This window comes from Mirounga leonina, unplaced genomic scaffold (genome assembly GCF_011800145.1).
Source record: "Mirounga leonina isolate KUSES-001 unplaced genomic scaffold, KU_Mleo_1.0 Mir_128, whole genome shotgun sequence".
Taxonomy (NCBI): domain Eukaryota; kingdom Metazoa; phylum Chordata; class Mammalia; order Carnivora; family Phocidae; genus Mirounga; species Mirounga leonina.
The window spans coordinates 33,669,912-33,814,090 of NW_023270320.1; the positions used below are offsets into that span (position 1 = coordinate 33,669,912).

At 37.4% G+C, this 144,179-nt stretch overlaps 1 protein-coding gene across 4 annotated transcripts; it reads right to left on the reverse strand.

The window, feature by feature from the left end:
- Positions 1 to 1,118: 1,118 nt before the first annotated feature.
- WDR17 (WD repeat domain 17) lies at positions 1,119 to 106,332 on the reverse strand. Of its 4 annotated transcripts, none has more exons than XM_035004300.1 (31): positions 83,511 to 83,693; positions 83,263 to 83,402; positions 82,748 to 82,870; positions 70,823 to 70,951; positions 62,917 to 63,100; positions 58,316 to 58,546; positions 51,947 to 52,198; positions 49,683 to 49,805; positions 47,446 to 47,630; positions 45,081 to 45,249; positions 42,553 to 42,644; positions 40,270 to 40,352; positions 38,310 to 38,396; positions 33,030 to 33,194; positions 30,723 to 30,925; positions 29,605 to 29,754; positions 29,387 to 29,517; positions 28,959 to 29,084; positions 27,779 to 27,934; positions 24,626 to 24,690; positions 21,804 to 21,936; positions 20,933 to 21,024; positions 19,128 to 19,227; positions 18,176 to 18,315; positions 14,047 to 14,158; positions 10,631 to 10,772; positions 10,100 to 10,202; positions 8,859 to 8,960; positions 5,520 to 5,618; positions 4,800 to 4,983; positions 1,119 to 2,432 (listed from the first exon to the last, which is right to left on the reverse strand). In XM_035004300.1, exons 3-31 carry the CDS (start codon positions 82,811 to 82,813, stop codon positions 2,313 to 2,315), a joined length of 3,924 nt encoding a protein of 1,307 aa, XP_034860191.1. In that variant the 5' UTR covers positions 82,814 to 82,870; positions 83,263 to 83,402; positions 83,511 to 83,693; the 3' UTR covers positions 1,119 to 2,312. The 4 variants fall into 4 exon arrangements, with proteins under 4 accessions (XP_034860191.1, XP_034860190.1, XP_034860189.1 ...); XM_035004299.1 differs by having other exon boundaries at positions 83,263 to 83,409; XM_035004298.1 differs by lacking the exons at positions 83,263 to 83,402; positions 83,511 to 83,693 and adding an exon at positions 106,165 to 106,246.
- Between the last annotated feature and the right edge of the window lie 37,847 nt (positions 106,333 to 144,179).

Genomic DNA, 144,179 nt, shown 5'->3' on the forward strand with positions numbered 1-144,179 from the left:
TTCACAAGATATAACTCATTTTGATGTTGCAATTTTGTTAACGACCTGGTAATTTTTATAGGCAAAAATATTTTTCCAATGCTATTAAAACTATTGTCTAATGAGGCTTCTTTCATAAAAGCATATTTAAACTTGGAAAATAATTTGTCCACATTATCAGTAATATAGACATCTTCTAGTAGTAAAATAAGTTCATATTATTTGTTTGGGTTTTCATGCATATGAAATCTAACAATGGAAAACCTTTTATAAATTCAAAAAATGGCTTTGTTTTTCATATTAAGGCACAACAGATGCAGACTGACATGGTGAAATGACACAGTTCTATGAAGAATTAACAGTTATAATTAATAATAAGGTATAGAACACTGTAGAAGTCAGAGTAACAGAATTGTATTTGAATCTGTCCAATTTAGATTTTAGACACAAATTGGGTTACTCGTCTATTATCTTCATGTGCTAAAGAGTTATGCGATTTTTTCAGTTTATATATAAAATATCATTTTCATTCATTTAAAATAAAGAAGGAAACAATCATTTATATATGTATAACTTAACACTCAATGGATCTTTTAAAGTAGCTAAAGCACCAAAGATAGGCTTCTTAATCTATTTTAAAACAAAATAGAGAATTATAGTAGGATTTCAACTGCTATTTTTAAGTGAAAAGATTTTACTACATATATACTAATTAAAAATCTGCCTCATCTAAAAAAATTTGAGTTAAGCATATCACTAAGGATTAAAAAAATACTTCACACTAGTGATGCGTCACATACATTCTCTTCTGTAATGTTCATTAAATTTTTTTTTTATAAAATAGAATTTAGGCCTATAATGTCTTTTTGAGAGTTAGAACTGGTCAATGTAATAGATATATACATAATATATATTGTTTTCTGTTTTAAGAAGCTTGTTTAAGAAAAATTTTATATTATTTTAAGATTTTATTTATTTATTTATTTGACAGAGAGAGATACAGCAAGAGGGGGGAACACAAGCAGGGGGAGTGGGAGAGGGAGAAGCAGGCTCCCCGGCTGAGCAGGGAGCCCGATGTGGGGCTCGATCCCAGGACCCTGAGATCATGACCTGAGCCGAAGGCAGACACTTAACGACTGAGCCACCCAGGCGCCCCTGAATTATTTTAAATGTAACAAGTTTAAAGATAATAAAAACCACCCTTATTCTAATTATATGAACTCACTCTTTAGACAAAAACATCTATATTATAAATTCTGTAGAAGAGCTTGAGTATCAAAGTACTGTTCTTCCCAGTAATGCATTAATTTCATAGACCTCAAAGTCAGAATTCTAGTACAACTGAAATACTTGCAGTCATGCCTCAGGCTTTTTTTTTTTTTTTTTAAATAGCTTTACTCTTTTAATTAATATATAAAAAACTTGAATTTATAATATACCCCAAATCTGAACTAATATGTACTTACAGAAATTTATTTGAAGCTAATTTTATCAAATAAATTATGTTACAGACTTAATATAAATTGATTAGAAATTACTGTAAATATTAAATGCATTAATCAAAACTAATATCCATATATACCAAATATCTTTTAAAATAGTCAATTATCATCAAATGTAAATTCTCATACAGATTTAACTGCATTTGTGTTTTTTACTCCTCAATTTTTGTTATGCTTATAAAACCTATTCCTTTATAATTGGACATTTTAATTTCAGCTAAAAAACTTGGTAATGCTTTTAAAAAAATAAAACTCAGAAGTATTTTGACTGTGTATCCATTTATTGATACACATCAAACTCATAACTGGAAACTTTCATTAAATATGAACTGAAACTATTGGTGTACTATATATTTTATAGAGGACAGTATGGGTGTTTGATAACTTGAAGATCAGTCACACATACCTTATATTTTGATATCTCAAGACACTCAGTCATTCCAATATTCATTAAGTACTTACTCTATGTCACTATTGTAGGTGTTGCATTATTTTATATGTTTCAATGTTTCAATAATATAATATTTTGGTACCTTTTATGAAACTCTGGTACCTATGTGAAACTTATATATGCTCTTTTAGATTTTTCAGTCTTTTATAATTTAAATATTATCTTTATCCCAAATATGACTATTCTATTTTATAAAGGACACGTCTATTTTTCCTTGAAATTGTATAAATATTTTATTTTTTGAAGATAATTTATAAAGTCAACCCCTATTCCCCACTTCCCCCGCTCCCTTCAACCTTTGGCTCTTGGACAACAAAGGCTAAGGTAATACTAACCCACAAAAGGTCTTTAAAAAAACAAACAAGGAGAAAAACTTTCTGTCAAAATGGGTTGAGTCGTATTCCAGTCCCTAAAGGTGAGAATGGGTTCACCTTTGCCCACATCAAAGCGTCATTCAATGAGATAGTGGATTTCCCATCTTCAAGGAAAAATACAGGGCCCTGTACACAGAGTTGAGGAAAGAGAAGATGGGATTATAAATTTGCAACATGCTTTAAACTTCCAGAAACAGACTCCCTTTAATTAAAAAAAAAAACCAAAAACAAAACAAAAAAAAACCACCGGCAGCATTCAGACAATGCTAATAGAAACTTTTATGAGAAAACTCAGATTTTTTAACTGCTCCAAATATAGAAAAAATTTTAAATATCTTAACATTATGCCCCCATGTCTTTCAAAATAGAATTTGGTTTTATAATCTGAATTCTCTGAATATAGTAGTGCTATCAATGACAGAGGTATTGCTAATCTGCCAATTAATACTAAATTAACATCTTATAAAGACATATATATGCCCAGCCTAGATTTAAATACACTTTACTATTTTACTCATAGAGCCGACATCAATACAGCTGGGGAAATCATTTAAGCCAGAAGCTCTGAAACTGCTCTCAAGAAGATGAAAAGTATATTACTGTGCATGTGTACACATAATTTAAAATCATGTCAATCATATGATGTACTAGCATATTTATGATTCAGTTACTCAGGTACTTTGCATGTCAAGGGTGGTTCTGAAGAACCAAATGCAAAAAAAGACCTTTTAATCTATTTCTCCCAAACTCTCAGAAAGAAAAAGGAAAGAAAAGCATGATTTCAAAAACAAAATGAACTAAGAACTAATCTTCTTAATTATTTTCTAAAGTTATCAGATTTTTAATCACAATTTCAAATGATACAGCTTGTTGTTACTAAATCATGTCTAGACATTGGAAAACCCATCATATGAAGTGGACTGCTTCCTACTCAAAGATACTTGATATTTCACAGTTAAAACCAGAACATTAATTTTCTGTTGAGAGAAAAGATCCTGAGAGGGAAGCGGCCCATTTACATTAGTCCTAGCTGATAATTAGTAGGTCCTTTCCTATTGCAGGTTTGGATGCAGAGAGGTGAGGCAGCATATCTGCTAGGTCATTTGGCTACTGCAGATGGAAGGGAGAAAAAGAACCTGAAGAGGGGAAGAGAAACAGGAAGGTGCAGCAGGAATACGAAGGGAGAGAAACAGGAAGGGGCGCGAGGAATACGAAGGGAGAGAAACAGGAAGGGGCGCGAGGAATACGAAGGAAGAGAAACAGGAAGGGGCGCGAGGAATACGAAGGAAGAGAAACAGGAAGGGGCGCGAGGAATACGAAGGAAGAGAAACAGGAAGGGGCGTGAGGAATACGAAGGAAGAGAAACAGGAAGGGGCGCGAGGAATACGAAGGAAGGACTAGGGCACAGGGAGGGCAGGAAGTAGCACTGAAGATATATTCTTAAAAATTGCATGATATTTTTTACTCTTAATTATAAGTTATTGAATTTACTGCTTTGATTCTTTATCTTTGAACATAAGTGGATAAAAAAGCATGCACACAACTAAGTATCCTGTTTTTTGGACTATATTAGCATATTCTGAAGACGGAATTAGTTGATAGTCTCAAGTCAAGCTATGGTGAGGGTTTACGTAAGCAGCAAGCTATTTAATTTACTTCAAGTGGTTATCCCAAAAATAGCTGTCCCCATTGGCCTGGCATATCAGTATTAGAGATGTAATTAGTCACATTCCATTAGAAACAGAAGAATCCACTGTGTAAAATGTGAACATTTTTCTGGGAAGTGGTGTTCTTTCAGTCCGGACTGGAGCTTCAATCTGCAGTCTATGTGGACTCAGCTTGGTTTCTCCGCGTGGACACCTCCACCTGGCCTAGCTCTGAGACCATGAAGACGTCTCCACTTTCCCCAGAAGTGGGGCACTGGGAGGTATCATTCCCCATCATTACTTTTGACTGTACACTAGGGACCTTCCTTAGGGATTAGCCCTCCCTCATGATCGATCCCAATAATTTGTAATTGCTGAAAAATTCAGTAAGTCAATGTAAGAACATGTATATCAACAATATACATATGCCAGTTCTTAATTTCTTTGTGTTTATAAAATACAAATGGAGACTACAAAGTTAATTTTAATCTATTGCGATATGATAATTTATAACTGTGTTGACTGTTGCTTTGTCCTCCCCTATTTAATTTCCCTAAGGATATGATCTACATGTATTTTTAGCATTTGTTACTAAGTATACCTATTACATGAATTGCTTTCATGATAATAATACCATGACCATCTCTCTGAATTTATTTTAAGGACAGAGAGACCATTTATACCAACTATAGAGCATTAAGGGCAATATGTTCTCACTAGGCAAGAGTCCTCTTTATAGGTACCTACTTTTATTCAGATTATGCTTACTTTAAGACCACATTTTTAAAAATAATGAAACAAGGGCAACAATGGAAATGAACAATTTATGCCTTACATTAGGCTATACCTGGATTTTTAATCCCGTAAGACAAGAGATGTGGATATCAGAATGACTGGGCAGGTTTGATCCAGTCACGTAATCTGGTCCAACAATTCCTCCGAGCGGTTCTTGCTGTAGTCTCTTTAGTAAAGTTGCATAAACCATCTTTTGTGAATCAGAAGGGGAAGTATATGCAGACTCTTCCGATGATCTATATTTTCAACAGATATTACATTTTCATTTTTGTAGAACCAAAGAATTACTAAGGTTTAAATCGGAAATCCTCAGTCCCTGGGGCGCCTGGGTGGCTCAGTCATTAAGTGTCTCCCTTCAGCTCAGGTCATGATCCCAGGGTCCTGGGTTCAAGCCCCACATCAGGCTCCCTGCTCGGTGGGAAGCCCGCTTCTCCCTCTCCCACTCCCCCTGCTTGTGTTCCCTCTCTCGCTGTGTCTCTCTCTGTCAAATAAATAAAATCTTAAAAAAAAAAAAAAGAAATCCTCAGTCCCTGAGGATTATTTAGTCCCCATTTAGAAATGATGGCAATTTAGACCTAATTTATAGTAAAATGAATGACTTTAAAAAGGCAGAAAAGAACAGGATTGTAAATTATTACTGAATCTATGCTAAGCAAACCAAGATGCATTATTTGGCTAAGATTAATAGTGAGCCAATCCACATTTTCAACAAGTTTGCCCATAATATTAAGTAATACTTCCACATTCCAATTTTCACATCATCTTCACTCACCGGCTGACGGGTTGTGTGCAAGCTCTCCACGCATCCAACTCCTCAGAAAGGTGCTCAATTTTTAAAGGCACTGACACCACCCGATGTTTTAACAGCTGACTAAAACATGTGAAAAAGAAATTAACATCTGACGTCCAAGACTACAATATCAAAAAAGCAAATGAGCTTTAAATAACTGCAATTTCAGATTTAAAAATATATGTATATATGAATGTGTGTGTGCACACGCGTGCACGCTTACTTGTATATCTGGCCTTTAAGTTCCCTGAAGTCAAAGATGTTCAGTAAATATCAGCTGGATGACGGTCTGAGTGAGCAGACCAATGAGTGAACTGCGAGGGAGGTGTTGGGGGGAATGGGTGAAATAGGAGATGGGGGGGATGAAGGAGTGCACTTGTGATGAGCACGGGGTGTTGTATGCAAGTGCTGAATCATTACACTGTACACCTGACACTAATATTACACTGAATGTTAACTGGAATTTAAATAAAAACTTAAAAAAATAAAATGGAAAACTAGTAAACAGGTAAACAAACAAATGGAGGAACAAGCGAATTGTGGCGAATGGACAGACAAGCCAAGCAACGGTGTATAATAGCCCCACATGACTGCTGTATGGTACGACGCACGGCTGAATTAGAAATGAGTTTTAGAGGAATAAGAGATTAAGTGGGAGAACAGCAAGAGAAGAATGTCAACTAGTGCAAAGGAACGGAAATGCTGACTTCAATTCTTTAAAGACAGAGATGTGTGAGAAAAGGCAGTAAAACAGTGACATCAGTGATCCATCACATCTGTGTAAAGAAAACTGGAAAAGAGATATAATTAGTATTAATTAGGAAGCTTTAGATAAAGAATTACCAGTCCTAGTTTCTATAGTAAGTTACAAACTCAGTGTGTTTTCCAAGGAACTAGTTAGCTGAAATTTAAAAGTAAAAGCTGTTCGGGAGATAGAATCAGAACGTAAGACCTTAGAGAGGAAGTAAGGGTTAAGTAAGCCGTTCTGTAACGTACATTTTATGACTCCCGCTAGTTGTCATCTGCTGGGCCATGATAACACTTGGTGAGGAAAAAGGTATAAATCTCCCCCTACACACACACACACACACACACACAGGTCTAACACTGTAGTAATATTAACTGAAATTGGCTAGTGGCTTACCATTTTCTTTTACCCCAAATTACTGAACTTAAAATTTTGATTGCCAACGTGGCTAGCTCCAAAATGAATTCCTTAAGCACCCTGGCTTCCCTGTCTACAAATGTGCACTTGATAGGACTTTATCTGTCCAGTAGTTAAAGATGATCTACTATATATAAAGCAGTGACAAAAAGTGAGGAGGAAATCCAGGGTAAATAGGTGGAGGGGACGCTGAGAGACTATCAGGGACAGCTTCCATATGTATGGGATCGCAAGTAATTCAGTTTGGCCGGAGTGGGGAACTGAGAAGGTTACAAGGGGACACATGGTCAGAACCCTAATTTTGCACACCTTTAACGTAAGACTAAGCATCTGGAAGCTCTGTGATGGACAGTGGGGAGTCCGGAGGGTACCGAGGAAGGGGGGTGCTTCTGGGGAGGAGGATGCCACAGCAGGAAGGGGATGCAGCCGGAGAAGAACAGAGATGCAGAGGTCAGGTGAGCAGATGCAGCGCTATGGCAGGAGGGAGTTAATGCAGACCCTAACTATGGTGGTCAGAGAAAACAATTAATCAGGACCTAATCATGTACTTCTGGGCAAGAGAAACACAATGGCACCATCAAAAGAAAGAGAGAACACAGGAGAAGCAGCAGATTTGAGGAGGAAGAGGAGTTTCACGTTGAGCACACGGAGTTGAGGCCAGAGTCTGTGAGCCACAGAAACAATGCGTGAATATAAAAACCACCACGGAGGTGACGGGTGGAGCTCCAGAAATGGGGAGGTTTCTAAGGGCAGAGAACTGAGGGGAAAGAGGGGTGAAGGGAGACCGGGAGAGCAAGCTGGGAAGCAGAGGAAGGGAGGAAGAAGAGGGCCAAAGAGAAAAGCCCTGGCGGCCCAGCATGAGGGGTGAGGGCATCAGCATGAGCACAAGACAAGACACCAGACACCATAATCAGGCAAGCAAGAAGTTCCTTCCAATTACGGCCTTCTTAATTTCTCCTTCTCAACTAGCATGTTTAGATGCATTCTCCCAAGTCTCTCCCGCCTTACATGTAAAAGCCTCCTTTTAGTTCTGATATTATTCCAAGGGACCATTTTCTCTCTCCTTTCATTACCCAAGTCATATATAAATGGAACATATTTCATCAAATAATATTTTCATCCCATGTGGTACATGCTATTGCTCCCATAAGATATTTTAATATTGTTAAACGTTGCCTTCGAATTTGGGTCTGCTGCCTGCACAGAAACTGATTTTTCCTTTAGTTTCTCGGCAGTACCACTCCACACTGTCCCTCAGCCTGGTCCAGGTGGCAGCCCAGTCGCCGAGACAGGAAAGAGAAAGGAGGGGGAAGGAAGCTTCCTCTCAGAAAGTCCGCCCCGTGTGAAGGGCACTCAGAAAAACTGCTTTTACCCACAGACTCAGCATTTTGAGGAGTCAGCTACTCTGCTGTGTAGCAAACTAGTCAACTTGGAAATGATGTTTTGCAAAGGTGCTGTGGATTTTCTTTTTGATTGTAACTAGTTTTAAGCACAATGGCTGAAGTTATTAGCAAGCTGACAGAAAATAGAGGGGTTTGGGAGGACTGTCAGGCATGACTCTAAAGCAGTGAGTTACCCGCTGTTCACAAATCCTCTTTGCCTTTTCCTACCCTAGAGATCGGAAAGCTAAAATACGCAGTTTCTCTGCTTCTTCTAAAAACAGGGTTCCACAGTTCTGGCTGAAGGGATGCAGGCATATAACGCAAGGGGACCTCTCCTTCCTGAGTCGGATGCCTCATGCTTTGGGGTCCCTATCCTGTCACCCTTCTCTGCTTCCTGCTTAGAATGCAGACCCTGTCACCCTGGGTTCCTCAAGCAAGTGTAAGGAAGCCAAGGAAGTCAGTGGCAAAAGAAGGGAAGAATTCAGGTCCTGGATGGACTCTGTGAACAGCTCTAACAGCCCTGGAATGCCGACCAGGTGTCTTGACATAAGACCAAGAAACCCCACGTGTTTAAGCTAGAATTAGGATTTCTATTATTTACATCCTAATTCACTTCTAATTCATATAGTTTATCACTGCTTTATTATAAAGTACAGGCTGAATGAATTAATGGATGCATACAATATGTATTTGGTGCCTTCTAGGATACACTTAGAGACTATCTTAGTGAAGGGAATTTCTCAAATTTCATAACAGAAGAGAAATCGGTTTTACCTTGTATACTCATAAAGTGCTGGAACAATGCTTTGGTACTGTCTTCTGATAGCCAATAATGCACCAATATAACCACATAATATGAGCAATTCATTTCGAGCTCTAAAAGAGAATATATTTATTTTTTTAATTCCATAACTTGAGGTCTAGAACATTACTCACACATGTAGTTACTGTACTTGTACTATTTTGATGAGTGACATTTATAGCAAAATATGTTTAGAAAATTTTCCAAATTGAAGATGTTTTATTCGTAAGTTAACTCTTACTCACACATTTATGCTATACCACAAATAATGTTTAACTCTTGCCTTCTTGTTTTTCTCTGTTCCTTGACTGTCTCTTCATGTAAATTTTTCTCTAAGTAACTCATTAGGCCCAATCTAGGAATTCCTGGCATATTGTATAGACTCTAGGAAAGGACAGAGCATACCCAGTCCACGTCCTGCTAGGGAAACTTGTCAAAGTTGGGCAAAGATGCCCAAGGCTGTGGCATCATCTTTTCCACACACACCATTAAAGCAAAAATAGCGCGAAGCCTCTATTACAAACTATACACGTGTCTGGGGACTTCTCATTCTATGGACAACAGTGTCCTTAAATTACACTTGAATGCAGGGACGGTGTTTATTTTTCACGTTCTAGCACCTTCACTTTTTTCCCCAGCCTCATCTGCTTTTTTGCACACAGTGGCTATTTAATAGATAGGACCACTAGCTTCTTGAGGACTAAGACTATCCCAAAGCTTTGAATTAGCCCTATTTGAGCCACGTAGGGGAGAGAGTGTATGTGTGTGAGTGTGTGCACAAACACATATATAAACATACACACTCCGGGTATTAGTAAACAGGACCACTAAGACTATTTCTGTTTCAAATTGACCTCTGTATTTTTTCTTAAGAATAGCAAATAAAGGGGCACCTAGGTAGCTCAGTAGGTTAAGTGTCCAACTCTTGGTTTCGGCTCAAGTCATGGTCTCAGGGTCATGAGATTGAACCCCAAGTTGGGCTCTGAGCTCAGCCCCCAGTCTGCTTGAGATTCTCTCTCTCCCTCTTCCTCTCCCCCCTCCACTCTCTCCTTCTAAAATAAATAAATCAATAGCAAATAAAAATGTAATTTTTCTACAAGGGCATCTACCTGTCCAAGATGATCTTATTTCATGATCTGAACACTAAAAACAATATAACCATTTTAAAACATTACATAGGTTCAGTTATATATTTTGAAGAAAAAGTACTCACTTAGTACATGTATGCAAGACTAATTTTTCAGTACGAATATAACTCAACAGGTCAAGAACAGGATAAATGGTATCCAGTGTCCAATTTGAACTAGTGATGTATTCTGGCAAAATAAAACAAAATAAGAGATTCTCTCTAAGTATTAAAACATGTTCATCCAATTTTTAACTTACGTAATTCTCTTCTGGTCAATCCCAACTACCTCCTTATTTTCTAGGTCACAAGTATTTTCGTATTTACCCTCTCTCAAGTTCCCATACCATACAGTACAATCACCAATCTCTTTATTTTTTATATTTAGTCCAGTGATGGGTATTAAGGAGGGCACGTATTGAACGGAGCACTGGGTGTTATACACAAACAATGAATCGTGGAACACTACATCAAAAACTAATCATGTACCGTATGTTGACTAACATAATAAAAAAAAAAATTAGGATGGCCAGTGCTTGATTTTAAGGCTGCTTATCAGTATTAATGAAAAGATCAAATAAATGAGATTTTAGATTATACTACCAAATAAAAACTTACCTTTGATGTAATCAATACCAATAGGAAGGGCTTTTTCAGGTTCCTGACTTAACAAATAATACTTCACAGTTTCAAATATATTACCATCTGCCTGGGCTGTCTCCGCTAATTGCATACATTCCTCTACCGTGGGTAGCTTGCACTGAAAAGTAATTGGTTTTGATGACGTTACTAAAATTTACAGGGATAAAAGCAGCAGTATAAGTACTAAACATTTCCAATATGTCTAGTATGGTTTCCTTATTCAATCGCTCGAAATAGATATAAATGAAATAATTTGTATTAAAAGCATACATTTATGAAAACATCCTTAGGATCTAATAACAATAAATAGGGTATTACCTAATGAGTTAAAAGTTTTTCATCACATAAATACCTAATAAAAGAGGTAGAACGAAATTGTCCTGACTGTGATATCGAAATTAGTATCCACGCATGTACTTCAGAAAAAAACTGCTGAGATTTGTTATTTCAAGATACGCGGACTGATGCCAGAAACTACATTAAATGTAGAAAACATCAGCGATTCACTCTTCCACGGCCTCTACACTCTGGAGTTTCATTTCATTTGGCCTTTGAGACAAAGCCACGTCATTTCAAGCAGGAAGGCGAAACACATACAAGCCCTCCAAGTTTTTAGCTCTGACATTCTGAAATACCACAAAATGGAGATTTTGAGCCTATGAGATTTCGTCACTGTAAAATACAAAGCAATACTCCCTATTTTTTCCAAATATTTTTTTTTCCTGTTCAAACAGAGAGTCTGCTCCTCCATAAGGTAAGTTCTTCTGCTTCCATAATGTAGGCATGAATTAAGGTACCGTTTATATCCAAATCTGATGTGTTCATGATGTTTGAAGTGGAAGTGTTGAAAGTTTGCTGGTTTGTTTCTAAGCAACACCTATAAATAGTTGAATGCTTTGGCTCGCTGGTCTTTGGCAACTGTGGAGAAGGTGCTCCCAGTGCAGAGAGGATTCTGTGTTGTGACCCCACATGCCGCAGTTCAATCTCCGAAGGCCGTCTGTCCGCTCACCTTTGAGATTCATCACTCTCTTTCCTTCGTACTTTCCCTTTACGTCCCTTCAAGTCACTAAGATGGTTTATTCGACCTATTTAATAACGCATTTATTCAAGAGTTTCATAACTTCTGTGATTTAAAGTGGGTGGGGGGTGGGAGAAGTAGGTGATGGGGACTAAGGAGCGCTCTTGTTGGGAGGAGCACCGGGTGATGTATGGAAGTGATGAATCCCTATATTGTACACCTGAGACTAATATAACACTGGATGTTAACTACCCGGAAGTTAAATAAAAACATAAAAAATAAATAAAAATTTGGTAAACTGAACATTTTAGATTCCTCAATCTCTCTCTTAAAAAATTACAACAAACTAAATTAAAGGAGCTTTCATACATATAACATTTCACATTGCTTCCCCATCTTCATTTACTAAATGCCAGTTATTTACTGAGCAACTACTACGTGCTAGGTACTCTGCCTGGCTAGATAAAATAAAGCTTCTTCACTTTGATATATGCTCAAAGAGTAAAGGAAATAAAAAAATGGTTTCTGTTGAAATTTTATTCTCAAATAAAAGAGTAAGATGATCATTCCTGTCATTTCTGTCTTAAAATTCCAAAAGTTATATAAATTAATATTTGAAAATATAATTTTTAACATTACTTGTGAAGTTGTCCCGAGCTAGTAACACCTTTACACACACTGACTAGTCTGTCTAAAGAGTTATTAATGAAGTCTGACCAGAAAGTCTGATGGCATCCTTTTAGAACATGTGATGAAAAGACTATGTAAACGCCATCTTACCCATGTCATTACCAGGGTGTAAACACAGACAGATGTCTTGCCTCTCTAAGCCCCAATATTAGCGCCTGCTGTTCTCACCTCAGGAGGTATGTGGGTTACACTTAAAGCATTAGGCAGGGCGCCTGGGTGGCACAGTGGGTTACGTGGCGGACTTCGGCTCAGGTCCTGGTCTCAGGGTCCTGGGACTGAGCCTGGCACAGGGCTCTGCGCTCAGCGGGGAGCTGGCTTCGCCCTCTCTCCGGCCCTCCCCCTCGCCCTCTTCTTCCCCTGCTCCCACTCTCTCTTTCTCATATCAATAAACAGAACTTAAAAAAAAGGCACTATGCGGCAAATGTGCAGTTCCTACTTCCTTCCCTATTTGAATTTCAACATGGAAATTGCTTTTGTCATGTTTGTAAAAGCAAGTGCGGCTCATTTAAAAAATAATTCACAGAATACAAAGTGTAAAAAGAAGTTAAATCACCCAAAATCTTACAACCCCCTGGTCGCTGTGCACACTTATCCTTTCACAAGTATTTCCCCTGGTATCACACAGTCACTCACACACGCTCATGCATACGCTCACTCACACACATACACGCTCACACACTCACGCTCTCACACACGCTCACACACATGCTCACACTCACACACACACTCCTTGTCTATTTGTACTATCATAATACTTAGTAAGTATCCACTGATGGATATCCCCATCCCCACTCAGCCCCTGGGGACAAATCAAGGTTCATGTAAGTGAAACAAAACATTGTTTTTTGGAGTTAAAGATAAGAAAATGTTTTATTATATCTTACATTTTTCTTAAAAGAATTTTACATATCTCCTTAAATATGCTATAAATAACAAATATGTACAGTTATTTTCAAAATGAAAATCACATGGCATGTGCATATTTCGTATTCTGCTTTTTTATATGACTGTTTTACAGCCATCTACCAATGTCAATAAAAACAGAGCTTCATGATCTTTTTAATGGATTAAAAGCACTGAAATACAGAAATGTACTGCAATTTACATAAACAATCTTCCAATTATTGAATATTTTGGTTGTTTTTATATATGATCTTGGTACGTAAATTCCTATATTCTACAAAGGAATAATTCTTTAAGGCGTTTTAGAGTAATGCATGTGAATTTCATTATACTTCATTAACTCTTTTAAGGATCCTAAGTTGCCTATTTTTAAAAAGTTAGCATACATGTTCCTTACAATGCAGAGTGGCAGAGTGGGAAGGGCTTGGGACATGGAGGCAGACATGCTGAAGCTGAAATTCACCCTCCACCTTTAACTGAGGTTAGTTCCTTACCTTCTCTGAGCTCACTTTCTTTGTAAAATATGAACAATAGCCCCTGCTTTTCAGGGTTTCATGGGAGTTGAGTAAAACGCAAATCTATGTGAAAATCTAGGACTATTCCAAGCATACAGTAGAAGCTCAACAAATGTCACGTATTGTTACCATTTCTGTTATATTTATAAAAGGGTTGGAAAGGGATATGTTTGTTTCTCTGCCTGAATCTCTATGTGCCCGAACCTAAAATAAGTTAAATCACAGCACTGCATTCCAAACTGGAGTATGTAATATCCCTTGCGTACCTTCTCATGAAGATCATTTATCTCTTCAGTACACCCGGGGTAGAAAGCACAGAGTTTAACTAACTGCAGTTCATTATCAGGAGTCATCAGGAGAAGATCAGCTGCCAGGTTCCTATGTACATAACAAAAGGGGAAACTTCAATTAAGGAAAAAAATCTAAAAATAACATTTAGAACTATTTCAAAGGAAGAAAACTCTACCACCTCCCTCGATTTTCTACTTATATAAACAGTACTAATTTCCTACCTAATTATGGAAGTCTTCTAAATGTAGATGACAGAAACCGAAGAGCATGAAGGATAAATGGATTATGAAATTTCTATAATTTTTTAAAAATCAAAATGAATCTTTATATATTTGCAATTAATTTTGTTATTACAGAATAATTCTCTAACCAAACTAAGTAGTATTAGACATATTCTTTGGAGTGAATTATAAAGCAAACTTTGTGAAAACTAATTCTCATCAGCTTTAGTTATGCTAGCCAGCTGCAGCTGGATTAGCCAGCTCCTTAAAACCAACAGAATACTTAGATGTTTTAAGTTTAGAATTTTGGATATTCTGCATCTCTCCTAGACTTTAGGTGGAAATCAAAGATAGAAATGCAATTTTCTGATTTACTTTTTAAAGATTCAGTAAATGGAATAAATCACTTAAAAAATAAGGTATTTTAAGGTGTTGTATGGACTCAACAGCTTTACGTTAAAAATATTTTGTATACCACTTTTTAAAAATCACTAGGTAAAGAGTTTTTGGTTGCATACATCATAACTGAGAAGACACGAATTTTGAATGGTTTGAGAAGTTATTCTATTTTCAAGAAACTGATATATGACACATTCAGCATAACTTGAGAATAGACAATATTTCAAATGTGAATTTCTTTTTTTTTTTTAATATTTTTATTTATTTATTTGAGAGAGAGAATGAGAGAGAGAGAGCATGAGATGGGGGAGGGTCAGAGGGAGAAGCAGACTCCCTGCCGAGCAGGGAGCCCGATGTGGGACTCGATCCCGGGACTCCAGGATCATGACCTGAGCCGAAGGCAGTCGCTTAACCAACTGAGCCACCCAGGCGTCCCTTCAAATGTGAATTTCTGAAGGGAAGACTTCTGAGGGTAAAATCCTCCCTCACCTTCTTTGTAAAGCCTTCAGTAAAATGTACGTTGGTCATTTATGTGAATAATTATTTTAAAAACATTAAGAGATATTTAATCAAGTATATCATGGGCACAGAACAGGAATAGACACAATTTGTGTGTGTCAAATATTCTATCATCACAGAGCAGGTAAATCTTTGAGTGTTTTTACAAGTCTCAAATCAGGGTAATTCATCTGTTCTTACTAAAAGGTTTAAATAACTGTATTTTCTGATACCAACATTTAATAGCAGTATTCAATTATGTCCATGAGAATATAGAAATTACCACTTGCTTTTATAGTGCATAAAATAGCTGTGCTAAAATTCTATTCAAACTTCTATAAACTACAGACAAAAACCTGACTTTCTCACTGTAGAATTACATCCTGATACACTGAAATTTATAGCAATGCTAGCTAATTTTATTCACTATTTAGTGTAATTTACTATTTATTGAAAATTTAGTTCACCAATTGGGGAAAATGTACATATTTGTAATGATACAAACCTACCAAATAATCTAAAATCTTAAATTTTGCTACCAGAACAGCCATTTTTCACTTGCTTAGCTATTAACTATCATTTTGTACCGCAGAAAGTCACAGTTTGTTTATTACACAAGTTTTAAGTATAAAATCCGGAGTGATTTTGTATCTAGGCTACACGAACAGTCCTTATTACTTTGTAGTTAGGTTTCATATGTTATAAATTCTATAAATGAACTAGCATTCTGTAAAACAATGAAGCAAGAACAGGTAATGATCTTAATATAGAGTTAATATTCTAAAACTAAAATAAAACATAGTTTTTTAATTAAATGTTTTTATAAAACTAGATAATACCTGTATCCAACAGATGGAAAGCTAGAAAGAAAAGGATTTTAAATATGAATACCATGGATAATATGCAACGAGAACCAAGAAGAAGGAAACTTTTACCAGTAAATGTTATGAACATTCTCTCGAAATTATGCAGCTATCCATTTTTACCTAAATTTCTGGAGCTCTATGAATACCCCTGAGGATTACAGATTCCTCCTGGAAATAAACCTGATCGGCGCCACATATTTCAGAATTTGAACTTTATCCTAGTTTATGGTACATGTATCTATGGATATATAAAGGAAACTTCTTGGGGCAGTTACAAGGAAATGGAAGTTTGTTTTATATGAAAAGCAACTAAGACATATAGTCAGTTGAAAGATTTTTTAGACTTAAATTTAATTTCTATTTCTGTTTTGCTACATTTTACCCTCACCTAAAAACAACAACAACAACAACAAAAAAACGAATCACATTTTATTTAGATTAGATGATGACTTTTAGCATGGAGTTGGTCACTTTTGTGAATATAAATCTGAGTTAAACCTCATGCTTTGGGATGGGTCCAAGGCAAGTAGGTAACTGACTGCTATCCTTCTTGACAGAGGGAAAACTGGGCGCTAAGGATGGTGGGCATTTAAGACATTTCAGTCTAAGGCTGATGATATTGGGGGGCTACTACATTTGGGTTGGGGGAGGGAGCTCTTATCATAAGATAGGTAAAAAATTATAAAACCCCTGAGATTCCTGATTTGCTGTGAAGCCCCCAGATCCGGAAAGAAGAGGAAAATGGGAAGTGTTGCTCTTTTGCTGACTTAGCCACAGATTACGGAGGTGGGATAGCATGATAGCTGACCCAGAGACTGGATGCTTGTGTTGCCCCCCAAATTCCTATATTGAAACCTAATCCCCAATATAATGGTATTTAGAAGAGGGGCCTTTGGGAGGTGATTAGATCCTGAGGGCTGAGCCCTCATGAACGGGATTAGTGCTCTCATAAACTAGCTAGCTCCTTCCACAAGTGAGCAGAGCAAGAAGATGGCCAGTGATGACCCAGGAAGCCAGCTCTCATCAGACACCAAATCTTCCAGCATCTTGATCTTAGCCTTCTCAGCCTCCAGAACTGTGAGAAACAAATTTCTGTTGTTTATAAGCCACCCAGTCGGGGACATTTTGTTGTAGCAGTCTGAACTAAGACAGTAGCTAAGTGCAAACTTTGCAGCCAGTTTATGTAACCTTGAATCTTGGCTCTAACACTGACTGAGGCCTGAGGCAAATCAATATCAACAGCATAGTACCTAGTCAGTTATTACATGTAAAGTGCTTAAAACAGTACATGGCATACAGTAAGCAGCGTAGAAGGGTTCGTTAGCTGTCCTTATTATTAATATTATTATTATCTGTAGAATTCAACAGTGGAGTCTGTGTAGCTCCATTGTAAGAGTGGTATGTATGTGCATGGGGCGTAAGGTGGGAAGAGGTGCAAGACCTGAGAAACAAGTTCACTTAGAAACTCCCTGAGGTTCTAAGTACTTGGGGAAAGAGAAGATAAAAGTCTAAAATCGCCTTTATTCAATAACCACCTATTGACTGTCAGCATCGTCTCTCTCCTGAGTGGCTCCATAAGGAAGGACTACCTGCCCTGAGATCAGGGCGCTGCAGAAGGGAACGAGAACTGCTGTGACAGGGCCTTCCCAGGGTCAATTTCTTAGCATGCTGCTCAGGTTTGGGGAAATGGCCTGCTCCAAGTCTCCGGCTAAACCACGTTATTACTCTCCATTAGAAAAGTGACTTTATTCTCCAAACCTTAAACTAAGACACAAGATCCGACAAGAATGAGGGCAGAGAGGTAGAATTTAAAACGTGGAAATGTGTGGTCCTGATTCTCTTAAGAAGCACACATTTATTCTCATGATGTTTTGTGTGCTTAAACGATCATGGAGTTCCATCTGCCCTGCGTCAGAATGGGTCGTGGAAGATTTCCTTATATAACCAGGGTAGTTCTCACTGTTACTTCCTTGTCATAGCATGGTTTCCTCCCACAATCTGCTTTTATTTTAAAAAAAGGAGATGCTGCATTCTCCCAACACACATCAAATGCAACTTATGATATTTAAAAAACGTATTCCATCACTATAGAATCATTCTTTGAATTTAGAAAATCTTACCATGTTGGAGTCATCATGCATTTTCTTGCCAACAATTCCAGGGCATAGTGGGTGGCGGGTGCTGCAGCGTCCCCCAGCACTGTGCCCACACACACGGCCAACTCGAGCTCATTCCCACGAATCAGGTATGCCATAGCAAGCTTGCTCAATAAGAAAATAATTCCTTCAGTTTCACAGATGCTGGATTGGATCATCATTCCCCGCCAAGCTCATAAAGTAGATAAAGTAGTACTAACCTATAATCAATCATTCTTATAAAATATTGAATGTCATATTCCTATACTTATATAAGCATAAATGCAATTTCCAGGTGGAAAATTCGTGATAAAAGGACATACAGGAAATTTTTATAAGGTCAGAATTTAAGTTTAAAAGCCTTAGTAATATTTTTGTAATTAATTAATAACAGTCTTTCTGCCATATCCTCAACATATCCTTCAATCTATCCCAAAACAATGTAAATTCTTAAAAGCTTTTTCAATAGTGTACAATGGTTACCAATTATCCCTTAACTATACTATATCTAAGGATACATGCAAAACAGAATCCATCTTTACTTCACATTCTTATTAGATTAGTGGGTCAAATGGAAAATACCTTAAAAACAATCTGTGAAGAATATACTAAAGTATACTTAAAAATAAGTGCTTTCAAAAGTCAGGTATTCCGAGTCCCAGTCCAGAGATTTTTCCCTTTACCACATTACTGCTTCTCACACAGAACGAAATACCTAAAGTAAGACTGTTACAAACATGTATCTTGTGATAAAAATAAATAAATTGAAAAAAAAAGATCTCATAGTCTGTAGAGTTTATGTGTGCTCAGGAGGCGTGGAAGCTCAGGCTTGGAAAGCATGTACAATCAGATCTCACAGAGAAGTTGCCATATTTTTTCCAAACACCATGACACATCTTAAGAGCTCTTCATCCACACACACCACCGTGAGCCGTACCTCAGTGTTATCCACAGCCAGCTGGCAACATGCCGCAAGCACGGCACGACCGTCCTGAAAATACCACTCAGCCAGTTCTTCACTGACTTTGCGCAGGAGTCTAGAAAAGAAAATAGTATATATTCTCTATAAACACAAAGATTCCACCATAAAAGGGGCTATTGCCCTTTTATAATAACAAGCTGATTAAAGGATAAAATCGGATTTAATTTGATCTCTTTGATTCAAGTATAAAGACCGATTTTTGGTAAAAAAAAAAAAAATCAGGAAAGCAGGCTTGGCAGACAAACTGATAAGTGGGCTCCCCTCCCCCACAAATGTCAGAAGAAAAGCCTAACTTTCAAAATTTACCATCCTACACTGAATCATTTATAACTCAGCTATAGGGACAGTCAACCTTAGAAGAGTTATAGGTTGAACTGTAACTTTTCAGAATTTAGGTGGTGACACAAAATACAGGTAGTGTATGTTCAAGTTTAGAAATGAGAGAGAATAGGGGCGCCTGGGTGGCTCAGTCAGTTAAGCATCTGCCTTCGGCTCAGGTCATGATCCCAGGGTCCTGGGATCGAGTCCCGCATCGGGCTCTCTGCTCAGCGGGGAGCCGGCTTCTCCCTCTGCTGCTCCCCTTGCTTGTGCTCTCTCGCTGACAAATAAATAAAATCTTAAAAAAAAAAAGGAAGAAAGAAAGAAAGAAATGGCAGAGAACAGCAGTGAAGAACCAGGAAGGAGTATGTTGGTCACAATACATTATTTGCTTAACATTGTATGACTCTTTTTTACTTTAAAAGTCTAAATATCCGGGCACCTGGGTGGCTCAGTCGTTAAGCATCTGCCTTCAGCTCAGGTCATGATCCCAGGGTCCTGGAATCGAGTCCCACATTGGGCTCCCTGCTCAGCAGGAAGCCTGCCTCCCCCTCTCCCACTCCTGCTTGTGTTCCTGCTCTCGCTATCTCTCTCTCTGTCAAATAAATAAATAAAAATCTTTAAAAAAAAAATGAAAGTTTAAATACCCAATTTTCTAGAGCAATAATTGGAGCCAATAGATGTGGCACGGGAAAGTAGATTATTAAATTTTACAAAGGTCAAAAGGCTGAAGAATTCTAACTTCCATTTCTTTTAAAAACATATGTATCTGGATTTCTTCTTTAAAAGGAGCCTAATTTTATTCCCAACACTAATTCTGGGGGCTTGGGATTATGAACAATGAACAATTATCTACACTGACTTTACAGTGAAACATTAATAAACAGCACACCTGTATTTTCACTGCCCCTCCTTCCTTAAACAGGTTTGATCAGTTTTTAAGTATTTAAGTACTTAGGGGCTTTATTTGCAATCTCTCTACTGAAATGCATTTTGCCTCTCTGGAACCGACACAAAAGTTGCGTGGGCTGCATGTCCATCTCTGTGCCTGAGGTTGCCCTGTTCACATAGGGAGGGGCCGAGATGGCGCAGGACTGTGGTGAAACGAGGCCAGCCAAGCCCTCTGTATGCAGAGAAAGATGAACTGCATGGCTCTCAAAACCTCCTACAGGGAAGCCAACCATTAAAATATGACCCCACGGGGCACCTGGGTGGCTCAGTTGTTAAGCATCTGCCTTCGGCTCAGGTCATGATCCCAGGGTCCTGGGATCGAGCCCCGCATCAGGCTCCCTGCTCGGCGGGAAGCCTGCTTCTCCCTCTCCCACTCCCCCTGCGTGTGTTCCCTCTCTCGCTGTGTCTCTCTCTGTCAAATAAATAAATAAAATCTTTAAAAAAATAAAATAAAATAAAATAAGACCCCACGCAAAGAATAAAATGCTCACTCTTTAAAGTCTTCCTTGTAGATATCATCAGAAGATGAAGATCCTTTTGGTGTAGAAACATGTAAGGTCTGCATGTTTCCCTCACAAGCAGCCTGGAATTTAATGAAATCTTTAATTAATTTTTAGCTAATTGTTGATAGCTGACCAATTTCAGAATATTATTTTGATCAAAGTACAGCTGACCCTTGAACAACATGGGTTTGAACTGTGTGGGTCCACTTACATGCAGACTTTTTTTTTTTTTTCAATAAATACAGTACAATCCTGTAAATGTATTTTCTCTTCCTTATGATTTTCTTAATAACGTTTCTTCCCCTAGCTTACTTTATTGTAATAATACAGTATACAATACATATACAAAACATATGTTAATCGACTATGTTTTCAGTAAAGCTGCTGGTCAACAGTAGGCTATCAGTAGATAAGTTTTGGGAGAGTCCAAAGTTGTATGTGGATTTCTGACTGGGTGGGGGTTCAATACCCCTAACCTCTGTGTTGTTCAAGGATCAACTGCTCACTCAAATCGTTTTGAAATCTATACAATTTGGAGATACCCTTAGAATTTGGAAAAAAAAGGTGAACTCCCTTTGTATCTACAAGTACATGGCTACTCGAAAAAGCTGCTCAACCACATCTGACATTCATCAGCACACGAAAAGTTCAGACTTCAGGGCTTCTTGTAGGTCTAAAGTACATTCGGTGTGACCAGACTGTGTGACTGCAACGTGGACAGAGACGGCTGGGAGGTGGGCAAAAGCCAAGCTGTCTACGACTCCGGATCATGTGAAGGCACGTGTGGTCAGTCAACACAGCCTTCCTTCCACACCCCCACCCACCAGGGCATGGAGTTTGTGTGGTTACATCGTCCTACCTGTGCAACAAGCAGAGCTTCTTTAAGCTGACCCCTTGACATAAAAAAGCTGACTAATTTTTTCACATCACCAATGGCAATGCAGTATGGAACGACATCATCCTTATCTTCCTGGATTAACTGATCTGCTCTCCTAATAAAATAAGAACAATTTCTTTTATAATATACTAATTTCAAGGTTCTACGTTGGACTGAGATTTTCTGAAATATCTGAAATATCTAAAACATTCAAATATTCAAAATATGCGGTAGAGTTCATAAGCCCTTTTGCACATCACTTTTTTTTTATTCTTATGTTAATCCCCATACATTACATCATTAGTTTTAGATGTAGTGTTCCATGATTCATTGTTTGTGCATAACACCCAGTGCTCCATGCAGAATGTGCCCTCCTCAATACCCATCACCAGGCTAACCCATCCTCCCACCCCCCTCCCCTCTAGAACCCTCAGTTTGTTTTTCAGAGTCCATCGTCTCTCATGGTTCACATCACTTTTCTAAAAGCCTCAGATTTTATAATCAAATCAGATATGGAAGACAAAAGTTTTCTGGAATAATAAATACGATACTTGCTTTCTCTTAGAACACTACATATTTTCATATTTTTAAATGCCACAGAACATTTTACGTCTTAAAATGAATGTAGCTTATCTATTAAAATGAGCAATATATTTTCTGAAAATAAGTTGTAAACTAGGTATGCGTGATGGGTTATCCACTTCAACTGCATTAATAAATACACAGGCATCTGCTTCATTAAAGACAGTAGAATTTTAAATGTTTTAGTGATCACAACAATGAATGGAGAGCTTCTAAATATAAGTAGCTTAAAATCATTACAAAAGACAACATAAGAGTATAAGAATTGATAATAAAATACAGAATATTATGAGTGCCCCAAGCAAGGTAGTTTAAAAAAATAATGCTCCCGATATGTGAGGGGAAAACAGGATCCTGATCTTGGAGATGATGAAGGGTATAAGTATGTCTGCTCTGTCTCTCTCTGTATCCTGTCTTTCTCTTTTCCTAACTAAGTCCCAGGAGTTTCCCAATGATCAACCAAATTAATTCAACTCTTACAGTTTCGTTGAAAATTAATCTGGTCTATTTAACTTATGCTGGCATTTGCATTAAACTACATTAACTGTCAAAAAAAAACACAAAAAACTACATTAACTGCCAATCTTTGGGTAGGTGTAGCAGATAGATTTTGTTTGCCCAGCTCACTGTTAACAGTCTCCCATTCACAGGGTCACTGGCGTTCTCCCCAACGACTGTTTTTAACCACGTGACTCTGATTTCCTTGTTAGAGGAATAACATCCCCTTGCTAGGAACCAGGGCTCAGATACTGTCAGTTGTGGCATTGTGGGGAGACCATTTTCTGGCCACCAGAGAAAATTAGGTGGTTTCCCAAAATAAATGAAATAGTTTTTGCTGAGGTTGAAACAAAATTGTTTTGTGAAATAAACATCATCTGTTAACTTGACCTTATTAAGGTTTCAGTGGGAGGGATAACATTCACAGCTGTGCAGTAGAGGAACTTGGAATTATTTGGGATTCTTAGGACTTAAGATGGGGAGCCTACAGTGGGGGGGCTGGAGCCAGCCCGTTGATAAACTTACCACTGGGAAAGCAGGCGCTGGGGAACAGTCTACTTTCCCATGGCAGATATGTTTGTTAACCTTTTGCATTTCATGTTTAGCCTCTGACAGATTTTTATTTGTACATGTGAGCTGCAGTTGATTTTGTTTCTAAATCATGTCCCATGAAAGAAAGTCAAAACTTTCTGATGCCAGAAGCAAGGCAATTACTCATTAAATAGTACTCTACAGGCTTTAGCACAGAGACTGGCACAAAGTGAACACTAACTAAATAAATATTCACCGAATGAATAGAATAGAATAGAAAACAGTCTTATGTTGTGAGTCGAAATGTGTCTGCCCAAAAGATATGTTGAAGTAGGAAGCCATGATATCTACAGGTGTAACCTTATTTGGAATTACGGTCTTAGCCAATGTAATCAGTTAAGATGGAGTCATACTGGTTTAGGGTAGACCCTAAATCTAATATGGCTGGTATTCACAAAGAAAGATGGAAATGTGAACACAGAGACACACAGGGAATAACACCCCGTGAAAACAAAGCAGGTGTTGGAGTGATGCATCCATGAGTCAGTAAATGCCAAGCATTGCCCGTAACCACCAGAAGCTGGGGAGAAGCATGGAACTGAGTGTTTCTCAGAGCCTTCAGGAGGAACCAATCTTTCCGGCAACCTGATACTGGACCGCTAGCCTCTAGGGCTGTGAGAGAATAATATCCGTTGTTCTAAGCCAACCAGTTGATGGTACTTTGTTGCAGCAGCCGTAAGAGACTAATATATCTCAGAAAGTCTTCTCAGTCATCAGTTCCTCCTTTATATTCATGGACAGGAGATGGCAGGGACCAGTGTCCAGAGAGAATTTCTGAGATTATTTATAGAATAAGTATTCTGTGAACTTTTGGTAACCGTCAGAAAATCTTACCACTTATATTTCAATAGCAATATATTAACCAATAAGTATGTTTACTGATCTGTCAGTCCCTCCACTGACATAGGAAAATCTGCCTTCCACTGTCTCTTTCAGATGTCAGGTCAAATATAAGAACACCAAAACGACTGGTAACCGATTCATTTAATTCACTGTATTAGTAGACATAAAATTCAGCTATTTTTAAAGACAACATAACAGTAAAAAAAATCTCAAAAGCTGCTATCGTATTTATATACTGCTTCCATTTTAACATATTTTAAAACATGTATTTGGACACAGACTCTCTTTACCTCTGCATCAACTTCTTCCAGTATTTCACAGACACCCCTGGTGCAACTGACAAGGCTTTGTCCCACTAGAACAGAAAAAAAGAAAGGCAAAAACAGGTCTATTTTGATTGCACTAACTCTTCTTTTTTTAAAGATATTATTTATTTATTTGAAAGAGAGAGAGTGTGAGAGAGAGCACAAGCCAGGGGAGGGGCAGAGGGAGAAACAGACTCCCAGCTAAGCAGGGAGCCCAACTCGGGACTCGATCCCAGGACTCCTGACCTGATCATGACCTGAGCTGAAGGCAGACGCTTAACCGACTCAGCCACCCAGGTGCCCGATTGCACTAACTCTTAATGGACTTTTTTTTTTTTTTTTTTTTTAATGAACTCACATGTATAATATGAGTTTCTAGTGTGTTTTTAGAGTGTTTGGATTTCCAGGAATATTTTTGTATTCTATCTGATGCATTCCACAGAGTATAAATATACCACATTTTAAAATTAAGTAAGATATATAAATTGTATTATTTAGCATGGAAAGTCCCAAACCTAGAGGGCAGGGGCAGAGTGAGGGAAGGAGAAGAGTAGTAACTAAAGTATGTAGTTTGAAAAATATATTAACTCATCTTCTGACACAACCTCAGAGTAATCTGTTCTATGGTAACTATGTTCTATGTTCAAAATAATACATACTGAAATTTTTACTACACTGTCACTTCTGTTTAACAAATAAGATGTTTATTTCTATTTTTATTCTTTCCTTGTTTTTTATAAACTTTATTTCTTGTCACTTCTTCCTTTATAGTTGATAATACCGATCTTCACATTTTAAAAATTAGACTGTTATTAAAGAAGATCATTGTTCAGTCAAGGCAAGTGGACAATTATATGGAAATATAGATTTCACTGAACTATGTCTAGAAGGGAGATGAAGGTAAAGTATTCTGAAATATCACAACATGAATCTAAGCTTCATTTTAATTAAGGCTCTCCCAAACAGTAGAATTCTACTGCAATTAAGGCTAGAAAATTGGTAATTAGCCTGAAAATAAGGGGTTAAATTTTCAATAGGTAACTTTTGTTTTATTTTTATTTAAATTCCAGTTAACATACAGTGTAATATTAGTGTCGGGTGTACAAAATGGGTAATTTTTAATACTATATTATTTGTAGTCATGTTACCTTTTTTAAAAAAGTAATCTAAAATATATTTTTAGGGAAATTTGCCTTTATTATAGTAGAGGCAAATGGAAGAAAGAAGTTAAAATGTTGGTTAAATTAACTTAGAAATCATCAAGATTTTTCTATAAAAACATGTCTTATAGGTGAAAAGATTAAATGTTTTCCTAACCTCACAGTATTAATCTCAGAGGAACAGAAACTACGGAAGGAGGTGACCATGAACAATTACAAGGACATTCCTATTTCTCAAGGACTGTAAGCACAGTTCTTTGGATCATTAAGAACATTAATGAAACTGCACAACAACAAAATTCTTAAGCTCCAGAAGTAGATACTTTATTAAAGTATCTTTAATTAAATTTGAATTAAATATAGCTTAGAAATACATATACCCAGATATAAAACTGAGGAAGATGAAGAATTAGTATTCTGTCAAAATTTATTATTCTTTTTCTCCTTGACTAGATATTCTTTTAAAAGATTTTATTTATTTATTTGAGAGAGAGAATGAGAGAGAGCACGAGACGGGAGAGGGTCAGAGGGAGAAGCAGGCTCCCTGCCGAGCAGGGAGCCCAATGCGGGACTCGATCCCGGGACTCCAGGATCATGACCTGAGCTGAAGGCAGTCGCTTAACCAACTGAGCCACCCAGGCGCCCCTTGACTAAATATTCTAATAGAGCCTTGTTAAAAGGGTAACTTTTAAGACACCTCAACTTCTTCAGAAGTAAAATTTTTATATTGCTCCTAAACCCTTTATAGTTTGCAATACCTTAAAAATTTTTTTTTTAATTTCTTTAGAGTGAGAGAGAGAGAGAGCGAGTGCACGCACAAGAGAGGGAGGTGGGTGGGGCAGAGGGAGACAGAAAGAGAGGATCTTAAGCAGGCTCCATGCCCAGCACAGAGCCAGACTTGGGGCTCGATCTCATGACCCCGAGATCATGACCTGAGCCAAAATCAAGAGTAAGACGCTTAACCAACTGAGACAACCACGCACCCCTTCCTTTTCAGTAACATTTTTAAATGACATTTTGTCTTAGGTCAAGCAGTAATTCATTATTTGCCTCTAGTGTATGGGGGAATAAAAAGGTGAGTTAAATTTAATTTTGATGTATTTTAATGTAACTTTATTGCTTAGTTTTACTTTATATTATTTATTAGTACACTTAATAGCATGCTTTGTAATTATAAAATTAACTAACTTAGAGCTTTTCAAAATGATCAACTATGAAATGACTCCATGCCATTCTAATTTTTTTTTTTTTTTGGAGGGGTGGGAGAATTTTTCTTGAGCTAAAATGGCTGTTAATAAAAATGAAAAGCTTCATAAATTTGCACAAAATGAATACATTCAAGTAACCAGCACCCAGATCAAGAAACAGAAGCTCCTTCCCCCTTTTGTTCTATTTTATTTACCACCCACTTTTCAAAAGAACCACTATCTTGAATTTTAATAGGATAGATTCATCTTAACCTCTTTTGAAAACTCTGTTTTGTTGAATCAGTCCTCTAAACAATCAAGATGTGCCTTAGAAGCATCTTTCACCAGATGATCCTCAATGAAACCCTTCTTCTGGCCAGTGTGGGGTTTACTCACGACAAACAGTATTAGCAAGGGGAGTCCACCGTGTGCCACTCAGCCAACATGGGTATTTATGGGGTATCAAAGAGCCTACCCTTAGGGCAGTGATTCTCAAACTTTAGCATGCATGTGAATAATGTGGAGGGCTTGTAAAAGCACAGATCATTGGGCTACATCCCCGGGGTTTCTGATTCTGTAGGTGTGGGGCGGGACATGCATGTCTAACACGTTTCCAAGTAATGCCGATGCTGCTAGTCCAGGTGATCTCACTTTGAGAAGTACTGCTCAGATATACACCTGATACCAGACCAGCAAAGAAGCAAATACATCTGGAAAAAGAGAAGCTTAATATTTAGCATTTCACCAAGACTTAGAATACTTCGTTAAACTCACTGATTTTAGCACTTTACCTCTCCAAGTTCAACCATCAGTTCACAGTATCTCTGAATTTGTCCTAATCTCAAATGTATGTCAGCAGCTTCCTTCAGCCTTTCCTCTTTAGTGGGGACACCAATACCACCACCAAATTTAGACATCTTGACTGTTGTCAATTCTTGGGCTTCAGACTGGTTAAAAAGAAAATAAAATTTTCTAAATTTTGTTATACAAGAGCTGGTGATAACAGATGATTATAAAAGCACTACAGGGGCATGTATTTTAAAAAGCACGTAGCACTGAAATTAAATATTCTAAAAAATCAATACTTTTTCTCTATAAAATATGATACCTCTTCCACTATAATATTTTGGTGTGGGTGCAGGGTAAAGAGTGGATGTGTCTGGTGTGGGCAGGGAGAGGCTAAACCCCATTGTCCTTAAAACTCACCAGGTGTTGTGGTTCTATAGACGTTCAGGGGCCAAAAGGTCATGAGAGATAAAGTGATATATAACTAGTGAAAAAATGTACAAAAGTCTGGAATAAAAATAAAAAATGACAGGCTCATTCTAATTGGCTCCTGTACTGGCAAGAGGTAAGAGCTGTTGTCCTTAGGTGGTGGTGTGACTACAGAAAGTCCTCCTTTATGAAAATAACTGTTTCGTATGACCCTCAAATCCACATCTCTGGCCCAGTTCTCATGCTCTAACAGCTAAGTTAACCATGATATTTCATTGCAAATATAAGAGCTACTTCCTCTTTCTGGTCCCAGCACCGGTGTGTTGATACTGGATATCACTCCATGCATAAGGTCACTGATAATTTTGAAATGAAATCCATTAAGAGTTCTAACATGGCCAGTTTTAATAAAACATATCCCAAAATACAGTCTATCAGGCCCTTGAGACTAAAGTCAGAGTGGTCCACATGTCACAGTCATCTGGTAATAGGGTAAAGCATTTCAAGTAGTTCCAAGTGACCTTTGAAGAAATTCATGAGATTCGACCTATGGGAACCAAGGCTGCCTTAATCTGGTCTCAGATAATTCAGACTCTCATGATCGGTTTTCACTGAAAATTTATCTCCTCAATGTTCACTTACTTCAGGCTACTCACTCTAATTCTATAAATTTTTCAAAATAATTCTTGTATTTCAACAGTGAAAAGGCAAAAATAATTTCTGCTTGAGGACGTGATCCTTGCATACTTCACTTACCGTTCTAAATTTAATCAGATGCTTCAAATGCATTATTCCTTTACAGTAGTTCTGAGGAAGCAGGCTGTCGTCCTGCCCTCTGATCACAGCAACTAAGTTCCACAAATTGTCACTGCCACCTGGAGGCTAAAAGGTTGATTCAGAATAACCAAAGATATAATAATAATGCATTCAAAACCCCACAGAATTTTGCATTTTCAAAAATATGATGCAGGCATATCTAAGTTGAAAAATTAACCAAATAATAACAATAATTGACCTCCTTTATTGTTTCTGGTTTCCATTTGCTTTCTTACTCTGCACCAACTATGCTCAGAGGGACCAGCTGAGCTGGGATGATACATGTAAATATGTGATAATGGTAAGACTTGCAATGGTTCATTTTGACTACAGGGAAAATGTTCACATTTAACTCCTGTAATACTCACGGATAAACATTCTGAAAACCACCTTAGTTTTTTTGCTCGAGGATTACCAGTTAGTTTCTCTATTTCGTGTTTAATCTCTCTTGATACTTTACCACACAAAAGAGGAGGAGTGCCTTGTGCTGTAGCATGATCTAAAGAACAGACATAATTCAGTGAGAAAGGGTTGCTTGTAAGATATTATTTAAAAGCAAAATCTAATAGATGCTTATTTTCAATACCAGTGTTCCCGATAATTTCTTCCCAAGATCTGTCTGCCAGAATATTTATTTGTAGAGGAGTGATTAAAGGTGTTAACGACCAGAGTCTCACTGTAGAATCTCGGGAGCAGGAGGCCATAGTGAAGGGGCGGCTCGGATGACATGTTAAACCTGATGGAAAAAAGAAACCTATTTCAACTAAAGTAAACATTGAAAAATATTACTTATCTATGCGTACCTCATAAAACTACAGAATTTAAGTTATATAGAAGTGTTTTTGAAATAGCATTTCTATTTCGGCTGAAAATGATACAAGAATATATTATTTAGCATATTTTATAAATACAAATAGAAAATTGAATAATGATTAGCAAATGGTCCTGGATGAAAACGTTGAAACTGCATTTCAGTTGGTTCAGCAGCAAGCATACTGTCACACCAATGGAGTCATGGTAACCTGTGAGGTAATGGATGGACGGAAGTTCTAATTACAAGAAGAAAGAGAGTTGGGACCTCCCAGTTTAGAACATCCAGAAAAAGGATTCTCTCCCACACTCAGCCCCTCTGCCTCAACTGAAAGGCCACTGAGGTAAAGTATATGGACCCAAGTGCCTAGAGTGGGGTGACTTTCTCTAAGGAACCATTTTCATCTTCTTAATTCACCACTTAGGGCCACTGAGGTTTGGGTCTATAAATGAAAGTGACATGCAAAATGCAAGAACCCTGAGTCCTATACCCAGCTTAACTGTATTTAAAGACTTACTATTATATTAAAAAGCAAAACATTTTCCTACATATCCAAGAGTAGAGATACAGGAATGGCTAGAGAAGTTATATCTACTTTATCACTGATTTCCTGTTTTCCAAGGTCCTTCTGGAGTGATGGTAAAGGAAGGGAGAAAAATCCAAGCCACATGTGTGTGCATGTGTGTGCACCCAGAAACACAAATAATTTCTCATGACATTTTGGACTATCTTCTGTGTATTCTGATATTTCAATAATAAACAAGTACGGTTTTAATAAGAATGTTATTTTAAAGTGAAACACCGTAAGCTTTCTTAAAAAAACATTGTATTTCTCAGAGATGATAAACTTCATTAATACAGCAAAATTTAAAAGTGCATGAAAAACACTTTACCATATACATCTGCTCCATGGTCATAAACAGTATCCAAACACGTTCCTTCTCGAGTGTCCCATACTTTTATAGTGTAGTCCCAGCTGCCAGATATGAGTAGATATGGAATCTCAGTATTCCACATTAATCCCCTCACAGGCGCAGTGTGGCCACTAAGAATGTTTATGCAAGCATCTTGAGTATAATCCCAGATTCGAACAGAACTGAAAACAGAATATTATGTATATAATACCTTTCAAGTTATAATTTGTCTGAAGTACTGACACATTCTTAGTGGAGCACAATTATTTCTCAGTAAATTGAAAAAGGATTTTAAGTTTCAAGGTATGTTACAATTCTTTTCTTTATAGCAGATGAAAATGAAAAACTAGGCTAGAGCTAGCCTATTTCAATATTTTGTTTCCCTACTTTAACTGGTCCTTTCCTACTGATCCTAAAGCTACTATTTCAGTTTATAGACTTAAAAAATTTCTTTCTTAAAGTGAAATATCCAGAACAGATAAAGCCAAAAATATTACTAATAATATGGATATAATAATTTAACAACACTCACATTATTCGTAAATCATGAAAATATAGCATGTGTGATGATGGGTATTATTTGAAAAATCAATTCATCTTTATGCTCCTATCACAGAGCAAATCATTCCTGCATGTTTTGGTCAATAAAGTAAGTTGGCTGATTATTTTATAGTTATTCTAAAATCAAGTACAAAATTTAAATATAACTGGATTCATGATATCACTTGAATCTACCAATTGTACAAAGCAGAAATGTTATTGAAATAAAATTTGAACTCAGAATCAATTTAAGACCTCCAAATGCCAACTTAATTCATAATAATTTTTAGTTGCAGATTTATATCAACCTGACAATGCCAAAATATTAATACTTCAAAGGTTATATTACACTATAAAGGAGACACATTATATATTTTTTTATTTCTTTAAGGCATATTTATATCTGCTTTCTATGAAGACTCACTTCTTTTTCCCCTTATCCTGGTACCTGTGTCCAGGCATATCACAACCTAATTTTGTGCTAAATCCTTATGTTAGCATTGAAGTTATTTTGGTTAATATCATGCTTTCATAAATAAGCTAATGTTAAAGTGAGATGTATCAAAATACTTTAATGTTATCATAAGAGATACTAGAACGGGAGTTCTTGCTTTATGACATAATTTAGATTAAGCAAACATCAGGCTAACATCATAATTATATTTTGTAGTCAAGCACAAGAAAAGCTTTATCTATCCACCACTGTACAAAAGCATTATTTAAAAGACAGCATGTTATCATCTATATAGTCATATAAAGGGACCAACAACCAGAATTACAAAAGACTTTCAAGTTCCATCACCATAATTAAGTAAAATGCTTACTGCTATCTTTCTGACAAATATTTCCTAGACAATGGTTGAAGATTATACTTTTTTTGATGTAGCAATAGAATTTAGACACTGAGGTCTATGTTAAGAGACAAAAAATCTCTAAGTCAACTCATTCACTTGGACACGATAACCTTACTGTAAGTAACATTTCCAGTGATAACCCACAGAAATCTTACAATTGCTTTTCTTAGGAAATTTGGACGGATGCCAAAATTTCAAGATGAAAATAATCAATTATTCAATATTAAACTTGTGGCTACTGTATAGTATGATTTCTATCTGCATAAAGTAAGATTTTTTCTTACCTAAATTTATCTCATATTCAAATAGGGACCAAACTATGCAAAATCTATCCTGTTTGAATATAAAATAGAGACAAGATTTCAGTAACTTTTTCACAAACCCAGAAAAAAAATGTTAAATCACTCTCATTTCTAAATAAATTATCTTCATGCTAAAAATACATGATCATCTTCTTGTTTTCTATTCTTAATGAAAACAGAGTACAGCTGTTTTCCATATTAAATATCAGGACATTACTAAAAATAAACTCTTCTCTATATTTTACAGAGATTTGTTTGTTTCAAGTCTTTTTTCCCTTTCCAATCTGATCCTTTTGAAATTTTTGTTTCTGTTAACTCTGTTGCTAATAAGACAGAAATAAGCATGCATAATAAGCAAAACAAGTAAGGAAATAGAAATCATGAATATGATAATAACATAAGCATGGCAAAATTTAATTTACTATGGTTAAATGCAATTAGGTAATTGTTAACTGCTTATACATCCTTGTTTTATGTACATATTTAAAATATTTCCACCCATAAGTTGGATCATATAAATACATACATTTCTAGAAGATTATAAGCTTATGATTTTAAGGACTAAAAAATTAGAACCCAAAAATACATACCCATCATCAGAACCACTACAAAGAATTCCTTCGCTCAGAGGAGACCATTTAACATGGAACACTTTTGCAGTATGTCCACTAAATACTTTCAGTGGTTGATCAGAGCTGGTGGCCACATAATAGACACGAACATTTTTATCTTCACAGCCAGTTGCTATCATGTCTCTGAAACATCATCAATGGCACATTAAAACATGAAAAAAATTGATATTATTTGTTATGATAATTTTAAAATGTACACAGTTCTAATTTTTAAAACTACGATTTTTGCTTCCTTAATGAAGTTAGACCTAAAACTCACAGAAGTAAAACCATTATTCCCAGAAACTTCCTTAGTGCAAAGAGTTTTATACTCTTCTTTAGTCAGTTGAATTTTTAGTTTTTAATCTTAGATCAGAGATAATGGAATTCATATTTCTCTAAGTTCTTTTTAAAAATGTCCAGATTCATAACTTCTTGAATATTTCTCAGATCTTTATATTTCACAACTCTTGGGTCTTAACAAGGGTCCCCAATGGTGAGCAATTGAGATTTGCTTTCTTGCTGGTAAGCAAATTATTAATCACTACATGCCCTGACCACTGGTAAATTTTTCTGTGGCATGAGCACAAATTCCAGAGCTTCCCCTGAAGGATGCTGGAAAATCTCCCCACAGACCAGGGTTGTCCCATCTGACAGAAAGTCACAGTCTTGGTTTCCCAATTGTCTCTGGTGGTTGCACCAGCTTGAGATAGATGCTTTAACTGTTTGTTCCAACTAAGGATCCTCTGTAACTAAAATATGTGGATATGATCTTTTAATAATCTTTGTTTGTTATTCTCAAGCGAGTGAGAGTAAACTAAGCAACCATTAATATCTATTTACATCCTCGTGGTCATACTTGGAACACTGTTCCGAATGGAGTTAGGACAACTAGGAAAGAACTGTGGAAATCATGCCCGAAGTCTCCCTTCCAGAATGTAACTCCCTATGTTTAACAATCATACAAACAGCCCTCATGCTCTAAATGGAAGTTACACATTTTGGCCCAACTGTTTCCTCAAACTTCAAATTGCTAATTTTTGTCATGTGGGTTATAATACTTGCATTTATTTAAGCCCACATGCATAAATACACCAGTTTGCAAACTGGCATGCCAATCTGCATGTTATTACATCTGCCTAAGTCCCACTGACAAATGGGCCAGTCTTTACATGTGGGAAAATACACTTTGCATAATGCAAATATTTACATGTATACATGAGTATGTTTTTATATATGTGTATATGGACACATGAATGTAAAATCTTAAAAATTAAATAATAAACATTCAAGGAATGTACATATAGATATCCAAATTATAAATTCAGAGATATCTTATGAATAAACTTTTGTAAGTTCAAGGTATTTTTCACATCTCTTAAGGGGCTACGTAAAATATGGATACTGCTATTCGAACATTTTTAAAAGGTTTTAAAAGGTTTTTAAAAATAAAAATGAAATTTATTAGGTATACTTGGTAGTAAGCATAAAAGTTAAGTATAAAAGACCTTTTTTTTAACCAACAAAACATATTGCATTAATATCTACTTTTTATTTCAACTGGTCAAATGCTTACTAACTTTACAGAACAGAGAAATAAGAATGTGGAACTGTTCTACTAATCAGATACAAGATAATTCTATCCATTTGTATACTGAAGAAATATTTTTTAAATTTATACTTTCTTCTAGGTACAGAGAGGGTTAGAAGCACAGTGTTTTGCTAAGAATATACTGCTAAAAATAGGTAACACAGTTGCTGATCTCATGTACCTTACATTTTAGAGGGCGAGACAGCAAATTTCCAACTAAAATTTAATTATGGTTTTTAAAATTATATGTACTTATATTACTCATATGGTTAATCATTATGTGTCAAGTAATTCATAGTTGATTTTTTTTCATCATGATAAGTGTACTCTTCAATATCCATCCCATATTTCCCCCATCTCTTCACCCACCTCCCTTCTGGTAACCATCAATCTGTTCTCTACAGTTAATCTGTTTCTTGGTTTGTCTCTTTTTGTTTTTCTTTGCTCATTTGTTTTATTTCTCATATTCCACATATGAGTGAAATCGTATGGTAATTGTCTTTCTCTGACTTATTTTCCTTAGCGTTATACTGTCTAGCTCCATCCATGTTATTGCAAATGGCAAGATTTCATTCTTTCTTATGGTTGAATAATATTCCATTGTGTATTTATACATATATATACCACACCTTGATTATCTATTCATTTTAACATTTGCTCTTCCAACCCATTGAGCATGGAATGTCTTTCCATTTCTTTGTGTTCAATTTCTTTCATTAGTGTTTTATAGTTTTCGGAGTACAGGCCTTTCACCTCTTTGGTTAAGTTTATTCCTAGATATTTTAATTGTTTTTGGTGCAATTATAAATGGGATCGTTTTCTTAATTTCACTTTCTGATGCTTATTAGTGTATAGAAATGCAACAGATTTCTGTACATTGATTTTGTATCCTGCAACTTTATAGTAGTTTTTTGGTGGAGTCTTTAGGGTTTCCTGTATAGAGTATCAGGTCATCTGCATATAGTGAGAGTTTTACTTCTTCCTTGCTAATTTGGATGCCTTTTATTTCATTATGTTGTCTGATTGCTGTAGCTAGGACTTCCAGTACTATGTTAACTAAGAGTGGTGAGAGTGGACATCCTTGTTTTGTTCTTGACCTTAGGGGAAAAGCTCTAAGCTTTTCACTATTGAGTACCATGTTGGCTGTGGACTTTTCATATGAGGACTTTATTATATTGAGATATGTTCCCTGTAGGCCTACTTTGCAGAGGGTTATCATGAATGGATATTGTACTTTGTACATTTCATCGATTGAAATGATCATATGGTTTTTATCCTTCCTCTTATTGATGTGAAGTATCACGTTGTCTTGCAATTATTGAACCAACCTTGCATCCTAGGAATAAATCCTACTTGAAGGTGGTGTGTAATTTTTTAAAATATATTGTTGGATTCGGTTTGCTAGTATTTTGTTAGGGACTTTTGCATCCATATTCATGAGAGATATTGGCATGTAGTTCTTTTTTTGTGGTGTCTTTATCTGGTTTTGGTATCAGGGTGACACTGGCTTCACAGAATGATTTTGGAAGGTTTCCTTCCATTTGTATTTTTTAGAATAATTTGAGAACAATAGATATTAACTCTTTTTTAAATGGTAGAAATCACGTGTGAAGCTGTCTGGCCCTGGACTTTTGTTTCTTGGGTGTTCTTTGATTACTGATTCAATTTCATTGCTGGTGACTGGTCTGTTCAAATTTTCTATTTTTTCCTGCTTTAGTTTTGGTAGGTTATACGTTTCTTGGAATTTATCCATTTCTTGTAAGTTGCCCAATTTGTTGGCATACAGGTTTTCATAATATTCTGTTATAATTGTATTTCTGTGATATTGGCTGTTATTTCTCCTCTTCCATTCATTATTTTGTTTATTTGGGTCTTTTTTTTTTAATGAATCTTGTTAGAGGTTTAGCAATTTTGCTGATCTTTTCAAATAACCCAATTCCTGGTTTCATTGATCTGTTCTATTGTTTTTTTTGTTTTGTTTTGTTTTTTAGTTTCTATTTTCTTTCTTTCTTCCTTCCTTCCTCCCTTTTAAGATTTTATTTTTAAGTAATCTCTATACCCAACATGGGGCTAGAACTCAGAACCCCTGAGATCAGGAGTCACATGTTACACTAACTGAGCCAGGTAGGCACCCCTCTATCATTTATTTCTGCTCTAATCTTTATTAATTTTATTTGTTACAATTACTTTTATTATGTTAAGTGCTCCCAGGATATCATAGAAGAAATTTACCTAACATGGGGGTCAAGAAACACTTTTCTGTAGAAGTGATTTGGTGCAGAGAGCTGGAGTATAGGTAGGTGTTACCTATATACAATACAGAAGGGTTGTACGGTGTGGGGTGTGGAACAGAATCCCAGATATAGGGAGACAGCATGAGGGAAAGCTTTGGTATGAAAATGAGCTGACTAGTTCAAGAAACTGAAAGCCAATGTGCCTGGAATACAAAGAACAAGGGGGAGTCAGGCTTGAAATGGCATGACTAAAACACACAGGAACCAGATTATACAAGGATTTCCCTGAGGGGCTCCTAAGATTTTGCATTTTACCCTACAATCAATGTAAGCAATGAAATGGTGCACTGAGATCTGGTTGTTAAATACTCTGACTTCAACATAAAGAAGGTAGGGCAGGGAGACAAGGAAGTGGTGACGAAGAATATGAATTCTGGAATTGATTTAGAAGGTTTTTGAGGAAGTCCAAAAGCAAACAAGTATTACTGGTTTATGGCAGGGGAAGGGAGTGGTCAGAAAAAGAATATTTAGATGGATGATATCACAGGAATTGATGGCCGACTGGAAATTGAAATAGACAGATGACAAGGTATAAGAGAAGAGGCTAAGGATTTTGGCTTAGGCAGCTTTGTTGTGAACATTATCAGGCCACTTAGATGGGGAATCCTGGGGGAGGAGCTGGGCACGAGCTCACTTTGCATAAAACCTCTAACAGTGTGTTATAAATTCTTCTATATTACTGAAAAAAAATATATAGATCCATCATTTTGTATGTGATTTGACTCAGAACACAAGTATAACAAGGTTTTAATATTTTAATATGTATATTTTCCACTTACAATATGGAAGAGCATAATTTCACATTATTTTCACAATATCTAAAGAAAGTTTGAATCTTTAAGTATAACTTACATAGCATAAAGAGAGGTTTGAAATGCAAGATTCTTGGAAGTGCAGTGACTTGAAGGATCAATTTTAGTGGGGGCTTGACTTGGATTGATTTTTAAATCTGAGCTGATTTTTACATGGTAAATACTAGGCTCATAAGCAAGGATGACCTTTCAAAACTATGTACATAAATTCTACATTTTAGGAAATCATCCAATGTCAAGGCATTAGCATTGGGGGTGGGGGGTGGGCAATGGAAAGTTGTGGCGGAGTAATACCATTGGCAAGATTCCTAAAAGGGTTTAAGGAAAGGGCTACATACACTTCCATGGTAGAAGCCACATACAGATGAGACTAAATTTCCATTTTTTATTAGTTAGTCCTGTGCTTCTTCCTAAAGCATCAGCTAACATAAACAATTACAAGGCTAGACAACAAGAACATTAACTAAATAGTGATGAGTATTACCTGTGAGAATAACATTAAACTTCATGCTTATTTAAAATCTCAGAAATTATAATTTATCTTTGGAAAAAAAATTCTTACTTGTTGTTTTGGCTCCAATCACAACCAAACACCGCAGCTGGATGTTTGTATTTGTGTAGCACTTTACCATCAATTGTTCGAACAATACTGAAATTAAGTATAGTATGTTAACAGAAAAAAACATTCTAAATACATTGTTCACAAAAACAAAGCCAGAATTGTATAATTCAAAAATAAGTTTTTTAGGATAGAGACCTTGTCTTCAAAGCACAGAGAACATTTAAAAGTACTGAGTAAATGATATTATCAATTATGAGTGAGTATATTTACATAAGACAGTATTAATTATGGCAATCTACTTAAATTAATTTGAAGGTGATAAATTTTGATTTAGAAACTACTCCTTATAAAATATTTTTAGGAAAAACATACTTTTTTTAAGATTTTATTTATTTATTTGACAGAGAAAGAGAGAGAGAGAGAGCACAAGCAGGGGGAGTGGCAAGCAGAGGGAGAGGGAGAAACAGGCTCCCAGCTGAGCAAGGAGCCGGACGTGGGGCTTGATGCCAGGACTCTGGGATAATGACCTGAGCCGAAGGCAGATGCTTAACCAACTGGGCCACCCAGGTGCCCCAGGAAAAACATAGTTTAATACATACATTTTCAAACAATGCTATAACTAACATACGCATTCGATTTTCAGCTTCAAAATTTAGCAGTTCAAAATTTGTATTTTGAACAACTCATTTATAATGCAAGTTGCATGTACTATTCCACCAAGTCAAGGACACATAAGTTGTAACATTGTTGTGGCATGTTCTAAGTGTATAACTAGCAATTTAGAGAATCCCTTCTCCCCCAAATATATATTTTAGCTGCAAAAATTAAAGAAGCTCTAATACCCAACTATATCATTGCCATAACACAGGGCAATTGATTCCAAAAAGGAAAAAAGAAGAAGCTGTGTATAAATTAATGTATTACAGGGTTTTAAAAGTCTTTAGAAAAGATCCTCTAAAACAACAGTAGGCCAGACTTCTGAGGCTACTGGTGGTGACCTATGCTTACAAATGTTAGTCATTACCTGTGGTATTTATCAGACCAGTGGTGTCCTGAAAGTACACGGTAAAGCTAACTGTGTATCACCTTATCAAAAAACTCTGAGGCACATCTTTCCTATTTTGGTATTTATCAATTAGCAAAGAGTTCTTTTCAGGGAAAAAAAATCACTAATTTGCTTATTTCTGGAAAATTTCAACTTCCTGGTGAAGATCTTTGGTTTCCATACGAACTGTCTTTTTCACTGAAATTAAAGAAAGGATGAGAAAATTGGGCCGGGTACTGCAAAACCCACCAGGAGACCACCTCTACTATGTTTGCAGCAACCGTGCATGTCTATACCGCCTGTCAAAGATACTACTACTTAGAGCAGCCCAATAGCTCAAAGGCAATTCTTCCCTTACATATATTCCTTGGAAACCTACTTTTTCCTGGGACTTAACAGAATTAAGAGAGCACTTATTTCTGACACAGAAGGTCAGAGACGTTAGGCATTTCCCACATGCATTACCTTAGTCCTCATTGCAAAGGCTGTTCATCCTTTTATAAACAACAGCATCTACAAAAGGTGAACAGGTTTCTAGAGCACTTGATATCTCTTGAATCACTTGTAAAACTGAAATCCTCAAAAATATGATGAGGATTAATTAGACTCTTGATGAAAAGTTCTTAAAGTTTCTTTGAGGCAATTCACAGTATGTTAGTTACAACTCTGGTAGTATCTTCATTTAGACAGAAATTACTGGTTTATTTATTTTAAACATCACCGCACTCTTCAGTGCTGATTTAGTACTGATACGGCAACACGGCATGTGCCCGTATGGGCTTATACGCTGGTGAGGGTTGGTGCAGCCGTGCAGATGGAATCGCACTGACTACTCTGATGTATGTGCTAACATGACACAATGGGTATTATCAATACATCTTTCGTAAGCAGTGTAACTTCATACATAGTACTTACCAGAAACCATCACCACTGCAGGTGGCTATTCTTTTGGAGTCTTTATGACTCCAGGCAACGCAGAATATTCCACTTTTTCCATGCTTCAAAAAATGCAAAATACCTATCAATAAAAAATAATTCACCCCTTTTTTCTCTTATTTATTTACTTCTTCTAGTATTGCTTTTCCGTTAGGAACTTACTCTAGACGATGCTAACAGAGTAGTACTACTATCAACAGCAGGAAGAGGAATATAAAAGCTATCACACTTAAAAAACAAACCCCCTGTGTTAAGATATCAATTAAGCGGCTCTATTTCTGTTTCGCAGACACTGGTAGAGAGCCAGGATCTGCGGAGGAAAGCCGTGCTTAATGCCTTTTCCAGAAGTCCCAGTGTGCAGAGGAAGACAGGGATCTGTCTGCTTCCTGACCCAGTGCTACCACAAGTACAGTGTAAGAAACACTGCAAGCAATTGTTATTACTGGTTGTTCTCCTAAATCTCAACGTTTTCTATCTTATAAAAACAAAGGAGAAGGATTTAAGGCTCTTCCTGTGACACATCAGTCTATTTGACCCGTTCCTCTGCCTTCTTGGGACTGGGGAAGGAAAGGGTTGTAGTCACAACCAGTATGAGGAGCCTTTGTAAAACCACAAGGAATATATTATACATGGGAATGTCATTCATCCACTGGGACATGGGTGAATAAAGGTTGCAATCAACCCATTTCCAACTTTTATTTAACTTTATAGAGCAGATCAGTTTTGGCTGCAGCTAAGGAGAGACTAAAGTGACTTTTTACCTTGAGTTTGAAGGCGACTTTACTAAAGTGGTCTCTAGTTTGCTGTTCTTTCCTCTTTGGGGGTTAAGGGGGGTAGCTGTATAAAGATGGGCACAAAATGCGGTAGTCTCTACACTCACGTAACTGAAGGAGTGGAGGCCTCCCGTCAGCTTCGTTTAGCCCAAGAAAAATGCAACTTAGGGCTTCTAAGACCCTGCATCTCCTTCTGTGAGACACACGTAACTCAGTTAATTACAACTGACCTTGCCCCATAGTTATTACCCTAGATTTAAGTACTTTTTCGATCAGTCTCGACTATGCTCCTGAATGCTGGGAAGACATGAATGGGTGTGAGAGACACACCCCTGATGCTAGGATGCCAGTCGCCTGGAGTCAGGGTGGGGCCGGGCAGTGCTGATAGGCAGATATTTGAGTTCTCAAGAGGCCAAGATGCCGCAAGACGAGATCAACAGAAGTGACACCTAAGGATAACATCTTTGAATTTAGGTCAAAAGTTTCTCTCAGATTCATTTCTTTTCTTTTTACGTGACTATTACAGAATCAGTGCTGTTCTTGATGGGAGGGCAGAGGGCAGGTTGGGGGCACTGCTGAACTGAAAGTATTGTTATGTAGAGAAAGGGAGGGGAGTAACTACACAGGCCTTTGTCAAAGCTTCCTCTTTGGAGGGCAAAATTGTTTACTGGTGTTTGGTAAAGTTTTCCTAATACTCTGCATTTCCCACATTACTTTAGTGTCCCCTAGATCAAAGCTGCTTGATCCTCAGAGGAAAATCAGTTTTTTGTATAAATGGCTTTAAAGTCTCAAATATAAGCTATTTTCAAATAAATTATATATTCAATAAACTCCAACAGTAGTCATTTGAAATTAATGAAATTTCAAAAGAGAGATCCTTTCCTATTTCCCTTGATTCATATCTAACATATTACAATGAGATTACACGCAGTTTCCAAATATTAGTGGAACTCAGTAAAATGTGGGATGACAATTTAACTCCAGGCAGAAGTCAAGTACAATCTGTATGATTACAAGCAGGAAGAGGGGAGGTTTTAGTGCTTGTCATGGAGAATTTGAGAGGTGGAAGGAAGTCCAAGAAACTGTATAATCCAACTTCACCATCTTACAGGTGAAGAATCAGGTTCAAGACGTTAAAGAATTCTCCCTATGTGAAAAGCTAATTGTAACAGAATTTAGACTGTAATTTGGAACTTGTTCCAAGTTTAGTCTTTTTACAACTATTAAATATTTGCCCAGATAATTTTGTGGAAGATGATTCAGAATTCCTTTGAATCTCTAATGCAACTTTAGGTGAATTCTTGTATTTTAGACCCATCTACGTTTTTCAGAATTCATTTCAACATGTGTATGTTCTCTTGGATTTTTTTTTCCAAGTGACAGAACATAATGTCACCTGGTGATTATTAAATTAAGAGAGAAAAGCATTTACAAAACATGAGGCAGTATAAGACATTATACTATTCAGCCAGTAATAAATACACCTTACCTCATTAAATCGTTGCACCATTTTGCCCTTTTTAACATCCCAAATAAAAGCACCATTTCGGGAAGTTGCTCCAGCAATACAATTTAAATCACCTTAGGAAACAATTTGTTAGTCCTTATATGAAATGTTTGCCACACATGTAATTCTTTTCAAAATATCATTTTTGAAAAAGACTTGGAATTTACAAAGTAGTTTTTTTAAAGTTTTTTATAATGGAAATTATCAAACGTATAGAAATAGAGAATAGTATAATGAATGTACCATCATACAACTTCAACAATTATCAAAATATGATCACTCTTGTTTTGTATATAGTCCCTCTTGGGTTTCTTTGCAGCAAATCTCTGACATTCTATCATTTCATCAATAAATACTTCAGTACAAATGTCTAAAAGACTCTTTCATTAACATGACCAAACTATCACAATCACAAATAAAAAATTATCAATAATTCTTCAATACTATCACATATCCAGTCAGTATTTACATTTTTCTTTACACTGCATCTAGTAAGGTTTTTTTTCTTTCTAATTAGGAAAACATTTCTAAAAGCAGAACACATGAAAAAATTCAGGTTTTTAAAATCAAAAACATAAACAATGCTCTTTGTTTTTAAGAAATAAAAAAATCTGTGAAAATCAAAGTGCTGCTAAGTTAGTAGATGATCTAGTACTTAAGAATTTCTTGCAAAGCAGTCAAAGAAGAGGCTTTCTCCATTAAAAAAAGGGAACAGTTTTCCTGTGCTACCTACAAGTAAAACATGGAGGAAATACTTTGTGATAAATGATTATAAACCTAAAAAAAAGTAAGTCCTTATCGTATTTCTAGTATTTTCATTCTGCTCCCCTTGTTGGGTTCTCAAATTATTGAGGAGGAGTTTCCATATTAATTTGTACTTTTTTTTTCTTTTCCTGTGGTTGCTATTCTAAAATTACAGCAAGTTATGCAATCCTCTATCCTCTACTTCCATCCCTATCAACCTTCATTAATCTTTTAAATTTTATCCATACTTAGCTAAAAGTAGTGATTCCTCAGTAACCACATTTCAAAAAAAGAATTTCCATTTTCCAACATTTCTACTTTCCCGAAGCATGTAACCCGGGCAAGTTATTCAACCTCTCAGACCCTCTTTAATAAATGTTGGTAATCACAAAGCGTCACATAGGGATGAATAGGAAGAAGGCAGCAGGTAAGAGATCTGATTAGCTCTTTTCGTGCCTCACTTCTTAATTAGTGAAGTATCTTTTTTTTTTAATTGGCCTTGTATCCATGATGGCCCTAAGTATGTTCTGCTCACAGAAACAACTACTGTCAGAGTAAGAGGTGGATCTTCTTTTACTGGATCCTCTCCTCATTGTGGGAGGAGAGGGATAAATAAAACAGCACTAGGTTCTTCGCCTTTTTTGTATCACGGACCGCTCTGAAAATCCGATTCCTATGATAATCTTTGACAGACACAGGCATGTACACACATACGCTAAAACTTTTATGCATAAAATCCAAGAGATTCCCAGCATCCCTGAAGACATCAAAACCCCCCAACAGCCCATAAATTCAAGGCTAAAAATCCCTGTGCATGAGAAGATGATCTAAAAAATAAGCTATATCCTGGTTATATGTGGTTTTTAAATTAATATGTTGTCACTAGGACAAATAAGAAAAGCACTCTATATACTTTATAAAGTGAAAAATTCATTTGGGTGTGCAAAATGATATAGGGAAATAATGTTTTTTAAAAAAAAGTCAGAAGTTTCAAGGACATCTTTTTTCTCCTTTAAGTACGGGAAGGTATAAAGGTAGCATTTTTCTGAGATCAAACAAAAGGTCCTATTCTGGCATAAAAGTTCTTCGATATTACAAAGGTAGAATTTATATCGAGTTACATGATCAAAATTGAACTGTGATTATATAAAATCATTCATATTCACAAACATGTGTCAGGGAGAGATACATATATTTTTTTATTTTCATGCATTTGATTCACATGAAAATTTTAAGGAAAACTTTTGTCCCATAAAATGTGTTATACCTTGAAAAGCATAGATATACAAATGCAGCTAAAATTCGATGGGTCAAGATCATCCTTAAGGATGGGGTGACCGGGGGACAGGTATTAAGGAGAGCACATGTTGGGATGAGCACTGGGTGTTACACGCAACTAATGAATCGTTGAACACTACATCAAAAACGTATGATGTACTATATGTTGGCTAACTCAACATAATGAAAAAAGTAAATTTAAAAACTTTAAAAAATTTAAAAACAAACAAACAAAAAGATCATCCTTATTGACTGTGGTTTTTCTATATGATTATGTCATATAGAAAAGTCCAGAAATCAAAGTGCCTGGGCAGGGGCAGCTTATTCAAAAACCCCACAGAAATGGAACCAACATATATGTTGGTACTAATTTGCCCCTGCAATTATTTGGAGCAAGATGGCTTTGAGAGAAGAATATAATTCAAATGAAAACAGAAGTTAGGAGAGTCATCTAACTGCACTCTTGATTGTAATAAAACACTTCTTACCTGGGGCCCATGATAGGGAGTAAATAACCCCTTCATTACCCGGGGAGGTGTAGACAGCAGTTAGTGTGTTTATGTCCCAGACTTTGATAGTGCCATCAAAAGAAGCTGTTGCTAAAAGATTGGGATCATCAGGTTTGAATTTGCAGTCAAAGATCGTTTCCACATGTCCCTAGGAATGCAGCGTAGAGAAGTCACAACTACTGAGGAAGATTCATGTTACTAATAAACAAACTACAATGTATAGTCAAGGTAACATATGTACTACAGTTTCCAAATATTTATATAAAAATATATATATTATATATGTATATATACATGTATATACAAAATCAGAATCACTGTTGTGGTTGAATGTTCTCTACGCTGTTATTACTATACTCTTTTGTACAGACCTAGATTTTATTCAACCACAATGCCTCCAATCCGCAACTAAATACAAAGATGTTAAAAAAAGAAAAAGAACGCAAAACGTATCTTTTCTGATATTCATATACAGGATACCATGCTAGAAATTCATAAAGCAATTAACTATTAATGTTTATTATGTCATTCTGGAAATATAATAAAAGACTAAGATGAAATTGAAACTATAGGTCCTTAAATGCAAATATTCTCTTTTTTATACCAATGACATACTCCAAAAGAACTTCATGATTTTGGCAGAAATAAGAAGAACCCAGCATAGCCTTGATTTTTAGTCTTGTTCAAAATTTTCTAACAACTTTATTCTTTGAAAATTATAAGGAAAAAAAATCACTATCTCTTCTGACTGGCAGGCATTATTTTTTTTTTTTAAGATTTTATGTATTTATTTGACAGAGAAAGACACAGCGAGAGAGGGAACACAAGCAGGGGGAGTGGGAGAGGGAGAAGCAGGCTTCCCGCGGAGCAGGGAGCCTGATGCAGGGCTCGGTCCCAGGACCCTGGGATCATGACCTGAGCTGAACGAAGGCAGATGCTTAATGACTGAGCCACCTAGGCGCCCCTGACTGGCAGGCATTATTAAAGTGAAAACAAGCCACTGAAATAATTTAGAATCAAGGAATATCTTAGTTTTTATAAGAACTCTCGAATTACATAGTTTTCTAAATAAAATATTTTAATATGAAGACACACACTCAATAGAAACTCTACTGAACTTAGATTGCATGATTTCTTCTTTGCTAATATAAGTTTTTATAGATTTAAACGTATTCTTATATTTTTCTCCCTTCCTTTTCATAAATTTTTTGGAAAGTAAATGATAATTTGAAGTACAGGAGAGCTGACCACACTGGAAAAGAGTTTATATAAAAAGTTTACATGGAAAGAAAATGAAATAATCTAGAGAATATCTACAAAAGGGATATTTAAAAATAAGCTACACATTGTTGCAAAAATTTTTTGGCCATATTTCAAATTTTTCACTCGAGGACAAAATTAAATTTGTCCTAAAATGATACAGTATTACTTTCTTTCCCTCAATTATTTTACAAGGGTTAAGTATAGCTCTATATTCCTTTTCTAAGTTTTTCTACAAAAAAACAACCAACACTTAAAAGTTTTTTAAATGCCTAGATGAGTCTAATGCAAACCTGTAAAAAATAAAAAGGCATTTTTATGCAGTCCGAAATAGGGAGATTTAAAGAAGCTGATTCTTGACAAATATCAATTACAACACCATATACATTATTGCATGCCTTCATTCATTCACAGATTCATTCATTCAACAAAACTGAATAAAGTCTTGCTATGTGCCAGGTACTATTTTAGGTGGTTAAAGCACAGAACAAAATCAGTCAAAAATGTGAGTCCTCAGTGAGGTTGTATTCTAATTTATATGGAAGCTTAATGATCATGAGAACAAAAGTTTACAGAATCACAGAATCACTGTACTGATTCGATAACAGCAATAAATCTTAGAAATCTTAGAAAATCTTAGAAAACACTGAACCCAACCTTGTTCATTTCACACATATGAACAATAAAGCTTGGAGTAACTGGCAGAGACGGACTTGTCCTTCCTCCTGAAAGAATATTTATTTCTCTTTTTGCTTCCAAACTATAGTACAGCAATGTAATTTTCCAGTACTATATGAAGGATCCAGGTGGTGTACAAAATACCAACCATGCAGAGTAATCATAAGCTAAATAAACATTAATATTGAAAGAAGTTTAAAACTTAGAATTTTAAGAACTGTCCTAGTTTCATCATCCATCATTCTGTACGTAATTCTAGAATGTTTCAGCCAACCAAGATAAAGTCCTAACACACAATTCTTTACGAGAATAACTTTAACAATCTCGGTGTGTAAGTAAAAGTAAACATCATGAGCTAACACAAAATAAGTGTTGTGTATAAAAGAAGGAATGACCGCAGACATACCAAGTCCCTGAGAAAATCCCACTTCTTGGCTCCCAAGTCGTACAGTCCAACCCCACCATCCAAGAAGCAGCATACTGCATGCCCGGGAGGAAGAGAAAATGCCTGATTCTGTGTCAGAGTTGGGGGCGAAACTGCTTCGCTTGTTGAGGACATATAATGATTTTTAGTTGGAGACTGGCTTGAAACTGAAAAAAGAAAAAAATAAACAAGTAAATATTTACACCAACAGCTTCCCATCAGCTGGAATGAAACCACAGGGTTAATTCATAAAGATGCCCCTCTGTTTTCTTTTATCCAGAATTTATATCAGTAAACCACGAGGCAAGAACCACAACTTCTGCCACAGAAGTCCTTCTGCAGCACGGCTAAAAATTATACATACGTATATGTAAAAGTGGATGTTATTTTGAAGAGATGTATAAAAGTGCAGGTGCAGCAAAATGGATGAAAATTAGTGAGGAACCATGGTATGTTGTGAATATTTGGATTCTTATCGCCCCATAAATTAAACCACAGCATGATTATTTTTTAATTAGAATCATTTTTTCAAAATGCTGACTAATGGCTTACTTCCCCTCTACACACACAAACATGCATGAGAATGTTTTTATTTTAAAGCTAATAACTCTCTTCCACTAATTTCCAATCCAATGAAAATAATTCTTTTTGAGGTTCTTTGTAATTCACTGTAATTTAGCACCCAAATTAAGAATCACAACTGCCTGACATACATTTGCATCTCAATGTTTCTCTCTTCTTCCTCGGGTTTATTTTCACTGTTCATTCACTTCCATTTCTCAATTTTAAATTATATTAATATGTCTCTCTGTATATTCTTTGTCTTGTCTTTTGTCTTCTCTCAAGAAGTTTTTCCTTAGAACGTGAATATTCTCTTGCAAACATAATTCAAAATAATGATACTGCTGGAAATGATCAGGCCAATCTATATTAATTACATAGAATAGAGATGAATATTTCCCAGTAAATTCTTTTTGATCCAAATATAATAAAGTCTTCCTTATTGCATTCTTTTGGATAACACTCATCTCTCAGAATCTGACAATGACAGGAAGTCCAAAGTAGCATAAACTACTAATAACAAAAGAGGCATTTGGTTCAATAAAATACTGCTGACAGTTTCATTAAAATTAGCATCTTCCATGGCTGGTTCCTCTAATATTTTAATTTGTTGACATTATGGGTGGTGTTGATACCTTATACGCACCTATGTATCTGTCATTTATCTTTTTAAAGGATTTGGTGAGTATGTCTACATCTAAAATTTTTCATTTTCACATAATTTTTCTTATTTCACACTTTGTTACTTTAAAAAATTGGAAGGAAAAAAACAAGATGTCTAATAATAGTTATCCTGAAAGGATTTGCTTTAATAATGATAAGATTGGTATGTGCTTCTTTATATTTTTGGTTTTTCCTCTAATGGGCAGAGGCCACTCTTGTAATAAGAAAAAAAAAATACGAGAAAGAAGAGAATCTATAAAATTTCAGTCATCCCATGTTTAAGAAAAATTCAAATTCTAAACTTCCCCCCAAATTCCAGAGTCTTTCCTTTATTGCTTAAGTGTATTTTATTTTTTTCTTGATTAGAGAAGCAATAAAAGGTAATCAGAAAAAAAAGTAGACAAAAATAAAGAATATCCAAAAGAGCAACTACTAATCAGTGACATCTGGTATTCAACCATGGAATATATGTTCCAGATCCTATATTTCAAATATTTAGGTTATTTCAACTTTGTTATAAACCCTCCAGATTGTAAAAGAGCCACACTTAAAACATAAAGTCTCCTATTTCAGATCAATTTTATTTGATCTATTACTCTTGATATTTCTTATTTTCACCAAAATCATGCTTCATTTTCCCTATGTAGATAATTTGAGATTATCTTAATATCCTCATTTATTAGCATTTTAAAAATATAACTTGGCTCTAAATATTTTCAACTTAGTAATATTAGATATTATGTGGCCTTGATAGCTCTTTAGTACACATTGTCAAAGACCATTTTTTAAAACCTGCTTTTCAGTAGCATATAGTATTTGGTATGTTTCTTTTTTCTTTTTCTTTCCAAGTTTTTATTTAATTTCCAGTAGGCTAACATACAGTGTAAATTTATTTTTTTACTATGTTCAGTTGTATATCACCATATCAGTCATTTTATTTGATAGCAGTAAATCTGACATTTTAAAATATTAAATGTTGATGATTTTTTACTTACATTTTTTTCTTGGAGGAGAATTAAGTACATGTAAGCAGTGAAACCCTGTTTTCTTTAATTTAAAATTATCAATAGGTGTTGTTCTTGAAACATTCCAAATGCGCAAAACCCCCACTTGAGAATCTAGTCAGATCAAGAAAAAAGCATTATATTAACTAGTTTTATTTGAAACATAAAATGCCCAGACACAAAAGTAGTAACAAAAACTTTAACTTGCAAGATTTTACTAACATTCTTCAAACAATATCGTACAATAACCCAAAGAAACAGGTGAAATGCTATTCATCCTTTAAATGTTTGGCTTATTTTGCTTTTTTCTGTTCCAAATCCTTTCCTAGGGTTAAGGACTGTCTGCTTTGGCGGCTTCCCCCTACAAAGATCATTATCAGAGTCTGATCACAAAAAAAGCACCCCACTGACACCTTTGCTCTAGGGAAGCCAGCTACAAAAAACTTTGCACCTCTAACATTAAATAATATTTTGTCTTTTGAAATGTACATAAACTGCCCCTTTGCTCACCTGCAACCAAGACTACCTGACATACCAAAAAACCAACTAGAAAGCTCCCCGACTTCCTGAAAATCCCACCTCTTATATAGAAGCTGCTTTGGGAAACTTTCTGGCAGTTCCTCCAGTGATTAAACAGTTACCATATGACTCAGCATCTCTACTCCTACACATATACCCAACAGAATGATAAACATTATGTCCACACAAAAACCTCTACACCGACATTCAGCACAGCATTATTCCTAATAGCAAAAAAACCAAAAAAGTGGAAACAAGGTAAATGTCTGTCAACTGATAAGTGGATAAACAAAATCTGGCATATCCATACAATGCAATATTATTCATCCATAAAAAGGAATGAAATATTCATACACACTACAACATGGATGAACCTTGAAAACTTTATGGTCAGTCCGACACTTGTACTGAATGATTTCATTTCTATGGAACGTCCAGACTAGGTACATCCACAGAGATAGAATGTAGGTTAGCAGTTAAATACACACATGTGTGCACCTGGGGCCATGGAGAGGGGTTCATGAAGAGCGACTGCTACCAGCTACCGAGTCTACTGGGGGCATGACAAAATGTCCCACAGTGAGGTCATGGTGATGGGTGTACACCTTTGTGACTACAGACACCACTGAACCATATGCTTGAAAGTTTTGGGCGCCTGGGTGGCTCAGTCGGTTAAACGTCTGCCTTCGGCTCAGGTCATGATCCCAGGGTCCTGGGATAGAGCCCCACATCAGGCTCCCTGCTCTGCGGGGAGCCTGCTTCTCCCTCTGCCTCTGCCTGCCACTCCCCCTGCTTGTGCTCTCTCTCATCCTCTGTCAAATAAATAAATAAAATCTTTAAAAAACAAAACAAAATGCTGAGTTTTATGGCATGTGAATTTTAACTCAGGAACAATGATAATATATTTTAAATGTTCCTGCCTGTCATTAATTATATCATACAAAATGACAGGCAATTAAGCTACGTAAGACTCCATCTATATCCATGAGTAATGTAAGTGCTTAAAGAAGTAAAGAATTTCTTCAAGACAGTTGTGAGGATAAAGACTCTGTTATTTCACATTAAGCAAATATGGGAAGTATTTATACAGTAGCTGAAAGTACTCAAGTCTTTCAGAGACCTCTCTCTTGCATCATCCTAAGAAACCAGTAGAAGGAGTTATTTAATTTCTAATTACTAGCTTAAGTACTTATCTTCCCATCCCCTGTCACTTCTTAGCTTTACTAATTGTCTCATGACTGGGAAACCAAGAAGGAGCTTCCTTTCAAGCCATGATGATAAACCCCACTTTCATTTCCAACTTAGATAGAAAATGCCTTGGTCTAATTAGGTACTCATGGTCACTGACTGTCCAAATTATCAGTGAGGCTAACAGAGCTCCCATCTAGATCAATGTTTTTCTAGTTAGTACTTTTACTGTCATCCTTCCATGACTGAAACTGAATTATCTTTGTCTTCTACACACAAACACAAAAACCTGAGCACATGTGTGCACATACACAATACAGTCCAATTTATAACCAGAAACCTGGAAAACTGGGCCTTAATTTCATATTTATTTGTCATTATGTTAATGACATACAGTATAAATAAAAGTAAACTAGGCATTTACTATAATAAATGATAGTATTGGGTATTAATACATTTTATACAAAATTAACCAATAAAAGACTATAACTTCCCTGACTCAGAGAATAAACACATATTTAAAACTTTGGGGAATAGGGTAAACTTACCCCCAGTTACAAACGTCCCAGGAGCACTGGGAACCCAGGCCAAACACTGAACAGAAGCTGCTGCACTGGGAAAATTAAATGTTGTTATGCAATAAAGTGATTCCGAATCTAGCAGGCGAATTCCAAAATGCATATTAGCCACTAGGAGATAATCGGTAGACAGTGGGTCCCATTCCAGGGCTGTCACTGGATCTTCCTCATCTGTCCCTTCAAGAGATTCAGGTCTCAGAACATGTTTCTGACTTTTATTACCTATTAAAATATAAAGAAAAAGATTTTAAACAAAATGCTCAAAAGAAAATCAACAACTGAGGTCATACTAATTTCCTCTTTGCACATCCCTGGTCTCTGAGAGTACTGGGAACAGAGATCTGGCCTTTGTGTGCAGAGGTCCTAAGTGACACAGGAGTGCAGGGATCCGGATGAGATGAAAGTCAGACTGAACTGCTCTGCTCTGGCCATCTCTGGTGCCCTAAATGTTACTGAAATGACAAAAGAAAAAGACGCACGTAAACAATACCCAGGCTCATGTCATCAACTACAATTTCCACTGAGTTGCAGCAGTGTGGGGATAGGGAAGTGCTTACCAAGAGGAACACCCTGTTGTGGTTAAAAGCACAGACTTTGTAGCCGACTGCCTGGGTGCACAGCCTCGTTCCACCACCGACTAGCTCTGTGCTCTTGGACAAGACACTGAATCTTTGTGCGCTCAGTGTTTTATTTGTACAATGGAGAACATAACAATACTTAGCTCATAGAGTTTTGTAAAAGAGTGAGTTAGTCACTTCAAGTGCTAAGAACAGTAAGGCCTGTTATAAGCAGCATATCAATATTTACGGTCCCCCCTTCCTCATGCATCACAGCAGTGCTCAGAAGCATAACTCACTCCCGACAACCAGTACAAAGAAGGCGGACAGAAAAATAGGGACATAAAACATGTGGAATTAAATGAAGCAAAGGATTATCAAACAACCCTCTTGTTCCTTCCAAATTTAGACACAACTGGCAATGGGGGAAAAAATGCTTCTGCTGATACACTACATGGGGCACCAATTAACCGGCCTCCCATTCCGAGGAAAGGCAGCAAGACAACGGTATTCAGACCACAGTCTTCACAGAACCAACTCCTCCTGAGGATTATAAACGCCACCAGAAGTGTTTACTAAACAATAACCCAACTGAGAGATACCATAGCTCCTTCTGTAATATCACCATTACATACTGTTTTTCAACATATCAGATTATAAAAGCAAAAAAATAAATTTCCTTGGATTTATAAGCTATTTATAAAATGAACTGAAAACCTTAAACAGTTTCTGGGTTGGGATTAAATTTGTCAGAATACATTATTCTTTATGATGTTGATCTTACATTTTATTTAGAATTTTTGCATATAAAATCATAGAAGGTACATGTGATGTTTCTTTTATTTGGCTTTATCAAATTCCTGAAATCCTCATCGAGAAAAGTTTGCTTCTTCTTTCCCAAAATAAGTATCTGCCAAATTGCTATTTGATCTAACAAACAGTAATATTAATACAACAAATCATTACAAGTCAGAGAGAGACCGAAAAATGATCAACCTAAGTTATACTAAAGCCATTTCTTAAGTAATTTTCAGGTATCTGCATGTGCCAGTTAACGTCAATGGTTTATGAAAAATATTCCAGAATGTGAAAAAAAATAAAAACAACCCACTAACACAAACGTGGGAAAATCTGCAATGCAAATGCTATGGTATCTAAATCATGTTGCTTGAAAGCCCATGCTTAGTCAAAATGATTATGAATTACAGCCACGGTTTTCTGTTCAGTCTAGTAACAACATTTTTATTATAAAAAATAGAAAACTAGGGGCGCCTGGGTGGCTCAGTCGTTAAGCGTCTGCCTTTGGCTCAGGTCATGATCCCAGAGTCCTGGGATCCAGTCCCGCATCGGGCTCCCCGCTTGGTGGGAAGCCTGCTTCTCCCTCTCCCACTCCCCCTGCTTGTGTTCCCTCTCTCGCTGTGTCTCTCTGTCAAATAAATAAATAAAATCTTTAAATAAAAAAAATGATTAATTTAAAAAAAATAGAAAACTAAATCTATAAAATTTTACAGCCAACCATTAGAACAGCTGATAATACTTTCATTATTTTATATTATTTATTTTTATTTATGTTCTATTTTATTTTTTCTTTTGAAAAAACTTTTTTTTAGATTTTATTTATTTGAGAGAGACAGAGATAGTGAGATAGAGAGCACAAGTGGGGAGGAGAGGGAGAAGCGGGCTCCCCACAGAGCAGAAAGCCCGATGTGGGACTCGATCCCAGGACCCTGGGATCATGACCTGAGCCGAAGGCAGACGCTTAACCGACTGAGCCACCCAGGCGCACTCTATTTTATTATACAAATATCAGGCAACTTGTGTTGTCAGATACGACAGAAGCATTTGAGAAGAATAAGTCAATAAGAAGGTAAGGTTGATAATTTCTGCACAAAAAACAAAAACTAGGGGCGCCGGGTGGCTCAGTTAGTTAAGGTCTGCCTTTGGCTCAGGTCATGATCCTGGGGTCATGGAATGAGTCCCACATTGGGCTCCCTGATCAGCGGGGAGTCTGCTTCTCCCTCTCCCTTTGCCCTCCCCACCTTGTATGCATTCTCTATCTGCTCTCTCTTTCAAATAAATAAATAAAATTTAAAACAAAAAACAAAACCAAAAAACCATAACCAAAAACCAGGGCAAGGGAAAATTGGGGTTTAAAAATGAAATAATGAAAAAAAAATTAAAAATAAATTAAAATGAAATAATGAGGTAGTATATAATCCACATAGCTGTTCAAATTTTGATTTTGAAACCAGTGGCCAAAGCAAAGAAGAAAAAAAATCATGAAAGGTTACATAACTCACCGTGTCCATAGGATAAAAATAAAACAAAAAGACAAAAAAAAAAAAAAAAAAAGTGCTCAGGAGAAACACTTTTCCCAGAACTGAGACCAAAATTACAGGTCTCCTGTGTGTTTTCAAAAAGGGAATGCAGTATGACACAGGGAATATCATCAACATTTCTAAAATAAAACCATGCAAATTTGATTCATGCACATCCTTGGAATAACACAAAAATCAATTCAATGAAAACATTTCTATTATGAAAATAAAAAAAACTTCTGATGACCTAGCTTTGTCCAAAACTATAATTTTAAAATAGCTAGAGTAGTTTTCTAGTGATTTTGGCTCTAGAATCCTCTGTTCATTGGTGAATTTTTACATGAAAATCCAATACACAAATATAGAATAAAGTGGTGCTTTTCAGACTGAAAGGGAGAAGGCATAAAAGGCAGCAACATCACCTCCGTGAATATTTCCTTTTTTTCCCTAGAGAGATAAAGACCGGACAGCAGAGAGCTTGAGGTCTTAGGCTCCTGCAAGAACCTGGAGGACATAAATTCTATCTTGTTACATAGAGATAGAATAATCTGTTGTGCCAATAAAGGTGACCACTCCTTAGGAAAAGTAAAAAGCATAACATCAGTATTAATGCTAACAGTCTCAAAGCTTCAAACTCGCAATGCAGAATGTAACATCAGAATAAAAAGTAGTATTTCCTTTATGACCCGTTAGCTCATGTATATGCAAAAGGAAAATACATGGCAGGATTTATACCTTCCCTAATGTTTTGTATATATTCATTGCTAAACATCCTATGGAATAAATGAGGCCAGCAAGTCTGTACGGGGTTGTTATGGGTTGAATTGTATCCCCCCAGAAGATGTTGAAGTCCCAACCTCCAAGGATCTGTGAATGGGACTTTATTTGGAAATAGGGTATTTGCAGATGATAAATTAAGATGAGGTCATGAGGGTGAACCATAATCCAGCATGACTGTGTCCTTATAAAAGAGAAATTTGGACACAGAGACCTGCATGCACACGGGGAGAATGCCATGTGAAGACTGATGCTAGGCCTGACACAAGCTAAGGAAGGACCAGAAGCTAAGAGACAGGCCTGTTGCCTTCAGAGGGCCTTGCTGACAATTTGATTTCATATTTCTGGTCTCTAGAACTGCGAGACAACACATTTGTTGATCTAAGCCACCCTGTATGTGGAACTTTGTTAGGGTAAGCCCTAGTAAATGAATCCATGTGTGGATCCATAAAAATAACACTTGATTGATAGGGGTAGAGATGCACAAACTACTTCATTTAATAACTGGAAGATGAGTTATGGGAAAATGATGGCCTCTTCTGGAAGTCATAGGTCAGATGTTGAAATATAATACATTCCACTCTGACTTAAACCCACAAAAGGGAGACACAAAGGGCAAAGGAGGTCTTTATGCCTCCCTATCCTTTCAATGCCAGAATAAGCATAAAATGTCTCAATGTTTTATATTTTAGATACATGATACAATGTCTCAATGTCTTAGGACTTAACACATTCAAAAATACCTAATTAAAAAAATGCCTAATAATAATAAGGCAAAAAAAGAAAGCCATAGTCAGTAAAAAAGAGATGGTCACAGTGACAAATTATGAAATATGAGTAATATCTAGAATGAAATTTGGACCAAAGTAAGTGCACACTCCTCATTATCCTCTTGAGAGCTCAGCAGCACAGACTCCTCAAAAAGAAAGTATCACAATCCTTATGAAATCTCTGGGTGCAGGCTGGCTGGGGAGTAGTGGGGAGTCCCTAACAAGATCTGGTTACACCCCCAGACCGCAGAGAATCAAGAGGAGGAAACACACAGCACACAGCCATCCTGACTGTCCCTAAATCCCCCCACCCCAGGACTGAGCAAGACTGCTGTAGATCAAGAGCTCAGGAGGGAAAAGAAGTGGTATGCACCAGATCAAACAGAGAAAGTCTGTGAATGAGGTCACTTAACCATGAGCCTAATGACTAACTATAAAACAGAATTTTCTCCCAATGCAGACAGAGGACAGAACAGATTGGGTGGGGGTGTCTGAGACAACAAATCCAAATGAAGCAGAAAACAAGCACAGATCCCTCCCCACTCCAACTTAAAACAAACAGATAAAACTCTCCCCAAGTTACATTAGTATAACCAGAAGGAACAAGAGGATATGCACAAAGAGCAGAGGGGAGGTGGCAAAGAAGTATAATTATTATCTTTCTTTACGAAGTAAAACAGTAGATCCTGTTTGAAATGTATTTGAGATAAAATGGCACCAAAATATCAATGTTTTATATATCATTTTATTTTTACATCTGAAAAAAATCTCTTCATCTTTACTATATAATATAATCAGGGAGTGATATCCCATCACCTTTGACATATTTTTTAAATTAACATATAATGTATTATTTGTTTCAGGGGTACAGGTCTGTGATTCATTAGTCTTACACAACACATACCCTCCCCAATGTCCACCACCCAGCCACCCCATCCCTCTACCCCCCTCCCCTCCAGCAACCCTCAGTTTGTTTCCTGAGATTAAGAGTCTCTTATGGTTTGTCTCCCTCTCTGGTTTCATCTTGTTTCATTTTTTCCTCTCTTCCCCTATGATCCTCTGCCTTGTTTCTTAAAATTCCACATATCCATGAAATCATATATAATTATCATATATATCATTTTTTAATGTTAGAAAGATTTAAGAAATATTTATTCAAATTTTTATAATTTCTTCTGTTCAACTTCAATTTCTTTTTTCTTCTATTAGTTTCAGATAAATTGGATGTGATACATTTTGTGAAAGTAGTGATCTTAGTCCTAAAAAGCACTTTTATCCATCTATCTAGCAAGTCAGGAGTCACATACATCAACAGAGATGCCAGATGGCTAAAAGCATGTTTCTCAAATGGTAGCCATACTACTTTTGAGTGGAGAGCTATTCTGGTAATTTTCAGATCTCCCCATTACACATTTTATCATTGTTTAAATTGAAAAAATAAACATAAATTAGTTCCTCAGACCCGTTCATTCAGCTAGATTAAGTAACTGATGGGGGAATCCAAAGATTTATTGTTCCTTTCTATCTCAAGTTCAAAGTCTTTGCTAAGGACCTATGATATCACAATGGTATTTTACAAACAGGTGGGAAAATATTTTTGAGAAGTATTAGTAAGTCATCATATTCCTCTGCTGTATGTCCTTAATTCATTCGGGTCATTTTTCTTAGTAAATGTACAGAAATAAACAACTGACTTAAAGTAAAAATATTGGGCAAATGACTGGATTTGGGTTAACTCAAAGTACAATCTGCACAGCTGAGTTAAATATATTACAATAAAACTTACTTCATGGTGCTGGATATTATTTGCACAACTATTATTTTAAAATTAAAATATTGTGAACTTTGGCTGTATGCTGTGTAAACAAGAAATCACATAGGGTAAGAAAAAGAAACCTGACTAAATTAAATTCTTACCTGGCTGAAAAATTGACAGACTTCCATCAATATGACCAAATACAACTTTCCCCTTTTTCTGGGTGTGCCATCTGAATATACAGATATCAGACAAGAAGCCATGTGCTTCCTTGTGCACAGTCACCCCACTCTCTGGGCCTGAGATGGTCCAAATGAACAGTGGTCCTCTGTGGGAAACAAAAGCCACGGCGTCACCTGCGTTCCAGCACCAGCTAAGAGAGGCAGGCATCCCTAGAAGAAATAAAATACAGATACGTAACAGAGCCGTGAGGAAGAAGATGTACCATTAAATAGTATTTCCATTGCACATTTCTAAAGCAACTTAAACTATAAGAATAGGCTTGTCGTTTAAAAAAATATTACTACCTTCCTAGTTGGGAGTCGGACTTATAAAGTGACCCTAAAGACTACAGGCAACATATGTAGGGTGCTTCCATAATGAAAGGAAAAGTACCTCATTAGGTTTAAAACTACTAATTATCATAATATGCTTCACAGATGCAGACATTTATAGAGTTTTTTCTTTCAGAAACTACATAGTAAAGCAATAAATTCTTACTAAGTTTTTGTGTAGACTCGTAGACATTCTAGGTATACAAGTTAATATGGTATACAATTCCTGCTTTAAAGGATCTTAAATATAAGATATAAATATAATACCTTGGGAAGATAAGGATTATATAAATGAAAAGTTAAATGCAACTATAGGGATTTAATAACAATAAAATTAATGCTACAATCTATGTTCTATCAGGGTTTAGATTCAAATCTTAGTGCTGCTTCAGATGAACTAAACAAGTAATTTTACCTCTTAAACCTGTCTTCTCATCTATAAAATGGATATAACCAAAAATAGCTGAACACCTATTCCACATGAATATTAAGAAAGGAAATATAATCATGCATGTAAAAGACCCTTTTAAACTATAGGAGAAATACAAAAGTTAATTGTATTCCCCTCACTATTACTGTGATCAAATAAATCATATATAAAATAAGTGTTATGGTAAATTTATAACTCAAGACAGAGATTATGAATCTCCCAACACAGATACTTTAAACAAATCCATCAGAATCAGCAAACTGAATATGCACATCAGCTCATATGGAATTCGGGCCCAGGAATCTATTTGTAACAACGTATTCCAGGGGTGCCTGGGTGGCTCAGTCGGTTAAGCCTCTGCCTTCGGCTCAGGTCATGATCCCGGGGTCCTGGGATCGAGTCCCTCATCAGGCTCCCTGCTCAGTGGGGAGCCTGCTTCTCCCTCTTCCAGCTTCCCCTGCTTGTGCTCGTGCTCTCTGTCAAATAAATAAAATCTTAAAAACAAAAACAAGGTTTTCCAAATGATTGTGACATTCAGAAAGGTTTGTGAACTGTTGGGCAACGGTCCTGGAAAGAAGCTGGATTTGAATTATACTTTGAGGAAGCAGCAGAGTTTAATGTATGGGATAAGTACTATTTCCCAGGAAGAGGAAGTGCTATAAACAAAGATACAGAGTTGAAAGTTGTTCATTGACAGTAAATTCAATTTGTGTCCTTAATGCTCCAAGAGGCAGAAACCAGAAGCCTAACGCCTAGTTCAGGGCCTGACATAAAATGGTAACTCCGTAAATATTTATAGAAGGAATGAATGTGTCCATGAGTAAGGCCAATAAAAAGCTGATATGGTGGGCACCTGGGTGGCTCAGTTGGTTAAGCTGCTGCCTTCAGCTCAGGTCATGATCCCAGGGTCCTGGACCAAGCCCCGCGTCAGGCTCCCTGCTCAGTGGAGAGCCTGTTTCTCCCTCTCCCTCTGCCTGCCGCTCTGCCTACTTGTGCTCTCTATCTCTCTGTCAAATAAATAAATAAAATCTTTAAAAAATATATGTGGTTTTAGAATACATTAACAGAAGTAGAATTTCCCAATAAGGGATGAGATACTCTGAATGGGTCAAACCACCATCGCACCCCTGAAGAAAGCCACTAGAACGCGGGCTCTCTGAATGCATGTCTCCAGAGAGGCAGCAAGGAAGAGAAGGGACCAGAAACAATGTCATTTGGTTGAAACAGAAAAGGCTTCTATAATGGTTTATTATTTCTAAGTACTTCTAAGAACTCTGTAAAATATCAACTCATTTAATTCTCCCCAAAATATTCTAAGATGGGTAGGCAGTACTATTATCCATTGGGAACAATGTTTTGGGGTGTTTTTTCTGAAAGGATATTATCAAGTGGGATATTTTTCAACCTTATGAAAATTTAACATTTTATATTTAAACAAACTAATACTTGTTTTAAATAAAATTTTTATTACTGTGGAAAACAGAATAATGAAAATAAAAAATACAGAGGCAAGTTCAAGTTCTAATACTGATTTTTAAAAAAGGTTGACTAAATGCAAATTTCTACTTTGCTTAAGCTGGATTCTGAAAAGAAGAAACAGAGTCTAAGACATTTCAAAGGGAATTACTTACAATGAAAATAACCAAAATATTCATAATATTTTTGCAAATACAGCTTTCAATTTTCAAAGTAAGAAGATATTTAGAAATGGCATGAGGAACTTATTGTAAAGCCTCTGAAAATTTTCAAAGGAAAGGAAGATACGTAAGGAAAGGAAAAATACGTAAAAGTGATCAAAACTGTTATCATAATTATTTAATAATTCTACAAATGCTAATGAAAAAACTTTTTTTAGGATTTAGCTATTTTTTAATTTAAATTCAATTAGCCAAGGTATAGTACATCATTAGTTTTTGATATAATGTTCAATGATTCAACTAATGAAAAAGTCTTATTTAATTGTATCCTCTGTGGCAAAAAAAGCTATGGCGCACACAGCTAATGAATAAAAAACTCTTCCATCATGAAAAGATGTGATGCATATGGTATTTGATGACAAATCAGTCGATAAACTAGGTGATAATACAATAATATACTGTCTAATCTGTACCTACCATAACATTTAGAAAATGTTGCTATGCAGTTATAGTCTAGTATAGATTTTGTGTGATAACTTCGTAAGAACAATGACATCATGTAGCATTTAAGGAGTATTTATTGTGTTACCTAAAATTAATTTCACATAAAGCTGAATATAAAGTATTGAGAAAATGTACTATTGACCATTAAAAACAATAATGGAAAAACCTGTAGGATTTGTGATTGGTAGAGAAACAGGTATGACTAGAAAAACATGAAAAATCTTGATTGAGGCTATCAATTGCTGTTTCTACATCACAAAGCCTTGTACCAAAAGTATTTTGGCTTTTTCTCACTGACGTATTGAAAACCTTAAGGAAAACCATTACATGAATGGAAGCTCACTGAATAACTTTAAAAAAATTTTTGCTCAGAGATGGGAGCACACTGCCCACTATCTACTACTGAAGCTCAGTGGTTGTTGCAAGTGAAAATAAGCAGCAGATTATATGAGCTTGGGAATGAGATGCACATTTTTCTAGTTGAAAAATTAAACTTGTTTGGCAAATTTTTTTTTTTAAGATGAAAGTTATGTAACAAAATTGGTTTATTTTACTGGTATTTTCAATATTCCTAATGACCTAAATTTGAAAAGACAAGGAAAAAGAAATATACTAAGTATGCTGAGCATATCCAAAGGTTCCAAAAGGCATTATTATTATCTGGGAAGCAAGATTTACATATAATTGCCTATGAATTCTCAATATTGTTGCTACATACCGAAAAGAACATTATAAAGAAGCTGAACAAAATAAAGTTAGCGAGACTGTCACATCTCAGTTTTCTGTCTCAAAGTTATAACCAGTAATTGTGAGAGGAACAACCGCCATGAAAAACACATCCAGCAGGAGCTTGCAAAATCATAATTAATAACTGAGACACCCCTGGCACTCAAAAAGGGACTGAATTATTGTGACATCTAACACAGAAAAATGGTAACTTCATCATTATCATGGGGTAAGAGGCTAGCTAGAAAGAGTGTAATAATATTCAATTCACTAAGACCTACTTGTGTGAACGAGGACTTTCTATCTTGACCCAATTAAAAATAAAAGAAAGAAACCAACTCAGCAGGGCCCTGATTACATGCGTAACACTGTCCGTGTATGTTTCAGATTGGAATAGAGTAATGAACAGGCTAGACCAATTGTCTCATTAAGAAAATCGTACCAATTATTTTTATATTTATTTTGGGAAGTTTTGTTATATTTACCTATTAATGAAATCATTTGGTATTGACTGTTTTAACTGATCGGTGCACTAGTTTCATGAAATTTTGTTTCAGTTTTATATATATGTACAATGAGTCAAGATACGAAATTTCTTACATAGATTTCCACTGGAAAGTTTGAAAAGCAGTACTTTAAAACCTGAGCTAATTTAAATAAAATATTTTGCTTATTAAAATAAAAATTTTGGAGTGCCTGGGTGGCTCAGTTGTTAAACATCTGCCTTCAGCTCGGGTCATGATCCCGGGGTCCTGGGATCGAGCCCCGCATCGGGCTCCCTGCTCCGCGGGAAGCCTGCTTCTCCCTCTCCCACTCCCCCTGCTTGTGTTCCCTCTCTGGCTGTCTCTCTGTCAAATAAATTTTAAAAATCTAAAATCACTTAGTAAAATAAACCCCAGTTATAAATATACCTTTTGTATTGTCGAGCTTAGCAATGACTTTTTGTTCTGCAACATTCCAAATGATCACTAAATTATCGGTACTGCCACTTGCAAACACATCAGGGTTATGTGGACACCAAGAGATAGCTGTGATTGTTTTTTTATGTTCAGACATAATTGCGTGAAGTTTGAATTCATTATAACGGTGATCCAACTAAAAAAAATATATAAATAAGACATTTTCAGTGCTTTTTAGATAACACACTTTTCATTAATAATCACATTTTTAAAAAGCTACATACATGAAAATTAGTACACCTAATAACATGATATGAACACATTTCAAGCCTTGGTCTACTTTCAAGTGTTAAGTGTATTCAATCAATATAAAGAAATCATTCTTTTAAGTTTTTATTTTAATTCCAGTTAGCTAATAGTGTTATATTAGTTTCAGGTGTACAATATAGTGATTCAACACTTCCATACATCACCAGTGCTCATCACAAGTGCACTTTGTAATCCCCATCATCTATTTCACCCATCCCCCTACACCCTTCTCTCCTCCATCAGTTTATTCTCTATAATTAAGAGTCTGTTTCTTGATTTGTCTCTTCCTCTCTTATTTTTCCCCTTCGCTTGTTCTGTTTCTTAAATTCCAAATATGTGTGAAATCATATGGTATATGTCTTTTTCTAACTTATTTTGCTTAGCATTATACTCTGTAGCTCCATCCATGTTGTTGCAAATGGAAAGATTTCATTTCTTACGGCTGAATAACATTCCATTGTATATATGGTCCACTTCTTCTCTACCCATTCATCAATCAACGGACACTAGCACTGCTTCCACAGTTTGGGTATTATAAATAATGCTGCTATAATCATAGTGGTGCATGCATTCCTTTGAATTAGTGTTCTTGTATTCTTTGGGTAAATACCCATTGGCGTGATCCAGAGATCCTAGGGTAGTTCTTTTTTAACTTTTTGAGGAACCTCCATACTGTTTCCACAGTGGCTGCACCAGTTTGCATTTCCATCAACAGTGCAAGATGGTGCCTTTTTCTCCACATTCTCGCTTTCTTGTGCTTTTTTATTTTAGCCATTCTGACAGGTGTGAGGTGAGATGTCATTATAGTTTTGATTTGCATTTCTCTGATAAGTGATGATGAGCAGAAAAAAGATCAGTTTTTAAAAATAAGAGAATTGAAATAAACAATTTTAAAACAAGTAAAAATAAATGTACATTTAAATGTACGTAATAATTCAGAGCTTTATTATATATTTTTTTAAAGATTTTATTTATTTATTTGACAGAGAGAGACACAGCGAGAGAGGGAATACAAGCAGGGGGAGTGGGAGAGGGAGAAGCAGGCTTCCTGCTGAGGAAGGACCCTGGATCATGACCTGAGCTGAAGGCAGACGCTTAACAACTGAGCCACCCAGGCGCCCCCAGAGCTTTATTATATTTTTAGAACTATATCTATTTATGAAGAAAAACCCCTTGGTTTTGGGATATTTTTTCTGTAATTTTTCAAATAGATTTAAATGAAAAAATTTAGGCTAAGAAAATAAACTATTGGGACTACAGCAAATTAAAAAGCTTTTGCACAGTGAAGGAAACCGTCACAAAATGAAAAGGCAACCTATGGAATGGAAGAAGATATTTGCAAATGACATATCCAGTAAGGAGTTACTATCCAAAACATATAAAGAACTTATAAAAATGAATACCAAAAAACCTCACAAATAATCCGATTAAAAATGGGCAGAAGACCTAAATAGACATTTTCCAAAGAAAACATACACACGGCCAACATTACTCAACATCACTCATCAGCAGGGAAATGCAAATTGAAACCAGAATGAGGTATCATCTTATACCTGTCAGAATGGCTAAGATCAAAAACACAAGAAATAACAAGTGTTGGTGAGAATGTGGAGAAAAAGACTATTGGTGGGAATATAAATTTGGACAGCCAACATGGGAACAGTATGGAAGTACGTCAAAAAATTAAAAATAGAAATACCACATAATCTAGTAATTTCACTACTGGGTATTTACCCAAAGAAAATGAAAACACTAATTTGAAAAGATATGTGTACCCCTATTTTTTATTGTAGCATTATTTACAATAGCCAAGATATGTAAGCAACTCAAGTACCCATCGATAAATGCATAAAGAAGTGTGTAGGGCGCCTGGGTGGCTCAGTCGGTTAGGCAACTGCCTTTGGCTCAGGTCATGATCCTGGAGTCCTGGGATCGCATCCCGCATTGGGCTCCCTGCTCGGCAGGCAGTCTGCTTCTCCCTCTGACCCTCCCCCCTCTCATGTGCTCTCTCTCTCATTCTCCCTCTCAAATAAATAAATAAAATCTTAAAAAAAAAAAAAAAAGAAGTGTGTGTGTGTGATAGAATATTACCCAGTCACAAAAAAGAATGAAATTTTGCCATTTGTGACAACATGATTGGAGGTAGAAGGTATCATGTTAAGAGAAATAAGTCAGAGAAAGACAAATATCATATCATTTCATTTACATGTGGAATCTAAAAATCAAAACAAGACAGAAAACCAGACTCAACTACAGAGAACATACTAGTGGTTGCCAGAGAGGAGATGGGTGGGGGGATAGGTGAAATAGATAAAGGGGATTAAGAGGTACAGGCTTCCAGTTATAAAATAAATAATTCATGGAGATGAAAAGTACAGCATAGGGAATATAGACAGCAATACTGTAAAAACACTGTAAGGTAACAGATGTTGACGACACTTGACGTCATGACCATGAGTAATGCACAGAATGGCTGAATCAATATGTTGTACAGCTGAAACTAATTTAACATTGACTTAGCTATACTTCAATAAAAAAATTGGGTTAAATAAACCAATTGCTCATTATTATATTATTAAGATGTCTGAAGTCTGCAGAGCAATATCACTGGGCCCATTTTCTGTTATTGCTTTTTGGATGGGGCATTATGTTGTGGTCTTGTATGTAAGCGAAAAAAAGAAATAGCCAATTTTCCTATTTCCTTTGTAAATGTGCCATTAATCAGTGAATTTTTCTTTCTAGCATTTTCAACATGTTTGCGATTATATAGTATATGCCATTTTGTTGTACCTGGCTTTTCCTTTTAATAATGAACCTTTCACAGTATTATGGAAGAGTGTTCCAAATCGTTATTGTATTAACTATTTATTACACCATTCTTTCTTCAACCATATACTTGCAGTAAAATCCTAACTGCAACACGGCCTTCGATGCCCTACATTATGAAACTCTGCTGTTTGCAAGGCTCACTTGGTATAGCATTCTTGCTTGTCCACTCTGACCTTCTTGTTTTTCTATTATAGCAAAATTATTTCTGCTTTAAAGCCTATGTTTGCTGTTCCCTTGGCCTTGAATGCTCTCCCCATCGATTTGCTCATGGTTATTCATTCTTTCCTGTCCAGGTCTCAGTTCAAAAATGCCTCTTTACAAAGGTATTTTCTGACCACAGTACCTAAATAAATTTACGCACCCACCCCCACCCCAAAACCTGTCCCATACTCTATCCTTTTTTTTAAATTGAGATATGATTGACATATAATATTAGTTTCAGGTATACAACATAATGATTTGATATTTGCATATATTGCTAAATGATCACATAAGCCTACTTAACAATCACCACACACAGTTATAATTTTTTTTCTTGTGGTAGATTTTAAGATCTACTCACTGAGCAACTTTCAAATATACAATACAGTGTTATTAACTACATTCAACATGCTGTACATTGCATCCTCATGACTTATTTAGTTTGTAATTGAAAGTTTGTACCTTTTGACTCCCTTTACCCATTTCACCCCCTGTACCCCCACCTCTGGCAACCACCAATCTATTCTCTGAATCTATGAATTCAGTTTTGTTTTGTTTTAGATTCCACATAAAAGTGAGATCATACAGTATTTGTTTTTCTCTGATATATTTCACTTAGCATAATGCCCTCAAGATCCATCCATGTTGCAGCAAATAGCAAGGTTTCCTTCTTTTTATGGCTAAATAGTATTCCATTGTATGCATATATGGATCACATTTTCTTTATCCGTTCCTCCATCAATGGACACTGGGGTTGCTTCCATGTCTCAGTTATGCTGCCGTGAAAATGCGACTGCATGTATCCTTTCAAATTAGTGCTTTCATTTCCTTCACATAAACACTCAGAAGTAGAATTGCAAGATCATATGGTAGTTCTGTTTTTAATTTTTTGAGAAACCTCCACAGAGTTTTCCATAGTGGTTGCACCAATATACATTCCCATCAACAGTGCACAAGGGTTCCCTTTTCTTCACATCCTCCCTGACATTTGTTATGCCTTGTCTTTTTGAAAATAGCCATCCTAATACCTATATGGTGATATTTCAGCGTGGTTTTGATTTGCGTTTCCCCGGTGATGAGTGATGCTGAGACTTCTTTTCATGTGTCTGTTGTCCATCTGTAAATATTCTTTAGAAAAATGTCTATTCCGATCCTCTGCCTATTTTTTAATCAGATCATTTGTTTAATTTGGTATTGCATCGTATGAGATCTTTATATGTTTTGGATATTAACCCCTTATCAGATATATTATATGCAAATATTTTCTCCCATTCAGTGGGCTGCGTTTGCATTTTGTTGATGATTTCCTTTGCTGTGCAGAAGGTTTTTAGTTTGATGCAGTCCCACTTGTTTTCGTTGCTTTTGTTTTTGGTGTAAATGACTCTAACATATTACCTGTTTTTATATCCTTTGTAGAACACATTTCTTCCTGCAACACCTATTTATTTATTTATTTGTTTAATGACCCCTCCCTGCCCCCGTCCTTACTAAGAATATGAATTCAATGAGAAGAATTTACCTGATTTGTTCATAGTTTCATTCCTAGTGCCTAGTGATACTTGGCCAACAGAAGAGATTCAGTTAATATTATTGAAAAAAAATGAGCCATTATGCTATTGTTTACCATTTAAGCAACTTTTTTTTGCTATCACAAAAAATGCTGTAGCAAACATCTTTATATAAAATTTTGACAAATGACCTAATTATTTCCTAAGGTTTTCCCTTCTATAATTTCTATATCTCTTACTACTTGAACTTCAGCTATTCCTGAACAACTTCAGATGAAAATATTATTAGAGATAACCAAGTACCAGTGGAGTTTTCATCTGATTAGTATTGCAGTTATAATAATCTTAAGTTGGCCTACTTAAATATATAAGTACATTTTCTGTACATTTAGGAATAGATTTGTAAGTTTTAAGTTATTCAGTGATTTAAGTTTATCTATGGTAAATACTGTGAGTGTGTCTAATGTATCTAACAGAAAAAACTGCTACATAAGTTAGAAATTCAGTGGAAGAGTCTATAAATACATGAAGAAGCTATGTTGCATATCAATGATCTTCACTGGCTTTACTATACAAATCATCCAAACAGTATCTTAAGCACAATATAGAATAGTTACAGGGATTAATTTATTAATACATTCCTATTATATTTACAATTCAGTATTATGAGTCTGTACTATTACTTTGAGTTGGACCATAAATCATTTTTAGAGTAGTTAATACAATATATTATTGCATTACAATTCAATGGTCAAAGGAAAAATTCTTACCACATTTACAAGTATCATTTAACAGTTCAGACAGATGTGATAATACCTCGGCATCATTATACAGACTGTGACAGACTATCAGACTCTGTACATTAACCCCAGGTATGATTTAATAACTATTCCCTTTGGAAATAACTATAACATTTTATATTTATGTAGCATAATTTTCAAAGCACTTCAATTTAGACAATGACATTTAAAAAATACTGATTAATGTAAGTTGAATGTTAATGTCACCATTTAATATAAATGTAATTTTCCATTTGCATACTTTGAAACAAGGTTTTACAGTGAACTCTGTAATGAACTATCACCTGAGTTTATTTAATTTCTAAATCAGGGTGATTTTTAATTTGTTTCGGTCTTTAATGACTCATACATTTTCTTCATAGGTTTTTTTATATTAATAATTTTAGCTCAATCTTCCTAAATATTCAAGTCATAAAATATCATCATAAAACTTAAGACACATGTGAACATAAAAAAAATTAAGTGCTGCCTTCGTCCATTCTCTGACTGTCCTTACTCCTTGGAGGAATAGTTTACCTAGACTGATACATTCTTCTTCTCTAAAAGGAAGTAAGACAAGAAGTTAGGGACTTAAGACTAAGAGAGAAATTTTGTAGGAGACCTTTGGGAGTGAGGAGCTTATGGGGACATGCAAAGTGTAAAGGAGGCAGATGGGAGGAAAAAGGGAGCAATTAGCAGGCTTGCTGCTGTCTTCTCCATGGGGCAATGGGAAGTGAAAAAATATGACTTATACTGAAACTGAGGTTGATTGCTGGGTGTTTCTATAACCTTGAGTAACAGACTACATAAAATCTAACTTGAATCTGTGTAAAATTAATGGGTTTATAGATTAATGCTATTATTTCCTAAATTTTCAATAAACTACACTATTGGTAATTAAAAGGATTTTTATTCCAGAATAATGCAATCATCTTTTTCACTATTAACTGAAATGAACTGGTGTTTCAAAACAACAAAAAATATATCATTCAAAAAGTATTTAACGAGTATCTATCAAATTCCAGAGAGTACAGAGTAACTTGAGAAATCAAAGGTGAGGAAGACTGATTCTGGTAAAGGGAAGCAGGCAGAGAGGCAGTCCGTTTTCTAAGGTCCTTTGCTAATGGGAAAGAGGAAAAAGCAGAATACGGACAAGAATTTATACACTTGAGCTGAGATTTGAAAGATGAGAAAACACTCTCTGAACAGGCAACACAGGCAAATGGAAAAATTAGTGTAAACAAAGGCAAGATATAAAAGAGTCTGAGATGTTTTGGAAAATACAATTAGCATGGTCTGCCCAGGGCACAAGGTGAGAGGAGATGGAGAAAGACATTGCGAAACAATGTCACACTATGAAGTTGGATGTTAATATGAAGGAACGAGAAGCAGCTGAAGATTGAAAATTGCAGATATGCATTACAGATGAATGACTACACTAATGTATAAATTAGAGGGAGTCAAAGTAGAGGCGAAGAAGATAGTAAGAGACTATTATAATAGTTTAGGTGAGAAGGCTTTATAAAGGTACAAAATGCTAGGATCGCTCCTCGTTACCTACAGGATAGGAGGTGAGAAGGAGGAGCCTAAGAGAGCTAACCCTCACATCTGTGGTTCAGGTAAGTGGTTAGCTGCTCACACTGAAATGTTGACTCCAGGTTTGAGGAGAAAGATGGACCTGGATTTATGATGCTTATGGCACTTATAACTGGGACAATTCAGAAGGCCATTGGCTCTATAGATTGGGAACAGATGAGAGAGGTCTGGATGGAGTTCAGACATGAAAAAACGGGAGTTGTAAAGTTTTGAATCTCAAAAATATCTCAAAATATTTTATATCTGTAATGTTTTTAATATAATGATCTCTAATGGATGACCCACATTCTTCAACTGATGATTTTCTCATATGAAATGCTGCTGAGCAAGGTCTGAAACAAATGAATAAATGAATTCCAATGATTTATATGGAAATATATTTTAAAAGCATTAGATTCTAATTGCTCACCACTCACAGATTGGAAGCTTTTAATTCTTGAAGAAATTCTGTTTGATGAACAGCACATAAAGGTTTATGAAATCAATTAAGATTTTTCTAACAATCTGAAACTATGATACGAGCATTTTTTAAAAGCTTGAATTGTAAAACCAATATAGTATAAACAGCAACAAAATATAAATATCAATTAAATTACAGGACTTAAGCCTTTCCTATAACAGGGATTTTAAAATATGTATTAAATATTAATTTTACCTAATAAAATTAGAAATCGAAAAGCATCCATAATATTTTACCTGGTAAATATAGATGGCCAGGGTGGCACAGTATGCAAACCTGTCTCCACTGGCAGCACATACATCTTTGTTCCATGGCTGACATCCAGCGGCCAGCAGGCCCACTTGCCTGACCTGGGACATGTTTGCCTTGAAAACCAAATTTGGAGAAATATCAGTCATTTTCATTATTCAATAAACTTAATTATTTTATAGCTATCTTCATCAATCCTTTTTTATGCCCTGAAAAAAATTTTTACTAGGACTATTAATCTCTTTCAGAGAACAAGAATTGAAATCCCCAAATGTCTAGACACATCAAGGCTGGTAACTCAAATTTGTAAAGCAAGAGATTAGAAGATGATCAATAACAAATAACACTTGGCTGAGGACTGGGAATCCCAGAGGAGTGATGGGGGCCACAGTGAAATAGAAGGTGCATATTCTATCTAAAGGGCTTCAGTGCCACTGGAGAAGTCCCTTCCCTTTGCCAGATTAATGAAACTTTCCAGAGAAATGGAAGCATCTAGATTTCTGCATAAAACCTACCAATTTTTAAATACAAGCAGTTCAATTCAAGGCAGCAAATTCAAGTGTAGAACACCATGAGCCAAGGCTGGGAAGACTGTGGCCTCTGCCAGGGAGCGTCATTGTTTTTATGATGACTCAGGATCTTCACACAAACTATTTGTGGTACACAGGACAGGTATACAAGCTGCGTTAACAATATCGTTCATTGTGAAGATGGGCCAGAAGGAAGCTGGAAACTACTGGTTACAAAATGTTGACGTGGCCAGCATAGAATGGTGGAGCAAACAGCCCTGGAGATGCAGAATCAGTCCGGCTGGGACTCAGCAAGCAGGGATGCAGACCCAGCTCCAAGCCAGCATAGAGCGTGAGCTGGAGTGAGGCGTCTAACCTCTGTTCCTTCCATCTAAAAGAAACCCTCTGAAGGAGGTTTTCCCTACCATTTCTCTCAGTTCAAGGGATTCTGTGAATCTATGTGTAAGCTCAATTTTTCTAGGATGATGGAAAAAAGGAAGCCAAGAGTGAGGCTGATTATAAATCTACAATCATATTGAAAACCCAGATACAGGGAAAACACTAAGGCAAAAACAAAAACAAAAAATCTATTCTGAGTATTACCCTACATAGTTACCTCTTCAGTGGCATTCAAGAATAGATTGACCAAAAAAAACTTTTTCAAGGCAGAATCTAGACCATTATTTGCTATCTTTTCTAATATGGTCAAAAAAATTGGTCTAGGGGCGCCTGGGTGGCTCAGTTGGTTAAGCGACTGCCTTCGGCTCAGGTCATGATCCTGGAGTCCCTGGATCGAGTCCCGCATCGGGCTCTCTGCTCGGCAGGGAGCCTGCTTCTGCCTCTGACCCTCCCCCCTCTAATGTGCTCTCTCTCTCTCCTCTCTGTCTCAAATAAATAAAAAAAAATTAAAAAAAAAATTGGTCTAAAAATGAGGACTCTTAACATGAGAGAATCTTCACTTATACCACAATGTTATACCCTGCAAATATCAATTTTTCACTGTCAATTTCATATCTGATTCAAATAAGGAAAAGGTATATAGAGCAATTATAACCTTAAACTATTTTTGAAACATTAAGTAAATACCTAGCAGATATAATAAATTTGGGTCACGCTAACATACCAAGTCAATTTTTAATCAGCATTTTGTTTATGCTGTTCAAAAGTTTTATATTATTTTAGTAGCAAAATGTTATTGCTTTAACACAACATGTGAAATATCACACAAATGAAACATTAACACATAAATATATATATACATCTGACCCATGACACAAGTCTAATAGGTAACTGTTCAATGTATCCCCAGGAACCGTCCACCTCAACCTGCCTCTCCTCTCTCTACTCTGCCACCTAGTGGTGTAAAACAAGCTACTCTGAACCAAGGATACTTGGTACTGTCATTCAAAAATAAAGCAGTGTCTCTGTATCATCTGCTTCCTTCTCAGTATCAGTGGAATCATGTATTGACCATAACACTACATTTATCCTTTATTTTAATGCTCAGCAATTAGTAAATTCTAGTCAGTTTCATTATCTCCAATTTATTTATAAAGTTACTTTCTTCTTTATATCTTTTATATTTCATTTTTCCACCTTCTAGAAAAGATCTTTTCTTTCCTTTCCCCAAATCTATCTTCATCCCATTAAATCCCCTTATCTGACTGGAACTAGTGGGTTTTTGGTTTTTTTTTTTTTTAAGTAAAAAGTTATCTGAAATGAAAAATTCCATGATAACCAAACCGTGCTTCAGTCTTTGAGTGCTTATAAATAAAAATTTTCTTTCCTCCTCCCCTGGCACCTGTATTTCCTCAAGCACTAGCATTCCTGACAAATTTAAAAAAAAAATACATTTTTTTTAAACTAGTAATGTTACAACATTACTTTTCACTGAAAATATATATTATTTCAACTATAGGATGAGTCGAACAGGCTTTTGTAGTTTATCTTTGGGGTCTATGATTACTATTAATGTTTGTGTGTAAGTAAAAATGGTTTCTGATTTATGTTTAAGCAAATTTTGAGTTTATATCTGGAAAAGAAACATGAAAGATTTAAACAAACAGGTAAAACTGAGTCATTTTTAAAATTTTCACTTCCTGCTTTTTTATCTTTTTTAAACTTAATAAACTGTTTTCAGAGCGTGTTAGTTCCACAGCAAAACTGAGTGGAAATTACAGAGTTCCCATTCACTCCCTATTCCCCAGTTACACACGACCTCCCTCTCTGTCGAAACCTCCCATCAGACTAGTACATTTGTTACAATGATGGGCCTACACTGACCCATCATCACCACCCAGAGTCCATAGTTTGCATTAGGGTTCACTCTTAGTGTTATTCATTCCATGGGCTTTGACAAATGTAGGACATGTATCCACCATTTTGGATTGTATAGAATAGGCACAATGCTCTAAAAATCCTCTATGTTCTGCCTATTGATCTCTCCCTCTCTCAAAAACCCCTGGCAACCACTGATATTGTTACACTCTCCATAGTTTTGCCTTTTCCAGAATGTCATATCATTGTAATTATACAGTATGTAACCTTTTCAAATTGGCTTCTTTAAGTCAGTAATACACATTTAAGTTTCCTCTATGTATTTTCATGGCCTGATAGCTCATCTCTTTTTAGCAGTGAAAAATATCCCCTTTGCTGGATGTACCCTGTTCATGTATCCATTCACCTACTGAAGGACACCTTGGTTGTTTTCAAGTTTTAACAGTTATGAAAAAGCTGCTATAAACATCCATGCACAGATCTCTGTGTAAACGTAAGTTTTCAATTTATTTAGGTAAATAACAAGGAGTGCAAAAGGAGGTGATTGCCGGATCCTGGTAGGAGTATGTTTGTTTTATAAGAAATGATCAAAAAAAAAAAAAGAAATGATCAAACTGTCTTCCAAAGTGGCCGTACCATCTGCATTCCCACCAGAAATAAATGAGAGTTCCTGCTGTTTCCCATCCTCACCAGCCTTTGGTGTTGTCAGTGTTCTGGATAGGCCATTCTAATAGGGGTGGCAAGGGTAACTCACTGTTGTTTTAATTTGCAATTCCCTATGTTGGACATCTTTCCATATACTTACAGGCCATCTACCTTCTTCAGTGAAGGGTCTGTTCAAGTCTTTTAATATGCTAGAAAGGCTCAAGAACTCAGAGAAATATTTTACTGGATTCCTGGTTTATTAAAAGAGGATATTAACTCAGGAACAGCCAGATAGAAGAGATGCATAAGGCAAGAGATGTGGGAAGGGGCAAGGAGATTCTGTCCTTTCAGAGGGGGCCACATGTTCATCAACTGGGGAGCCCTCTGAACCCTTTCGTGTTTTCCTGGAGGCTTCATTATACAGGCATGGTTGATTAAATCACTGGCCATTGACAAAATCTTTCAACCTCCAGCCCCTCTCCCCTCCTGAAGGTCAAGGGGTAGGACTAAAAGTTCCAACCCTCCAAACACAGGTTGGCTCCAGCCAGCAATCAGCCCCCATCTTAGGTGCTTTCTAAAAGTCACCTTATTAGCACAACAAAAGACACATTTATGGCTCTCAACACTTGGGAAATTGGGTCATCTGAATGACCAAATATATATTTCTTACAAATCACAATATTATAAAATGTTATTATTGATTCAATTTCTTTAAAATGTAGGCCTATTCAGATTGTATATTTCTTCTGTGAATTTTGGCAAATTGTGTCTAAAGAATTGTTCCATTTCATCTAGGTTACCAAATTTTGGGGTATGGAATTGTATGTAGCATTCCTATATCATCCTTTTAATGTCCATATATAGCGATATCCCCTCTTGCATTATTGGTATTGGTAATATGTTCCTTCTCTCTTTTCTTCTTAATTAGTCTAGCTAAAGGCTTACAGATTTTACTGATCTTTTCAAAGAAGAAGCTTTTTGTTGTTGATTTTCTCTGCTGATTTTCTATTTTTGATTTCATTGATTTCTGATCTAAATTTTTATTTTTCTTCTCTTCTCCTTAACTTTGGATTTAATTTGCTCCTTTTTCTAGTTTTCCAAGGTAGAAGATTAGATGATTAATTTTAGATCTTTCTTATTTTCTAATATAAATTTCCTCTAAACACTGCTTTTGCTGCACCCCTTAAATTATGTTGTATTTTCAATTTCATTTAGTTCAAAATGCTTTTCAATTTCTCTTTACTTTGATCCATGTGTTATTTAGAAGACTGCTGTTTAGCCTCTAAGTATTTGGGGATTTTCAAGTTATATTTTTGTTACTGATTTGTAGTTTAATTCTGCTGATGTCTGAGAGCAGAGCTTGTATGATTTCTATACTTTTAAGTCGTTGAGATGTGTTTTACAGCCCAAAATATAGTCTATCTAGGTGAATGTTCCATGTGAGCTTGAGAAGAATGTGCAATCTGCTGTTGCTGGAGGAAGTATTCTACAGATGTAAATTAGATACAGTTGATTGAAGATGCTATGCAGTTCAACTTCGTTCTTACTGATTCCGTGTGGTAGATCTGTCCGATCTGACAGAGTAGTAAAGTTTCCAACTATAATAGTGTGCTCATCTATTTCTCCTTGCCCTTTTATCAATTTTTGCCTCATGTATTACAATACTCTGCTATTAGGCACATACACATTAAGGACTATTATGTCTTTTTGGAGTATTGACCCTTTTATCACTATGCAATGTCCCTCTTTACCCTTGCTCTGAATTCTGTTCTGTCTGAAATTAACATAGCTATACCCACTTCTTTTAATTAGTGTTAGCATGGTATATCTTTCTTCATCACTTTACTCTTAACCTATATATGTCTTTACATTTAATTTGAGTTATTTGTAGACAACATGTAGTTGGGTCTCTGTCTTTTTATTAGTGCATTAGATCACTGATGTTCAAGGTAATTATTGATACACTTGGATTAGTATCTACCCTATTTTTACTGTTTCAATTTGTTCCTGTTTTTGTCTTCCACACTTCTTCTTTCTTTTCTGGTTTCAATTGAGCACTTTTTATGATTCAATTTTTTTTCTTCTTTCTTGGCATATCAATTATGTCTCATTTAAAATTTTTGTGTGTATGTTTATCCTAGACATTGTAATATACATTTACAACTAATTCAAGTCTACTTTCAAATAACACCATTCTCAGGTAGTGTGGGCACCTTATAGTAACAAAATATCCCTAATTCCTCTTCCTATCCCTTTATCATTGCTGTTATTCATTTCATTCATACATAAGCAACACAGCATATATATACACACATATATATGTATACATGTGTGTATGTATGTGTATAAAAGCATAATCAAATACATTGTTGCATTTTTATTTTGAACTATTATTTGTTAACAAGATCAATTAAGAATAAGAAAAATGAAAGGTTTTACCTTTACTTATACATTCTCCAATACTCTTCCTTTGTTTATGAAGATCTGAGCTTCTGACCTCTATCACTTACCTCCTCTGAAGAACTTCTTTCAACATTTGTTGCAACGCAGGTCTATGGCAACAAATTCCCCAATTTTTGTTTGTCTGAGAAAGTCTTTATTTCTCCTTCACTCATGAAAGATAATTTCACAGAGTATGGATTTCTTGGCTGGTATTTTATTTCTCTGAACACTCTAAATATTTCATTCATTCTCTTCTTGCTTTCATGGTTTCTGAGAAGTTGAATGTAATTCTTGTCCTTGCTCCTCTGGTTTTTTTCAAGATTTTCTCTTTGATTTTTTTGTTTTTTAGTTTGAATATGATTTGCCTAGGTATAGTTTTGTTTTTGTTTTCATTGTTGTTGTTTTCCATTTATCATGTTTCATATTTCCTGGGCTTCCTGGATCTATGGTTTGCTGTCTGACATTAATTTAGGGAAATTTTAAGTCATTATTGCTTCAACTATTGCTTCTGTTCCTTTCTCTTTCTACTTGATCTGGTACTTACAGTATGTGTATGGCATACCTTTTTAGTTGTCCCACAGCTCTTGGATATTCTGTTCTGTTTTTTTATTTCCCCATTATTTTTTCTCTTTTCTTTTCAGATTTGGAAGTCCCTACTGTCATATCCTCAAACTAAGAAGTTCTTTCCTCAGCCATATCGAGTCTACTAATGAGCTCACTATAGACATTCTTCATTTGCTAGTGTTTCTGGTCTCTAGCATTTCTTTTTGATTCTTCTTAGAATTTCCGTCTCTCTGTTAAATTATCCATCTGTCCTCACATATTTTTTATTAAAGTCCTTAGCATATTAATCATAGTTTCTTTAAATTCGTGGTTTATGGGCGCCTGGGTGGCTCAGTTGGTTAAGCGACTGCCTTCAGCTCAGGTCATGATCCTGGAGTCTCTGGATCGAGTCCCGCATTGGGCTCCCTGCTCAGCGGGGGGTCTGCTTCTCCCTCTGACCGTCTTCCCTCTTGTGCTGTCTCTCATTCTCTCTCTCAAATAAATAAATAAAATCTTTAAATTCGTGGTTTGATAATTCTAACATTCCTGCTATATCTGACTCTTGTTCTGATGGGTTTTTATTCTCTTTAAACTGAGGGGTTTTTTGCCTTTTAGTATGCCCTGAAATCTTTCCTTTAGAGGAAAACGTGATGTACTGGGTAAAAGGAACTGTGGTAAACTGACCTTCAGCAATATAATGGTAAGTTGTGGGAAGAGAGGAAGTGTTCTGTAAGTCCACTGATTAGGTCTCTGTCTTTTGGTGAGCCTACTACGCCTGTGGAATGTGAATTTCACCAGTGATTCTTGGGGAGGGTGGGGTTTATCCCTTAGGTGGCACATGATGGGTACAGTGAGCTGGAGTTGGTTATTTTCCTTCCCCACATAGGTTAGGCTCTGAAATAACCAGCACGTTAGGCTCTGGTAAAACAATTTCTCCCAAGAACAACCTTGCTAAGAAAAAAATGTCATATTTCAAAATGGTTCCTTTTCTTCTCCCCCTGCCAGAAGCATGAAGGGATTTTCCCTGATCTTCAGGGAAGATCCCTGGGAAGACCTGGTAGAGATCCTGGAGGTTAAGCACACAAGCCTGGGGGTCTTCCTGGAGTTTTTAACTCTCAGACCTGGGACATGAGCCTCCAGCAATTCACCAATTATAGTTCAGGTTTTCCTATTCTGGCTCTGGTTCCCACAGAGGTTTTAGCTGGTAGGTCTCTGCTCCAGGAGGTTGTGAATTTCTATAACTGCCTGTCTGTCTCTCCAACTGTGGAAGGAGCAATTTGCCTCGTGACCTCACTTCTCTTAGAGATCTAAGAAGAGTGGTTGATTTTTCAGTTTGTTCAGCTTTGTATCATTTTAGGTCGAAGTGAAGACTTCTTTTTTTTTTAAGATTTTATTTCTTTATTTGACAGAGAGAGACAGTGTGAGAGGGAACACAAGCAAGGGGAGAAGGAAAGGGAGAAGCAGGCTCCCCATTGAGCAGGGAGACCATCGTGGGGCTCAATCCAGGACCCTGGGATCGTGACCTGAGCCGAGGGCAGATGCTTAAGACTGAGCTACCCAGGCGCCCCCCCGAGTGAAGACTTCTAAGCTCCTTACCTGCCAGACTAGAAACTCAAAGTCCGTTGGCTATTTATTGAAAATAAATAAGTTACTTCAAAATTCATTTTGTCAATGTATTTTTACTTTAATTATCAGTTTATTTTGATTTACTACTTTTATTAATTTACTTTTTAAATTTCCAAATTTAGAGAATACAAAAATTTCCATATTGTCATACAATTTGGTATGAGCTTGTTTCTAAGCAGCTTTCACAAGTCTTAAAATCTAACAACTTAATTCCTTTTTAAATTCAGAGTTGAATAACTTGTCCAAACCAGCCATTAAAATAATAAGCAGGATAAAACAAAACGGCAACTTATTGTAAAAATCCATGATTTTAAATGAAATTTGAAAAAATTATACATCATTAAATACATGAATACTATTTCATTTATAAATCTTATTTATGCATTTAAGCAGGCAATATTAGGGAGCCTGGGCTCAGTCAGTTAAGCATCTGCCTTTGGCTCAGGTCATGATCCCAGAGTCCTGGGATCGAGTCCCGAATCGGGCTTCCTGCTCAGCAGGGAGGTCTGCTTCTCCCTCTGCCCCTGCCCCCTGCTCATGCTCTCTCTCTCTCGCAAAAATAAATCTTAAAAAAATAAAAATAAATAAAAAATAAAAGGGCAGCATTTGAAACTTCCACATTATTTTTCAAAAGTATTATTAAAAATATATGTAATATGATGTAGCTTTTATTAAGGAGATAAAAAGAAACATCCAGAAGCTTTTGTTATCTTTGTACTCAGCATGAATGGTTACACACTAATGATTCTGCATTACTGAACATGGAAAATGTTCCACTGCAGGTCCATTCCAAAATACATGCCTTTGTTTCCAATATAAATCCTAAAAAGATATGTCACATATTTAGGTAAATAAATATATGCCAACTGAATGTTACAGTTAATTATTGGTTTCAGATAAATATTATGTACTTTTTTGTATCCTTACTTTAGAATAGGTTTCATTTTTAGGTGAATGACTTAAGAATTTCCATGTCCATTCTAAAGACTTGTTGCTTTGGAAAATATAATCTTTCTGGCCCAGAAACAATATGCACACTTTAAATGAAGTACTAACCCCTGTGGTACACTGAATAATGGAGAGTTATAAAGGCTTTGGGAAGAAAGTCTGAGCACGGTGTCACCCCACATGTAAGTGACAGTGTCAGTAGGCTGCCAACAGCCTACGTGCAAAGGTAGTGTTTTCTTAACCTAAATTCAATTTTTTGTTTCAATCTCATATGAAATACAACACCTACATTACAATTACAGTAAAGATGCTCTACACATTAAGTATATGAAATAAAAAAAAGTGATGAGTATATTTACATTAGACTTTTATAATATTAAAGTTCACTTTTGAATATGCAAGAGTATGTTGATATGAAATAATCACAATGAACTTTAAAATATAGCTAGAGTTACAACACTGCCAAAAATAAAATTGTAAAACTAAGCTAAAATCAAGTTCATATATATGTGTCTGTGTTATCTGCAGAAATATATACATATGCCATAAATATTAATTATATCAAAATTAATTCTATCAAAATTTTGTACTAAAGATCAAACTCACACTTGTACGTAATTTTTCAAACAGTACATTTCTAAATTATAATTTCAACTTAAAAAATCCAACTTATGGGGCGCCTGGGTGGCTCAGTCATTAAGCGTCTGCCTTCGGCTCAGGTCATGATCCCAGGGTCCTGGGATCAAGCCCCACGTCGGGCTCCCTGCTCCGCGGGAAGCCTGCTTCTCCCTCTCCCATTCCCCCTGCTTGTGTTCCGTCTCTTGCTGTGTTTCTCTCTGTCAAATAAATAAATAAAATCTTTAAAAAAAAAAATCCAACTTATCTTTTCCTGTGAACATTTTAAAAAAATGCTCTATTCCCACCAACAGTGAAAAGGGTTCCCCTTTCTTCCGCATCCTTGCCAACATCTGTGGTACTCCGTGTTACTGTTCTACTTCACATAAAATGTAATAACCCCACAACCATACTTTCATTCACCCCATACAGTCCTTTGTACTATTATCAAATATGCTGTATCTATGTACATTCTAAACCCCACACTTCAGTGTTATAATTTTGCTTTTAAATAAAAATTAGGAGAAAAAAATTCTATTGAAAAATTTGTTATGCTGGATGCTGATTATATAGGATATATATGCCCATACACATCATCTGAAAAATAATAAGCTGGACTTTTAGAAGAAATTAAAGTCCATATTCATGTGCCAATTTTCATTACTTAGAATAGTATCTTTCATTCTCATCTAAACCTACGTAAGAACTGACCAAAACTTGAGCCAGAAGAAGCTCAAACTCAGGAAGAGGACAATATGGTAATTTCAGGGTTAAACTGTATCTACATATAATAGCAGCTACTTTTGTAATAGGTCTCAGAGCCAGGAATTCATTTATAAAGGCCAATGGTAGTATTAAAGGGCAGGCTGGGGTTACAATGGAGAAAAAGATTTGGAATCCTCATCATCTCTATGAACTACGCTGAAGTCACTAAAGGAACACCCAATTTTAGTAAAAAGCATTTTAACAAGTTAGACTACCATCCCTATGCTCTCCCATTGAGAAACATATAGACTATACTTGGAAAAAAACACCCTTTGGTTCCAACATCAAAAAAGCACTAATTATTACACTGAAAATGCATGCACACAATACAAACAAAGGGTGCTGTCAACGTAGCGTGCGTGTGTCCAGTGGGACTTATTAAACTCATAAACTGAAATATTTCCATCATTTAGGGATAAGACTGAAATTCAGAATGACAGGCTACCCACTGATTCTCAACCTGTTTTCTGAAGAACGCTTTAGGATCCACAACAGGAGGATTACTCTCCAGAGTTTGCTATTAACTGGTGGCAGAGATGTTTACCAGCTTGTTTTAGAGCTGAAAAAAAAATCTTAGGAAAAGCCCAAAAGGCAGGAGGCTTTAAACTGCTGAGGAATTACAATTCAAAAGATAACTAAAAGGAAGTAAAATACTGAGAAAATGTCTTTCATGGACGGGTGGAGGAGGGACCCTGAGGAAGTAAGGCGGGAGAGAAATGCAATGCTTCCTATCTTTGGTATCCTTTGCCTTCCAACAACGACAGGGAAGAAAGCTGGTGAAACTGCAGGAAGATACTCTGGCTCTTTTGTTCCACTCATTAATAAAAAGAAAAATCCAGGCCGTGTAAGAAAAGAAAAATCCACAAAGTGCCTTCATTTAAATGATTGAGAAATCTTCCATTAAAAACGTGAAAATAATAAAAAAGACATCGTATTATTTTACACTAAATCCATTTTGATTCGATGCATTTTTAAATAGCAGTTTTCTACTATTGCAATAATAGATCAGAATAGCTATTTTCAAAATACTATACAAAAGTTGCCATGGTAACAATGCAAATCTTTTGAAACATAATTAATTGTTTAAAAATTCATCAGACAGAACATGGCACTCTTCTTCAGAAAATTTTTGCATTTTCTTTTACAATATTAATATAATACATAGTATCATGCACATCTACTTCATTAAATGTTTTTCTTTATGTAAAATGACTATTAAAATATTGTTGTTTTTATACATTAATCTCAACAAGAATTCTATTTTATATTTAAAGCCTGAAGACAATCTGAAAACACTAAGAATTCATGAAACAAAGACAGAAAAAAAAATACCTTTTCTTCAATGTATTATTATGACTATATTTATATATTATCTTCTTATACCTCTGCTTTGGAATCTATCAAGTATCTTATTTACCCTCAAAATACTGCAATGCAAAAATGTCTGCAACAGGACAAATGACAAAGAAATACAGCTGCATGAGTAGTAAAGCAGAAAAAGAAATCCACAGAAAATCATAATCACACATAAATATATCTTACTCTTTGTAGTCCTTCATACCAATCATCTTGCTCAAACCAATTTGAAATGTAAGTCATCCAAGCCATAGAATGTTTCTACCTTAATCAAGGCAACTGGAAACTCGGCATCAGAATAGTCGGCACCTAAAGTAACAACAATGTGTTTCAGCCAAACAGCTTTACCAAACCTGCCTTGTGAAATGTTGTTCCGTACACAAAGCTAGAAGCACACAAACATTTCAGCTGAAATAGTTTTAATAATTTACAAATAATAGTATCTGTAAAAATAATGCTAAACCAGAAAATGTAAGCCTATACTCAAGTAGGAAAGAAACATCAAATAATCACTATGTCGTTGTATAGTACCAGCAAATACTTTATCAAGTATTAGGCTTTCAGTTTTCATTCTAAAAAAACATACTTGATTCAACTGTTGCAAGACAGGCGAATTACATCTAAAAGTCACCAAGTTACAAATAAGGAATCCAGAGAAACCACAAAGCAACAGGAAGCAGAAAAGCAGTTCTATTTTGAACCTTAGGAGGTGGAGATAAAGCCAGAAGAAATCTTCTAGGTTGAAAGGTATGCGATGACAAGGCCAAGTCTGTCTTGCCTTTTGCTTCCATCTCCGTCCTTGAGAGTTAAATCCTTCTACAGCTAGCCGGTTGCTAATTCCCTAAGGGCTTCAAAAATTCAGAGACTGCACATCACTTAGTAGAGGGCTAACATGTTCAACAGAGAGTCAAAAATCACATGAATTCGGCTACTTTTTCATTTTACTCACTTCTGGAAGATACTATTTACTGGCCATGCTAAATAAGAGATGTCTTGATATACTGGAGAACACGTGAACTTCAAAATATCCTCTGCAAGGTTCAGGTGCTTCACCCAACATATAGCAGCAAGTTCTGACCTTTTCCTCACCAAACTCATCAAACCATTACACCTCAGTGGAGAAAAAAGGAGAGAGAGGGAGTAACGGAGGGGAGGGGGGCCAGAAAGAAAGAGAAAATATTTGGGTAGCTTGTTTCATTCTTCATATCCTAGAGTAAGATACCATTTGTTCTGGCATAAAAAAGGTACACTTCTATGACATATAAACATCACCATGGCTGACTGAAAAACAGCTTTATCTCTAAAAGTCTATCAGATGGAACATGGCACTCTTCTTCAGACTAATTCTTCTTCTCCCTTTTCTTTTTCCTAGAAATATTTTCAAATATCTGCCTGAAGCCTCAGGTCAAAATGCCTGGGAATAGGCTCTCGCACAGGAAGTTGTAGGACTAATAAAATCTCTTGTTTAATTTGTTTACATCTTGATGACTTCCTTGATTCTGGACCCTTTCAACCACCTCTAAACATTCTTGACTTTCTCCTGCATTTCCCATTTCAGTGACTATCATTATACTCTAGACAGTAACCTGAGATAAAAAAAAAAAAAACAGCAAGCCGGGGCACCTGGGTGGCTCAGATGGTTAAGCGTCTGCCTTCGGCTCAGGTCATGATTCCAGGGTCCTGGGATCGAGCCCCACATCAAGCTCCTCGCTCAGCAGGGAGCCTGCTTCTCCCTCTCCCTCTACCTCTCCCCCTGCTCATGCTCTCTCTCTCTCTCTCTGTATCTCTGTGTCTCAAATGAATAAATAAAATCTTTAAAAAAAAAAAAAGCAAGCTGTCTCTGACTCTTTCATCATCTTCCCCTCCCTGTGCCACTATATTTGATCACCAAGTCTTAGCAAACTGTCTTTAAAATATCTCTTCAAAAGGCCCTTCTCTCCATCTCTAATGTCAGTGTTTTAGTGAAAACCCTCATCATGTCTTGTATGAATAAAATAGTTTACTCACTCATATCCTTGCTTGCACTGCAATTCCTAAACATGTTCTATACCATCATCACTTTATGCCTGTTAGTTTTTAAATTCTTCTGCCTGAGCTGTCCTTCCCCTTTTGCTGTGAATGAGATCTGTCACATTTATGGTCCTCTAAGACACAACTTAAAAATCCTCCTTCTTTGAAGACTTTCTCAAATGCAACAAATCCCTCATCTGTTTGCCTTTATTTATATATTTGCAAGGATTAGACACTGATTTGTGTAGATACAAATTGTGAGTTCTCCAAGGCAAAGGAACTTGCCTTATTCATCTTTGTATAGAAGATACAAAATGTTTGTTCAGTGAATTGACACTCACAGCCCTAGAAGTCTGTCAGCTAATGGCAGTTCACATGAAGCAAACTTACATATTTCTGAAACTTGGAAAGGGTCTAAAGAAATGTATCCAGGTGACAGGTAATATACTCACCAACAAATGAAATGGGACTACCATTCAATTCCTTATAGGGAAATGGCTAACCAAATCATTGGTTATCATTTAAGACATTTTTTAAGCATAAAATTAAATGCCAACTTGAATTGGTAAAATTATTTTATAATCATACCAGGCACAAGTATATTTATTATACCATTTTAAATACAATGTAGTTAAAATGAATACCTTGTTCCTAGGGCACACAATAGTTCAATGCCTTATTCTGTGATATTTTTCCATGAGCACTATTTACCATATTTACAAGAATTAAGAAAAGTAAAATATTTCACATCATGTAATCCCAGATGAAATATGATCTTGCATAAGGATACACACTTCCTGATGGTAGTCAGGTGTCTTGATGATCTGAGAGTGAATAGAATCTGGTTCATTTAGTGTAAGAACGATTGACAGTTTTCAACTCTCACATCTGCTTGATGGGTTAGGACTGTCTGGAGTGCAGAGCTGAAACCTCCGAGGGGAAGCATGTCATGATCACTGAGCAGTAACTGAGACCAGAAGACGACAGTCATGGTGGCACGTGGTCCACAGATTTGTATCTGTGCATTAGTCTGTGGGTCTAATTGACTAATTATTGCTAAAATCACAAATTTAACTTAATTCAGAGTCAGAAAATTCTTACTACCTCTTATGACTAGTGATGGAAGGAAACAGTAATCAAAGGGAAATGTCACGTTAAAGAAAGTAGAGAATGAAGTAAAATCTTGTGTGTTGTCAGAAAACTTCCTGCAGGCATTCATATCCAACACAAGTAACCTGAAGTTTGATTATTGGTTCTGACTTTTTTATATCCTTCTCTTTATCTATATCTTTGCCATGACCCTGTCCTAGGCAGACTGCATACCACTGCCTATGGCTTTGGACTTGCCCTGAGACTTGTTTTTGTCAGTGATATGTAGGCAGAAGTCAGAGTATTCCAGTTCCAACCTCTGGCTAAAGGGCCTATTTTCATCCATATCCTTGCACTTCAGCCAACAAAGCGAGAACATTCCATGGCTACCCTGCTGGTCCAAGAAGGATGAGAGACACAAGGAGGAGAGCTGCCACAGACAAATCACAGATCTAAGTGAGAAGGAGAAATACTCAGCCAGGCCAAACCTGTTGTAAAACCCTAGTATTATACTTGTGAGCACAATAAATGTCTAATGTTGTATTTTGCTGAGTTTTGGAGTGGTTGATAACAAAATATTTTTGTGGCAAGAGCTAACTGATACATTACCTCGACTGTAGGATGATAGGCACTCTCTATGGAGATTAGTTGATCAAATCAATATTTTCACCTTACCTACATGAGGAAACCCAGGTCTACTGACTGACTGTAGGAAATAAACAAGATTTAAAGAGTTATGCCTATGTCCCTGGCAAAACAGTTTTAAGACAGGATTTTAAAAATGAACTAAATATAGCAAGACATATTTATATAAGTAATCTGAGTTATCTCACATTCTTTTTCAACCTCTAACAATCACTGAAAAACAGTTGAGTTTTTCTTTTCATAAGAGAGAAGTAATCAGCACATTTTGTGTGATCCATTCATGTACATGTGAAGTTTCCATTTTGCTATGACTCTCCCTTGTTTAGAAGTGCTTTTAATTCTTTGTGTTAGAACAGTTAGGACCAACTAGGGGATAGAGCAATTTTAAGTAAATAAAGTAGGGCTCTGCTCTCACTGAGAAGCTGGTCCTATCTGCCAGTCATCAACACCCTACTATAAATATGGGGATTAAAATCAAGACACATGTCAGCAGTCCCTGGTCTAGAAATGAAAGTACTAAAAGTTCTCTGGTTGTGATTTTTTGTGAACCTAATTGTACCACATCCTGAAATGTTTATTTCTGCTTTCTTCTGCCTAGCTTGATAATGTTTTCATTTACTCATGCCTGTTTAAAATCCTAAAGAGAGTAAAATGACATGTTTTGCCTATCCTAATGTTTGGGCTCCATGATGTCTGTTTTGATTCTACATTTAGATTTTTCCATCCAGTTTTACCTGATTATCTCAGACCAAGATAATGGCTTAATCCTCTGAAATTTTGTTGGCAGGTAATCTTTTCTGTACTAAATTCATCCCCTCCAAGTTATGTCCTCTTACCTACTGTACTATCTCCAGTTCCTACATTCTCTTAGTCAGCCCCCGCCTCTGCTGTCTTATGAGACAGCAATTATATTTTAAGCTTCCTAACAAACTAAGTAAACATGTAAAATAAGCACAAGCCATTGCTTATTCAAACAGGGCAAAATGAAGGATAAAATAAATGGCATTGCTCACAATTATTCTCTTTTATCTGCCTGTATCTGTCCTGTCTAAAGTCACGGTAAGTTAGGGGAGAGGACAGGGGTTGGGAAAGAGACTCAGGATGTGCACACAGGCCTCATGCTAAAGATGTTGTACAAGATGACAGAGATCTGGGACCATCTGTCTGCTTACCCGTACTATGAACAGATACTCCTCTTTTTTTTTTTTTTAAAGATTTTATTTATTTATTTGAGAGAGAGAGAATGAGAGACAGAGAGCACGAGAGGGAAGAGGGTCAGAGGGAGAAGCAGACCCCCTGCTGAGCAGGGAGCCCGATGCAGGACTCGATCGCGGGACTCAATCCCGGGACTCCAGGATCATGACCTGAGCCGAAGGCAGTCGCTTAACCAACTGAGCCACCCAGGCGCCCAACAGATACTCCTCTTGAGGCATCAGTTAGTAGAGGGCAGATGACAAAAATATTACATCATACAATCTGGGGGAGTTGTCCATCCCAACTAGATTAAAATTCTACATAAAAATGTCAAGAGGAAGTCTGAGTTAGAGAGCAGATAAAAAGTTTACCCAAGTGTGCTCTGAATCCTCAGAATGATTCTATATATTTAAAAGACTGCTACTTACAAGACCTTGGCTTCCAGCAATGGCAGACAAATGTGTACATACATACACAAACACACGCACACGTATATACACTTGCATACATACCATGTATGTACACACAAAACTCCAGTTCTCTAAGGACAACTAGAAAGGCTGGATAAAAATATATAAAATCTCAAACTAAAAAAAAGCCCCAAGAGAAACCCAAAGGGTCTAGCCAGGTATTTTTCCTGGCGGGGTGAGGGGTGGGAGGCAGGGAATGCTACTTTTTTCCCAATAAGATCTGCCTATAAAAGTAGTAGCTAAAATACTGAAAAGTTATGGAGAGTTTCAATAATCCCATAGGGCCTGAGGGAAAAAAACTGGAGTTCAGATGTTGCCAAAGAAAAAAGTGATCTAATACTGGCGTCTTTTCAGTGAGAACTACCTGGGTCTACATCTTAAGACTAAGAATGAAATAGAATTAGACCATCCCTTACAAAGACTGAGGCTCAGCTTCAAATAAATTCAATGACTGGATTCAGTTGATCTTCCTTACTCTACTACTTTCTAAAAGCAAAAGTATATATTCTCTCTGGAGGAAGATAACATTAAATTGTCAGGCTGGAAAGCAGTCAAGAAAATTCCAAAGCATAAAAGGCCCCTCTCTGAAGAGAGAGAACACACTAATAGTTTCACCTCTGACAAGGCCTGGAAGAAAGAGGTGACTGCCACAAAAGCAGGTAAGAAAAGAAATCAGATAAAATGGTAATTAATTCCCAAAGGCCAATGTGAACTACAGCATCAGTTTAGAATAACTAGATGCATGCTGAGTTTGCACTCAGTTGTAAGATCTTCTCCACAGACCTCAATTGCGTGCTTAGGAGAAAGACTGGGGGCAAATCAGGCATCGCCCCCCTCAGTGGCTCAGATATGCACGAAGCAAATGGCTTTAGACAGTTGACAGGCATGAAACACTGTATACATCCATGAATCCTTCAACTAGTAGGAAAGAGAAAAACACCCTCACTGCCAGGGACAATGGGGGAAGAGAAAAAGCAAACCTTATCTGCCTCCAGGAAGAGACAGAAAATCCTCCTTTCTGACCCCAGGTACTTTTGGGAGAAGGGAAGAGGCAAAAGCTGTCTGTCCCTGGGGGGTGGGCAGGAAGCCATCTCAGGCTCCCATCCTGTACCAAAACAAATCACAGATCTGCCATTTGGGGAGATGCAAAAAAATGGTCTCCTATTCAACACCCACCATAAATACAAAGTGCAGTTTGGAGGCCACAGAGAAGGGCTGGGGAGAGAAAGACACAAATCTCCCCCAAGAACCAGATTCCCCCAATCTGGGAGATAAAAATTGTAATACAGTCATATACTGGGATACTATGCGATAATTAAAATGAACTACGCACAACAAAACGGATAAACCCTACAATGTAGTAACGACTGAAAGTCAAACATGAAAGGATATATATTGCATGATTTCATTTTTAAAAAGCTTAAACACAAGCAAAGCTAATCTATACTATTAGAAGTTATGAGAGAATTTTCTTCAGGCAGAAGGAAGTAGTGACAGGAAGGAGACATGAGGGGGATTTCTAGAAAGCTTACAATGTTTCTTTTATGCTAATTATGCTAATGAGCACATTTTGCTGGTACAAAATACTAAACTGCACATTTCTGCTGTCACGTATATAATCTAAGTTTAGAAAATTACACGCTAAGAAGCCAGAGCAGTGTTTTCCAATACTAACAAAACTAAAAGGGGGAAAAACCCGAAATGAACTTGTCCACATATAGATATGGTATAATTGGATTATATTTCCTAATTTCACTTGGACACTTTATTCTTAGAGTTTTCAGCCTCACTTGCTATTCCCAGCCATCGTATTTCTGGACACATTAGCTTAAGTGTCTCTCCCTGAGATACAATACTAATACTTCTTTAATCCACAAAGTATTTTTTAGAAGCAATGACAGGGACAAGCAGATGAGGAAGATGGACATAAAGAATGATCTCACAACAAGAAATGAGGAAAAACTGATCTACCTTAAGAAGCTGAAGGGGACTGAGATGGACTACATTAGGATACATGTTTGGAGGTCCAAACGAATACCAATAGGGAATGTGATGATTGCCATGATCGTCCAAGTGGATGCCAAAAAAAGCATAAAGATATAAAGTGTTAATGGATAATAAGATTTAATACTGTGAAGATGTAAATTCCCTCAAAATTAATCTACAGATTCAATACATGCATGTTTGTTTGCATGTGTGTGCGTGTGTGTGTGTATAAATTAACAAGCTAATTCTAAAATTTATATGGATATGTAAATGGCCAAGAAAAGTCAAGGCAGCCTTGAAATAGATGAATAAGGCTGAAGGTTTACACTATTAGTTATCAATACTTCTTATAAAGCTATCATAATTAAGAGAGTGTGGTATTGATGTAAGGCTATGAAAATTCACTAATGGAGCACGGTTCGTCTAGAATAAACCCCTTCATATGCTGTTTATGATGAAGGTGACAATGTTGTACACTGAAGAAAGAATGGACATTTCAGTAATTGCTGTTGGTTGACTGAATACCCTTATGGAAGACACATAAAAATCTTCATCCCAATCTTACATAATACAAAAAAAAAAAGAGAGAGAGAAAAAAAGCACCAATACCAGAGAGACTGGAAATCTAAATATGTAAGGTAAAAGAAAGCTTTCAAAGAAAACTAATGAGAATATATTGTCTCTGGGGTAGAAAACGGTTTACTAAACAGGACACACCAAAGAAACACAAACCACAAAGGGAAAAAATTGACATATTTTTTATTACATTAAAATTACAAACTTATGTTCATCAAGACATCATTAAAAGAGTGAAAAGTAAGCTACAGAGTGGGAGAAAATATTAACAATACATATATTCAACAAAAAACTGGTTCACTACTACAAAAACAAAAACAAAAAAGGACTGGGAAGCCAATAGAAAAATGAACATAAGACTTTGGACAAAAGACAAAAGAACTCCATCATCACAAAAAGACAGCAGTGAACATATGAAAGTTGTCCATTATTATTGCAAATTAAAACCACAGAAATACTGCTACCATTTCCAACAGGAGGGCTAAAATGCACAATAGCACAAGTTGGCAAGATTGCAGAGTAATTGAAGCTCATATACTGCTCGTGGGAATGTAAATTGAAACAAACAATTTGGATAACTCACTGGCAGGATGCTCTAAGACTGACAAATATTTACCACATGACCCAGCATTTCACTCCTAAGCGTTAGCCAACAGCAGTGGGTATTATAGGTATCTATCTATGTTCACCAAAGACATGTATTATAATGTTCAGAGCACCTCTATCACAGGACCAAAGTGGAAACTGCTCAGATCTATAGTAACAGCAGAATGGGTAAATCACTGTGATATGTTCATACAATGGAACGGTTTGCAATAATGAGAATGAATGGTGACAACCCCAAGCAACCAAATAGATGAATCTCACAAACATAATGCTGATTGAAATAAGCTAGACACAAAGATAATATTATTATCATATTATTCCATTTACATAAAGCACAAAAACAGACAATATTTATCTATACTGCAAGAGGTCAGGACAGTGGTTATCCTTGGTGGAGGTTGTGAATGCTGGTAACATTCTGTTTATCCTTAAAAAAATCTAAAATCCAAAAAAAAATTCAGAGAAGAATTGCCTCTGGGTGATAGGTTTCTTTGGATCCTAGTTATCACAGCCAGTAAGTTCTTTTTTTTTTTTTTTTTTTAGTAAGTTCTTTTTAATGAATCTTCACATCCTGGAAGTTTGACCAAAGTTCCTAACTGGAATCTCTAAATTGATCTAGTCAAAAAATTAAAAATGACTTGCACTAAGGTAATCTAAGAAGTCTAAAATGTCCAGCACATATTATGATGTATCATAAATCAAATATTTTAGTTTTTTTAGACTATCTAATGGAATTCCAAGTTAACTGCTATTTAATAATTTGATTTTCTAAGAAAACCTATTTTGAGCAGTTTCTTAAATATACTGTATTTCTAAGATACATAAATGTAGTCTCTGTCAAAATTCAAAGAAAAGCATTTTCATTTTTTATGAAAGCGATTCTTTTTATGAAAGTGGACACAGCAGAAAGAGTATAATCAACTGTTCAAAATATCTGTATTTTTAGATAAGAGTGTATTTCTCTGTATACACGTCATCTTTGCCTTTGCTATTTCATAAGACCTAGAATAAATAAACGAATTCAAATGTCCTCTGAAAAACATTTCGTAAAATGTAGATGAATCAGTATTAGAGAAAATAATTTTAGAAATAGAAGAAAGTGTATTACTAAATTCTTTATTTGCCCAAATTCTGGACAGTAAAAAGCACTAGGACGTATTGTCTACTTGAAGAGCGAGGGCATACCGTTGGCAGCCCGCCCTTCAACGCTCCCCTGCACTTGACAGATGAAGGTGGAAGCCCCCGTAGATGTACTGCATCATCAGATGAGGGTTCCACTCAAGAATGGCACAACAGTGAACCTCTGAAAACTAGAGCCAGACCTCTGGGAACCTCTTGGACTTCATACCTCCAGGCTTTTTTTCTTTTTCATGTGAGAGAGAAATGGACTTCTATCTTGCTTAAGCCCCTGTTATTTTGCATTTCTTTATTATATTTAAGTAAACCTCAGGTAGGTGCTTAGATTGCATCATTTCCAAAGTCGTATTTTAGAAAGTAGAATTCGTCAGTAATGTCAGTTGGTTATAAACTTCTTAATTCTGCCTTTAAATACGAGTAACTACCATGCTTTCATGAGCACAGGCACACACTATAATTAAACTTCAGTCATTAATGTCTACCCTAATACAATACGCAGGCTGGTGTAGCCTATTTTGCTTTACCAAATGTATACCTGTGCAACCACCTCACTTGAGCGAGAAGCATCTTCATCTATTTCTACCTGCTGTATCAGAGTATTTCATTCATTCCAGCAAATATTCGGTGAGTGTTTATCATGGCTGGCCACTAATGCTGGTTACGAAAGATACAAAGATGAACAAGAAACAAACGGGGGGAAAAGTCCTTCTTCAAGAAGCTACGGTATTGGGAGAGCGAGACCTGACCAACAGCATCCCCACCGACCTCCTTCCCTGCCAACAGAAACCTAGAACGCCCAGGCGCAGGTGGAATTACAGTAATCTCAGGGACGGTGGGATCATTCCTATTCTAGGAGGTGAACGATGCTGGTCTAGACCAGTCGCACTAATATCGTCCTCCTGGGACAATTACTGCACTAAGTGTGGGCATGTGACTCAGCTTCAGCTGATGAAAGGGAGGCAGAATCCTCTGACGTCCTTCTCCCCCTGCTTTTGACCTGGACAACGACATGCTACTGTTGCTGCAGGAGCTATCCGGAATCCACAGCATAAAGGCCAAGAAAACTCCAGAAATGTTGCGATGCCAACATTATGACGCACTATCTTCACTTATTTTTTTTTTTAAATGTCTCTTTAAGTTACGGGTTTTCTGTTACTTACATTTCACTTCATTTCTGATAGACACAAATAAATGTATGAGACAATTTTCAGTAGCTGCTTTAATAGAGAATGAGCTAGGGCTTAGAGGAGCAGAAAGACAAATGTGCCCAAATCTACTTTAAGGGCTTAAGAAGGCTGTCCAAAAAAGAGGAAAGAGAGATGTGAACTTTTAGGCAAAAATTATTTTCCTATGCCTAAAGTATCATGGTACATGAGGAGAACAGTGATTTGTCCACTGGACAAGAAGGCAAAAGATAAATGATGGAAAATCATGTAGATCATGATCAGGATTGTGGATTTTATTTTCTATGTGACAGCGAGTCCTTGAAGCAGTTGAAGCATGGCGATAATGATATCAGATTTTCTGATTTGCAAATATTATCCTGGCACTCTGCGGAGGGCTACCGGGCAGCAAAACATAAAGAGGTAGGGGACAAACGATGAGGTTGAACTACTAGCCTGTGGGAAGTGAGCACCAGGGAGGACTCCAGGAAGACGGTTTCCCAGCTGCCTGGCCAAATGACGCGGCAGCACCCACTGAAAGGGGAAATTAGGGGGAGGACAGGCCCAGGGTAAAGCTCTACTGAGATATACTGTGGAATGTGTACACGACATGTGGGTAGCCATGCCTCAAAGTCACTGAGAAATAAAGATCAGGAGCCAAAAAATGAGAACCAGCTATAGGCAGGCATAGAGAGTATTTACATTACTGATAATTCATTCCTGGGTTCTATTTTTCTGACACTAATACATTTCTTAATTAGTTTGCATTTCATTACTTACATATTATAAAGTCCACAATGATTAAAGTGTGAGCATAACTAGAGAGATAAATAGCTGAATATAAGTTTAATTAAAACTTGTTAGGGCGCCTGGGTGGCTCAGTTGGTTAAGCGACTGCCTTCGGCTCAGGTCATGATCCTGGAGTCCCGGGATCGAGTCCCACATCGGGCTCCCTGCTCGGCGGGGAGTCTGCTTCTCCCTCTGACCCTCCTCCCTCTCATGCTGTCCGTCTCTCATTCTCTCTCTCTCAAATAAATAAATAAAATCTTAAAAAAAAAAAAAAAACTTGTTATACTTTCAGATTCCAAATAAGGAGTTTTGCTCCCCCAAGCTTCAAGGCTCAAAGCCCTATTTTGTTCACCAGCTCAATCTGCCCCAGTCGCCTGTGTTTTAGAGGGTAAGAGGTGTTCCAGCATTTCTAGCGGCTTCTATCAGAGTCTCGCACAGCGTCCCATCAAAACACAGCAGTGAACATCTGTTGTGTGCCTCCCCATCATCTTCCTTCCTTTCTTCCAGAAATAGTTCTACATTTTTGTTTGGTGACCGCCCCCCCCCCCCCCACCTCTGCTTTGGTTTAAGTGGAAGACCCGTCTGAACTAGAGCAGGTGGTTCAGATTTACACTAATCACTTCCCCGCTGTGGTGATGGCTCAATGACAAGAACAAAGCTTAAATGTGTCTAAGCATGAAACTTAGGACTTTTATAAGAACTACTCTATCCTCTGTCGACATGAGCCATGGTCAGCCTGAAATCAGAGCTAATGCAACCATCTTGCTCTCACGAGAAAACATCTAGAACTGCTGGGGGCTACTACCGAGAGTGTGAGAAAAGCCAGCACAGTAGAGGGGCTGAGTCACAAGAACAGTAAATGAGCACTGAAGTTAACTATGATACCAGCACTCTAACTTCAGACTTTTTAGTTATATGAATAGAAATACATGTGGTATTTTCTGTTGCTGGAAATCAAAGAATCCTAACTGGCTCTTCTAAGATCACAGAAAACACACACACACACACACACAGATACACACACCAAAAAACCTTCATAGCAGCACTCAAAACAAGGTCTCGGCATCATTCCTGTGAGGAATTCCCACTAAATACAAAAGTTCTCTAATTCTGTCATAGGTACTAGTGTCCTAGTGGATCATCCACGATACTGTTAGAAACTTAAAAAAGCCTTTCTCCCAAGAACTATGTATAAATTTACACTACCACTGCATCACTATCTGTCCCCCATTTAGAGAAACAAAATCTACGTCAATCAGAAAATTCCACCATGTCATGGGACCACAGAGCTGCCTCTGTCATTCCCCTCACGCACCTCTTCCCTGTCCTCTCCACTCAATCCGTGACCTCTACTACTCCTAGTAAGCAACTATAAAACAACAACAACAACAACAACAAAAACAAACCCAGTGACTAGAAAAGAAATGGGAGACAAATGGGAGATAAGAGAGTAACACTGTACTCTGAGAAGTATAACTCCTTAGTTATATATTACAGATGGAAGGAAAAAGCAAAAAGATATTTGTATGTTTGTATGTATTTTCCCCATCTATTTAGTCAAGGTAGAAAGGAGAAAATTCCATCTTAGGACAAAAGAACCATACTAGGTAATGAAAAGCATGCTAGATGATGGCAATTCAGGATATTGACATAAGTTTCTATCTATGTTGAGATTTCTATATTAATCAAATAGTGATATTTGGGCTGTCCAAGGAACTAGAGTTTGGGCCCACAGCAATCTGCATAGTGTCTTTTGGTTATCCTTTATGGGCATCCTCTCATTCAAGAATAAGAATGAGCACACTCCCAGCTAAGATAAAAAGGCTTTGGGACAAGATAGTCAAAATGATGATCATGAAGCAAATAAAAGGCAAGAGCAAAAGAAAGATCCACATCCGGCGCCTGGGTGGCTCAGTTGGTTAAGCGACTGCCTTCGGCTCAGGTCATGATCCTGGAGTCCCTGGATCGAGTCCCGCATCGGGCTCCCTGCTTGGCAGGGAGTCTGCTTCTCCTTCTGACCCTCCCCCCCCTCATGTACTCGCTCGCTCTCATTCTCTCTCTCTCAAATAAATAAAATCTTTAAAAAAAAAAAAAAGAAAGAAAGATCCACATCAAAGAGCAATAAAAGGCAGAATTCAAACTGCAAAAAAATAATAATAATAATAAAACAAAATTTCATATTAGTGATTTCAGAAAACAAGTAAAAAACTCAAAAACATTATGGAAAGGGATGCCTGGGTGGCTCAGTCGGTGAAGCGTCTGCCTCAGGCTCAGGTCCTGATCCCAGGGTCCTGGATCGAGTCCCGCATCAGGCTCTCTGCTCAGTGGGGAGCCTGCTTCTCCCTCCCCTTGCTGCTCTCCCTGCTTGTGCTTTCCCTCTGATAAATAAATAAAATCTTTAAAAAAAAAAATTATGAGAAAACAAAGATTTTTTTTTTTTAATTAGAGAGAAAATGAAACATACCAGTGTATGGGGGATGAAAACCCAAACTGCATATTATAAACTTGTTTAGAGAAGACTAAAGCACAAGTAAAATAACAGAAATAAAGGCAACAACCCAAGAAGTAGCCAAAGCAACATTACTTGAATTGAAAAAGACCCTGATTAGGGCTCTGAAAGTAGTCTTCTTATTTCAAGCAAAATATATTTTTTAAAAAGATCCATGCTTAGGTACATTAAGGCAAATTCAGGGGTTAATTTAGTTTTTTACAACTCTGTGAGTATCTAAGTAAAATTCTTAAAAATGTTATGTACAAATGCAGAGAATTCAGATTGATGTCATCTCTCACTACGGCACTGAACTCCACATATCAGTGGTACAATAACTACGTTAAATTCAACTACGATGACCTCACTATTCTATAAATGACCAAACCAAAATTCATGTGTGAATGGAAAACAAACAGAAAGACACTGTCATAGACACAAGGATTTAGAAGGCTATTTACCCATGTAATATTCCTTTTAAAATTACTTGAATAAAAATCACAGGCTTTTGGAAAAATGAATCAGAACAACTCAGATATAGAAGTTCATGTAATTTAAAAATACATTAAGCAAAGAAACCTGAATATCTAAGCTATATGGTTCTAAAAATGCATATATCAAAGGTAATTACTGAAAGAGAAGACCAATACTGTAAAAGTTAGGTATTTAAAATCTAATCTCGGTTTTCCCGAGATTGAGGAAAAGAAGAAAACAAAGGTATGCTAAATTTCTCATTTTACAAAGGTAATCAATAGACACAATTTGTTTCTTGATATTTAGAGAGAAATTGACTCAGTATTTTTACAATTTAAAAATAATCATCATGAAAAAAATCATGAAACATTAAATTTTAAATTATGTTAAAACAGACCATAAACAAGGTCAAAAGAAAAAAGACAAAAATATATAAACATATACATAACATCAATATGCAGAAAGTGATAATGAATCAATGACTTGAAAAAGTTCTCTGTAGTTAACTTAAAAGGCATGTTATAGTTATGTCCCTATGTTTAAAAATCCACATGTAATTTATATATATGTATAAACATATACACACAGACACATACACACACTTTAAAAACTAAGAGAATACACACCACAAGGTAAAGAGTTGGCTATTTAATAGCTGGAAATTTATTATTCCTTTGACTTATTTATATTTTCTAAAATTTCACTGATTCATTCAACAGTTATTAAGCACCAACTATGTGCCAGTCAGGCACTCATGAAAAAACTCTGCCAAACAGAGAAAAATCCTGCCCTTCCGCAGTTCTTATTCTTGTGGGAAGGAATGAGAGAATGAGCTAAGCAAGCAAGTAAATGACGTATATGAGAAGAGAATTTGTGGCTTGGAGAAGATAATGGAGGAAAAGAGGACAAGCAGTTCTGGAGACAGAGCTGGTGTGGGTGATACTGAGGGGATACTAAGCAAAGACTTGACAAGGATGAGAAGGGCAAAATATCCAGACGTCTGGTGTAAGGTGCAAAAGCACATGGAGCAGAAGGCATGGCCAAAGCAAAGGCAGAAACTGAAGCTCCTGGCCGGGTCGAGAAAGTGAGAAAAATCACTAAAAGGATATAAAAATGTATTCAAACATCAGAGACATATCAGGATGCAGAGATTCAAGGTAGTTTTGTTTAACTCACCTTTATAGTCTCCGGAATTTTGCAAATTTTCTTAATAGAACTATATTGATTATACTAATAAAAAAACAAAGAACAAGACCCTAAAAACTTCTCGCTGAAAAATCAGTGTTTAAAATTTGAATACATCTATGCTCAGAGCTATGCAAAAAAAAATTTATAATTATATAATCAATATGTGATCTTTATTTTTTTTTTAAAGATTTTATTTATTTATTTGACAGAGAGAGAGATAGCGAGAGCAGGAACACAAGCAGGGGGAGTGGGAGAGCGAGAAGCAGGCTTCCTGCTGAGCAGGGAGCCCGATGTGGGACTTGATCCCAGGACCCTGGGATCATGACCTGAGCCGAAGGCAAACGCTTAATGACTGAGCCACCCAGGCGCCCCAATATGTGACCTTTAGACAACACTTGGAAACTGCCAAAAAAAATGTGTTGTTTTTTTTTTTTTAATCAGCCATTGGCTCATTAACTTGAGATCCTCCTCCTCTGTCTAGTATCCATAATTCTAAATGACCACACAATTCTCACTGATATGTGGAGCCATGGATTATCAAGGATGAATGAAATTTTAAAACATCTCTAAATCAATGCATTTCAAAGTGTGGGTCTCAAGTCTCTTGCATCAGAATTAACTGAGAAACCCTAAACTTGCTATTCCTGGATCATATCCCAAAGATAGTGGGTCAGAATCTTATGGTAGAGCCTGGAAACCTGCTTTTTTTTTTTTTTAAGTTTTTATTTAAATTCTAGTTAGTTTACATATAGTGTAATATTGGTTTCAGGAGTAGAAGTCAGTGATTTATCACTTACATATAACACCCAGTGCTCATCACAACAAGTGCCCTCCTTAGTACCCATCACTCATTTAGCTCATCCCCCCATCCACCTCTCTCCATGAACCGTCAGTTTGTTCTCTATAGTTAGGCATCTCTTACAGGTTTGCCTCCCTCTTTTTTTCCCTTCCCTTATGCTCAGTTATTTCACGGAAACCTGCTTTTTAACATTACTCACAGATGATTTATATGCACAGTAAAGGTGGAGAACTACTTACATAGTTTAACGACAATAAAGATAATTTACCCGAAATACCGCCTCTGGAATCTCGTACTGACCAAGATTCAACTTTTAAATTTCTATCATTCCTAAATTTACCTTTCATGAGCTTGGCTGGGCAGTTTATCCAAACATGTCCATCATATGTCAGATCATAGTGTTCTTAAAAGCTTACATGGTAAAATAGGTCACAACAAGCACACGGTATTAACCTACGTTAAAATCCCGGATTAGGTAGCAAATAGAAAAGACTAAGGTCATTATAGTAGTTCTAGTTTGGACTCAGAAAATGACCACTTACACCAGTTCGAATTCCAGTTCAATCAGGAAAACACACGAGTTAAAGTCAGACCAAGACCCTGATTTAAAGATGCAGTGAAGTGAACGGAGTTATTTCATCATCTGCCTACACACCTATTCTACCATCCATCTGCACATTTATTTTTACACTTTCCTACACTCTAACCACCAAAATGAAAATTATATGGATTTGAGTTATGGAATTAGATTTCTCTAGGTAGTTGGAGGATTACAGAATCTCTTGAGCTGCAATGTGGGGATAACTTTTAATTTGACTGAAGAAGTAATCCATTTTTCTTGAATAGGATCATTTATATACCTTCAGTGTGACCATTCTGAGTCAGCTAAAGAAAAGTAGAGGAGGGGTGAAATCATATAAATTTTCACCCATAAACTAGTAAGTTAGAGGTAAATATTCCATTGACAGAGGCATTTTAATATAAGTATGTATTTGTCATAAAAAGATATAGGATTATTTCTTTATTAGGGCATGACAAAAATATATAGCCTTGTTTTTATAAATAGGATCATTCCTCCTGAATAAAGACTTGAGAAGCTATGCCATGAGTCATTTTGTAAACCTGAGGATCCCCACCCCCTTCTAATCAGTCTGCTTTTGTGGGTTGGATTTTTTATATGAGTTTTTGAAGTAGGGTGGGCCTTTACGCTTCTGTGAAAATCAGGATTTCCGTTTGGCAGAAGCTATTACTCGGACCGGCATTTTCTTCTTCTTGGCAAGGGGTATTAAAAATTATTTTGATGAGTCAATTTAGAAAAACCAGCAAAGGAAATCCAATGGTTTTAAAGCTTGAAAGCTTTAAAATGAACAGAAATAGCCCATATAAGTCACTAAATCCAAAAATGTCTTCAACGTACGCATTCATACATTGATAGAAGGCCTGAGATAAATCCTAAGGTTTGATAAGTGAAGGGTTGCATGGGCTAAGTCAGGACCAATGCAGATCAGATAGGTTGTTCATCTACTTGATGGCCCATCTGTCAAAAATTATGCCCTTGGCCAACATAAAACATCCCTTAAAGATGAACTAATGTAATTAATAATGAAGGTGAAACATTATGCCCAAAAAGCTACTATCAGATGTTATGAAATGTACCCACTATTATATTTTCAGGAATTCATTTATTCAGCAGTTCATGGTGCTCCCAAGTAAAGTTTCAAAAGTGGAATCATACAATGGCTATTACCAGCTCATGAGGTGACAGGGTCCAAGGGCATAATGTACCTTATCTCAGTACTTCCCAAACTCTACCTTGTTTAAGAAACACTTGAGGCTTAGTAAAACAGATTCTGACCCCTCCCTTAGAGCTTCTGATTGGCTAGGGACATGGCCTGAGAATCTGCATTTCTAACAAGCTCTAGGAGAGCTGCTGGTCGAAGGTACACTTTCAGTAACACTGTTCTAGATGGCATCTGGTACCAACGTGGCACGAAGTCTAGAAAATAAACATCTAGGGGCGCCTGGGTGGCTCAGTCGTTAAGCATCTGCCTTCGGCTCAGGTCATGGTCCCAGGGTCCCGGGATCGAGCCCCGCATCGGGCTCCCTGCTCAGCGGGAAGCCTGCTTCTCCCTCTCCCGTTTCCCCACTTGTGTTCCCTCTCTCGCTGTGTCTCTCTCTGTCAAATAAATAAATAAAATCTTTAAAAAACAAAAAAAAGAATTTCTACGATTCCTGGATCCCCAAGAAAATCACATAAGACTGCAGCAAAACTTAACTTGTATTAATGAGCAAATCAAAAAAAGGGAAATTGTGGGAAAACACTTTTTAACCAATATTTTAAGTAAAGTTTCTATATGAGACCAAACACATGTACAGTGTTCACTTTGTACAGTAATTATTTTAACAATATAGAATAAATATAAAAGTGACCTAATTCCTAACTACTCAAAGTTTTGAGTTAGCCATTTGAAAAAATGTAATGAAAGAGAAAATGATAGGGTGCCTGGGTGGCACACCCCTTGAGCGACTGACTCTTGATTTCGACTCAGGCCTTGGTCTCGGGGCTGTGGGATCGAGCCCCATGGCAGGCTCCCCACTCAGCACAGAGTCTGCTTGAGATTCTCTCTCCCTCTCCCCTGCCCCCTCCACCTCCCCTACCTACTCATGGGCTCTCTGTCTCCCTCTAAAATAAATAGCCCCCCCCCCAAAAAAGACAGAAAATGATGCTGATGACATATTTTGTGCTTCCTTAGGGAGCAGCGCAATGCTGTATCAGCTTTCCCACTGACTCATTTTGAGCAACATTATCATTATGTGTTTAGTGACCTCATCTACAAAATAAGGGTGTTAGATTAACTGGTCCCTAAGGATCCTTCCAGCTAACATTCCGAAATGACTCTTTGCTTACCTTAAAAATAAAATGTTAACCCTTCATGAAAACTCATTCATAATGTTTTATCTCAAAGGGCCAAATTTAATTAAATATTACCTGTTTCATATTAACCAATTGTTTAATTTTTAAGACTCCACATGGAGCTGTTTTACACTGAAAAAGGAAGGTTTTCCTACAGCACAAACATGAGGGTTCTGTGCAATGAGAATTATTTTCTACTTTCCAATTTGAAGTAAGTTTTTGTGTGTGAGATAAGAAATTGAACTTATTACATATAATTGCAAATGAGGCTGCCTGGGATATGGGTATATGCTCACAACCTAGTGTGTCAATAATCTGGAAGAAAATGATGAACCTAAGAAAAAAGAAAACTACTGAACTCCTCTATTGTGAGCTCTCAGTGGCTGAGCATTCGAATCTATAAACCAAGTATTGAACGTTGTAACATCCTCACCAAAGCGTGAAATATTATTTCTTACACCTCTTCAGAGTTTTCCTGAACATGACAATTATCAATTATCCCTATTAATAACAAATAACAGTGATAAATTATCTGCCATATGATCTTACGTAGAAGATTTGTATTACTGTCTAGTGTGTGTGTGTATGTATATATGTAATTAAAATGCAGAATTCCAGAGTTTTAAGAGGTAACTAGGCTAGAAAATCACACTGGGGACATGCATGTAAAGTATTAAAAAGCAAGACTTCTATCGTTATTGGTTTTTAAATTCACTCAAGCAGCTGATGATGTGACATTTGCATGACAAGGGCCACCTACAGTTTCAAATGTAGGCTGCCTTTTCTACAAAGTCTAGCCTATTTCAAATGTTTGAATTTTTCTTCAGTTATAGATCTAGTTTTTTTCTAGTCATTGAAATCAGGTAAAAACAACCTGAACCCTCTCCCCTAATGTGACAGCTCAGGTTTCACCATTACAACTTTTGAAATGTTTCTAATCAATCATGATGAGATATTCTCTTTCGATATATAAAGGCACAGGTCAAAGCTGGTCATTTTAAAATATGTCCCTACCAATATTTGTAACCAAAGTTACAAGTCCTTCTTGAACATTTTAAGTAACCTCAGGTAAGAAAAAAGATTTTGCTTTAGGTTTTATTTCTCTATAAATTCTTTGGGGGAGTTTCTCAAATTCTCTTCAGGCATCCACATCTCATTTCTTGCTCACAAATCTCCAGGAATGGTCTCATCAACAGTGAGAGAAGAATCTCCATGTGATTATCACAGAACACAGCGAGTCTTGAAAGTTGAAAAGAGCCAACCAATTCTTAGTTTAATATGTTTCTGATACAAAAGAAAAGAAGGCATCGGAGTTAATAAAGAAACCCCTCCCAAATTCCTAATATGATTCTTACGGATTAAAATACTCTGTTCCTGAAAACACACTAAAAACTGTATGACTTCACTCTAATCTTTCAATCTGCTAAGTAGAATAGATACACGAAATATAAATGGAGATAATTCGTCAATTCTACGAAGTAGTAGTAAAGCTTATATATACATCATTACCATGAATGGCTGAGTAAACTGGTTATTCAGTAATCTGATAAACTGTTACCTTTCTGGAATATACTAGATTTTAAGTAAATTCTGGAATATAGGAAGGAAATGTGAATCCTTCAAAATTGTTTGAATTTCATTTTAGTCTTCATTTCAGAGGTTAGGCAAAAAAAAAGAATTAATCTGGAGAATTTGAACAAATTCTATTGATTGTGATAACCCAATCATTTATGTTGGACTTCTAGTATCTATCAGGGTAAAACAAAGAAAAATACAACTGTTCCTAATTCTCTGAGTGATTTAAACACTCCCACTGGCTACTCTATGCCCAAGCTGAGGGCTACAGATAGAGGCTAGAGAAAACAACAAAAACATTCCAGCTCTCATAGTCCCTCTACTGGGAGCAGGGGATTTAAAAACATTTTTTTCCTAAGCTAAATTAATTTGTGGCTTTCTAATATATGGACTTATTATGTAATGAACGACAAAAATTTTAGTACACCAATATGTAGTAATAACAAATGAAGAACTTTTAAACTTTCGGGTAAATATATTTGATTTTTTTTCCCCAGAGATACCCACGTTCTTTACTATTTCTATAAACATTAGCACAGGAGAAAAAAATCAAATCAATGTAATAACATTCAATGAACCATTTTAATATAGTTTATGGAGCTCACTTAAATATATGATTTTTTATGTTGCATATAAAAAATAAACACAGCGCCCATTATATTTTGGGCTGTTCAGAAAGAAAGAATGAAAGAATGAATGAAAGAAAGAGGATTTTTCTTTCCATGTATGACCTTTGAAATAGACCACTGGTTTATTCCAATAGAGAAGACTTCTCAAGAACTCTTAATGCAATGATCTAAAACTAGCGTTTGTGACATTAATCTCTAGACAATCCACTAAAGTATGTTTCGCAAAATTTTGAGTTAACTGACAATTTTTCATAGTCACTTCATTCCTATTTTAATTTTAGATCATAGAACAGTAAAGACTGTCAGACCACTTGTCTCAGATTTCTGCCTTCACCCAGATAAGACATAACTATGCCCATTTTCTTGCACTCTTAAGCCAGTGAGACAGAATCTCAAAAGAACATAAAAAAGTGCTTTTTCCATAGTGGTTGTAATCACCGTAAGTGCAGCATCAGCTGCCCTCAAGCAGGGTAGTGAGAATATCCCAAACCTGCTGTGTTCTGTGATAATCACACGGAGATTATTCTCTCACTGTTGATGAGACCATTCCTGGAGACACATTTGTGACCGAGAGATACGGATACCTAAAAAGAATTTTAGAAGTTCCCCAAAGAATTTACTCTGTAGAGAAAACCTAAAGGAAACCCTTTTCTTACCTGATGTTACATTACTTAAAATATTCAAGAAGGGCTTGTAACTTTGGTTATAAAAATTGGTAGGGGAAAAGGAGTTCCTCTGAGGGGTATTTCTGAAATAGTGCAAGATTCAGAAACATAATCTCTCTCTTTAACCCTTGTTAAAGACTCCAATTAGGGGCGCCTGGGTGGCTCTGGCGTTAAGCGCCTGCCTTCAGCTCAGGTCATGATCCCAGGGTCCTGGGATCGAGCCCCGCATCGGGCTCCTTGCTCAGCAGGAAGCCTGCTTCTCCCTCTCCCACTCCCCCTGCTTGTGTTCCTGCTCTCGCTCTCTCTCTCTCTGTCAAATAAATAAAATCTTTAAAAAAAAAAGGTGGGTGGGTGCCTGGGTGGCTCAGTCGGTTCGGCGTCTGCCTTCGGCTCAGGTCATGATCCTGGAGTCCCTGGATCGAGTCCCGCATCGGGATCCCTGCTCGGCGGGGAGTCTGCTTCTCCCTCTGACCCTCCCCCCTCTCATGTGCTCTCTCTCTCTCATATAAATAAATAAAATCTTAAAAAAAAAAAAAGTTTAAAAAAATAAAAAGGCTCCAATTAATCAATCAGCAGAAGTTGCAAAAACAAGTGGGGAAGTTTTGGTACACAAAGTGATCACTCACTTTCATTCAAATCAATTGCTTTTAATATAGTAAATTTAAAAAGTCAGCTTAAATTTTGCTCCTTTTAATATGTGCCTGCAAAAATCTGGGGGGGGGGGTTGTGTATAGAAAAACAGTTAAGATTGTATTTTTATGATTTACCACATCCTATGCTTCTCCCATTCAATACTGTTTTTTCCGCAACACACTTCCATCTCACTCAAAGCCTTCTTGGTACAACCTGCCTATTAAGACCATCTTCAAAGCGGTGGGAAATCTACACAGAAGTGCCTGGCGGGCCTACAATCCAGACTCCGGGCATGCATATACTCAATAACCCTAAAAATCAGAATGTCTCTCTCAAAAGTTAGAATAATGGACAGTCCACACTCCAGGGGCAGCTCAGATACATACACGTTGGGGGCCGGTCGCGCCTCGTGACGAGCAGGTGCGCGGCCCTAAAACTCCGGGGATTCACGCGGCGGGCACGTCGCGCGCAAAGCCCGGGACCGCGCCCGTTCCCGCGACGCCGCGCCGCTTCCGAGACCCTCATTACGCCTGCGCCCGCCCGCTCTCCCCCGGCGCCCCGCGGGCTCCTTACCTGGAGGAGGCGGCCACCGCGCCGGCGGACAGCCGAAGGTGCTGAAGCGGGCGCGGCGGCGCGAGCACGGCCCGCGCGCTCCCCGGCCTGCCCCGCTGCTCCCCCGCTGCGTGCGTCGGGCTCCCGCGGCGGGGCGGCCGGACCGCGGCTTGCGTGGGGCGGGGAGGCGGCTCCGAGCGCCGGAGCGAGCGCCCGGGCTCTGCTGGGCACTCCCGGCGGGCCACGTGACGGGCACGCGGTCCCTGATTGGAGCGCCCGGCGGGTGGGCGGTGTGTGCCGGAGGTTGGTTACCTGGCAACGGGGAGTCTGCGCGGAGGACCCGGCGCCCAGGCATTGGGCGGGGCTGCTCAGGGTTTCCCGTGAGGCTCCAAGTGGAGGAAAGCGGTGAACCACCAGCGTTCCCATAACCTGCCGCGTTGCACCGACTGCGTCTGCACTTTCCGGGAAAATGAGTCGAATATACAGCAACCCACGCCGTCTCCTTGGGCGGCGTGGAGGAGGGCGCCGAGCCTCCTTGAGAGGCGGGCTGCACCCGGCTTGAGCTGTCTTCACCTGGAATGCGAATGAGTGTAGAATGCTGTTTCTCCTGCACCTCATTATTGGCTGATTGGGCTCAGGTAGCTCGGTGCGAGACTCCTTTGGAGGCAACTATTCGTCTTTATGAGTGGAGTTATGTGTAGTTAATACACCTGCCTTCAGTGTGTGCAAAACTAACATTTTCCTTGTGGAAATGCTTGGTACTGTCATTCATAATTTCTTCGTATCTCTGAAATACCTTCACTACTTACAGCCTTTATCAAACACACTGGAGAAAACGAGCCTTCATACATTCGGAACAAAATGTACTTAAGAACATTTATGGAGCTTTAATTATATGTCAGACTCTGGATAGTTAATAAATTAATAAACTAGTTCTCCAACCAGGGAAAGTCTCTGGACATAATCCCTACCCGTCTGTGCCGTAGATTTTTCTCCTCTTTTCTTCCAAAGTATTCTCTGCAGACCGTACCCTACCACAGCACCTAACATTCTGTTTTGCAAATTAAAATTTACCTAGAAGTTGCCTCTCCACATAGACAATACACTTGCTTAAAAGCTGGAATCCATTCTTACAAACTCTTGCCTACATTCTAACAAAGTGCTTGATGAATAGCAGATCTTCAATAACTGATGAATGGATAAATAAATTAGCACATGATCTACCAGAGAAAGTAGAGAGGGCAACAACGAAGTGTAATTCAACGTAGGTTCTGAAATACGGTTGTATAGAAGTCCTCTGTGAGGACTCTAGGAGGGAGACGTTTTCTCCCAGTGTATTCAGAGAAACTTGCAATAAGAGTGATGGTCGAGGGGCGCCTGGGTGATCCAGTCAGTTAAGCGTCTGCCTTCGGCTCAGGTCATGATCCTGGGTCCTGGGATGGAGCCCTGCATGGGGCTCCCTGCTCAGTGGGGAGCCTGCTTCTCCCTCGGCCTCTGCTCCTTGCTCGTGCTTACTCGCATGCATGCTCTCTCTCTTTCTCTCAAATAAGTAAATAAAATCTAAAAAAAAAAAAAAGTGATGTTTGAACAGGAACGTAATAAATAGATTTCACCTGAAGGAGAAGGGGAGCAGACTATGGAGCGGGGACAGCATGGCCAAAAGCACAAAATGGGGGAAACGCATGACTGATTTAAATGACTGACTTGATTGCCTTGCCTGGGAGGAAGTGAGAGTGGGTATCTAAGGATATGAGGGAAGAGAGAAATTAGCAAAAGATTAAACTGGAAAAATAAGACACCCAGATTGAGGAGGATACTGGACTTCCTGTTTATATTAGACTCTAACCCCTAAGATCAGGGCTTGAGGAAGGATACCCTGGAAATGTAGGAGGTAAAAAAGTGTATAGAAAAATGAAAGCATGATGGATTAGGAGAAAATGCAGTAGTTCATGGAAAAGATGCTAATGGCCTGAATTAAGACAATAAAAATAAGAATGATGAAGAGGGAAAACGATAAGAAACACTTCTGGGAGAATAGACTATCATTTTCATTTATGACTGATATTTGCTGCGGCCAGTGCTAAATAGTCGATAATACACATGGAGAGAAAGATTCGTCAAAGACAAAATGTCTAGCTTGGCCCATTAGTTGGATAGAAAAGTCTTTTATGTCTCATTTATTCAAAATTGCTCCAACCCTCCCGTTAAGAACCATGAAAGCAAATGAAACATTAGAAATTATCTGGTTATGCATTCACAGTTTAAAGATGAAGGTGCTGAGGCCTGGAAAGTTACAGAATTTGTCAAGGTCATACAGCTGTTAGTAGCAGAATTGATGTCATGAGCCCTGATTCTCAGTCAAGTACGCTTCTCCCTTTTCTGTGATTTGGTTCGTTAGTTTTAAAAGGGAAATTTAGGGGTACCTGGGTGGCTCAGTCGGTTAAGCGCCTGCCTTCGGCTCAGGTCATGATCCCGGGGTCCTGGGATCGAGCCCCGCATGGGGCTCCCTGCTCAGTGGGGAGTCTGCTTCTCCCTCTGTCCCTCCCCCTCTCCGGCTCTGTCTCTCACTTTCTCTCTCTCAAATAAATAAATAACAATCTTTAAAAAAAATAAATAAAATAAAAGGGAAGTTTAAACAATCGCAGATATAGTTAGATCAAGAACCCAGAGAAACGATACAACCTAATTCCTAAGGAAAAGATCTCTTTCCTCTGATTTTCATTCTTTATTCAACAAATATTGAATGTGATGCTCTTATCACACAAGTTCCAAAAAACTCGTCAGTCACTCAGGCTGACTGGCAGGTTCGGGGCAGTCATTAGTTCTTAACACTTAGAGTACACAGAGTTCTTCAGGATGAAATTTAAAGCAGAGTGATTAGGGGAATCGAGTGAGTCTGTTCACTTCATCTTCAAGGCTAGGCATGTTCTATGCGAACAGTGGCTACTGTCTTTTTAGTGGATATTCTAAATAAAAAACCAACCAGGAAGGACTTTTTAAACTTAAATTTTTGGAAAATTAAGCCAAAAGGCTTCAGAGTCACTTTTTAATAAAAAAAGCCCTTTCACACTAGTTTTGTTTGTTTTTTTAAAGATTTATTTATTGAGAGAGAGCGCGTGCTGAGGTGGGGCAGAGGGAGAGGGAGAGAGAGAATCTCAAACAGACTCTACTTTGAGCATGGAGCCTGATGTGGGGCGTGATCTCACGACTGAACTCACTGACTGAGCCACCCAGGTGCCCCTCACACTATTCTTTATGTAAAAATGGTAAGAGAACAGAAACAAGTGTGACAAAAAAAGGTGATCCAACTGTATATCAATTACCTAGAGAACTGAATACTTAAAAGCTTACTGTATGCAAACACACTTTTAAAAATTGAAACAGTTTTTTAAAAATATATTTCCATAATTTTGCTCTTAATGTGTATATATATTACGTATATTTAAAATGAGCATTTCTGTTATTATTAAATGTATTACCTATCTAACATCACTCTTTGGACTTTATGAGGTACCAAAATGGCTTAAAATTAATTAACCAATAATTGCATAAAATTTGAGATTTTATCTCCAGAATAATATTGATTGAATTTTTTAAAAATTTTTAAATTATAAAGTTTTTAAAGAAGAAAATACAGAGAACACTACAATAAACATTTGCATTTAATAAATTGTAGGCTTCTGTCATATTTGTTTCAAGTCTTTCCTTAAAAAAATAACACAATGCGGATAAAGTAAAATCATACTTTTTTTTCTCTTGTCATTGGATTACACTGATCTAATTAGATGTAACTAACAAATTTACATATATTCTAAATTATTTCCTGTCATTATTTTTTAAATTTTATATATATATTGGTATGTATGGTTACAGTTTGTTCATTTTGATTGATATGGATCTCGGCATACAAATATATCGTCACAATGTATTTATCTATCTATTGAGTGTTTAAGTTGTGTGAACTTTTCCGTATTGCAAAAATGCAGTGAATCTCCTTGTATGTGTGCTTGTCTATGAGTTTCTCAGACCACCAAGTGGGTTTGCTGAGTCATAATACATGTGTACCTTCTCCATTTATGCTATAACCAGCAGTATATAAATGTTTTTCCTGCTCCATATCCTCACCAAGATCATTTTTTCAGTGTTTTTAATCTAATAAAGTGGCATCTTCTTATGATTTAAATACGTATTTCCTAAATTTGTTGAAATGGAACATCTTTTCCTGTTTATAAATTGTTCATTTCCTTTGATTATTTTTCCTTACTTGTTTAACTTTTCCTTATTGATTCGTCATTTTTTAAATAGTTGGGGTGTTAATCTTTTTTCGATATATCCATTGCAAATATCTCTCCAAATCTTCAATTGTGAAGAATTCCCAGTTATTATTCACTTCAATATTTATCCTGTTTCCCTCTTCTAAATTTCAAGGGGACCTATAATAGAGTTGTCAAATGTACCGAGCATATGTCTTTATCACTTTTTCTTTTCCTATCTTTTCCTGTTGTCCCTCTGTACTGAATTTTATACAAATCACTCGGTACAATGTTTTGATTGATGAATTCTTCAGTAGTTTCAAAGTGGTGAGTCTGACTCCTGCCCTAGACTCATATGAGCACCCTAGGCTCTGTTTCTCAGCTAGCGCCAACTCTCATCTGCGTTTACCTGCTTCAGTCTTGAGATCCAGGAGGCTTATGGTTTCAGCCCCAACTCGTTATATGTAATTCTCAAATGTGTTGATCAAATTTTGCAGTGAGGCTAGCCCCTTCAGTATTAAAATTCTCAAAATCATGATTCCCCAACACCCCAGAAAGGTTGACTTATTCCCAGGAAAATGTTTTTTGTATAGTCACATAAAATTTGCCTGTGATTTCAGAGGGATCACCTTCTGAAATCCTTCCAAGGATCCACAACCCTAGGTTATAAAGCCATATTCTGTTGGTTCCATTCTTCTGTAACACATTGTTCTTCCCACAGCTGGAAATGCCTTTTTTGGCAGTATATCCACTTTCACAAATGAGTTTCAGACGAACGCACTTTTTCAGTATTCTCTTTCACTCACCTTAGGTCCTTAATATCTTTTTGGTTCAATTTAATTTACGTATAGTAGTAAAGCACATGGTATGCTCCCTCAGTAGGCTGCTAAAGCCAGATTGTACTAGCTCTGGGGAGACAACTACTAATGTTTTTCAGGATTTTTGCCACCCCTTGTTAAACACAACCACTCTTAAAAGTAAATGATACAGGGCGCCTGGGTGGCTCAGTTGGTTGAGCGACTGCCTTCGGCTCAGGTCATGATCCTGGAGTCCCGGGATGGAGTCCCGCATCGGCTCCCTGCTCCGCGGGGAGTCTGCTTCTCCCTCTGACCCTCCTCCCTCTCATGCTCTCTGTATCTCATTCTCTCTGTCTCAAATAAATAAATAAAATCTTAAAAAAAAAAAAGTAAATGATACAAACTTATAATTTAAAAATTTTATTAGAAACAAAGCAATACTCAAAACTCATCAATTCCTTCCATTAAGTTATTTCTTAATATTTTACTTTTATCTATGCTTTTGAGGTTATTTATGTCATGTCTGTGTGGTAGAAATACAACATAATGTGTATTTCTTCCCACCCTGTCATTCAATGATAGCACACTGATGGCTTGAAATTGGCCCCAATGGAGGTCACACTCCAGAAATGAGCAAATGCTACAATCAGGGTGTGGTTCACAGTTTTGTTGACTGTCAGACCTACAATGTGCAACATAGTATCTACTAGCAAAATATGGTTATTTAAATTTAAATTAATTTCAATAGAATGAAAACCTTAGCTCTTCAATCACAACGGCCCCATTTCAAGTGCTCAATGGTCACATGGTTAAGTGGCCACCATATTAAACAGCACAGATAAAGAAGGGTTTAATTATCACAGAAAGTTCTCTTGGTAAGTGGTGGTTTATTCTGGGAATCAGAAAACTGTTTTTGTAAAGAGCCGGGTAGTAAATTGTCTAGGCTTTGCAAGTTGTGCAATCTCTATCTCAACTACTCAGTTCTGCTACTATAGCTCAGAAGCCGTCAGATAATACATAAATGAATGGATGTGGCTGTGTCTCGAAAAAACTTTACAAAAACAGGAGGCAGCTGGATTTGACGTACAGGCTATCTGCCAATCCGTGGTATAAACTTAAGAAAGTGATGGGGAAAATATCAACAATGCAATTCAACCTTAAAGTGGACTGTGTTGGGGCACCTGGGTGGCTCAGTGGGTTAAGCTTCTGCCTTCAGCTCAGGTCATGATCTCGAGGTCCTGGGATCGAGCCCCGCATGGGGCTCCCTGCTCAGCAGGGAGCCTGCTTCTCCCTCTCCCTCTGCCTGCTGCTCCCCCTGCTTGTGCTCTCTCTCCCTCTCTCTCTCTCTCTGTCGAATAAATAAATAAATAAAATCTTAAAAAAAATAAAGTGGGATGTGTTTATAGTTGTTACACTGTAAATAGCACAAAAAATTGAGGAACTCTGCTTCCAATATTCAAAAACTATTATCCAATATAGCTAAGAAGTTGCTAAGGTGAATGATGAACAAGCCTTCATTGTTTTGCTTTTGACTTACTCATTAGCATAAAGAAAAATATTAATCAGCTTTAGAGTCAGCTATAAGTCACTGTGTTCATTTGTCAATTGCAGCCATAAGTTGGCTATGAAGAGAAGAGTTTAGTAAAATTTAATGAAAGAATCCTGTGAAAATCAATTAGCTACATGGAATATAAAATAAAGAATATTGCATATTGTACTGTGTGTAAATTGCATGCAACACACCCTTTATATCAGCAAAACTTACAGTAAATTTATATACATGTGTCTATGTACACATTGCTTTTTTTTTTTTTCCAGAAAGCTAGTTGTTAAATGTTTATTAGTACACCACTGGCAACTCCTTAAATATGTCTAAAGATGTGACTTCAACAGTGCATGATGATTCTTGGTGTTTCTAAAGCCATCTGTCTACGTATCCATCTGTCTTTCTTTTTTTTTTTTTACTTTTTTATTGTTATGTTAATCCCCATACATTACATCATTAGTTTTAGATGTAGTGTTCCATGATTCATTGTTTGTGCCTAACACCCAGTGCTTCATGCAGAACGTGCCCTCCTCAATACCCACCACCAGGCTAACCCATCCTCCCACCCCCCTCCCCTCTAGAACCCTCAGTTTGTTTTTCAGAGTCCATCGTCTCTCATGGTTCGTCCACCCCTCCGATTTCCCCCGCTTCATTCTTCCCCTCCTGCTACCTTCTTCTTCTTCTTCTTTTTTTTCTTAACATATATTGCATTATTTGTTTCAGAGGTACAGATCTGAGATTCAACAGTCTTGCACGATTCACAGCGCTCTCCATCTGTCTTTCTATCTATCCTTTTATCTAGCATGGTCTTGAAAATGTGCCACTCATCTCCAGCTCTGGGGAACATAAAGGGGAGATGACCCCTCTGCTATGCTCCAAATCCACCACCACTGTGTGAAAGCCACACTTCACTGTGTGTAAATTTTATCTTGATAATTACTATGGACCTTGGCAAATACCTATTTGTCCACAGTTAATATTGAAATGTCCAGTAGTATACAGTTGGCCCATCAGATTGAAGGAAAATTATGTGAATAAATTTCTTTAGAAAAATGGGAGATACTGTTTGAACATATATTTGCATTGAGTATTGGAAGTTGATAGAAACATGAGTAAAACTATTCTTTTCTTGGACAATCACCTGAGTTTATACCCTTCATTTTGCCATGTTTCTTTTAAATAATAATATATTTTCAGCTTGTATGGACATATTTTTTGGTAGAAGGTAAAGGAAACTTTTTTTAAAGATTTTATTTATTTGAGAGCGAGAGAGAGAGCACGAGGTAAGGGGGGGTAGAGGGAGAAGCAGACTCCCCACTGAGCAGGGAGACCTACACGGGGCTCAATCCCAGGACCCTGAGATCTTGACCTGAGCCAAAAGCAGACGTTTAACCCTCTGAGTCACCCTGGCCCTCCGGTACAGGAAACTTTTATCTGAGATAAACATTATGACTCCCTAAATCTAAAATTCCTAATATGGGCACTCAATTCATGTGTGTGTGTGTAATGTGTATTTTGCTCTCTATGTATTTGATAAAATTTATCAAACTTTATAAATAACATTGAAGAAGTATATATAATACCCTGATGCAGTGTGACAGACTAAGCCCAAGCAAAATAAAGCAAAGCTCAGACTTCTGGTTCTGGAAAATATGTTAGACCATTTCTCTATGAAAACAAGACAAGATGTTGCTATGAACGGGAGTCCCGGATGAAGCAATTTGCTGAAAATATCTCAGAAGACTTTCGCCCCTAAGACAAAGCTTTCTGGTTCTAGAGATGACTGCCAACATTTTTAATCCACAATTTTAATCTTTAGTGACACCAGGTTGAAGGGCTCTTGATAATTGTTTACCTGTTTTAAAAATGCTTAAGATCATAAACAATAAGTAAAAATCTAGCACCCAGAAAATTTGTTCAGCACATGGCCAAATTTCCTTTAGCTATGCTTTTGGAGAGCGATTCTAAAATTATACCTCAGAGGATTTCTTCTGTGTTACTGTATTCCCAATCATAGCCATCTTGCCAAAAAACAAAAACAAAAACAAAAAACAAAAAACAAAAACCAAACTAAACCACACACACACACATACAACCTGAAAAGGCTCTGAATATATACTCCAGTAAGGATGAAAACAATATATGTTACATTGAATTTTTCTGGATGCAAACTGATACATTGGTTGATTTTATTACCTAGATATATTTTTCTAAGAGCACAACAGTTTAAATTAATAAAAAGTATGTCCTTTTTTTTTACATATTGTTTTTCCACACTCCCTTGTCCCTATGCCATTCCGATTCCACAACTGTATTATAATCTTGGGTTTTTAAAAATCGAAAAAGAAATAAGAAAGCAACTGATTCAAATCCTCTTCTAAAGAAGTTAATCTTGATTTTTTTTTCTCAAAAGTAGAGCGGGCAAAGTAAATTAGTAAATAAGCAAATCTACCCTGAACGCCTAACAAGCAAGTCAGTGAATATCTAATATTTGCTACTTACATAAATTGCTTTGTTGGGGCGCCTGGGTGGCTCAATCGTTAAGCGTCTGACTTGTGCTCAGGTCATGATCCCACGTTCCTGGGATGGAGTCTGACATCGGGCTCCCTGCTCGGTGGGAAGCCTGCTTCTCCCTCTCCCACTCCCCCTGCTTGTGTTTCCTCTCTCGCTGTGTCTCTCTCTGTCAAATAAATAAATAAAATCTTTAAAAAAAATTGCTTTGTTAAATTAATGTTTACAGTTTAAAATTTATATTTGCTAAGTTAAAACTTGAGAAGGTGGGTGTATTTAGCTTTTCAAACCCTTGTACTGAAACATACCTCATTTTTAAGTTGAAACTTAGTGATCATGAGGCAAGATCCTTAGGGATCAATTTATAAGTAGTCTGTAATGCTTCAATTGTCAGAGCATTTTAGTCTAGTTGTTCTTGATACACAAAGGGACTTTTCCCTCCACTTCTTGAAAACATGGTTAATGTTGAGAAATTTGTTATTGAATTATATGACACTTCCCCAGTTTTAAGAATTTTATTCAAACAGGAGGGAGCCAGGTAGATGTTATAACCAGTTCAAAGGAAAATTCAGAGCATTAAAATTTACATAGTGTGTAAAAAAAATATTGAAATGAATTTCAAACGGAGGCAAAAAATGCGTTTTGAGGAGGGAGAAGGAAGTCAGTTATATCCTTACCAGAGAGGACATACTTTAGACCTATCAGTTACCTACAATTTAAAAAGAAGTGCAGGGCGCCTGGGTGGCTCAGTCGTTAAGCGTCTGACTTGGGCTCAGGTCATGATCCCACGTTCCTGGGATAGAGTCTGACATCGGGCTCCCTGCTCGGCGGGAAGCCTGCTTCTCCCTCTCCCATTCCCCCTGCTTGTGTTCCTGCTCTCGCTATCTCTCTCTCTGTGTCAAATAAATAAATAAAATCTTTAAAAAAAAAAAAAAAAAGAAGTGCAAAACAGCTCAAAGACAACAAATGGGGTTAGAATTAGCCAGCCAGGAGGATGGGCTATAGTCCATGTATAGATTTTTATTGTCTTTTCAACAGCATGTTTTGGTGATATTTGGGCATGCATTTATACTCATAGAGGTGACAAATGTGTAGACTTTAACTGACTTGATTGATTCCTAACAAACATCACATGCAGTTTCTCTAGGGTAACAAAGAAAATCTCAGGGCATCAGAGGACTGAAATAGTATTTAAGACAGAACTTAAAATAGCACATAGGCATGATTGTAAACTAGAATCATCTAGTAGCCACCAAAGCATTAAAAGAGAATTTTAGTTTATTTATTCACCACCACTATTCCAAAATCTTGATTGTCAAATTGACAGTGGTTCATTTTTTGGTGAGTGAACAAGTAGAGTATATTATAGTTATATATAGTGGGAAACATATTAATCTCAATAATAATAAAAAAAATCCTGGAGATTCCTAGTTTGGTTAAGGTATGGAGTTTAAAAATAAGGTTTCTAACATTGTCTGAAAGAATGATAGGTTATCAGGACAATCCTCATTTTTCTATTTTTAGATTTTTAAAATTGTTTATTTATTTATTTTTATTTTTATTATGTTCAATTAGCTGGCATACAATACATCATTAGTTTTTGATGTAGTGTTCAACAATTCATTAGTTGCATATACACCCAGTGCTCATCACCACGTGTGCCCTCCTTAATACCCATCACCCTGCTACCCCATCCCCCCACCCCCTCCCTTCTGTAACCCTCAGTTTGGTTCCCAGAGTCCAAAGCCTCTCGTTGTTCCTCTCCCCCTCCGATTTCCCCCCCTTCATTTTTCCCTTTCTTCTCCTAATGTCCTCCACGCTATTCCTTATGTTCCACATATGAGGGAAACCACATGGTAATTGTCTTTCTCTGCTTGACTTACTTCACTTGGCATTATCCCCTCCAGTTCCAACCACGTCGATGCAAATGGTGGATATTCATCCTTTCTGATGGCTGAGTAATATTCAATTGTATATATAGACCACATCTTCTTTATCCATTCATCTGTTGAAGGGCATCTCGGCTCCTTCCACAGTTTGGCTATTGCGGACACTGCTGCTGTGAACATTGGGTGCATCTGGCCCTTCTTTTCACTACATCTGTGTCTTTGGGGGAAATACCTAGTAGTGCAATTGCTGGGTCATAGGGTAGCTCTATTTTTAACATCTTGAGGAACCTCCATACTGTTTTCCAGAGTGGCTGCACCAGCTTGCATTCCCACCAACAGTGTAAGAGGGTTCCCCTTTCTCCACATTCTCATCAACAGTTGTTTCCTGTCTTGTTAATTTTTGACATTCTAACTGGTGTAAGGTGGTATCTCATTGAGGTTTTGATTTGAATATCCCCGATGGCTAGTGATGTTGAACATTTTTTCGTGTGTCTGTTAGCCATTTGTATGTCTTTGGAGAAGTGTCTGTTCAGGTCTTTTCTAGTGATTTTTAAGTGATAATTCGGAGTTGCCACTAGGTGGCACTATGGCATCCTTAGTAAAGGTAGCAGGTGCTTTCTCTTTTATTGGCTGTCCTGAAGGAAATGGAAGTCCCATCTGGCCAGACTTGATCCCTAGCCCCTTCATCTGAGTGTTTGCTCACTCATAAAGGTCTACTCAAACCAACAATCAGTTACGACTTGTTGCCTGTCCAACCCTGAAATGTTACAGGAATCCTGATAGCTGTGATTCTTCCTAGTTATTTAGAGCCAAACCAACAACACCCAAGCATTAGTCCTCCCCTCTTCCAGGGGTTAACTTGCTTGGTATCATGCATGTTTATAGAGCATTACGTCGTACCTCGGACCCTGCCAAGTTGCCCGTCTGCCAGTTCTCCCATCACTTGTCATTCCATTGTGGGACACCTGGGCATGGTTCCCCTGACCGGATGTGCTCCTTTTCGGAAGCCAGAAGCAGGAGGGTGAATATGGAGTTCCTCTGACGCTTCTATCCCTTCCTATGCCCCAGCAACACTGCCCCATGCTGAGCGAATTGGTGTAACAAGCTTGCTGGAGGGTTGGTGTAACAAAGGAGCTATACTGTAGGAGGAAGCAACTTCAAACTGCATGCTCAATATGCCTCTTCTTACCATCCAGATGAAAGCCACCCAAGAGCTCAAGTTACAACTTCTACAGGCTTTGGGTTTTGATTGATGGGTACACTGAAGTTCTTATCCTTGATGCTCCTTCCTCAGTAATGGCTACTTTATCAAATTACCCCCTTCTTCTAATGCAAATGGTGGATATTCATTCAAATGGTGGATATTCTTCCATGAAGCTCTCCACTCACAATTCAAGGAATCCACTTCTTACTCATAGAGGTTATTTTCACCCCAGGATCCATCCCTCTTCTGCTATCAGAACATTTCTCTAAGTTAGAAATAACCATTCTAGGATAATAATAGCTCTTTGGGGTCCCCAGGTGGAGGGAAAAGAGGAGGAGGGAGGAAAGTGCTCCAATGGCAGAATCATTGTGCTGGTGTAGACCTCTGGCATTCTAAGTATCTCATTATGATATCCGCCCAAATGAACACTCCCACTCCGTTCCCCTCAAGGTCGTCCCATATTATAGTTGGTAGGTACACGCTTTTCTTCAGATTGTCAAATGGGCCATTGAGAAATTAAACACAGACTGGCAAGGAACCTGTTTGGGAGTACACACAGCCCTCTAAAGACAAATAGCAATTAACAGAGCCAGCAGAATGGAAACAGCAGTTGCAAGCTCGTTGGGACCAGCGTTTGTGTTGTGTTTGACTTAAAGCCTTCCCCAATTTGTTTTAAAATGAGCAACATTTAAAAATCAGGAGATTTTACTGTAAAACTCCATCGTTCCAGCTTTTCTTTCTTGTTTTCATTATGTTCAGTTAGCCACTGTATAGTACATCATTAGTTTTTGATGTAGTGTTCAATGATTCATTAGTTGCATATAACACCCAGTGCCCATCACAACATGTGCCCTCCTTAATATCCATCATCCTGTTACCCCCTCCCCCTCCCCCCTCCCCTCTGAAACCCTCAGTTTGGTTCCCAGACTCCATAGTCTCTCATGGTTTGTCTGCCCTCTAATTTTCACCCCCTTCATTTTTCCCTCCCTTCTCCTGTGGTCCTCCATGCTATTCCTTATGTTCCACATATGAGTGAAACCCTATGATAATTGTCTTTCTCTGCTTGACTTATTTCACTTAGCATAATCCCCTCCAGTTCTATCCATGTCGATGCAAATGGTGGGTATTCATCCTTTCTGATGGCTGAGCAATATTCCATTGTGTATATGGACCACATCTTCTACACAAATCAGAGCCCTGGCAGTGGGGGGCCCTTATCCCAGGTGACAGCCATCCACTGGAGCTGAGTTACTGGCTCCCGAGAGGAGACAGCCTTCCCTCTTGGCCAGTTGCTGCCCCTCCCTTTCCTTTCATACCCCGCTGCCTTAACTTCGTTACCATCCGGGCTTGACCATGGCAGGGACGTGGTTTTGCAAACTCTGACCTAAACTGTTAAGGAGTCTGTCCCCAACTGTCCCCTTGGTTAGAAGGCCCCTTTTCTCACATCAGTAGAATCAGTACTTGACATTGTGCGTTTTGTACCTTGGTTCTTCCCCTGCATCTTCCTTCCCCCATTCCTTCAAAATGGACCCTTTTAGTTTTCACAAGATGCATTGATATAATTGGTTGATGCCTCAGCATTGTTGCTGTGCAAACATTCCAGCCTTTGTCAGGACTGGCAATCCCTTTAGTCCCCAGCTCTGAACTTCTCCTTCTCCTTCCATGTATCATCTGACTGGTACCAATGTCTTTTGCATTGAAACAAACAAAATATATATACAAACCCACTTCTTAGGAATGTATCTGAGAAGGCTCTTCTCTTAGCTACACGAATGTCTTGTGGATGTCCAAGCAGAAGTGAAAAGGGGACGTTTTCTCTGCAAGTTGTATAGCTATAAGCTTGTACAACCTTGAACAAATTAACCAGCCTCTTGGATGGTCAGTCTTCTCACCTACAAAGTGATGTACAATAGTTTTCCTTATCCTTGGATTCGGAAAGAAACTGGCCCACTTCAGGAAGGACTTTTTGAGAAACATTCAAGCAAAGGGTCCAGCTCACACAGCCTTGGTCTAATAGAAATGCCCTATGCCATCAAGGAGGAATAGCTCTAATTACGGGATTCTAAGTAATTTGAGTGTTGCTTTCATGCAAAAAGATTTCCAGGAAGAGAGAGATACAAGAAAAGCTGAAATTATGTATTGCTAAGTTTAGTCTTATCTCACATTTGGAAGAACAGAGCGATTTATGAGATTGTTTTGGCTCGAGAAATTAGGAATGAATAGTAATAATCAGAAGTTATTGGGTTTTGGGGGGTTGGTATGAGTCATAGAACGTAGGAAGGAGATTTGTCTGAAGAATGTGCACCAGAAACTTCCTTTGCTCTTCTTTGTTGAATAGCAAAGTCAGGTCAAAATCCGGAGGATATTGTGTAGGTCCTTTAAGAAGGGGCTGGTAGAAAATATTTCGGTTTGCTGTGGTGTGCTTTAAATGGCCTTGTTGCCATTTTAAAATTCCAGCCACTGTCAGAATTAAACATCCCCTTAAGCATCAGCTGTCTTTTTGCATCAAACAAATATATAAAACAGAATTTCCTGTGTTGTTTGTTCTTAACACCATCCCAAGGAACTGGTGGTTTACGAACACATCCAGGTTCCCCAGAAATAATTGTTAGAAAATTTAAAGTGAAATAACTGGGAACTGTTTTTGTAAAATAACAGAATGATAATATCATATGTAGTAGGAAATGCCGTAGAGTGGCCTCTTGCTTATTTTGGAGATGTCGAGCAACATGCGCAGTTTTTCATCCAGGCTGATTTTATACTGCCAAGAATCCTATTCTTCTTCATTTCATGAGCCCCTTTGCCTGCTAACTCTGTGTGATGGAAATATGAGAATAACTCTCGTACAACGTGGTAAGTGTTATCACAGGATCAATCTGTGGAATTTCAGAAAAGGAAGGGGAGGGGCACCTGGGTGGCTCAGTTGGTTAAGCGACTGCCTTCGGCTCAGGTCATGATCCTGGAGTCCCGGGATCGAGTCCTGCATCGGGCTCCCTGCTCGGCAGGGAGTCTGCTTCTCCCTCTGGCCCTCCCCCCTCTCATGTGCTCTCTCTCATTCTCTCTCTCTCAAATAAATAAATAAAATCTTTAAAAAAAAAAAAAAAGAAAAGAAAAGGGATTTGTAGAGTCGGGGATGTCCTCAGAGAAAAGGCTACTCCACAGTGATTAGGAATTTCCGAAATAGACAAAGGTACAAGGGCATCACAGACCCAGGCATGTGGGAGGGGTTGTGCGTTCAGGGAATAAAATGTGAATGTGGCCAAGTTTTGACATTAAAAGCACATGACAACAGCAAGGCCTTCGAGAGTCACAAGCAGACACTCCAGTTTTTTAAAACTGGTATCTACCTTGGAACAAATTGTCATACAGCCTTCTCCATCCACTTGATGCATTTTTTTCCAATTTAAGTGATATATTTTAGTGACTTCTAAATGATTACAATGATCTAATTATTTCCCTGTAGTTCTGTTTAAAAACACAAATAGCTGTATTTTATCACCTGTCTAGTTTTCTGTTCTATTTATAAACTGACATAAAACCTACTGTATCAGTTTACATCGTATACAGATTACTTGCTTGGAAGTCTGTGTGTATGTGTGGGGAAGTGATACATGCTTTAACTCAACCATTTTTAATGGCATCCAAGTGGATACCAATTATATCGGTGCTTTCCAAGTTCTTCCCTAAAGAAGGGGGGCAGAGCATGAATGAGAGCATTCTGTGACTATAACATTTTTTGGAAGTTTCCAATGATATTAGGAATTTATGAGAATTTCACATTTGAAGCTATAAAATGTATCCATATTTTTAATACAAAATACATTTTATTTTTTATTTTTAAACATTTTTTAATTTTATTATGTTATGTTAATCACCATACATTACATCATTAGTTTTAATACAAAATACATTTTATTTATTTATTTTTCCATTATCTCATTTTTTTTTTAATTTTTTTGTTCTTATGTTAATCCCCTTACATTACAACATTAGTTTTAGATGAAGTGTTCCATGATTCATTGTTTGTGCACAACACCCAGTGCTCCATGCAGAATGTGCCCTCCTAAATACCCACCACCAGGCTAACCCATCCTCCCACCCCCCTCCCCTCTAGAACCCTGTTTGTTTTTCAGAGTCCATCGTCTCTCATGGTTCGTCTACCCCTCCGATTTCCCCCGCTTCATTCTTCCCCTCCCGCTACCTTCTTCTTCTTCTTCTTTTTTTTTTCTTAACATATATTGCATTATTTGTTTCAGAGGTACAGATCTGAGATTCAACAGTCTTGCACAATTCACAGTGCTCACTATAGCACATACCTTCCCCAGTGTCCATCACCCAGTCACCCCATCCCTCCCCCCCCACCCCCCACTCCAACAACACCCAGTTTGTTTCCTGCGATTAAGAATTCCTCATATCAGTGAGATCATATGATACATGTCTTTCTCTGTTTGACTTATTTCACTCAACATAATACCCTCCAGTTCCATCCACGTCGTTGCAAATGGCAAGATCTCATTCCTTTTAATGGCTGCATAATATTCCATTGTATATATATACCACATCTTCTTTATCCATTCATCTGTCGATGGACATCTTGGCTCTTTCCACAGTTTGGCTATTGTGGACATTGCTGCTATAAACATCGGGGTGCACGTACCCCTTCGGATCCCTACTTTTGTATCTTTGGGGTAAATACCCAGTAGTGCAATTGCTGGATCATATGGTAGCTCTATTTTCAACTTTTTGAGGAACCTCCATACAATTTTCCAGAGTGGCTGCACCAGTTTGCATTCCCACCAACAGTGTAGGAGGGTTCCCCTTTCTCCGCATCCCCGCCAACATCTGTCGTTTCCTGACTTGTTAATTTTAGCCATTCTGACTGGTGTGAGGTGATATCTCATTGAGGTTTTGATTTGGATTTCCCTGATGCCGAGCGATATTGAGCACTTTTTCATGTGTCTGTTGGCCATTTGGATGTCTTCTTTGGAAAAATGTCTGTTCATCTCTTCTGCCCATTTCTTAATTGGATTCTTTGTTCTTTGGGTGTTGAGTTTGATGAGTTCTTTATAGATTTTGGATACTAGCCCTTTATCTGATATGTCATTTGCAAATATCTTCTCCCATTCTGTCGGTTGTCTTTTGGTTTTGTTAACTGTTTCCTTTGCTTTGCAAAAGCTTTTTATCTTGATGAAGTCCCAATAGTTCATTTTTGCCCTTGCTTCCCTTGCCTTTGGCGATGTTTCTAGGAAGAAGTTGCTTCGGCTGAGGTCAAAGAGGTTGTTGCCTGTGTTCTCCTTTAGGATTTTGATGGACTCCTGTCTCACATTGAGGTCTTTCAACCATTTGGAGTCTATTTTTGTGTGTGGTGTAAGGAAGTGGTCCAGTTTCATTCTTCTGCATGTGTCTATCCAATTTTCCCAACACCATTTGTTGAAGAGACTGTCTTTGTTCCATTGGACATTCTTTCCTGCTTTGTCAAAGATGAGTTGACCATAGAGTTGAGGGTCCATTTCTGGGCTCTCTATTCTGTTCCATTGATCTATGTGTCTGTTTTTGTGCCAGTACCATGCTGTCTTGATGATGACAGCTTTGTAATAGAGCTTGAAGTCCGGAATTGTGATGCCACCGGCTTTGCTTTTATTTTTCAATATTCCTCTGGCTATGCGGGGTCTTTTCTGGTTCCATACAAATTTTAGGATTATTTGTTCCATTTCTTTGAAAAAAGTGGATGGTATTTTGATGGGGATTGCATTGAATGTGTAGATTGCTCTAGGTAGCATTGACATCTTCACAATATTTGTTCTTCCAATCCATGAGCATGGAACGTTTTTCCATTTCTTTGTGTCTTCCTCAATTTCTTTCATGAGTATTTTATAGTTTTCTGAGTACAGATCCTTTGTCTCTTTGGTTAGATTTATTCCTAGGTATCTTATGGTTTTGGGTACAATTGTAAATGGGATCGACTCCTTAATTTCTCTTTCTTCTGTCTTGTTGTTGGTGTATAGGAATGCCACTGACTTCTGTGCATTGATTTTATATCCTGCCACTTTACTGAATTCCTGTATGAGTTCTAGCAGTTTTGGGGTGGAGTCTTTTGGGTTTTCCACATAAAGTATCATATCATCTGCAAAGAGTGAGAGTTTGACTTCTTCTTTGCCAATTTGGATGCCTTTGATTTCTTTTTGTTGTCTGATTGCTGTGGCTAGGACTTCCAATACTATGTTGAATAGCAGTGGTGATAGTGGACATCCCTGCCGCGTTCCTGACCTTAGGGGGAAAGCTCTCAGTTTTTCCCCATTGAGAATAATATTTGCTGTAGGTTTTTCATAGATGGCTTTTATGATATTGAGGTATGTACCCTCTATCCCTATACTCTGAAGAGTTTTGATCAAGAAAGGATGCTGTACTTTGTCAAAAGCTTTTTCTGCATCTATTGAGAGGATCATATGATTCTTGTTCTTTCCTTTGTTAATGTACTGTATCACATTGATTGATTTGCGGATGTTGAACCAACCTTGCAGCCCAGGGATAAATCCCACTTGGTCATGGTGAATAATCCTTTTAATGTACTGTTGGATCCTATTGGCTAGTATTTTGGTGAGAATTTTTGCATCCATGTTCATCAGGGATATTGGTCTGTAATTCTCCTTTTTGATGGGGTCTTTGTCTGGTTTGGGGATCAAGGTAATGCTGGCCTCATAAAATGAGTTTGGAAGTTTTCCTTCCGTTTCGATTTTTTGGAACAGTTTCAGAAGAATAGGTATTAATTCTTCTTGAAATGTTTGGTAGAATTCCCCTGGGAAGCCATCTGGCCCTGGGCTTTTGTTTTTGGGGAGATTTTTGATGACTGCTTCAATTTCCTTAGTGGTTATAGGTCTGTTCAGGTTTTCTATTTCATCCTGGTTCAGTTTTGGTAGTTGATACATCTCTAGGAATGCATCCATCTCTTCCAGGTTATCTAATTTGCTGGTATAGAGTTGCTCATAATATGTTCTTATAATTGTTTGTATTTCTTTGGTGTTGGTTGTGATCTCTCCTCTTTCATTCATGATTTTGTTGATTTGGGTCATTTCTCTTCTCTTTTTGATAAGTCTGGCCAGGGGTTTATCAATCTTGTTAATTCTTTCAAAGAACCCGCTCCTAGTTTCGTTGATCTGTTCTACTGTTCTTTTAGTTTCTATTTCATTGATTTCTGCTCTGATCTTTATGATTTCTCTTCTCCTGCTGGGTTTAGGCTTTATTTGCTGTTCTTTCTCCAGCTCCTTTAGGTGGAGGGTTAGGTTGTGTACTTGAGACCTTTCTTGTTTCTTGAGAAAGGCTTGTATTGCTATATACTTTCCTCTTAGGACTGCCTTTGAGGCATCCCAAAGATTTTGAACAGTTGTGTTTTCATTTTCATTGGTTTCCATGTATTTTTTTAATTCTTCTTTAATTTCCTGGTTGACCCATTCATTCTTCAGTAGGATGCTCTTTAGCCTCCATGTATTTGAGTTCTTTCCGACTTTCCTCTTGGGATTGAGTTCTAGTTTCAAAGCATTGTGGTCTGAAAATAGGCAGGGAATGATCCCAATCTTTTGGTACCGGTTGAGACCTGATTTATGACCTAGGATGTGATCTATTCTGGAGAATGTTCCATGGGCACTAGAGAAGAATGTGTATTCCGTTGCTTTGGGGTGGAATGTTCTGAATATGTCTGTGAAGTCCATTTGGTCCAGTGTGTCATTTAAAGTCTTTATTTCCTTGTTGATCTTTTGCTTAGATGATCTGTCCATTTCAGTGAGGGGGATGTTAAAGTCCCCCACTATTATTGTATTGTTGTTGATGTGTTTCTTTGCTTTTGTTATTAATTGTCTTATATAATTGGCTGCTCCCATGTTAGGGGCATAGATATTTACAATTGTTAGATCTTCTTGTTGGATAGATCCTTTAAGTATGATATAGTGTCCTTCCTCATCTCTTATTACAGTCTTTGGTTTAAAATCTAATTTGTCTGATATAAGGATTGCCACCCCAGCTTTCTTTTGGTGTCCATTAGCATGGTAAATGGTTTCCCACCCCCTCACTTTCAATCTGGGGGTGTCTTTGGGTCTAAAATGAGTCTCTTGCAGACAGCATATCGATGGGTCTTGTTTTTTAATCCAGTCTGTTAGCCTGTGTCTTTTGATTGGGGCATTTAGCCCATTTACATTCAAGGTAACTATTGAAAGATAGGAATTTAGTGCCATTGTATTGCCTGTAAGGTGACTGTTACCGTATATTGTCTGTGTTCCTTTCTGGTCTATGTTGCTTTTAGGGTCTCTCTTTGCTTAGAGGACCCCTTTCAAGATTTCCTGTAGGGCTGGTTTTGTGTTTGCAAATTCCCTTAGTTTTTGTTTGTCCTGGAAGCTTTTTATCTCTCCTTCAATTTTCAATGACAGCCTAGCTGGATAGAGTATTCTTGGCTGCATATTTTTCTCATTTAGTGCTCTGAATATATCCTGCCAGTCCTTTCTGGCCTGCCAGGTCTCTGTGGATAGGTCTGTTGCCAATCTAATGTTTCTACCATTGTAGGTTACATATCTCTTCTCCCGAGCTGCTTTCAGGATTTTCTCTTTGTCTATGAGACTCGTAAGTTTTACTATTAGATGTCGGGGTGTTGACCTATTTTTATTGATTTTGAGAGGGGTTCTCTGTGCTTCCTGGATTTTAATGCCTGTTTCTTTCCCCAAATTAGGGAAGTTCTCTGCTATAATTTGCTGCAATATACCTTCTGCCCCTCTCTCTCTTTCTTCTTCTTCTGGGATCCCAATTATTTTAATGTTGTTTCGTCTTATGGTATCGCTTATCTCTCGAATTCTGCCCTCATGATCCAGTAGTTGTTTATCTCTCTTTTTCTCAGCTTCTTTATTTTCCAGCATTTCATCTTCTATATTACTGATTCTCTCTTCTGCCTCATTTATTCTAGCAGTTAGCGCCCCCATTTTTGATTGCACCTCATTAATAGCCTTTTTGATTTCTACTTGGTTGGATTTTAGCTCTTTTACTTCTCCAGAAAGAGTTTCTCTAATAACTTCCATATTTTTTTCAAGCCCAGCTAGTATCTTTAAAGTGATGATTCTGAACTCTAGATCTGACATCGTACTAATGTCCGTATTGAGTAGGTCCCTGGCAGTCGGTACTGCCTCTTGTTCTTTTTGTTGAGGTGATTTTTTCCGTCTCGTCATTTTGTGCAGAGGAGAATAGATTAATGAGAGAACAAAATGCTAGCAGAGTAACCACGTCCCCAGAAAATATACTCTAAACAAATCAGAAAAGACCTGAAGCAGTGGGATAAGAAGGGGAAAGAGAGAAAAAAGAAAAAGAAAAAAAAAGAAAAAGATAAAGATAAAAACAAAAACAAACAAAACAAAACAACAACAACAAAAGAAAAACCAGAATGTGATCAAATATGATCTATATGGTATATAGATCAGTGCCACACACTAGATTTGGGGTGTGTTTTGGTCTTTTAGAAGAAAGTGTCTCCCAAAATTTTAAAGAAAGAAAAACTTATATATGTACAAAAATAAGGGTTGATATGATGAAGGGATGGAAAATGACTGTAAAAATGGAAATTATAAAAAATTTTATAAAAGGAATTGATAAGAAGTTGTTTGAAAAAAGAAAGAGGATTTAAAAAAAGAAAAAAGAAAAAAAAAGGGAGAGGATGTGATCAGGCAGGGGAGTAGAAAACACCATATACTAGAGATTTAGGGTATATTTTAATCTGTTAGAAGAAACTATCTCAAAATTTTAAAGAGACAACAACTTATATATATAAGCCAAAAATATGGGTAACTACTATGAAGGGATAGAATATGACTCTAAAAATGAAAAATAAAAATTTTTTTTTAAAAAAAGGGATTGATAAGATGTTGGTTGAAAAAGGGAAAAAGAAAAATTCCAAAAAAAAAAAGAAAAAAAGACAATTAAAAAAAATTAACTTTGAAAGACTAAAGAATCATGGTAAAAAAGCCGTGAATTCTATGTGCAGTAGTCCCCTAGCGCTGGAGTTCTGCCGTTCTCATTGATCGGTAAACTTGGTCTTGGCCGGCTGTTCTCGCTGATCTTCTGGGAGGGGCCTGTTGCCGTGGTTTCCAAATGTCTCTGCCGGAGGCGGAATTGCCCCGCCCTTGCCCCCTCCCGGCTAAGTAATCCGCTCGGGTTTGCTCTCCGGGACTTTTGTTCCCTGCGAGCTTTCCCTACAGCTTTGGAGGCGGAGAGTGAAAATGGCGGCCTCCCAATCTCCGCCCCGGAGGAGCCGAGAACTCGGGCCCCCGCTCCTCATGAGCCCCCAGAGAAAAGCCGCCAGTCACTCCCGTCTCCCCGGTCTCCGGCCACACTCCGTGCTCGCCCGGCCTGTGACCGCGCGTTTCTATCTCTGGCACCGACCCCGGGTGGCGTCTCCGAACCCAGCAGATCCCTGCGGTGCCCTCCCGCGTGGCTCCTCCCGGGGGAGGAAGGTGAGTCTCCCCGGATCTGCCGCTTGTGGGGTCCCCGCTGGAGGAGCAGGGGCCCGACTGGGCCGCGGATCACGGTCAATGGCGACCCCGAGCTGAGAGCCCGCGCCTGGGCTCCGTCTCTGCAGCCGGCGTCCCTGCTCCGATACCTGGGAGCTCTGCCGCACTCAGGCACCCCCGGTCTTTCTGTGACCCCGAGGGTCCTGAGACCACACTGTCCCGGAGGGTTCCACCCCCCGCTTAGCCACCAGACGTCCCTCAGCGGAGCAGACTTTTAAAAGTTCCGATTTTGTGCTCCGTGGTTCTATCACTTGCCAGAAGCGTTGATGGAGGCCCCTCTCCCGCCGTCTATCCTCCCGAATATCGCCGCGGATTCACTTCTCCGCACGTCCTACCTTCCAGAAAGTGGTCGCTTTTCTGTTCAGAGAGTTGTTGCTATTCCTTTCTTCGATCTCCTGTTGGGTTTGTAGGTGTTCAGAATGGTTTGATCCCTATCCAGCTGAATTCCTGAGAGGAGACGAAATCCAGGTCTCCTACTCCTCTGCCATCTTGCTCCGCCCCCCTACAAAATACATTTTAAATAAAATATGTACTACCAACTAAAATCGATGTTTCAGGATTTTGACTCCTGTTTTTTTTTTTTTTCTGGGGCCTTGAATGTATACCTAAGATATCCATTAATTATTTCTGAGGGAAAAGTATTTCAGAGATTCACTTTGTGAGTAATAAATATGGTCTCTTTGTCTTTTTTAAATTTTTTAAAAGATTTATTTATTTATTTTAGAGGGGGGTGTGAGGGAGGGGCACAGGGAGAAAATCTCAAGCCGACCCCTCTGGGAGCAAGGGCTCGATCCCACGACCCTGAGATGATAACCTGAGCTGAAATCAAGAGTCAAACACTGAACTGACTGAGCCACACAGATGCCCCTAAATATGGTCTCTTTAATTTCTCCATCAATGCCTGGAGAAGTCACACTGAAAAATGCTAAAAGGTTAAAATTTGGAGATGGCGTGTTGTTTTAGCAAAAAGAAAATGAGTTTTTTAGTATTGGACTTAAGGTTGAATTCCAGGTTGCAAGTTTCTAGTTGTTTTGTGCAAGAAACTTACTCAACATCTTTGAGCTACAGTATCCTAATTTAAAAGTGTAAAACATAGGGGCGCCTGGGTGGCTCAGCCGTTAAGTGTCTGCCTTCAGCTCAGGTCATGATCCCAGTGTCCTGGGATCGAGTCCCGCATCAGGCTCCAGAACTCTGTGTTACCCGGACTTCTAAATTAAAAAAAGAGAAAAGAAAGAAAGGGCACAAACATTAGGAGTCACTGCAGTAGGTGACTACCTGATCCCACTTTGCTTAGGACTTTTCTGGTTCTGGCATGGAAAGCCCAACCTGGGTGGCGAGTCACCCTAAAAGCAGAATTTATTACCAAGATCTAGCTATATAACAAAAACAACACAATGTTTGCAAAGCCTTGGCATTTAAATTAAGCTTTTGGGAAACAAGAAAGAAAGGAAGAGATTTAAGTAACAATTTCACAAAGATGATGCTTTGTCAAGAATCAAGACTGCTTGGGGCACCTGGGTGGCTCAGTCGTTAAAGCGTCTGCCTTCGGCTCAGGTCAGGATCCCAGGGTCCTGGGATCGAGCCCCGCATCGGGCTCCCTGCTCAGCAGGAAGCCTGCTTCTCCCTCTCCCACTCCCCCTGCTGTGTTCCCTCTCTCGCTGTCTCTCTCTGTCAAATAAATAAATAAAATCTTAAAAAAAATATATCTTTAAAAAAAAAAAAGAATCAAGACCGCTTACCTTTGAAAATCAGCAATTCATTCCTGGTGTTAGACTGACCTCTGGTGGAGGATGCTTTCACCTACAACAAATTGAGAGCGGATCCTTCAAGTGAATTGGATTTTTCTTTTAAGGCTTTTCATTTCCCTTTCTATTAGGAATGAAATATGCTCTACATGACGTTTCCCCTTTGATATTAAACACGTGGAGGAAGCTGTCTGTGATTACGCTGTAGATGTACTTTATCAGGCTCTGTCCATGCCACATAAGCACGCAGTGGGGGAAGATTACTCAACGGTTCCATTCGTATGCATGTTCTCTTGGTTATTGGTAGGAAGAATCTGCTTTGCGTGAAATCCATAACTAGAGAGTTAATGTAGGATTGACTCTCTAAACACTGGTCTCTGCATCTGGTGTGCCCTCAGCTTTAACATACCATTGTCCCAGATTTCCATGTCTCTCCTTTGCTTCCTTCAGAGCTCTGATGAAATGCTATCAGAACCCTTCCTGACTACACCGCATAAATATCAGCTCTTTTCTGGATACTTTCTATTATCCTTAGCTTGCCTTAGTCCTCTCTAGACCAGGGAGCCACCCCAACATCTCTTCGTCTCTCTCTCTCTCCACCACTCTTTCCACTAGAGAAAGGCAGGGATTTTGCCTGTATTGTTTGCTGTTCCATCGACAGCATGTAGTTCAGGATGCCTAGTAGGTAACAACAGGTGCACAATATATATTGAATGAATGAATGAATGAATGAATGGTCAATTTTTAATTAGCATAATAGCAACTCTCCGAAAGACAGCCTGCAGGCAAACACAACGCATGAATCCTTGCAAAGAAAAGTTTTAGTTAAAGGAAATCGCCCTGCAGTTGTCCTTTCACAAGGAAACACCCCAGTTACCTAATTTCACAGACTGGAAATAGAGTGGTAATGACAGCAAGGATGTTTCGCAGGCCTGGGCAGGCCCGGCTCATGCTGGCTGCGAGAGGGTGTGGGGCCCCGAGCGCCCGGCTGGGTGAAGTCCTCCGGAGTCACCTCAAGATGCCTACAAATGACGCTGGGCAAAAAACCCCAGGAGGGCAGGGCTAGAAAAGCTACATGAAGCTTCAGGGCTCCTGGATGAATCAAAGAAATAATAGGCAAACGGGGTGGAAAGTGAGAGGCAGAAGATTGGAAAGTGCTCACTTAGAAGGCAGAGCTCCAAGCTCCATGCTGGTTTGCACAGTAGGGAAGCACGTCTGTGTGGTGAGCCGTCCATGGACTTCCCAGCTTTGAAATGTGGGCAAGTCGAATCTTGCTTCATTTTTCTCATCTTGAAATCAGGATAAAGAAAGGAGATAAGCTGTGTAACGTCACATGGTCAGTAGTTGGCGAGTGTGAGCTGCCTGGTGGGTGCACACAAAACGGATCAAGCATTACGGGAGAAGTCACGGCATCCAAACAGGGCGCACATCCTGCTGTTTCTCACTGTACTCTCTCTGTGACATCTGCACTTTAAACGTTCCAGAGGTTAACGTGGTCATTCCCATTCTCCTCTGATGTTTGTATATCCCATTAACTTTCATTCAATAGCTCACAATGGGCCAGAAAACCAAAAACCAGCATGGCCAAGGATTGCTCCACAACTTTGGAGTACTGCAAGATTCATAGATTCTTTGTTCACTTATTAATTGAATATACTACAGATAGGATTTGAAATATAGGGACTTTGTAATTTTACTATGTCTTACTGAACTTGTTTAAAGGTAGTAGGAAAACTATGTATTTTCTCTTTTTATTCTTATTCTCTTTATTCAAAATCCAAAGACCATAATAAAATCAACTAGATGTTTTTTGTTACCTCACAATTCAAAAGAATCTTTATTGCCATTCAGAAAGGCAAATTGCCAAGGGAAAGTTCCCTTCACTGAAATATCCTATAGTGCTCATCACCAATTATGTTGATTACTTAGCACCAGACTCACAAAGAAAACTGCTTTTCATTCCACCAACATTTTGTGATCTCTTTATGCTGTGCTAATCACAGTAACATAAAAGTGATCTATAGCTAGGACTTTACCCAAGAATCGGAAAATAACTCTATAAATGCTTCTGTGTTATCTAAAATTATAAGCACTAAAGTTAGCACAATTATATTTTGAATCAGAAGACTATGGACCAACATCCAGAGCATACTGATCCTACATTATTAGCAATTCTAACAATGGTTTGAATTACCAAGTTCTAGCTCGTTTGAAGGACTCAGAAATGGGGAAGACTCAAAGACCTAGAAAACTGGACATCACCAGGTAAGAAAAGAATCCCAGGAACAAAACCTTCTATATTACTACAGAGAACAAGAATTAATAATCATGGTTGGCCCTAAATCTATTATTAAATCAAACAATGCCTTTTGGAGATATTGTATAAGTCAAAACTTATTTTGATGGACCAGGTGTCAACTACCTTGACTATTCACGTAAATACAAAAATCTCATTTTCCACATAAAGACGTGTAAATGAAGCAGTATTTATCTGTTTCACACTATTCTTTAGTTATTTATATACAGAATTGTACTTATTATTGTTTCATTTTACCTCAGTCAAATGGAAAGTTCCTTAAGAGTGACAATACAGGTCATTCCCCTTTTTTTTTTGTACTGTTTTCAAGTCTCCGAACACAACTTTGCTCATAAAACAAGGATTTTGGTGTTGGTGTTGGTGTTGGTATTTTTCTTTATAAAACAAATGGTATCATAATTTCAGGGCAGTTAAAGATCTTCTCTCATTTATCCACAGACATTAAGTCAATATGAAAACTTTCTAATAGCCCAAAATACTATATAGTGCCTAAGATATATAGAGATATATATAGATATACATATATATAATAATGCCTAAGATATATATATATTTATAGCCCTACAAAATCTCTTTACCTCAAATAGACTACTAATGTTGTCCTTACTATATTCTAGCTAAATTGACACTATGCACATAAATAACTATCTGGTGCTTGTATGTGAGGACATGCAAACAGAACTTAGAGAAATCGATGTTACAAATTGTTAATATCCCACAGAAAATAGAGCTATTTTTCTTGTTAACAGTCTTTGATTAAACAGGGCTTTGCTATAAAATTTTGGACTTTTGGCTGAAAATACATCTGAGAAGATCATGACAACTGATAGGGCTTGAAAACAATGATAAAAAGGGCGCCTGGGTGGCTTAGTCATTGGGCGTCTGCCTTCGGCTCAGGTCATGATCCCAGGGTTCTGGGATCGAGCCCCACATCGGGCTCCCTGCTCAGCAGGATGCTTGCTTCTCCCTCTCCCACTCCCCCTGCTTGTGTTCCCTCTCTTGTTATGTTTCTCTCTGTCAAATAAATAAATAAAATCTTAAAAAAAAAAAAAAGTAGTGCTCTAAAATTTTTTTCAACTTTTTACCTTGATATAATTTCAGACTTGCAGGAAAGTTGCAAGAATATTAAAAAGAATTTCCATATACTTTTTATCCAGATTCCCCAAATGTTAACATTTGTCACCTTTGCTTTATTGCTTTCTTTTGCTTTCTAATATATTATACACACACAAAGTATAATTTTCTCTCTGTATATACGTGTTCTTCATTGTTTGAAAGTAAGTGGCATGGGGCGCCTGGGTGGCTCAGTCGTTAAGTGTCTGCCTTCGGCTCAGGTCATGATCCCTGGGTCCTGGGATCGAGCCCCACATCGGGCTCCCTGCTCGGCAAGAAGCCTGCTTCTCCCTCTCCCACTCCCCCTGCTTCTGTCCACTCTCTTGCTCTCTCTTTCTCTCTGTGTCAAATAAATAAATAAAATATTAAAAAAAAAAAGTAAGTGGCAAACACGATGCCCCTTTATTCTCAAATATTTCAGTGAATATTTCCTAAGTACAAAGACATTCTCCTACTAATTAAAATAACGATTATCAAAATGAGAACATTAACATTGATATTATGACCTAATCTATGGACATTATTCAAATTTTGCCAATTGTCCCAATAATATCCTTTGTAGCAAAAGAAAATTCTGGGTCTCACACTCACCTTGGTTATTATGTCCTTCTGGTTTGCTTTAGACTGGAACATTCCTCAGTTTTTCTTTGTTTTCATAACCTTGATAACTTTGAAGAATATAGGCCAGATATTTTGCAGAATGTCCTTAAACTTGCTTTTATGGGACACTGCCACATAATTAGATTCAGTTTATGCATTTTTGTCAGAAATATCACAGAACTATGTTGTGGTCCCTGTGCATCATATTAGAAGGTACATGGTGTCACTTTGTCCTATTCCTGTTGATATTTACTTTGATTATTTCGTTAAGGTGGTGTTTGCCCATCTTCCCCATGTAAAGCTATATTTTTCCGATGTAATAAATAAGCAAGTTATTAGAGATAATTTGAGAGTAAGGAATATAAATTTCCTGTTATTCTTCAGACTTGCATCTACTAGTTTTAGCATCTGCTGATGATTCTTTTGGTATCAATTATTAATATGATGGTTACCAAATAGTGTTTATCTAATCTCACAATAGTGCTAGTTTAATCAGATGTAAGATATATTCTATAATTGTGTTTTGTCTTTTCATAGTTGAATCCTTAATGGATTTTTATGTTCTCATTTTTTTTTTTTTACACTGCTATTTCTATCTAAGAGAGCTATAAACATTGCCTACATCATTTGGTAAAAAGCTACACATTGTATAGTTCATTTCCTCTTAAATAAGAAATCGTTTGTATTAGGCATATGATTTTAATAATTTTAAAAGTAGTAATGCTGACTATTTGAGGAATGCAACATGTTATTTATAAAGGGACATCCTTAAGAAAGATGGTGTTCTCCATTCACTGACTTGGGGTTAGGTACCTTCACTAGGGCGTAAATTTACCAAGCGCAGGTCAATTTTTTGACAGTATTTTGGTTATTTGCAGCTGATAGCAGGAGCTGTAGAAAGATTTTTAACACAAGTACCATTCATTTTATTTCTTTTTCTTAACTGTATGATGCAAAATGGCTAAGATTTATATGACACAGCAAAGAATTTTCCATAATTTGTATATTCTTTTTTTTAACATTTTTTAATATTATGTTATGTTAATCACCATACATTACATCATTAGTTTTTGATGTAGTGTTCCATGATTCATTGTTTTTGTATAACACCCAGTGCTCCATACAGTACGTGCCCTCTTTAATACCCATCACCAGGCTAACCCATCCCCCCACCTCCCTCCCCTCTAGAAGCCTCAGTTTGTCTCTCAGAGTCCATAGTCTCTCATGGTTCATCACCCCCTCCAATTTCCCCCCCGTCATTCTTCCCTTCCTCCTATCTTCTTCTTTTTTTTTTTTTAACATATAATGTATTATTTGTTTCAGAGGTACAGATCTGTGATTCAACAGTCTTACACAATTCACAGCACTCACCATAGCACATACCCTCCCCAATGTCTATCACCCAGCCACCCCCATCCTTCCCACCTCCCACCACTCCAGCAACCCTCAGTTGGTATCCTGAGATTAAGAATTCCTCATATCAGTGAGATCATATGATACACGTCTTTCTCTGATTGACTTATTTCACTCAGCCTAATACCCTCCAGTTCCACCCACATCGTTGCAAATGGCAAGATCTCATTCTTTTGATGGCTGCATAATATTCCATTGTGTATATGTACCATTTCTTCTTTATCCATTCCTCTGTCGATGGACATCTTGGCTCTTTCCATAGTTTGGCTATTGTAGACATTGCTGCTATACACATTGGGGTGCATGTACCCCTTTGGATCCCTATATTTGTATCTTTGGGGTAAATACCCAGTAGTGCAATTGCTGGATCATATGGTAGCTATACTTTCAAGTTTTTGAGGAACCTCCATACTGTTTTCCAGAGTGGCTGCACCAGCTTGCATTCCCACTAATAGTGTAGGAGGGTTCCCCTTTCTCTGCATCCCTGACAACATCTCTCATTTCCTGACTTGTTAATTTTAGCCATTCTGACTGGTGTGAGGTGGTATCTCATTGAGGTTTTGATTTCGATTTCCCTGATGCTGAGCGATATTGAGCACTTTTTCATGTGTCTGTTGGCCATTTGGATGTCTTCTTTGGAAAAATGTCTATTCATGTCTTCAGCCCATTTCTTGATTGGATCATTTGTTCTTGGTGTTGAGTTTGATAAGTTCTTTATAGATTTTGGAGACTAGCCCTTTATCTGATACATCATTTGCAAATATCTTCTCCCATTCTGTCGGTTGTCTTTTGGTTTTGTTGACTGTTTCTTTTGCTTTGCAAAAGCTTTTTATCTTGATGAAGTCCCAACAGTTCCTTTTGCCCTTGCTTCCCTTGCCTTTGGTGATGTTTCTAGGAAGAAGTTGCTGTGGCTGAGGTCGAAGAGGTGCTGCCTGTGTTCTCCTCTAGGATTGTGATGGACTCCTGTCTCACATTGAGTTCTTTCAGCCATTCTAAGTCTATTTTTGTGTGTGGCATAAGGAAATGTTCCAGTTTCATTCTTCTGCATGTGGCTGTCCAATTTTCCCAACACCATTTGTTGAAGAGACTGTCTTTTTTCCATTGGACATTCTTTCCTGCTTTGTCGAAGATTAGTTGACCACAGAGTTGAGGGTCCATTTCTGGGCTCTCTATTCTGTTCCATTGATCTATGTGTCTGTTTTTGTGTTAGTACCATACTGTCTTGATGATTACAGCTTTGTAATAGAGCTGGAAGTCCGGAATTGTGATGCCAACCAGCTTTACTTTTCTTTTTCAACATTCCTCTGGCTATTTGGGGTCTTTTCTGCTTCCATACAGATTTTAGGATTATTTGCTCCATTTCTTTGAATAAAGTTGATGGTATTTTGATAGGGATTGCATTGAATGTGTAGATTCCATGAGCATGGAATGTTTTTCCATTTCTTTGTGTCTTCACAAATTTCTTTCATGAGTATTTTATAATTTTCTGAGTACAGATTCTTTGCCTCTTTGGTTAGATTTATTCCTAGGTATCTTATGGTTTTGGGTGCAATTATAAATGGGATCGACTCCTTAATTTCTCTTTCTTCTGTCGTGTTGTTGGTTTATAGGAATGCCACTGATTTCTGTGCATTGATTTTCTATCCTGCCACTTTACTGAATTCCTGTATGAGTTCTAGCAGTTTTGGGTGGAGTCTTTGGGGTTTTCCACATAAAGTATCATATCATCTGCAAAGAGTGAGAGTTTGACGTCTTCTTTGCCAATTTGGATGCCTTTGATTTCTTTTTGTTGTCTGATTGCTGTGGCTAGGACTTCTAATACTATGTTGAATAGCAGTGGTGATAGTGGACATCCCTGCCATGTTCCTGACCTTAGGGGGAAAGCTCTCAGTTTTTCCCCATTGAGAAGGATATTCGTTGTGGGTTTTTCATAGATGGCTTTTATGATATTGAGGTATGTACCCTCTATGCCTATACTCTGAAGAGTTTTGATCAAGAAAGGATGCTGTACTTTGTCAAATGCTTTTTCTGCCTTGATTGAGAGGATCATACGGTTCTTGTTCTTTCTTTTATTAATGTATTGTATCACATTGATTGATTTGCAGATGTTGAACCAGACTTGCAGCCCAGGGACAAATCCCACTTGGTCATGGTGAATAATCCTTTTAATGTACTGTTGGATCCTATTGGCTAGTATTTTGGTGAGAATTTTTGCATCCATGTTCATCAAGGATATTGGTCTATAATTCTCCTTTTTGATGGGGTCTTTCTCTGGTTTTGGGATCAAGGTAATGCTGGCCTCATAAAATGAGTTTGGAAGTTTTCCTTCCGTTTCTATTTTTTGGAACAATTTCAGAAGAATAGGTATTATTTCTTCTTTAAATGTTTTGTAGAAATCCCCTGGGAAGCCATCTGGCCCTGGGCTTTTGTTTGTTGGGAGATTTTTAATGACTGCTTCAATTTCCTTAGTGGTTATAGGTCTGTTCAGGTTTTCTATTTCTTCCTGGTTCAGTTTTGGTAGTTGATACATCTCTAGGAATGCATCCATTTCTTACAGATTATCTAATTTGCTGCCATATAGTCGCTCATAATATGCTCTTATAATTGTTTGTATTTCTTTGGTGTTGGTAGTGAGCTCTCCTCTTTCATTCATGATTTTGTTTATTTGGGTCATTTCTCTTTTCTTTTTGATAAGTCTGGCCAGGGGTTTATCAATCTTTTTAATTCTTTCAAAGAACCAGCTCCTAGTTTCGTTGATCTGTTCTACCATTCTTTTGGTTTCTATTTCATTGATTGCTGCTCTGATCTTTATTATTTTTCTTCTCCTGCTGGATTTAGGCTTTATTTGCTGTTCTCTCTCCCACTCCTTTAGGTGGAGGGTTAGGTTGTGTATTTGAGACCTTTCCTGTTTCTTGAGAAAGGCTTGTATTGCTATATACTTTCCTCTTAGGACTGCCTTTGCTGCATCCCAAAGATTTTGAACAGTTGTATTTTCATTTCCATTGGTCTCCATGAATTTTTTAAATTCTTTAATTTCCTGGTTGACTCATTCATTCTTTAGTACGATGCTCTTTAGCCTCCAGGTATTTGAGTTCTTTCTGCCTTTCCTCTTGTGATTGAGTTCTAGTTTCAAAGCATTGTGGTCCAAAAATATGCAGGGAAGGATCCCAATCTTTTGGTACCAGTTGAGACCTGATTTGTGACCTAGGATGTGATCAGATCTGGAGAATGTTCCATGGGCACTAGAGAAGAATATGTATTCTGTTGCTTTGGGATGGAATGTTCTGAATATGTCTGTGAAGTCCATTTGGTCCAGTGTGTCATTTAAAGTCTTTATTTCCTTGTTGATCTTTTGCTTAGATGATCTGTCCATTTCAGTGAGGGGGGTGTTAAAGTCCCCCACTATTATTGTATTGTTGTCGATGTGTTTCTTTGCTTTTGTTATTAATTGCCTTATATAATTGGCTGTTCCCATGTTAGGGGCATAGATATTTACAGTTGTTAGATCTTCTTGTTGGATAGACCTTTTAAGTAGGATATAGTGTCCTTCCTCATCTCTTATTATAGTCTTTAGTTTAAAATCTAATTTATCTGATATAAGGATTGCCACCCCAGCTTTCTTTTGGTGTCCATTAGCATGGTAAATGGTTTTCCACCCCCTCACTTTCAATCTGGGGGTGTCTTTGGGTCTAAAATGGGTCTCTCGCAGACAGTATATCAATGGGTCTTGTTTTTTTTTTCCAATCTGATAGTCTGTGTCTTTTGATTGGGGCATTTAGCCCATTTACATTCAGGGTAAATATTGAAAGATAGGAATTTAGTGCCATTGTATTGCCTGTAAGGTGACTGTTACTGTATATTGTCTGTGTTCCTTTCTGGTCTATGTTGCTTTTAGGGTCTCTCTTTGCTTAGAGGACCCCTTTCAAGATTTCTTGTAGGGCTGGTTTCGTGTTTGCAAATTCCTTTAGTTTTTGTTTGTCCTGGAAGCTTTTTATCTCTCCTTCTATTTTCAATGACAGCCTAGCTGGATATAGTATTCTTGGCTGCATATTTTTCTCATTTAGTGCTCTGAATATATCCTGCCAGTCCTTTCTGGCCTGCCAGATCTCTGTGGATAGGTCTGTTGCCAGTCTAATGTTTCTACCATTGTAGGTTACATATCTCTTCTCCTGAGCTGCTTTCAGGATTTTTCTCTGTTTCTGAGACTCGTCAGTTTTACTATTAGATGTTGGGGTGTTGACCTATTTTTATTGATTTTGAGAGGGGTTCTCTGTGCCTCCTGGATTTTGATGCCTGTTTCCTTCCCCAAATTAGGGAAGTTCTCTGCTATAATTTGCTCCAATATACCTTCTGCCCCTCTCTCTCTTTCTTCTTCTTCTGGGATCCCAATTATTCTAATATTGTTTCATCTTATGGTATCATTTATCTCTTGAATTCTGCCCTCGTGAATCACTAGTTGTTTATCTCTCTTTTTCTCAGCTTCTTTATTTTCCATCATTTGGTTTTCTATATCACTGATTCTCTCTTCTGCCTCATTTATCCTAGCAGTTAGAGCCTCCATTTTTGATTGCACCTCATTAATAGCCTTTTTGATTTTAACTTGGTTAGATTTTAATTCTTTTATTTCTCCAGAAAGGGTTTCTCTAATATCTTCCATGCTTTTTTCAAGCCCATCCAGTATCTTTAAAATCATCATTCTGAACTCTAGTTCCAACATCTTACTAATGTCTGTATTGATTAGGTCCCTGGCAGTCGGTACTGCCTCTTGTTCTTTTTTTTGAGGTGATTTTTTCCATCTTGTCATTTTGTCCAGAGGAGAATAGATGAATGAGAGAACAAAATGCTAACAGGGTAACAACATCCCCAGAAAAATATACTCTAAACAAATCAGAAGAGACCTGAAACCGGGGTAAAAGAAAGGGAAAGAAAGAAAAAAAAAAGAAAAAGAAAGAGATAAAAACAAACAAACAAACAAAAAAACAGAATGTGATCAAATATGATCAGGCTGGTGCATAGATCAGTGCCACACACTAGATTTGGGGTGTATTTTGGTCTGTTAGAAGAAAGTGCCTCCCAAAATTTTAAAGAAAGAAAAACTTATATATGTACAAAAATAAGGGTTAATATGATGAAGGGATGGAATATGACTGTAAAGATGAAAATTATAAAAGATTTTATAAAAGGAATTGATAAGAAGTTGGTTGAAAAAAGAAAGAAGAGGATTTAAAAAAAAAAGGGAGAGAATGTGATCAGGCAGGACTAGAACAAAGCCATATACTAGAGATTTAGGGTATATTTTGTTCTGTTAGAAGAAACTGTATCCCAAAATTTTAAAGAGAGAACAACTTTATATATATATTATATAATTTGATATAGATATATATAGAGATATATATATATATATACCAAAAATAAGGTTAACTATTATGAAGCGATAGAATATGACTCTAAAAATGAAAAATAAAAAAGGGATTGATAAATGTTGGTTGAAAAAGGGAAAAAGAAAAATTAAAAAGAAAGAAAATTTAAAAAATTAACTTTGAAAGACTAAAGAATCATGGTAAAAAAGCCATAGATTCTATGTGCAGTATTCCCCTAGTGCAGGAGTTCTGCCGTTCTCATTGATGGTAAACTTGGTCTTGGCCGGCTGTTCTCGCTGATCTTCTGGGGAGGGGCCTGTTGCCATGGTTTCCAAATGTCTCTGCCGGAGGTGGAATTGCCCCGCCCTTGCCCCCTCCCAGCTAATCATCTGCTCGGGTTTGCTCTCCGGGGCTTTTGTTCCCTGCGAGCTTTCCGTACAGCTTTGGAGGCGGAGAGCGACAATGGCGGCCTCCCAATCTCCGCCCCGGGGGAGCCGAGAACCCAGGGCCCCGCTCCTCAGTGAGCCCCCAGAGAAAAGCCGCCAGTCACTCCCGTCCCCCGGTCTCCCCGGTCACTCCGTGCTCACCCGGCCTGCGACCGCGCGCCTCTATCTCTGGCACTGACCCCGGGTGGAGTCTCCAAACCCAGCAGATCCCTGCGGTGCCCTCCCGCGCGGCTCCCCCCGGGGGAGGAAGGTGAGTCTCCCCGGATCTGCCACTTGTTGGGTCCCTGCTGGAGGAGCAGGGGCCCGACTGGGCCACGGATCACGGTCAATGGCCACCCCGAGCTGAGAGCCCGCGCCTGGGCTCCGCCTCTGCAGCCGGCTTCCCTGCTCCGTTACCTGGGAGCTTGGCCACACTCAGGCACCCCTGGTCTTTCTGTGACCCTGAGGGTCCTGAGACCACACTGTCCCACGAGGGTTCCACCCCCCGCTGAGCCACCGGAGTGACGTCCCTCAGCGGAGCTGACTTCTAAAAGTTCCGATTTTGTGCTCCGCGGCTCTATCACTTGCCAGAAGCGGCCGACGGAGGCCCCTCCCCCGCCGTCTATCCTCCCGAATATGGCCTCGGATTCACTTCTCCGCACGTCCTACCTTCCAGAAAGTGGTCGCTTTTCTGATGAGAGAGTTGTTGCTCTTCTTTTCTTCGATCTCCTGTTGGGTTTGTAGGTGTTCAGAATGGTCTGATCCCTATCCAGGGGAATTCCTGGGACCAAACGAAATTTAGACCTCCTGCTCCTCCGCCATCTTACTCCTCCCCTCCATAATTTGTATATTTTGATTCTTAAAGAAAATGCCACCTTAGTAACAACACTAGTGGGCAAAAAGGTTTTAAAAATTATATATTATAGGGTAATCTTTGCAATGATGTTTTTTAATTTTTTCAAACCAAATAGACTAGACTCTGCTCTTATTCTATGGATTCTGTTTCTGTATACTTACAGTATGGAGATCTGAAGGGTGGATCTAATGCTTATCCATCCATAAACTTTACCTCTGAATTTATATGCACTTCATCTCTGGGTATTAAAATATCGTATTTGAAAATTTTAGTGACCCAATTAAGAGGAAGGGAGAAGGTCCTTATCTTTTAAAAATGATTTAAATTGGTTATAGTACAGAGAAAATTTTGAAAATTATTTTGTGATAAAATGGGAAATAAAATTGCGAAACAGTGGATTGACATTTATTGGTGGTTTGCTGACAATGAGGTAATCACGTCCATTTTATTACCAATCCCATCATCAAATAATACCCATGTAAGTGCTTGATTAGCACTTTTGGACCTATACTTCTGGATGTATAATTTGTTGCCATAAATATCTGCTCATTGGGCTCATGGTTTAAATGAATAGTACCTTAATACAGTCATTCCATGGTTTTTGATATTCAAATTTAACTTACTTATTTTTTGTTATTGTTTCTTCTTACTTTGCTTTGGCAAAAATTGAGGAAATAAGTTTATTGAGAGGATGTTACCATTCATTTTTAGTCAGATGAGACTGGAGGCACCACAATTTAATGATAAAATTTGTAACAAGGACAAAGGTGTCATAGCTTTGTGAGGGTAGAAATCACATATGCTGTATCTCTCTCTCCCTTTATAACTTTATAATAACGTATATCATTACCCTGTCTCCTCCCACATCTACCTCCACATCTACTTCATTCCCATCCCTTTTCTCAATCTCTAACCATCCTCAACCTGCTTTGCTTATAACTTAACTAGAACTAGTTTTATGTTCAGAGATGAATATTCACAATATGTAGTTTTCACAGATTAATTTTATCTATGGAGCAGAAGATGGATGCTTTCTTCAAACTGTCAAGAACTTTCAAAATCGACCCCCAAGACCCCTTAAATATATATCAGTACAGGATTTAAAATGTTCTAGTTTTAAAATCATGTTTTATAAACTTTAAATAATCTAATCTTAAGGTATTCTATTGGTGGTGAAAGAAGCATGGCTTTGTATGTATATACATATGTACCACATTTATTTGTATATACCTATATATGTACATGTGTATCGTATGTCATGTATGTATATGACACAGACAAATTATTTAATAAATTAACTGCTAGCCTTCAGTCAATGCAATTTATAACACATCTACAGCCAACAGATAAGTAAACATGTCTAATTCTGATTAAATGATTCATTCTTATAGCTTGAAGCCATTTTCATATAATTTAATGATCAATCAATGATGATGATGAAATAGCAATCAATGATGATGAGAGGACTC

Coding starts and splice junctions, on each gene's coding strand:
- WDR17 (XM_035004298.1), bottom strand. CDS start 82,813: ATGGCTTGGATGACTTACATTTCAAATTGGTTTGAGCAAGATGATTGG. Junction 47,631..49,682: donor TTCTCCTCCAAGAAAAAAAT/GTAAGTAAAAAA, acceptor TTCTTTTTTCAG/TTTCAAGCCAGTCTCCAACT. Junction 27,935..28,958: donor ATCTGATTAAATTTAGAACG/GTAAGTGAAGTA, acceptor CTTTTTAACCAG/TCTGAAGCCCAAGAATTGAC.